Below are 141,846 nucleotides of genomic sequence, written 5' to 3'. Positions count from 1 at the left end.
ATGCACTAACAAAGTTCATATCACGACTCAGAGCAGAGCAGCCACAGGTCTGCACCCCTCAAAGAAGATAGCCCTTTTCTTTTGTACAACTCTATGAGGCTCTTTAACCTGAATGTATTTGCTAAACCAAAAGCCTCAATCAGAGCCTCAATAGCAGCAATCTGGATACGCTGAAGTTGTGGTAACTGAAAAAAATTAACTAAAGCATAAAAACAGATGCCTCCTCTCAGATAATCAGCTGTATAGTCACATATTGGTAATGTAACATTTCAGATCTTTTTGGCTTATTTCCATTGGTGGCTTATACCAATCTGTTTGTTGCAGCCAAAACCCTCTTCCTAACAAAAACTTTCTTCCCTATCTAAAGGGAAATAGTTTGCTTCATCTAGCTTAAAGTTTCATTACGCACCCTCTGGGACTTTTTCTGATCCAAAATGTAATGCCTTCTAGGCAACCCCAAGCGTGCACATACTAAATAGCCCTGTCAGCCAGGAACAGCAGTCAGCCTGAGCTATAAGAAAAACATTGGGCAAAAAAGTCTAGGCTCGGGCTGGAGGGCTGCAGAAGAGTCATGGAGAGTGTAAGTGCAAAAGGTGAAGGGAATGCTCAGGTAATTAGTGAATGAGAGACCTGAATAGGCAAAAAGAAATAAAGGAATCCATTCTCTGCTCCCCTGGGGCACATGCACACCAGCGATCAGCATGACACCAGTAATCTTTGTACCAAATTTATGCAGATTATTATACAGAATGAAGGGTGCAAAGGAGATTCACACAGAAGTTTCAAAAATTTTGCTACATAGATTGCATCTGTAATGCTATTTAACAGTAGTTAGCAGGCACTATGCACTCACTACAAGTCAATTGGCTGGCTTAGACTTCCCTAATCGTGCTTTCCATTTGGGAACTGCCAAAAGAAGCTGAATCCCTTCAGCGGAGTTATTAACCCACCTGTTACACTACCTCCTGGAGACCCATTCCCAGCACTAGTCCGCAATGTTTCAGGTCCCCCATGTCAGAAAGATTTTTTTTAATTCAGTAGTCATCTTTATTATGACAAAGTTCTCACTGAAAACTTTGTCTTTTGGGAATTGAGGTCACAGCCATATGCAAGGCTTTCTCTTTGCTATTATAAAAGTGGTATTTCTGAAGAACTAAACACGTAGAAAAACAGAACAAAAGTAAATTGAGTTTACCTCAGAAGGAAGTTGAAAGCATTAAAAATAGAGATCAGCACCATCCATCCAGCAATGGGTCAATTTTCTCTGCTTAGTTTGTGATAAAACAAGCCTCATCTTCCTTCTGTTTTCACTTTGGGATTCTTTACACACATTATGTATTCCAAGTGAAAAAACTCAATCCTTTCTTTAGCAGTGAAGACAAGGCTCTTCATGACTACTTTACAGGGATTTAAATAGGAGCGCGCAAGGTGAAGAAAAGAGTTGTGCAAAACTTGCTGACTGCATTTTGACCTAATTCTCCAAATTCCTGATTTTGAAGGGACTACAGCACTGTTTAAAATCCCAGAGGCACAGATATCAAACCTCAGAAAACAAACCTCATCAAATGTTAAACACTTCAGACTGCACAAGATTAAGAAGTGGGATTTTGGTATAAATCCTTCTTATGTTCAGGATCACTAATGCCAGCAGAAGGTTTGCTCTTAGAATTAAGAGAGGCAAAATTACTAGGCAAATACAGTGCAAAAAAATAATTTTTAATTATTGCTTAGGAAAAGCAGACTTCTGATGAGCAGCCTTCCTTCTTGCCTGCCAGCTCAAAGGAACAAATGAGTTTGAAAAGCAGGAAAAAACATCTGATGCTTTTCTTCACACACACCTAGTCATTGCCAAGATCTTTTGTACCTACACAAATATATATTTTATATTTTTTTTTAAATCAAAGTGCAACCAAACCAGTCATGAAACTCAAAGCATGAGAAAGAAAGAACAAAGTCTGTATAAGAAGAAACAAAGCATGACCCCCTTCCCTGGACACCTGCTGAATCAAAAACCCTGTCCTTTCAGAGACAGTGGCACTAGGGCAACTGGAAAACAGGGCATGGTAAAGATATACATATATATAAAAAAAGAAAGTAAATCTAGAAAGAGAGAAAATTATTTATGGAGATTCCACCCATTCATCACCAGGAATCTCCTGTCTGGTAAGGAATGAATTGCTAATCTGGGTTTCTAACGAAGGGGTTGAGCCCACACCCCATTTATGCCTGATTTATGCCCCTTTCCTGTAGCCTATTCTTCAAATGTAGGAACTCTTCATTGATGGCTTCATGGGGGAAGCCTCCTTCAGGGGCTTCATTTCCTTCCTGGAACTCATACTGAATGTAAGCAGAGCAATGTCAACTCTAGCATCAAGTGAGAAGACTTCTCTCCAAGAACAAACACATTTCCCCTCACTTACTACACTTCCTCCTATATCATGTACTACAGTAACAAATTAACACATGCAGTTCAGTATTGGCCAACCTTGACAATGATCCCCTAGAAAAACATAGGGTAAATTAGTCAAATGGAACCTGAATAAAGAAAATCATTCAAATAGAGAGAAGTGGACCTACACGAGCGCGGGTTTTGTGCAAAACCCACTGAAGCAGATGGAGTGTGTCCCACAGACCTCATAAGGCCCTGGGCCCCAGCTCTGAATGGCTACATGTGAAAACAAGCACTTTTGTAATTATTTGAAGTTGCATTACAATTGCAAGATGCCTCAGTGAGTGTTCCCAAGGCAAGCTGCTTATCACCACCCCAACATGCCTGCTGGGGGACCAACAAAGAGCCAGCCATGGAGAAGGAGGCCCAATTCCATGATTCTTTAAGTGCAGAAGTCTTTTATAGCTGAGGAATAAAATTGAACCAATGCTATTCCGAAGCCTGTTCTCCTTTTAGCTCTGGCATCTTCAACTGTCGTAAGATTTCAAATTACACTGCTCATGCTACATGATGTAGAGATGCAAGTGTGACCTTGAGCATGCAATATTTCTTTCACACACTGTTGATTGCATCAAACCAATAAACCAACCCTCCTCCTCCCCGCAGCGCAGCCACTGCCAGAGCATTCAGACCTGTTCAGGATACTAACAAATAGCTCACTGCTGTGGAAGGTGAATCCTATTTGGGTGCATGACAGAAAAACAGTTATAAAGTAATTGCTGAACTTTAACTTTAAACTCGAAGCATAGTGTGGAGAAATAAAGACAATAAATCTTAAAAAAAGCATCTTCTTACCAAATACAAACGACTCTTTCAAGTGATTATAAATAATCAGTGATTTGTGAAGACCATAAATACTTGCCAGGGTTCTGGGACTATCATAATAAACCACAAGAGTAAAATTCATGTGGGATATGATGTCACTGTTGCCCTGATACGTATCGATACTCCAGTCCACCATGTTCCTGTATTTACATTTCTATAATACATGGTTGCAACCACAAATTTTAATGAAAAAAATGGTTTTTCTTAGCAGAGAAACGTAACTTGGAATTCAGAGTCTCTCTCCTGGCACTTACAAATTGTGTACCTCAACTTCCATATTGTCCAGAAAGAATTAGCAATACACCGATACAACACGTATTGATACAAGGCCTCGTTGACAGCATATGAAGACCTTGATAGTTAGTCCTGGAGCACCTAAGTGACAAGGCTCCTGGGCCAATGTGGCTGAGTGCCTTCATTTATTCTTCTTTTCTGTCCTAAATTTCCCTCTGAAATTTGCAAAGAGCAGGACCTATCCATACCCCTCAGTCCATGTCATTACAGTCTGCTGCAACAGAACAGCACCTCCTTAACATGCTTTGCCTCTCTTCAATTGTTCATAGTCCTCCAGACTCTTCGTTTTGCCCATTTTCCTTTTTCTTGTGATTGTTATTAGTGGTTGATGTTCTGGGCCACCGAATCCAGTTTTATTTCTATCATGTTTGCAGCACCCCAGATCACTAGCTAGGGGCACTTTAAAATACAGTATCAGGAAACAGGAGAGCTGCACTGCCTTTATTTAGGCAATAATTTAGGAGGACTCCATCTTTATAATGCAATGATCAGCCCTGGGGGCAAAAACTCAGACGTGTGGTGCTTAACAGGATACGGCTATCATCTTGTACACATGGAGGACCCTAAGGTCATTGCACTGAAACGTGCTTTGTCTCAGCCTTTTCCCATCTCTCCTCTTCTACTGAACAGCTCCCACTGCCATGAGGATGATTTAAAAAAAAAAAATAAAATCAGTATTTTTATAACTGTTCTCTCTTCTGTCTCCATACTTTCCACAAGCAATACTTTGCTTTCTCTTATTAAACTGTTCAAAAAACCTGAACCAAGCTAGCTAGAGATACTACTGCAAACTCACTGCATGGAAGGTCCAAAAGCCCTGGTTTGCAGCAGAGTAGAGAGCTAGTACAAATCCTGCTGCTGACTTACATATTGGTTTTGTGTTTAGTCCTCAGTCACACATGCTTAAGCCGACACCTTTCATTATTTAGCTGCCACTGCCACATTTAAGAGTCCAGCTTGTTCCCTCTACTGGGCTATCACGTAAATACAGATTAAGTCAACCCACCTTCTCTGCCTCTGGTGAAAACTAATATGAGGAGGGAAGATCAATGCATACCAAAACATTGAAAAGGAAAACAGTAAGACAATGAGGAAAAGGTTTGACGCACAGTGGCATGGCTACTCTACACAACAAGGTTTTGCTGGTCCACATGCATTGACAAGAGCTTGTACAGTCACAAGGGGGTTTGTTGTCAGCAGAGCTTTACCATGCCCTAAAGGTCAAAGACTATAACAGGGTACGTTTTTGGCCACCTGAAATCCTTTGCACATTGGTGTAACGTCTGATTACAGGCATCAAAAGTGTTGATTTGCAGACCCCTTCTCAGCACTCCTGGCAATGTTTTATCATGGAGCCCAGCTCTCCCTCAACACAATGCCAGGGTACCACTAACAATGAGAGTGGCAGGGGTTTAACATCACCTTCTCTGGCCCTTTTCTCAGCTGGCTTTAAAGCCACAATAACCAAAATTACAGTTCTCCTGCTGCACAACGGTGCCTATGGGAAGCACGAGCACAACACCACCAGGGTAAGAGGAGAGATTTCTTATGAAGGCCACAAAGACAGTCACCACCTACAAGAGCTGCCTCTTTCAGCAGACATAGTTCTGAGGAGTAGCAAGTTTCCGCCACGTAATCAGAAAAATTAATTTTAGCAGAAATATAATCTTTGCAGCTACCATTTATGATCTACAGCTGTTTCTTCAGCTTCAGATAAACAGAAGTTACAGATCCCAGGAAATGTAAATGAATCTATGACTCCTTTGATGATGTGTACTTCAGCTGTTACCATTTACTCCTATTTTGCAGATCTTTAGTATACTGTTTATCAAAAGAAATTGCTTCTAGTTACTTATGCTTTAAGGGCTGCTCCATCATAATTATTTTTTCATAGTCGAATCCCAGTAAACTTTTATCCAGACTTCTCACTTCCCTTTCACTGCCATAGCCAATCTTACATACCAATTAAAAACATTGTATAGACAATTAAATTGCACTTTGTTTTCTTAATGAGATAGTTTTGTAGGCTCTATTACAATAAAGAGGAGAGAAGATTCCAGTTCCCTCCCTCTCCTCTGTAACCTCAGAGCAGTTCATCACTGGTTCACAATTCTTGTCCTCACCTTTCTCTTGGTTTAAATTCTATCTAAGTGCAGCTGACCTCAGCATTAGAGAGCATGTCTGAGGAAATAAGGATTCTAAAAATGTCATACAGTCTCTTTATGGAGTAAAATTTCCAATTGCTCAGGAAGTAACTGAAAGTTTTATTTTTTTCAGGTATGTAACTTGAGGGATAAGTATACTAGCTGACCAATAACACAAACTGGTTTTGAACTCTGTAAGGCTACGGCACTTATCAGCTGTGGGGCTCCTGTGTCCTTCAAAGATTGCCTCTTGCTATATATTGAAGATGTTGCTTCCACGTTCCTCATGGAGATGCATGGTTGGGATAGCTGTTTTCCATGAAGCACATTAATTCCAGGCTTCGTTTCCAGGCAATAGGATACAGCCAGAGCCAGACCCACCTTCAAGTCACAAGACAAGGCCACATGCACATCCAGATCTCCCTCTGTAAGAACTTTTCTGACATCTGATACCTACTATATTCATTGTAACTTTTTTTTGCATGGCTTGACACATTCTATGAACATCTCCAGGGCCAAGCATGGTAAATAAAATGAAATACATGTATTTCTTAATAGTTCTGTAGCAATTAATCCAATAATTCGTACTAAAAAGACATGTTAATGTGGCAATACATACCCTCAGTTCCACTTGCAGTTAGAATGTTGTTCCCATGGATTACAAGATTTTTATAGCATCATAACTGCAAATTAGTATTTTTTCCTCTGCTTCTGATCAGTTAATTGAATGGGATATCTATTATAGCAGTCTATTATGACTGTATCATTTTTCTTAACAGCTTCAGTGTCCTTGTCTAAAGCTCCATCTCTGTATAACAGCTGGTCCAAACAGAACTGTTCATTTAACAAAGTGATCACAGAAGCTACTAACTAGGAACCCGAGTCCTTCACTTCATTGCTCTCCAACATTCTTTCTCAATCTACTCATGATTTATCTTTTTTCCCCTCTCAGACCCTCATTTGTCCCAAAAGTTCTCAGATGTTCATTTTTCCTTTTTTTAATTAATTACTTTTACCCAGTGATTCTCACTGACAGACTTCCACTGGGCCATAAAAAATTCCTGAAGAAGTTATCATGCCAGTAATAAATATACCAGATGGTCCTAAATTGCATTAGGTCTGCATGTAAATCTCTACTTTTAAAGCCAAGCCCAAAAGTTCCTGAATTTTGCAAGTGGTTCTTTGGTTGATCAAAATTCCCATTCTACATGTTGTTAAGTCTTCTTATATTCTCACAAGCTGATTACTGAAGTTTATGTACAAACAGAGTTAGTAAAATTAAATGATGAATTATTTTACCTCTAGGAAACAGGTCAGGTTCTGGAGGAAGTCTGGACAGCAACGCATCCTTCCCTGAACCAAAGCATCCTTCCACCACTTGGGGATGGCTTATGACTTGTCCCAACAGGTGCCGCTCTTAAAAGAAACACGAAGAAGTTGCAGATAGCGGTGACAAGTATAACCACATAACACTTTTCACATTAATTTAGCCTGCTCAGACTCCATGGCTCCAATGGTCTTTGTGCTGCTTTACTGGGCTAGATCACCGTTAAGCCTTTGGCCTGAGAATCTAGCTCACATTGCAAGACTTGTCAGGTTGTTTCTGAACCTGCAAGGTGGAACGCTATGCACTCAAGTACTCTTTGCTGCAACCTTGTTTGTCTGCAAAGGGCATTAACACAATCTCACACAGTAGAAGTCTATGACAAAGCTCTGAGTAGGAATAGACTGGGGCATGTAGACACAGCTAAAAAGGACCGGTTCCTTCTCCCACCCCTGGTCTGAGTTTGCAACTAGTCCCAGAGAAATCTGTCATCTGGCATATGTTATGGTGAGGTTTTATAACCTCCCTGCTGCTAGAAAGCATACTGTTACTCCCCTGGGTTTTTAGCGGTCCCAATCAATTTCCCATCTGAAAGCGAAACCTTCCCCCAGACGACTAGCTTTCAGCCATGTCAGCTCACCCCTGGGGCTGCACAGAAGTGGAAAACAGCAGGGGATAGGACCACACGAGCACACACACACACAGACTGACCTTTCCATCCACCTCTTTCTTTTTCCCTTTCTTTAACCTGTCCATCAACCTGCACCCTCAGCGTTTGAGGCACCCCTTGCTCCCTGGCCTATTGCCAAGGGAGAGCTTGTTGCTCCCTCCGGTGCTCCCTGTGAAAAAAAATGTTGCACTGCTTCTTCCACTGTCTTAGAAACAAAGGGGTTCAGGAATCCCATCACCTTCAGCAAAACCTGCAGCTGCCTGTTGATCAAAGACCCTTTCAATGGCAGCCATTAACTTCTCTGCAAATGGCTTTATTATTTTATTCACACAGAGTAGTGCTCTATTAAGCAGCTTGTGGCTCATCCTGGAGGGGTGGTTTCTGTGGCATGGTGCTGTACAAATAAAAATCACTGTCATCTTAGGAAACCCTTCCCAGGCTGTGGCAAACATTTTGCCATAGGTTAGCCTTTAAAAACTGGGAAGCCAACACTGATTATAACCCAGGCTACCAAAACAGGAAAAGGCCTTACACAAGCTCTGGCTGTTTTATTCTGTCACCTAAAGCTGTATTTAATCAGTATTATTTCCAGGATTTGCTAAGCTTTCTCTGCCTCAAGAGAGCTTAGGACTCAGAACAAAACTTGGCAATTTAGAAGAAAATATTCAGCGTATTATGTAAAGCTATTCTTAGCACCAACATCTAATTTCTAAGAAGCATAAATCACAGTAAGTGTTTTAAAGTACTTCAGAAAAATCATAATCCAATAGGAAGTTTCTACCCTGCCAGTCTAAAGCACGCAAGTTCACGTTAAACTGTGCACATTCTCAATAGAATCTGGTGTCCTGAGGGATCAAGGACAAGTAGACATCTTGTTTACAAAAATCATACAACAGGGATATGCTCAGACTGTCATGCCTAAGTACATCTGGTCTCCTGAACAAAGTGGTTATCATCACTGGGTCAGCAGCATGGTAGACATCTCCAGGGAACAGCCCGTACAGGTAAAGTGGTAGGACAAACAGGTCAGAGGACAGCAGTGCCCCTCCACAGCTTCAGCTGCCAGAGGACAAAGCATACCTGGCCAGGTATTCATTGCATGTGAGGCTTTAGGAACAGAACTGAAGAAAATATCAAGAACTACCAAGGCAAACGTTACCTTAAAAGTTTAGTACAGACTGACTTCCTTTCATCAGCTCCTCCTTTCTTGCATTCTTTATGTATAGATAGTCAGAGATTTTCCCTGTCACAAGAGATTGACAGATGAGCAGGCACCCACCTGCACAGACCACTCACCTTTTCTTATTCTAAAAACCTAAAGCTCTTGATACGATCTCATGTATGAGGGCTATCGATACCAGGCTCCCACCACTGACAAATGCCTTCTCATTTGTCCCCTTGGTGCCATATTAACAGGATATTTTTATCTTCAGGGCAGACTCATTTACTGTCATGAAGTCAACACAGCCAGTGGCAAATTGCACCGTGGATCTAGACCGCAAAAGGCAAGTCATCATACTATCCTTGCTGGGCCAATTACGTGAGATGAATGGAGCCTGAGCGCCCAGAAAAGGACTGAAGACAGAGAGGCTATCTGATTAAACAAACCTTTAAGGATGAACCACGTTTTAAAATGCCACACACATGCACCTTTTTAACTTCTCTCTGCAACTGCAATTTTTTATTTGAAGCTGGGAAAAGACCAGGCTGTGGCCCTAGGCAGCCACAGTAGATGTATATTATGGGGAGTATGCTTAGGGTGACAGTTATAAACACACTGTCTCCAGAAAAACACTTCATTTACAAAACAGATTTGACAGCTCGGTTTGTTTGCAATGCAGAGCACTCCTCCCAAACCCCCACATGGCCCTGTGAACCTTGATTATTTCTTTGATGCCAGCTCTTCCATAGAGACCTCTGAAATGGAAGTGATGAATGAGGTCCTGTCAGGCTCCATTCCCTGGGTGGCCTTGAATCCATCCAGTTATCTGTTACACTGCCAGCCCCGACAGTGATGAACACAATGCAGGCAGCTGACAACACCCCTATTCATTACAAAAAGAAAAAAAAAAAAAAAAGAAAAAGGAAAAAAAAAAAAAGAGATAGATGAAAAGAAGTATTTTTGCCACCCTTCAATGCTTCACTCATCTACACTACCTTCAGAGGACCTGCTTGGGAAGGAGATGATAAAGTCTGTTTATACAATTCTGTGGAACAGGAGATTCAACATCCCTCAACTCCATCCACTAAGGCTAAGCATCAAGCTGCCCAGATACTGGCATTTCTTTTTCTTCTGTTTCTTTAATTAAGTTGTCTGCAGTTCACATCTATTGCAGACATGCATTCTGATGGATCTGTCACATGCACAATGGCCACAGAGCAGCCTGATGACACTTCTATTTTCATGTGTCACAGATATGCTGTCTTTGCTAACCAAAGAAGTATCTCATAAAAGGATGAAAACTGGGAAGAACTGCTAGCCTGGTATGCTGCAATTATGGCAGATTACAGAGCAGCCTTATTTTCTCCATAACCCTAACATGGGAGCAAAGGTTCCTGCATGTGAATTCCTCTTCTGGGTATTATCTCTCTTTTTGCCTCCAGCAGGTCGTCTGAACCACTCAGTGCCCTGCTTGTTGGCTTGTGTCATCAGGACTGACCCATATGACTCACAAACAAGTTTCATCATTAATGGAGGCTGGCAAGGCAATGTATATCAACTTATAAAACCCTCATGCTCTTCCAAACCTACAGACCAAGCAAAAGACACCACAAAACATTCAGACCTTCAACACACAGAGCTTGTGATCTTTCACCCAGGTGGATGCTACCTCACCTCACTCTTCACTTGTTTACTCCTTGAATTAAGCCAGTTGTACGTGCTTGAATTTATACCTTAATCCAAAATTGCACCACAGCACTCATTCTAGAAACACAAGAGTCTCACCCATAAGGCAGACTGAAAAATCTCTGTCTAAACCCTATAAAAGCAAGCTAGGGGTTTTTTGCTTTTAAACCAAAAGTCTTTTTCCATGGCATCTTTAATTTTCCACCACTTACACGCATAAAACCCAAAACATACAAGTGTGTCATCCCCCCTGCCCCATATGCCACTTCAATATTGTATTAAAAAAAAAAGACCAACCTGGTTATTTCTTGTCCTCATTAGGACTCAGATTTCCCAAGCTCACTCTCTCACATAGTGTACCACAGAAAACTTATATTACACAGAAAAAGAGGCATTGTGAAATAATTCCAGAACAAATATCATTTCAAACAAATACCTCCACTTTGATTTTGTTCAGAGCTCACAATGTTCATAGGAAGTTTAAATGAAATGGTTTTGTTTATTTTCATTTTCCCAGCAGGAAGAACTTTCATAATGTTGGATTTATCCAACTGATACTAACCATTTAAATGTAGGTATTTACTTTTAATCAGCTACCTGCGCTCTGTCTATAGTCACTGGAAACAAATATCTCTAAAAGCAAATTGCATCTTAGAAACCATTTTATCTTTGAAACCTGTCTTTAGATGGACCGATCCCTTCAGGTGCTTCTCTCCCGTCATTTACTACTGAGGGAGTGACAATATCTATTGTAGACTAGACATCTAAGTTTAGTTAATGATAAGCGAGCTGTCAAAGTAATGAGTAACATACTGCAGAGACCTTGCCTTTGTTTTCTCACATTTAAGTACTAAAACTAGAGCTGATTTAAAAAAAAAAAAGAAAAAGGTAGTAATGTTTTATTTCAGGAAGCAACTGCTCCTTCATTTACAAAAGATATTAGAGTTCTTGAAAATTTATTTAAAAACTATTTAAAAGAGTGTTTCTTGGATAGAAAGCAATCACTCTGCTTCTCCTGTTGTTATAGGACAGCCCTTCAGGCATATGTAGTGGAAGAAACACAATACAGAAAGTACGGTTGACAAATTTTTGCAGAGGCAATGCAAAAGACCAGTGATAAGATAACCTGTACAGCTGTAGTTTTAGTTTCATCTCTTTTAATTATTTTACCTATTTAATACATCAACATATACTTTGGCTCCAATAATCTCACAAATATAAAACTAACCCACAGAAAGCTGAGCATATAAATTAGTGGTTACTCATGTATGTCTCAATAACCCCGCTGCTGGGCTTCCACAAACAACTCAGTAAAAGCTGATGACCTTCGTATAACCTAATCTAATAAAAAACTCAGCTTCTATTCAAATAGATTGGTGTTTAAATTATTATGAAAAAACAAGCTTTCATAAATCCTGGGGACCTACAGGTTCAGCCCTCCATGCTGACAACTGTTGCAACACCCCAGAAGGGCTGTCTTCCCAGTAGGCAGCTCCCAAGCTGTACAGGCCTGGGACAGATTTGTCCTACAAATTGCATGATTCACTCCTGTGCCCACAGCAAGGACTCCATTTTCTGCACAGATTTAAAATCCTCTCTTATGTAAAGCGTGGAACAAGGAAGAAAGCAGAAATCCACAAGATGTGTGCTGCTGAGGACATAGTACAGAGGATGTTTGCCACTGGATTAACCTCTAGCAGACATTGCTCCACTGCAGACACCAAGTAAGCCCTGTTTATGGCAGTGGTAAATTTGGTGCTCAGACTATAAGTGAATGGAGCATAAATAGTAGAAAGCCTGACTCTTATCTCAAGTTGGAAGACACAAGAGAAATGGCTTTGCCTGCTGATGAGATACTGTATAAGGTCCACGGTACAATTTAGAGAGCCAGATTAATCCAGCGTAATTCTGTTCTCTCAGCTTTAAAGATACAATCAATCAATTAATATTTATATCTGTATTACCTGGATGTGCTACTGAAGAAGAGGAATATTGTAAAAAGAGTCATTTTTAAAACAACTAAATCTTTCACTGCTGAAAGTATGCCGTAAGCAGTTGCTGAACTTGCCTGGTCAGCAATACACAAACAGCAGAAATGCAGGAAAACAGGAGAACTAACTAATACAGGGCTTCTTAAATGCCACAACCATAAATACATGTTAGGTGCTAGCAACCTCAAAAGTCATAAGCAATCCTGACACTGGACATCTTGAAAATGAGTAATGGTTCTTTGGAAGTCTCCCTGTGGAACCAAATGCACACACATCTCACAATCTCCTCTGCCCACGTCCTAAACAAAAAAACTATCATTTAGCAGATGCTGATGCATGTACACACAGTGAGACAGCTGCAAATGCATCAGGGGACATAAAATTACACACCTCTCAGACAAGTGGCACAAGGCAGCAGAGGAAGACATTAAAGCCTTTACCCTGCCCATAAGCTTGTCCAACCCTCCCCCATAAACCCATCTCCAATGGGTGGATGTAGTGATAATCCTGGACCTGCACCACAACCTAGTACCAACAGATAAACACAAAAACCAGTACTGGTAAGTGTACCCAGAGCACTCCCTCCCCAGGGCAGCAAGCATAGATCCTGTACCACTTTCAGTAGACATAACCAGCAAGACTCATTTACTGATCTCCCATGGTTTACCAGCCAAAATAATCTGAAAAATGTGGCAAGGAAACATAGTTATTTTCTGTTCCAATATAAGCACAGCATATGGCACTGCCATTCAAGAGTTCCCAGAAATGCCTGCAGTTATCTTCCCCAGTTTATCATTTTTGAGCAAGAAGTCACACTTGTCCAATTGTTGGTGTCTGGGATTTTGCAAATAAACAAAAATATACATGACCTTAAAGTTTATCCTACATGATCTTTTCATAACACAGCCTAGAGCATTACATTTAGCTAAAGCTACTAAAATGTAGTGTGTGCAGTGCACATGTATTAAGCTCAAATGACCTTTTTTTGCAGGTAACTAAAGTGAAGAACTCAGAATAAAGACTCTTGTATCAGTCCCTTCCTCTTCATCCTACTTAATGCAGGAAATATATAGTGTCAGCACCTTGAGGTGGACAACAAGGAGCACAATCAAGTCCCAGCATCTTTTCTCCTTTATCCCACTTCAGCAAAGGAAGCCTGCAGCAGGCTCACTGCTTTCACATTGCAGGAGTTATTGTTGGTCACAGAGCTGGCAGGGACCACAGACAGTCACCAATTCCAGCCTCCTGCCACAAGGAGGGCTCTGCTGTACTTGTGTTACTTCCCACAGATCCATCTCAAAACTCTTCCTAGAAGCCTCCAGCAAGGAAGAGCATACGACACCCAAACAATATCTTCAGTGGTTTGTTGTAGCTGGAGTCCAACTCAGTTGGCCTCACACAGGGCACAAATTGTTGCAGCACAACCAAACTATCAGGCCGCAACAAGGCTTTTACATCAGTCAGATTCTACTGTCCATGCTGTTTCTCCTTCCTCCAGAAGTCAGACCACACTGCTCCTCCACTGTCCAACCCCCTCTCCCACGATCCTCAGGGCTATTTAACCACTTAGCAGAATGAGCTACAGCTGCACATTGTCCATGTCAATCCACCCACTGCCTTCGAGGCAAGGCCACAGCTGCATGTTATCAATGCTAATCATCCCACTGCCTTCATTCCTCTAGTGGTTTACCATCATTGCCTTTTGGAAAGCTTTCTGAATATTTTACCTAAATTTGGCCCACTGCAATTTAAGCCCATTCTTGTCCTATTGTTTGTTTTGATGAGCAAACAATTTTCTTCCTCTCTGCCTACTTGGAAGCTATTACACTATGTACCCTCAGTCTTCTCATCTCTAGACCAATCAAGCCCTGTCGGCCTATCCTCAGGCCTTCTCCCTGCACCATGAAGGCTCCATGCACACCACACTTGCTTTTCTTGGTTGACCTCTTTCTGAAGGCACAGTGACAGTTCAAGTAACTGTGAGTGTTGATTCTGACTTCCAGGTTTGAGCCAAAACCAGCATCAAGCCTGCACTTCTGCTCATTTTGATGTCAGATCTGTTATAAGCTTAAGCACTTTTACATTGAAATACTGGCAGAGTAAGCCTTTCTACCCATGTATTTTTATACTGCCACAACAGAATCTATGTGGTTTGAAGGACCACTCTGACAAGCAGAATGGAGGAAGCCAAATAAACAGTTTCCAACAAAACATGAGGTAGTCTGAACTTTTAAACAACTACAAAACCTGACAACTTCTTCACAGATAGGTTATTTTGGGCTCTACAGGAAATTTTTGTGCAATGCCAATCCACTGAGATCTGCCTCTCCTAAACTTGATGCTAACTCAATCCCTGGTGTCATTCCTGGATTTACACCAGAGATTAACTTTACTCTAGAAGTTAAGGATGGATGGATGGATGGTTCCTTCAGCATCCCCCCCAAAAAAAGCAGATTTCTCACTTCACAGCTCAGAGCTAGTTGCTGAACCTCCTGCCTTTTGCTGAAAATAGCCACTGAAGTCTGACTAATCTGGACCCATTTCCACTGCCTTTCTATCCACTAGTGAACAAATAAACTTCTTCATTTGCAAGTTCTCTGTAAAGCGTAGAGCTGATGGACAAGAATGAACTGTCAGTGTCACTACTGGAGCAAAAGAATCTATCAATCCTGCTAGGACTCTCTTATTCGAGTTAATCAAAAGCATGGTAACATCTTAAGCTCCAAGAGTCTGACTCAGAAGCTTCCAGAGCTTCCCAAAAATGATTCTGATCAATGGACCAGATTAATCAAAGAACGGAGAAAGATTCACAGCTTGCCAGTCAATTACAAGGGTGATTCACTTCCAAGAGTACAAGGCCTTAAAATGGAAATAACCCAAGCAAAGGAAAGGAGCAAATCAAAGCTTTTGGAAGAACCCTACCAGTGCAGAAGCAGGGTAAAGACAGGAGTTATTTTTACTCACTTCTAACTCCCATCCCATAAAAATTGAATGCAACTCAAATAGAGGGAGAAGTGTTTAAATGAAGACTTAGGCTCATAGCACCTCCTAACAGAAATATAAAGTAACTCAAATTACTGCGGTGTCCTGCAGCACCAGCCATCCCACCATCCTTCTATGCAAGAGCAGACAGTAATGCAGAGGCACCGGCAGTTTTGCACTGTGCAGCTTGAGCCCCAAGAAAGCACAGCCTGGCTGCCTGGGCTGTGTGGAGCTTCTTACACTTCTTTGACTTTTTAAAGACTACATACAGGGTTTGAGGGCCTGTTTCATCAGCCCAGCAATGATCTGCCTTTGTTGCAGAGCTCGCTAGGTTTTCAAAGTTGAGCATTCTTTAAAAAACTTCTCACAAAGGTAAGATTTGGGGACTAAAAGGAAACTAAGCTGGCGTCCTGCTTTTCTCTCCTCCCATTCCCTGGAGCTCTTCTGTCACAGACTGTATGTGTCTCCATTTGTCTTCAGTCCTGTTTCTCTGCTGCTTCTGATAGCCACTTATGCACACAGAGGTCTTTCTTAGACTAACTAGTGGGGTCCTGCTGAGGAAAATCTTTCACTTAAAAAAAAAAAAAGAAAAAAAAAAAAAGAGAAAACCAGTCAGAACAAAGGACTTGTTTAACTTGAAGACCAAAGTGCCTTTCTTTTCTCATACTGTATGTGCTATTGTTAACTTTTATCAGAGGAACAGATATTTCAGGAATCACTTCACAGTTACCACCACAATGATTGATGGCCGGTCAAAAGAAACATCCAGAAAGCAATAAGCTGTAAAAAGGGGAATGCACTGAGCCTGATTCAGGATTGCCTAGCTGTGTCTTTCAAATTTCTTTCATCACATCTGTGACTATAAGCACTGCAGGGTGAGAACAGGCAAGGACTTTGTGGAATATTTGGAGGTGCTGATAGGTAATCTGTGTTGCCATTGGTACCAACCTGAGGATAAAAGATTTACAGAAATGGAAATACAAGGACTTGGGGTGTGTTGTGAAAGAAAAAAAAAAAAAAAAAGAGCAAGAACAGCGAGATTTATGTAAACCCATTGGGAGTACACTGGAAATCTCTTTGATGAAAGATTGAGACTGCTTTGAAAGAGACTTTATTGAAGAAAAAAAGTGAGTGTTGTGTACTGGGAGAGGGGTTAGCTGTGTCACATACCAGTCTGTCCTGATTTTCCCTGTTCTTTCCCTGAAACCGTGCACATGCCATATGAGTCTCATACCCCAAATCTTGCTCTGAAGTGAAACATCACACAGAAGGGGAAACTTTTTGGAATTTGATTAATTTGAGCTGCTGTTAGTGTCAAAGCCCGAGGCAGTTCATGTATGGGAAGATGGGAGGGGAGAGGCCGGGGTGGGGGGCGGGGGGGGGGAAGACCACTGCACAGAAGAGGCTTAGCTTTTACAGGGAGTATACACACAAACGTGCCTCACAATAAAAGCCTGTGCTGTCAATGGGATGCTGGTACAGAGCTGAGGCTCAGCCCATTACTGGCTAAGCAGCTGTATGCTACCTACCTATATATTCCTTCCATGAACTCAATATCGATGGGTTTTTTTTCCCCAGACTGCATCCTGTTTTGGGTACAGTAGCAAGCTTTTCCATTCTGAACTAGAAAATACAGAACCGAGTTCTGACTAGAACGGCCTGCCAGTGAGCGTGGCTGACCAGCTGCTATGTGCCATTCGTTCCCATTATGGCCAACAGATAGCCATAATCCAATCCAAGTGACCAGCATCTTTTAGAAGAAATGACACACTACGTTAATGTAAGTCCTCAGCATTACCTTCGATAAGCTAGTCCCTTTTGGTTTTGCACGAAAAATTAAGAAAATTTCCTCTAATATAGGCAATTATGGCTTTAAGAACATGCGACAAACTGTTAGAAAGCTTTAAAAATACAGAAAAGCCAGGAAACATGCACCATCTGCTACAAAAACTATAATGGAACTTTGATACTGTAAGCCAGACAGGTCTGAATTTGGATATTCAACACATACATACCCCAAAACTTTAATTCTTGTCCTCTTAGGTGTACAGTTCAAGCAGAAGCACAAAGAATTTAGTGTTTCTTAGATTTTCTTACTGCAGATCAGTGTACTGCTCGTGACAGGCAGGTACACCTCTTCGCCCTGGTTCTCTTCCCTTCATGCTAGTAGCTGTTGGAGGTTTGTGCTCAGAGACACAGTAGCCTGTGACACTGGCTTTCAGCAATTTTGAGGCTTTTCTGCCACACACACAAACTTCCAGGGACAGGAAGAAAGCATCTTATATCAAACAATGTAGAATCTAGAAAACCTTTACACTACTATCAAAATGCAAAGCTCTCTGGCACTTGAAAGTAATTTGATCCATTTGCTGCACAACTAGTCATGACAAAGCTCATAAAAAAAAAAAAATCAATTAAGTTTCCATCCTGCCTACTTCACTGAATCTCTCACTAGATTTGCAGAGATGATTTTCAACATAGATATATTGCAAAAGAGAGCATAGCTTGAGGTTGAAGTCGTGTCATTCTGTGATAAACATGGGAATCCACATTCCTTCAAACAGGTTATACGCAGAGATGTACACTGACTTCTGCAGATCCCACTGAGAAATCAGCAGTCTTTCCACCAAACACAACCATTCTATCAAGAAAAATGCAAGTACAACAATTGATCCTTATGACAAAGCAAGAAGACCCAGCTTCCATGAGGATGGCTGTAGGGATATGACCTTCATCTGGATTTAGGTTTTACTACTTTAACAGTTAAGTTGGTAGAGTGTGGCAGCAAAAAGCACAAATCCACTTGCATACAACTCAGCATGAGATAATTTTTCCCCCCATACAGCTGAGGACTGCTGATTGTCTTCATTATTTGGCCTGTATGCATGTGATGTTATGTTTAAAAAGAAAGCAAATCTTCCTCACCAACACTGGCAGAAAAGTGCTGATAGGAAGTATGGTTTAGCTTCTCTTTATTTGGCAATATCTATCTCTACTGACAAATCAGGATACCTTCCCCCTGTTTGCTATCAGTGTCTCCATCAACTATGTCTAACAACTGTAGTCCCAATTTACCAGCAGACTATATAGCACAAAAGGAAGTCTCAGAAGGTTCTCCATCACTGCCAGACATCTCATTACATACAGCAAATTTACATTTTCTTCTGACTTACTGCACTATTAAAACCAATATGAGAAACTTCCTGTTCTTCACAGTTTGTCTGATACACCTATAACAATGTCGAGCACGATGTAACAGCACCTTAAAGCAAGTACCAATCATGGATGTAATCCTGGGACTGCTGAATTCAGTAGCAGCAAGTCTAGTCAAATCTTTTCACCTCGACAGAGCTGGCATATAGCTGCTATGAGGAGAACTGGGTTCTGTGAGAAGCATGGCCACCAGTACCCATCCAGGACAGCAAGAACCCATGGTACAGCTCAGAGAGCACCAGGCAATACAGTAAACAAGTCAGCATGATTTACCCCACTTGTTAAGGAGAATTACTCCCCGATAGAAAGATGCTGCTTGTCAGCACAGGTATCTCTGTGAACTACCATACTGTACTTTTGAAGCACGTCAAAAGGGATTCACGGCAAAAAGCAGAGCCCACATGGTAATCACATGAATATCTCTCTCACAGCAAAGTCTTCATTCATTCAGCTGACTACATTGCTATCTTTTAGTACATGATTTCTGGGAGGCTTTTTGCCCCGTCTCAGGCAGATAAGGAAAGGCCAGTAAGGGGTTAAGTAACATTAGCCATGCTGCTGCTCCTGCACACCTCTGCACAAGTCAGCAGCACTGCCTACCAATGCCCGGAGAAGAACCAGCCCACATCACCTGCTTTCTCAGCAAACAAGAAGAAAAAAAAAAAAAAAAAAGAAAAATTGCAAGCTGCACTAGGGAAGGGACAACCATCTCCAACAGGTGTAAATCAACCACAGCTCCCACATAGGAATCTGTGTCTTGCAACAATCCTACCAAAGAGAATGGCCAAATGACAACAATCCAGCCCTGACAGTATTATGCAAAGAGACACCAAAGGATAGTTTGACAACAGATACTTATACGTAAAATAAAAGCTGTGCCTTAGAGAGCTTTCATTTTTGTTTGCAAGTCAGAGTTATCAAACAACACTCATTTTTCACAAAGATGTGTCCCTGCCTAACTCACTGGGAGGAGGTGAGACTGATTAGCATCAACTCAAAATCCCAGCCATCCTTTGGTGGGGGCTCTAAGGACTTCAAGCAGGGTTTGGAGATGAGAGAAGCTTAAAAGGATGCTCTGAAGACACAGAGCTGCATGTGATCAAAAACAAACTTTGTTTAGAAAATCCTCCTGATCCTCAAAAATCTCTGTCATCCAAAACAAGAGCTTACAGTGCCAAATGATCTGCCTGATGCTCACCAGTCCCTGGGTTTTCTAGAAGTTGCAGGCATGTCAGGATAAAATGTAGTAACTTGCATTCACATTGTGTATTTATGCTATTCCGTGCATCCCCATACACCCTCTGTATAACTGTGCCCATACCTGCATCAGCTCATTGCAAGTCCTTTTTCCAGCTCACTCTTGCCTTCTTCTCTGAGACCTTCCATACATAGCAGAAGCCAACCCCCTTCACTGGGCACACAATCTGGAGTCTTTTCTCCACGACCACATAATTCCTCTACCCTATTCCCCCAAAGACAAACAACAGAAAGGGCAAATCAACCTGAGAGACAATTTTAAAACCAACAGCTTGGAAATTATTTCAATGTTAGATTCAAGTTTGAAGGTCACCTTTATATTACCTTTAATGCTTGCAAGACAAAAAAAGAAAGGTTTCAGAGGTTCTGAGTGCCTACAACTGTCTGTGGTCTGTAATGTGTAACATTTGTGCTCTCTCTCTCTGTGAGACTAGAGATGAGCTACCATGTGTGAGTGAGGCAAGGTAAGAAATGCATTAGCAACACATCTGCCTTTGAGAGGGCATTGTTCCTTGTATTTCCAGCTTGCATTAATACACCTCTTTTGCTCAGTTCACTTGGTTCTTTCACAGAGACATCTCAATAGCTCTTCAAGAGACACAAAATAGAAGGGCACGCCTTTGAACTTGAATCAGTTCAGTGATATAAAGCATTATCCAGTAATAATCCAGGTTTTTCTGAAACCTCAAAGGATCCAGCAACTGCTATTAAATACAGTTGCTGAGCAGAGAATACCAAGCAACATTTACACCTTAAGAAATTATTACATGCATTTTCCATATTCTGTATGATTCTCCATTGGGTCACATTCTTTTTTAACAATTGCAGCTTTCCAGTTACAGAAAAATTTTGATTACAGCAGCCAACACCACTAAAGTAATACCTACCAAGGAAAACAGAGACAGACTAGCAAAGGCACCTTACAAGAGCTCCTGAAGCAGGATTCCAAGTCGCGCCCCGGATTCACACTACCAGCTGCTGCCACTGAACCCAGCCACAAGCAGATACCCAGAAAAAAGATTCCCTGCTTTCTGATGCAAACCACTAACTTGCCTTCACCATAAAGGGCTGATGGGTCACTCAAGCTCAGGCAGGCAACGGACTGAATAGGCAAGAGCAAATTTAGGTCAGCTGGATGTGGTCCTTAAGGCTGCTACTACATTTTTTGCAGAGGATAAGCCACTGGAAAAAAAGCTCTTGGTCTATCTCACAGCAGGCAGATAGCCTTCAGCTGTGGGAGGCATTAACATCTAGCCATTGAAGGCAATGGAGCTATAACAATTTACAGAGCTCTGCCCACAGGCCTGGAGCTTCTTGCAGGGTTACGTCCCAGACCTCTTTTTTTTCAGGTCCGTTACTGCTTAATAATGAAGAGCAAGGGTAAATAAAGTGTATAAATATAAAAACGTTAAAGTGATAACACATGCATAATAACAAGTATCAATTTGAATTATAGTCATGTGTACAGCAAATGAAGTCTTACTGTATCTATTGATCAGAATACTTAAGAAATGCTTAAAAAAATACTGAAGTGTGAAATAGATTAAGTTTTCAAAGACATATCAGCAGCTGCAATTCCTTAAAGCTTCCCCAAGTATGAAGTTTCTAGATAACTGCTTCAACTATGCATTGTAAGATAAACAATGTAAATAGGTACTTTGTTTTTCTGAAGTGAAAAGGATTGATCTTGTAGCTTGATTTCTGCTGAAGCCTGCAAGATTCTTGAGTAATTTCATTTCCACTGATCAGGAAAAAGCACATTAAGGTTAACAAGTGTTATGTTTACTAGTCCTAATCTAAACTAAGAGTCAACAAAACAGATCCACATCATCTCAGAAGGATTTAGTTGTAAACAGGAGATTTGTTGCTACAACAAATTAGACATTAACTCAAATACCTGTAGGATCTCTTTTCTTTACTAGTCAGGGTGGAAAGATGCTCAGAAAATATATGAATTTGTACTCACTTTGTCAAAAGTCCTCTTTTCTGCTTCACAGCCTACCAACTGATAAAATCCTCTGCAACTTGTTGGTTCTTAAAAAAAGTATTCTTAGACTCAGTTTATGTCATCTATCCTTCTTCTAATATGCAAATTCAAAGTGGTGCAAGTTTGCACCCCCCTACCAAAAAAGCATCCCATTAGACTCCCAGGAATCTGAGGGCAGAGCACGCCATTGCAAAGACCTAAATTAATGCACCTCAAGTAAACTACTGTGCTTTCCCTGGAAGCTACGAGTCTCAGCTAAAAGGCAGCAATTTATAACAGGCACATTTCAACATGTTTGTATACAGTGAATCATGTTTAAATTAATCCCAAGATTATTCTTTTTAATCATGCTAGGAATCTACCTTTAGGCCTACCTGTTTTATTTCTTCTTCACAATGAACTAAGAGCACACAAGGTCATGTACTGCTTCTCAGGAATAAACGGTTGCTAGGCTTGACCTGATCATTTATGGTTGTGAACACATTTGGAAGCTGTTAGCCAGATTGGGCTCTCATCAACACTTTTTTTCCTTGTAGTAAGTCTTTTTTTTTTTTTTTTTTTTAACTTATCACCTATATAAAGCTTTGGGAAAAAAATTAAACTGTTGGTTTAAAAGGATTAAACCACATTATTACTGCAGAAGTGTATCTTGCCTTGAACAACCTATATATTTGAAAATAATATTCCTTTGTATTCAAAGAACTTTTTTTTCTTTTAAATGGGAAAGTATGAATTGTATAGTAGACTAAATTTGATTCTCATTTTCTTATGGAATGTGCTTACTCTGGACTAGAAACTGGGACTCATCTGATCAGATTTAAACATCTGTATCTGACTTGGTTGTCAAGGCTCCTGTAATAATAAATTAAAATTAACGTGGCACTTCTAGGGCACAAATAATTTCATACTAAAGCATACCGAAGCAGGTATCTGAAGTAAGTTAGGTGAATAACACCTATTTCTCTTCAGAAAGGCAAGCTAATTCAAATGCAGACAATTGCCTTGTACATGCATAAAGCTAATAAAATTAATTCCACACAGATATGATCTGTGGTGGTGGTGTGGTATGAAGCATTGCTTACAAACTAATAAAACAGCCTACATCTGTTTGATGCTGTTTATCCCTAACAGTTATTCAGGCCTGTTCTACATAGAAATTGGAGTCATTGCTTTATGCATTAAATTGTTTGTTCTCCCTACTCTGGGTAACTTGAAGTTCTTCTTATGTTTTAGAAGAAGGGAGATGCCTAGATGAATAACCCAAGGAGAAGACAACAGGCATACAGTGTCCTAATAGCTGATCTCAGGAACTTCGTTTCAAGAAAAACAAGCATGTGATTAGTGCCCTGTGGATGGTCATGCTCTGGGACTGGGTGGCTTCTGGTACTTCCAAGTCTCAGCATACATTTCCCAGCCTTCCAAGAGTAAATCCATAGGAAATAATTTTGTTGTGAGGATGTGAAATTATTAGCTCAGTGAGGTTACCACGTTACCACCAGCCAACAGCTGGATGGTACTTCCAAAGGGAACACTGCAGAAGGTGAATCACAGATGTGCTGCTATATCTGCTGCTCAGGAAAGCTTTCCTCAGCATGGCATTCCTTTTGTACTAATAGAAACTATAGACTGAGACAAGTATTACATACTCCTTTTATAAGAATTTTATTTGGGAGATTGAGAGAGGAAACAATGTGAGCTGTATGCCAAAGATTATGCACCTGCAACCTAAAAACTTGAAGTTTTCAGACTCCAGTCAAAAGAATCCCAAGTAAAGAATTGTGGGACTGACAACAAGAGGAAAATGTGAGAATTAGAACATGGGCTAAGGATTTGGGGGCAGTAGATTTAGTAGAAAACCATGCTGCACAGTTAGTATGGGCTTTAAGGAAAAAATGTGGAGCTGAGTAATGTTCACATCACATTTATTCATCCACAGTATTTTAGTTTTGTATCAACATGATACTGCCAGATTACCTTAGAGATACAAGAGAATAAAACCAGTGAGTTTCCTGCATTGTAACGTCTATGCTTTTTGGCAAATTAATTTTTGAAGTTATTTTACATAGATCACACTTTTTTCTTCCACTCCTACAACTATGAGCTTATTCTGCACATGGGCTCTTTTTGCAATACCTTACTGCAAGAAGTATAAATACAGAGGTAGCAAAAATAGAAGGACTACCTTCACACCTTCTCAACAAGAAGATAGATATATTTTACTGATATCCAAAAAGCTTTGCTACCACACCCCCCAGAATTGAGCCCAGACCACATCTGCATTGCTTCCGTGATGCTATATGTATGCATCAACGTCATGTTCTCTCTATGGGGAAAGTATTTGCTTTCTCCCCTGTAATGATAACAAAACTTTCTTCCTAATTTGTTCTGGAGATTTGAGTATTACAGGAAGGGGATGTTGTTCTCTGTGGCTGGCTGTGAGACACACAGGGACTCTCCACATTATGCTATGAGGACAGGGGTCACTTGCATTACTTACAGCGTCTGTAGTTTACACTTTTCAATTAGGAGGTAATCAGCATGTCATTATGAGTAAAAATTGTTGGAATGACCTTTGGACTGTTTTTTATCTGGTGAATCCCCATGGGCAGCTTGACTGAAGGAGTGACAGGAGAATGAGCTGAGCTAGACTCATGATAAATAAGAACAATTATCACACTTATTATCTGATAAATAATGTATCATGATTTGCCATTAATCCATCACAAAACACCTACTTCAGGAAAAAGCCTGCAGCCTGACTTCCTTTTATGCATCCCACTTAGTGTCAGGTATTTGTGCTAAAGGAACATAAAAGGAGTGTTTACTCAAAAGCAGACAGCCGCCTCTGCATCCTTGATCATTTCAATCAGGGAGGATGAATTATGGCCCTCATAGAAGCAACAAATTGATTCTTCAGACTCACTGCTGTATGTTTAAGTACCAGAGACCCATCACAGGAAAAGGTACTAAACACTCTGACCCTCTAGCTCAGAAAAGACTTCAAAGCACTTCACACATTACAGAGATTATTCTCCTTTTTTCATGGGTAAGTGCACTAAGATACAAGACAGACAGACCAATTTTTTTTCCAAATGCAGTACCCAAATAGCAGGACCTGGACTTGCGAGCAGGGCAGCCTGCCCTGGGATTTCTCCAGGGACTCCCATATTTGCTGCTGCTCCCCAGCTCGTGGGTTCTCATCCTTTCCACCAGGACAGATCAGTATATAATATCACACACTAACAGGTATTAATGAAATCAGCACTGATATCCATTTTCCATAGAGTACATTAGCTGCTGCCCCACAATCAGTTGAGTTGTAATTGCTGCAGGGATCAGAGGCACTGAGCTATTAAAGATAATCTCTGTTTCTGTCTGATTTTATTCTGTACACATTTGTGAATGAAGCGCTCTGCTTTCCAGCATCCTAGATGGACCCCTACATAAAATATTCGGACTTTTGAGTTGAGTATCACCATTCATATTAGACACCCAACCTTAGTGGAAGTGGTTTGACTAAAATCACAGAAGAAATCAGTACCAAGACCAGCACAAAACCAGATTGTACACTCCTGCCCCTGCTACAGTTGTCTGGCATGCGGAGGTCCTTCTGCCTGAATGAGGTCAATGTCTGGAGATTAAGCCCAGAGTGAGAACTCACCAGCTAAATAATACCATTCTCTAGTAAAAAACAATACCGACTGAACATGGGTTTACTCATTAGTACTCAGCAAATGCTGAGCCTGTACATAATCCATTAAATACACTCTAATGGAGGAAGGAAAGACAAAACTATCCTGCTACACGCTTTCATTACAGCAATTCCAACAAGCAAAAATGCATTCTAGCCACTGACCTGGACATCTTGAAAATTCACTACCTTTTTCCCAGGATATTTTAATTTATTGATTCAATGCCATTTTAAAGCATTTTTTGTTTGGTTTTTTGGGTTTGTTTTTTTTTGTTATTATTAATAATTTCTTTTCTTTAAATTTATTTCTGCTTTTATATCCTTCAACCCTGGTTCTCATTATAGTTCTAGATTGGAAAGCTGATATTTAAGAGCTGTGCATACTTGCTCAGGTATTTAAAAGTCTTGCAGACAGCTGTTTCTAATTTTTTCAGTATTTTCTTCACACATTTCATAGCATTTCCTTTCCATCTTCACATTTCCTCCTGTGTGCCCCGATCCTCCTAAAAACATGCTTTACCTCCACACCATAAACAATAAAGCCCTAAGTAGTCAAGCTAATGGAGAGAAAAATTGTTTTCCATTCCAAAACACAGAACTATTGGGCTGTTTCAAGTACCGTATTTTCAAGTCTAACCCAGAACTCAGCAATATTTCTTTAAAAGGATATTTGAATATAGGCTTTCAGGAAACATGCACTTTCAGGTAACTTACACAGTATCAGAGGCAGAAGGGAATCAGAGAAAGAAGGGGAACACTGAGGAAAAGGCAGCAGGCTACCAGAGGAAAGGATAGAAAAAAAGAAGCTACTAGCAGAAGAGTCTTAAGGGAAATTTTACCTTAAATTTTACTCTTCCATGATTTAGACACAAAAAGCCCTCACAGCAGTTAACCTGCAAATTGGGGCTTTCTGATTAATTAGGGATTCCCCCCCACCTCTCCAAAAAAATAAGCCTCATTTTTATTTCTGAAAACGTAGTTCAAAAAATATCAAATGCTTTACAATGACACTGCCAATTTTCCTGCAGTTGTCCAGCTGTGCCTTCTCAATTGTCCAAATCTGGAAGGTTTCATGGCCAAACATACATAATCTTAAAGATGAACATTAAATTTTTGGACCTTTTACTCCTTTATTGAGCTCCTAGCTTCTTAGAAATCAATTTTTTGAGGATTAGTTTGCTATTAAAGATTTTTCACCAATAATCTGGCTCAGGTGGAGTTTTTATTAATGAGCTTTATTAATCATTAATCAAGTTTCCTAAAGATCCAATTTACTGAAAAAATGACATTTTTATAGACTATTCTTGCCACATTTTTTATACACCAGTTACAGTTACACCAAATGGGTAAACACATTTTGAGAGAGATAACCTTAGCAATAAGTCCAAGATGGCCACTTAAAAGTAAATACTTTTCCCCTTTAAGTACCTGCTTTTATGTCCATATGCATGTTTCTGTGTTCAGCACTCCTGGAGTTTCAGATAATGAATTTTTCTAGGACTACCCTGTGCCTGACTATGATATTTCTGGCTTTGAGTATTTGAGAAAAGTTTATTCAGCCACTCAAGGAAAATGCTTCTTTTTTTTTTTTTTTTTTTTACTGATGTATCATCAATGTTAAAGGTTGAAAATAGAAATCTAGCAACAATTGGAAATTTCTGTGGAGATACCTGAATCTGATTGTCCTTAAAATACATGCAAATTTACTGTATTCTTATTATTGCACTCAGCCTCCTCCACATTTTGTGCACCAGACCTTCTCCTTTGCAGGGAAGGCTTCAGAGAGCACAGCTGCATGGCGGATGTATTTAACTACCAAACCATGACCAAGGCACTAGCATATAACCCTGTGATGACACATAAAGCCAACAGACCACTATGCCTAAGATTGCTGGGGTAATTCTGTTTTCTGTTCTATTTCCCACAATAAAACAGCATTCAAATGCTGGGTCAGACTGAGAACACTATCTCATCTTTGAGTAGAAAGAACAGGTAGAGATGAGGCTATTTTGTCCATATATTGAGTAATGAAGGAAGATAATCAAGAATATGAAGGCAGACAGCACTGCCAAAGTAGATGAGTAGGCCCTGGCTGAGAAAGGCATTTCTCCTGTTGCTCCTTGCTTGTAGTGCTATTATTCTCACATTAAAATCCAGCAGGGGAAAATACTGAAGCAGAATGAAGCAGGCATTGCTAAAAGGCAAAGGCGGGGGGTGCGGGCAGGAAAGGAAAGTTTACTAAGAAAATATGATCTGGTAGAGCACTGAAAACTGAGCAGCTCTTACTTAGGGCACTCTGTATCCTCAGGGAAGTGCTATGAATCACAGCTCTGACTTTCATTAATGGGGTTCAGCTGCAGCTGGGCTCATGGGATCTTATAGTTGCACAGCATCTCTCAAGAAATTTCCAGCACCCAACTAGTCAAGCTGGAAAGTAAAGTAACAAAAAGTGTGAAAAACTAGTATTTTCAATCACATGCATATGTACACACACACCAAAACAATCCAAATCATGAAAACACTGCAAATTAAAGGCTAAAGATTACTTACGTATAACAAAGAACTGATAAGATGATTGAAAGGAAAAAAAAAAAAAGTGTACAAAATCAGGAAGCAGGTGCTAGAAGGATCCCACAGTTTTAAAGGTCTAGTAGAACGAATAGCTAGTGCCAATGACTTTCCTAAAAATCTTTGAGAACAGGCCCAGTCCCAAAGGGCTGCAGTGAAGGAAATGAACTGCCCATCTTTAGGAAGGAAAACCCAACAACTGAAAAGACCAGAAATTAGAAACTCACATTCCAGTCATCGGCAGATGTGCAACTGCAGAGACTTTGAAGTATGCTAGGAGAAAACAGACCTAACAACCTGGACGGCAAAAAAATGTGGGAAATGTTCGGTAGTAGTGGGTGGGAGAAAGTACTAGTGCCCAGACATTGTTCCCTTGCCATTGTGATTACATCAGTTGAATTACTAAAATTATATTCATTAAATTAAATTCATTATTAAATTCATAAATTACATTAAAATTCATTAAGGTAGAGAATATTTATTAAACACTAAGAGCAAAAATTATAGCCCTCCACCGCCTTGTCTTTATGCCTATATTTAACAAGCCATTTGAACACATTCAATTTTGATTCTCAATGTTGGGCATGCCACAATACTTCCATTTTTATGCTCTTGAAAAGAAATTATGCAGGACAGCTGGCAATGCAATGAGCTGCTGAGCCAGCAGAGGGAGCAAAGAAGCATACGTCACCCCCAGATATTCTGGTGTTAATTTGAAGTTTAATTGCAATTAAAATACTAACTACATAACAAAAACAAAAAATATTTGCATTTTTTAAATCTAAAATCTATAGGTTAGATTAGACTGCATTTTATCCTGCCTTATGATGGACTGAGAATTAGAACAAAAGCTAAAATTGCAACCATTTTCATAAGACCAGGAGTTTCAGCACCTGTCTGCTGCAGCCTGGACTTAAAAAATGGGAGACATAACTTCATAATATTTGTGCTGGGGAAAATATGTTCAGATTGTCAAGGGTTCAGAAGTCACAGGCTGGGGAACCATAGATAGTCCGTAGCTCAGCTGGATGTGACCCTCCAGACTACAACCACTGAAGTAACAAAACAGGATTTTGTCTGACATGTCAACATCAACCTGGCGCTCCTGACATCATCTGCTCAGCAACACCATCAGCACAAGCTCTTCCAGTAGCTTTAGGCAGAATTCATTATAGTTCTTTTATATTGGCTTGGCCAGTACTAAACGACTGCAAAGTATCTGTAAGGTCTGGATTATGGGCTTTGCAAAAAGGACTTCTGGCAGTAAACCTAAGAGTTGGTGCCAGATCAAGAACAGGAATCAGGAATATGCCAGGATGAGAAGGAGATGCAGCTATAGGTAGCCTGGTGCCCTGGCTGCACCCCAGCTCTGGTTCTGTGCCACCCATATCAAGTGGGATATCATTTAGGAGAGCAGAAAGAGCTACCTTGGCAACACAGGAACAGGAGAGGAACAAGCTGGCTTACCCAGACCTTTGCAACAGGCTGTGCAAGAGCACAGGCATGGTCTAGGTCAGGGGTGTCAAACTACGGCCCGTGGGCCGGAGACGGCCCCCCAGGGTCCTCAGTCCGGCCCCCGGTATTTACAGACACCCCCCCGCCTCCCCCTGCCGGGGGTTGGAGGGGGGAAACCAAGCAGAGCAGATGACTGCCTGCCACTTCATCCACGTGCCGGCCCCCTGTTTAAAAACTTTGAGGATCCCTGGCCTAGGGTAACTGTGGCTTCTCCAGCATCTGAGCAGTTCTGCCGATCTTCTAGCATCAGGGTTTGAATTGTTGTCACTAGCACACTCATACTCACAGGCTTAAGCTGATTGACAAGAAATTAAACCTGAAAGGATCCTTTTGCTGATGCTCATTTTCATCAGCTTGCATTTCATTAAATGTTATTCATTTGCATTGTGTGGTACCACATTATTATACTTACCAAGCCATTAATTGCAAAGCTAGTAAATAACAGCAGAGCAGCCTGCTGTCGCCTCTGCCTGCCTAGAAAAATTTAGTACCCACATAGGCCACGGGAGCTGTAATCAGAAAGAGCAGCAGCCAGAATCTGTAGTAGCCTGTGAGTAGACAGTCTTGGTACACAGTGACTCTAAGTGGTTTTTTGGCTCTAGAAGCACTACAGGTGAGAACTCTGAAGCCCGCTGCTCTTTTGGCCTCTCTGCCTTTTAGTTTTCTAGCATCTTTTAAACTGCCTGTCAGCCAACTTGCTCTGCTTTTAGCACAACATTTGAAACAGGAGTGGTTCAGCCTACGAAGTCTGAAAAGCAGCTGCCCAAGCATGTCAGCTTTCAAAAAAAAAGGCAGGGGGCGGGGGGGGGGGGGGAGGTGCATGGGGATATGTGAAACTTGCAAACATTTCATAAATCTCTGTATTACTTTAACCAATACTTAAGACCAAACAGAATAGATGTCAAGTGTGAGACACAGTGTATTTGTGGACCGTTGTTCATAAAACTCAGTCACTCTGAGCAGCTCTCACATTGCTGCTGCAGCCTTGAGGTTATACACGGCTGTTTTTCTCTGACAGCTTAACAGATCTGCAAAGTGACTGAGGGAGCAGGGCAGCTCCAGCTCTGCCCCTTGTCCCATCACAGTCCACCTTGTGCCTGCCTGCGCAGGACTGCCAGGTGCCTGGGGCCATGCTAGGAGCACAGCTGCCCCGCCATGCCTTGTGGCTCTGCACAGCGTGACTGCACTGGAGGTCACTGCGGCTGCAGATTAAGAAGGGGCTCCTCTGAGCATGATCTGGCATTTGTGTTGTCACTAGAGAATTAGGAAAATGAGCTCTCTCAAAGACCCCTCTGATATCGTGGAGACAGCTAATGCACTGTACCAATTCTGCCAGAGACTTGTGTCAAACAAAATTCAAAGGTTGAGAGCACGCACAGGTTAAGAAGAAGCCAGAAGTTTTCCATCAGGCAGCAGGGTCCGCACACCACACCACCTCCCTGGAAGTTAAAAGTAAAGAGATAAGCATGGGGCCTAATGCAGCTGCATGCACACACACCCATACCCTGCCGTGACTTGTTCTCATTTCAATGTAAACAATACCCATGCACCAAAGAAAAATTAATCCCAGGCATGCAAAGACTGCACTGCTGCCTTCTGCTTTACAAAAGGAATACAGCTCTGCAAGAGCAAGGAGGTGCCAGAGGCCCTTCTCTTCACCTGTACCTCACGCTTATGCATCTGGGGTAAGCAAACAATGCAGATAAGAGTCTGTGATTAACAAGCAAAAAACTCTTGCACCAGCACACTTATCTTCCATTCTTTGGCCTCAAGAGGTGCATTTCATAACTATTTGGTCCTCTATCAAAAGCAATGTTGTATTGGCCCTAACTGCTACTTTCTGTAAAGTCTTTACAGACAAAAATAACTGTTTGTGCCTGCACCATTACCAGCTTACATCTGACTTACAATTATAGGCCCAATACTACCATCACTGGAAACCTCAGAGTCCATACTCTATTCTCCCCCCATTTTGAATAACACCCTCATCACTGTAAGTATCTACTGCCTTCCAGAAGTATATTAAATGATGCAACAAAGTAATCTCATTTTCATTCCAGCTGGAAGCTGATGCATGGGATTTTAATTATTGATTCATTATTGGTTTGTTGGTTTTATTTTTTAAAACGTGCTGCTCTGTACATGCTTGTTATTGAAAACAAGCTCTGCCTACACAGAGCAGCTGCAGGATCACACACTGTGGGAAACCTCTCACGTGGGGTTCAATGTACTGTACCGCAAATGTCTGTCTTTTGATTTAGTGCCTTTCTCTGGATTCATGTAATGTTCTTCTTTGTTGGTACTGTTGTGGTTTTTAGGAAATTAAGAAACAAAACAAAGACTAAAAACTATTCAAAATAATTAAGAGCAGAAAATCGTTTTGGTTTAGAATATATGGCAAACACAAAAGGGGCTTTAAGAGGAACTGAAGAAACAAAAGGACTGATCATTCAAAACTAGAGATCAGTGATGAACTTCAAGATCAGACATTTCAAAGACTTCAACCACTTTAAAGTCACATGCCCCAGACTGATGTGCCAAAGGTTTCACACCCCCATCATTGCAAAAATCTAGGGCTAGTTCCTCAGCTAGTGTCAACTGATGAACACAGGTTGAATTCAGTGTAGCCATACTGGTTTACACAAACTGATAATCTCATTCTTAGATTCATATACTTGTACAAGCTGTAATTCTTCATTCAGATGAATAGGCTATAGAGTTAGTTTTAATTAGGATTAGTTTTCACTCAAGAAAGTGATGTATGATAAGATATACATGTTACATCCCGAAGAATATGCATAGCTGTGTGAACAACCGCCATTGTTCCCCTACGCTTAGAGATCAGTTTTGAGGACTTGGCCATATGTGTTTCCAAGACCCTGGAATATCAAGTATAAGAAAAATGGAAAAAGTAATTTTATGCCTACCAAAAAAAAAGAAAGAAAGAAAGAAAAACAGAGGAAAGTACTCATAACTCTCACCATAAGCAACGTGATCTTTTAACCAATGTGATCTTTTAACCAGCCACCTCTGTCTTACCAGTATACAGGGTAACTACAACTGTACCAGCCACAGCCTAACACCAGGATTTGGAAGCCCCGCTAGCAAACTGAATCAACAGATGCAATCATCTACCTTGCCAAAAATGATTCAACTGAAAGCCCCCCTAGCTACAGCAGCACAGAGGTCTGCAAGCAAATTAGTCAGCTCAGAGTTCCACATTGCTGCAGCGAGCCTGTTTCCAGCATCTAAGCTACCCATGTGTGATGTGTTTGTACCGCATGAAGAAGTAACCTTGCCCTCTGATGTGCCCTCATGCAGTTTCTCTTTGACTTCAACTTTGTAGTAAGGGATAGTAGTTTATTGCTGCCTCACACTATCTTCTACGGCCAGTAAGGAAAGGAGTCTTTACTCTTCTCTTTACTCCAGTGTCCTCTCACATTTCTCACCCATCCACTCTGGAGAAGAAAGACATCTAGCATATTTGAATCAATTCCCCATAGCAACTGCTTCCTACTGCAGGTATGTGATCCAAGGCATAATGTCATCCTTAAAGGTTATGCCCATCCTGTTCACTTTCTTTAAGAAAAAAAAAAACAACCACAAAACAAAAAAAACACTTTTAATGGTTTTCTCCTGAGAGGGAAAATGACCTTTCCTTGCAGAAAAACATACTAGCTGCACCATTAATGCTGAGGAGTCAAGTCCTCGCTGCTTTGATTGAAGAGCTGTGTGAACAGCCAGCCTCCTCGCACTGCTGTAAAACTGGAATGCCGCATTTTGTGCTGCTTACGCTAGCTGCTGTCAGTTGCACTTAATGCAAATGGTACATGTGCCAGTTACTGTACATTGTAAGTTTTCCTTTTATTTAATAGAAAGACCCCTTTCCACCCAAAAGTCATGACATTTAATGTGCCACATCAAGGAATGCCAGACATGGTCTGGTATCAATGGTTTCAATATTACACATGTACCTAGTAGGCATATATGTTAGAGAAAATCGGCATCATTTAATATTAAAGTACCTCATCACCTTGTTTATGACACTCAACTTAACTGATAGAGTTCATTATTACTTAAAGTTCTCTGTTCAGCGATGTTCTTCCTACTCCAGAGACAAAAGATAAGTGTTTGGCCAACTGAGCCGTTCGAATATGTAAGTATCCTTGATCTTCTTCATTCACAAACTTGCAGCTCTTCATTCCTAAAATAAAGCTCTGACTATATGGGGGTGTGGGGGAGTACTGTGTTTCTCTATTTCTTGCCTTTTTGTGACAGAAAACTCACACTTTGGAATAATGAATTATCTTTCTTAATATAAAGACTAGTTGTAAAAAGAAACCAATACTATAGATTACTGTAGGGATGTACAGGCTGTGCCTCTGTTAAGCTTTGGTTTAATGCATTAAATTTTTGAACATTACCCAAAGTATACAGACTACTTTACGTGCATTAATACCCAGGACATCAATAGCAGGTATTAATCATACAACCTACCTGCTTTTTGAAGACATGTATCTGGGTATCATAGATGATGCCTGAAGAAACCCAGGTACTCATGGAGTGTTTCAGGACCAGAGGTTCCTGCAGACTGGAGTTACCCACTGCTGTTGCACATCTTTTTCCAGCTCAGTAAGAGCAGAGCTGAGTACCGGCCTGTACAGAGTATCACAGACAGAACAACACCTGTAAGTTACACTTCATATGCATTCCTACCAGTTAGTCTATATATACTCATGGCTCCAAAATTGCGAGGCTTATAGCACCTCTTAGTTTAGTATTCCTTTGCCCTAATACTACGTAACAGTATTAGTGGATATTTTCCTCTCTAAAATGCCCCAAGTCCAGTGCATTACTATTGCCTCGAGTGGAGAGGGACTGTACGGTCTTCCATGCATCCATCGGGATGTATTCAAAAGCCATTGCCCTGCACAGTGGAATAAGACTGACTTTTCTGTATCTTAGCAAGCTCACACATAAGCATCTGTCTTCAGCAAGGCTTGCCCCTGTGATTACTGCCCTGCTGGCACTCTGCAGCAACAAGCACATCCTTTGAAACCATCAGGAAATGGAGGCACAAACCCAACACAATACAAGGGAATCAATCTTGCAGAGAAACTTGGGGGGGGTGGGGTGCGGAAATCAGTATGAATAACTTCATGTTATTCAACATTAATAACTTGCAGGATGTTTTTCAGTTATAGATGGTCAAATGAAGAGCTAAGCTGGCATCTGAAATTCAGGGGGCAACTTGTGTTGCTCAGGTCTAGTATTCAGATGTTTATAATTATAAGTCACTCATACTTAGTCTCTTACAGTGACATGGCCTTTCCTGCCCTGTTCCCAAGCCAAGCCAAGTGTGAGGGCATCTGCCGGCAGCGCTGACCTGAGCCCTGCCACCTTCCACCAGGCAAACACCCCAGCTCCCACCACAGCCTTGCCTGCTCAAGGATGGCTGCAGCTAGGAGTATTTTAGTGGCAGTTCATTGTCTGAAATTCATTTCAACAGAAAAATGCCTGGAAACATCCTCAGTGTATCCCAGCCTTGTATTTTCTTTGCCAGAAAGAGGCGTCCCTCCGCGTGCTGCCAGAGGAGGAAGGCCAGGCCGGGCGCTCCCCCAGCCCTGCTGCAAGGCCCCTGCCCCCAGACCCCATCTTCTCAGGGGGGAAACCCACCTTTCCTCAACCCATCCCTGTCCCTGCCAGGCCAGAGCCGGAATGCCCAGGGCCTCAGGGTCCCCAGCCGGGCTGAGGGGGGCCCTGGGCAGGGCGGGGGTCCCCAGGTGGGGCTGGCGGGCTGGGGCAGGCTGTGGAGCGCTGCAGCCCGGCTCCAGCAATGCGGGTGCAGGTACATGAAATGGCGTCTCATGGAACGGCGCCTCATGGAATGGCGCCTCATGGAATGGTGCCTCACGGGCCTACTGGCAGAGACCTACCCTGGCTGCCTCCGCTCCTGAACACAACTGAAAATGCTGTCTGCTCTGCCCTCACACGGAAACTGGTGATGGGTAGTTAAATTGGATAATTACCAAGTGAGAAGTGCATAATTAAGAAACAGTCACCGTGTACCTTTGGAAATCTGTGAGCAGAAGATGGAAGAGGTGCCCGAACCACTAAAATAAATGGTTTGTCCAGCTCATTACCCGATCAGCAATGGTCTGGGGGTTCTTGGATGCCCTGGCAGCATTATAATTGGTGCCACTTCCATTACATCTTTTGTAGTGCATTCTTACAAATGCTAATTTATGCCTAGAAAGTAATAGCTTTATTTCTTACCTCACAGAAAAGCAGATGAGTGAAAGCCTGCTTCTGCAGAGCAGAGGAGATTATCAGGGGCTCAATGACTATTGGTTTTTGCATTTGCCAAAACACATCCTGCGACTCTGCTAGGACACTTAAAAAACAAGGACATTCAGATCCTAATACAAAACAGACTAAACAGGTCTGGGGGGGGGGGCAAGGGAGGAGGGAATTGTACTGAGCACACAGAGCAGCCATCTCCGCTCACTCCTACAGCAGGCACGGGAGCGCTGCTACATAGTGCATCTCAAGCAAAAGGCATTTCAAAGGCGGGAAATAAAAATCAAGAAGTCCTCGTGTGCAGCCAGCTGCCTACAATGCAGCATTCGTCCCACAGCAGCCCACGGGGAGAGGAAAGAGCAAGCTGCAGATTCAAATGGGCACCTGTCTCACCAGAGTCCCATCCTGTTCAAAGGGGCCCTCAGCCACTGCTGCTGCCACTGGCATGGCTGCAGGGGAGCGAATCCTGCTCAGATTTCTTCCTCCCCACAAAGGCAGCAAAGGTTTTCATTCCGGAACTGGGGAGAAGAGAGCTTCTACTCATCCCAATGAGTCTTACACTGATGCAACAGGTGAATGAATATTCAGGGTGTTGCTGTTGCGACTGGTGAGCCGTGCTTGCTGGACAGAAAACCCCCATGCATTTTAGGTTATGACTGGCAGGGGCTTCATTGGATTTTCTGCCAAGAAGCTTCCTGACAGTCCAAGCAGTATTCCATCTAAACAACGCATTTCTGAAAACCTTAATTGAAGAAAAATCTTGCTGGAAATAGCATGGGGAACTCTTACTCTCCAAGCACGTATTTTTTGTAGCAGAATCCCAATCCCTCACTAGCAGTCCTGCTGATAAGAAAAAAAACAGGTTCTTAACCTGAAGCTAGCCACACTCAGAATTTGGTGAAGAGGGAATATGACCCAAATGGAGAACAGAAATAAGTCCCAAAACAGCTGGTACGCTTCCCACCAGGCCAGACAGGGGTAGCACACGTAGGACGAGCTCCCTTCCCATCAGGAGGTGAGGCAATGTCATTTTAGCCAGATATATTCAGCAATAAGGTTTTTATCTTACTGGCTGGGTCTTGTCCCTCCTAAAGAAATAATAAATGAGGGGGAAAGGGGGGAATGGCAGCTGTGACAGACAGTCCTATTGGTACCCAAGCACAAGCCACACAAGAACATCTGGGGCAGAAGAACTTTGCCTCACTTCAAGAAAAAAAAGACAGCAGAAGACAGCAAAATCAGAAAAGGGAGAGCAATTTTAATAGCAGGAATCAGCACTAGCATCTAGTATCCCCACTGTGATAAAGGAGACAACCTTTCTCTGGGAAGTTTAAAGTCCGGGCTGTAGACATTTTCATCTGCCACTTTAAAAAAATACTTTTATACTGTATGTCAGTATTTTCTGCTCTCTCCCTGTCATGTACAATTGCAACACCAATAGAAAGAGCCCCTGCCTCCATCCTGGATTAATACAAATGACATTTCTCCTCAACTATTTTTATATAGCTACTGTCAGTCATATCAGCTTTAAAAATCTCATTTTAGTCAGGACAGCCTTGAAAATGCTACTGGATTTCCCTGGAAGTATTTGCAAGTATTTTTATTTATTCTTATTTCCATGATGACTTCATATGATTTTCTTTTTTTTTTTTTTTTTTTTTTTACAATTTCTCTTTTCTGTAATCTGGCTGGCAATCCCATAAAGCAAGCAAAGAGCAAAGAAGCAAGCCCTAGAAGCTACAAAGTGTGGAATAATATCTAAATATCTCAACTTCAGAAGCACTTTTCCTCTAAATGTCCTTCAAGCTTTAGATTTACCTTCTGGAGAGCTTGATCTATTTTTAGTTCACAGGGTCAGGAGACCTTTCTTTGCCAATTGCAAGATGGTCAGCAGTTCAAAAGTTATTGACCAACTAGGAGAGCAATAGCACAAAACTGTTTTAGGTCTCATGACCCTGTCTCAGCCAAATGGATTGTTTTTGAGAAGCCCTGAGGATAATAAATTATATAGCCAAATAGACACATTAAAACACTGTGGCTGCAGAGAAGACCAGAAAGTGCTGTGGTGATGATAAGCCACATTTAAACTCTATAATGAGCACAGGTCAGATCATGGCTTTTAATTTACTTGGAACACAGTTGTTTGCGTATTAAGACCTCGGTTCCTCCACCAGGCAAGGGAAGCTAAACACATGACTATGAAATCTCTTCACAGTTTAATCCCAGTGAACTTCCCTCACACCATTTATCTCCCTTACAATTAATTTGGGGACAATGTCAGGCAAACAAACATATAAACAAAACCAAAGCAGGCAGTGAAAACCTCTCTCAAAAAAGAGAACAAGAGGGAAGGGCTATTAAAAGATTAACAAAGTAAGCAACCCCCATCTTTTGGTAAATTAACTATTAAGTTTATATAAAGCCACAAGAAGGAAAGAAGGAGAAACCGTAACAGAGGGCACAATGCAGAGTTTCTTGCATTGTAAAACCAAGACTCGAGCACCGGTGCACAAGCATAACAGGGTGTTAGCTGTTCAGAACGGGGCAGTTCTCCCCTACTCCAAGACCGGTGAACAGTCTGGCAGCTGAGAAAGAGATATTGGGTGTAATGGTTTGGCAGGGAGGGTTATAGGATGTGCTGTAGTGGCCTTAGACACCACTTTGCCAGGGGAACGCTACAAAATGTCCTTCTCTAATCCTTACAGTAGCCTAACTAACTCTGCAAAGCTTTCCAGAACAGACAGAAGAAAAGCAGAATGCTTTAGTGGGCCATTAACCCATTGGTGCAGGTTTATATTTTAACAGAGCTTTAGACATGCAGACTGAACCAGACAAGAAGCTTTGCTGTTGGCCCAGCCTAACCTTTGCCAGAAGGGGTCAAGTTCTTTTTTCAGACTTTGAAGTGGGTCCACTGAGAAGGTCTGAGATAGCATAAAAAGGAATAAATAGGAAATTAAAAGAGAAGAAAACCATTCAAGACTCTGTGAAGAAAAAGCCATGGCCTTTTTGACTTCTTTGAAGTTACAAAGCATCCCTTAATGTTCTTCAGTCCCTCCCTTCATGCAGCTCAGGGGGGCAATACCTGTGTCACCACTGTAGTGGGACACACCACCTGAAACAGGCCACTACAGTTCTTTTTTTTAGCATTTTTTTTTCTGTGAACTGACAGCAGCTCCCTTCGAGGAGCAGAGTCCTACAAGCCCTTTGAGTTTGCTGACACAAATTCATTCTGCATCCATAATGTCAGGCAGCTGCAAGCAATCCTAAAATCCACTTAATTCACACATACAAAAAAATTTGGATTATTAGCTTAAATATAGCTTTCCAGGTTAAGGCACATTAAATGCCAGGGTAAAGAGTTTTGCATTGATATTGACAGCAGGATCTTAGTCCCTGGGGCTGGGTGTAGGAGTTTGGCAGCTCAAGACAGTCAGACAGATATCTTCCCCTTCCCTGCCTTTAGTCACTGAAGTACCTCTGCTAGTTTGTTATTCTAGGCAGCTGTCTGTTTTACTGGTATGACAAGGCTTGAATAAGTCAAGCAACTCAGATGCACATTGGTTTTGTTCTAACACATACAAAGACTGTTTTATCAAATCAGGAAAAAAAATAATCTTAGACATAAGGAAAATGCACACAGGACATCCTACAGAGCTTGTGTGGCAGAAAGCAAATGCTACATCCCAAATTTGTCTTTTGGCGCAGCAAAATGATAACCAGAAATTCGGAAGCTCAAAGGTATATTTGGATTTCAGCTTCAACATATGGATCTACATAAGGTCACTAAAGCAAGCACCTCAACAGAAAATGCCTCTCCTACAGCTTTTCTGCATGCAGTTGACAACATGTGGGTTTTTGGTAGGGCATGTTTTCTCTCATTATTATGAACAGCACCAGGGCTTATCTGTGACTTGTATAGAAGCTGTAAATCATGATTTCAATGGAGACAGAGCATATAAGCCACGGTAACAAGTCCAGAGCTGCCTGTTACTTTCACTGGCCCTATCCTCTCCATACAAACATAAGAAGCAATGAATCTGTCATCAGTACTTACTCATCCCCCCTCATCCTCATACCTCAACACCTCATAATCTTTAATGCACTTGCCCTCACGCTATCTGAGACAGTTTTGGTGATTTTATCTCAGAGGTGAGAACTCAAGGAGAGGGATGCACACAGGCTTGGTCTCTTGCCACCTCCGCCCCCCACCCCCCACCCACCCCTTCTTCAAGTTCCCCGTTTGTAAGGTAGAGACAAAATAGCTTCAGAAACCTGTACCAGATCAGGGAATTAAACACACTTTTCAGCCTAGCACAGTAGCCAGGGTTGTGCCCCCGCCCCATGTGCAAACCCTGTTGCAGGAGGGGCAGCTTCTGCCCCAGCCCGTGGCCAGGCACAAGCACTGAGCACCAAGTATTTCTGCTGCTCGGAGGCAGGAGGGACTCCAGCTTCGCAGCACATTTCAGCACAGATCCATCTCGGGTAGTACTGTTATTAACTGTTAATTCCCTACAGCGTGTCTGATGCTGTGCGAAGGGGGTGGCTGTTGAAAGGAAGCTAACTTCACACAGTGAGTTGATACGGTTTTCGTCCTTTACCATCTCCCTCTCTCGCTTCTTTGTCTTTTCAGTCAATCAGAATTCTTTAAAACTCCACATGAAAAGTAAATAACCGGCCCCAGCTCATTCCACCTCCTAACATAAGCTGTAAATAACATATTCCCAATCATTCGTATTCTGTGACTTGAACTTTACGCTGAAGGGGTTTATGTGTGTTAGCATTGGAAACATCTCTCTAAGGCAGGCTGTGCTTAGTAGTTAATAGTTATGTGCTGCATACCTGGGCTGAGGAATCGTTATACCCCCTGTGAGCAATTCAGTATTTATATATAATGATCTCATTACCAGGCAGCTATTCCAATTTTATCTAGACTTTAATATTTCTTGAAGCAAAACAGCATACAAAGGGGGTTCAGAATGCCAACTCAATCAAACTCCGTATCGATGGGCAATTACTCAGCTGCAGGTCAGCATAAATAGAAAAAGAAAAAGGATTATCCTCCACCTAGACTAAGCTGTCTTACCTTGCTTCACTGTCTCAGTCTGTATCTAGGATTGGCACAAGCAGCTTCCCAAATGTCGTACCTAAGTGATTCGGTGAAGACTCCAACCAGAGTTGTGCAAATGCCGTGCTGCTGCTTCAGAGGATGCTGTGCAAAGATTTTCCCTCAATTTCCATCCACACGGTTCTCATCTCCTCCTCTTCTACCCTCAGAGTTTCACCCCGAGTCTTGTCTGGATCTCTTATCGTTGTTTCCACACCAGGCTACTGAGCTGGGCTGAGACAGGAGACACACTAAGAATACTCAGAGGAAGGAGGACAAGTGTTTCTCTCCTGTTCCCAAAAGTTCCTTTTCTACACACCAAGATCCTGGTCTTTATCCTGCTCTTTGTTAAACCAATTATTTTGGGTTTCTCTCGGATAAGAGAAAAAATACATGACATTCCCAGAGGATGCCCCAGCAGTCAACCTCATCAGGGTTATTACATTTGCAATCTACCACCTTGGACATGTCTCTTACAATACCAATTAGGTTAATGTGGCATTTGCATGCTCTACGTGAACTTCCCACATGGAAGCAGGCCTTTTTTTTCCTCATATTATTATAGTGGTCATAAGGACCGGCTGAGTCCTTGCAACATTTGTCACTATTTTGTCTTCCTCTTGCTCTCCTTGCTTGTTTCGGAGCTTGCGATGAAGATTGCAACGGGAGCACCTCATCGTATGAAACAGATTCGTTCTAGTGCCGCAAATTGTAATGAGAAGACGGCAGGGAATTAATCCTGTCTCGTCATGACAATCTCGAGATTGGAATCACACAGTCTTCCTCAGACCTGGACGCTGCAGCATCCATCATTCTCACCCCAGCAACACCTATGGGGCAGCAGAGAGAAAACGCTTGCACTGTGCTCCCAGCACATATGACAGTAAAAATAAAATACAACTGGCTTCTGGTTACAAATCCCAAAATATTACTTTCCTACCTAAAATATTAAGCAAAACCCATTTGTTTTAAAAACTATCTCAGAAAGAAAGAATGCCCTGCTGACCAAAATTTGTTACTGTCCAATCCTGTTACATTAGCTGTGGCTTCAGTCTGCTGAGCCCCAGACATACACTCTTTTGCCGTAAGGAAACTCAGTAGATTTTTCTTTCAAGTGGTTAATGACATATGTGAAGTGAGTACGCATGAGTATATTTTTCTTGTCTGCCGAGTTCTTGGCTTGTTTATCTGCTTAAATTTCTTTTGGCGGAACTCCAATTAGGAAACAGTAAGTATCCCTAACAGATTTTGGTTTTCCTGATCTTCAGTTTCTAAGCTGTGCTGTGTCTTCAGTGAGGGTTGTCTCCCATCTCCGTAGCTCAATGTGCAACTGTCTCAGCCATGGCAGAAAGGGCTCTGCCTTGCCTTCTCCTGTGCCCACTGCTAGAAAGTGGGTGTCGACTGGGGGCTGCCCATCCTCATGGTTATTCGACACACTTTGACTTTTCTCTTGCAGTCCTGGTAAGCCCCAGTGCCAGGCTTGGTTACATTCTGAGCTGGGGGGAAACACTCACCACAAGTAAATGATGCAAATGTATATTGTTTGTTTACACACCTGAAAAAACAGGAGGGAAAAAATGAGAGTAAATCAACTGGACCTTACACAAAAACTGACGACTGTTAAGAAACAAAAGGTAAAGTGGCAGCCAGGGAAAAACTACATGTAGAAATCATAACCTGACAACTTTAGCAACTGCAAACACATTGTTATGCCCTTAGCTTTGAAGCAGGCCCTCCTGTCACAGCCTGTCCACTTACATTCAACTAACCAATTAATCTCCCAAATCAAAAGCATCGTCCCCATCCCTATCATCTCATCACTTTCATTAGGACACCTAGATCTTTCAGGCAGAGCTGAAAATCCTAAATATGATTCGGGAAATTCTGGAAAAAGTTATTACCAAATCTCCCCATTCTACCCAAATGTAAAATATATGGTGCCTTCCTGAAGGGATGTGAGGAGCTGTTGTCATTCTCCACCATCAGCTGGTGGCACAGGGCTGCTCAATGGTTTTACACGCTGACAGGGGGAAAAGCACGGTAACAGCACCAAAGGGGAGGCTCAGACCAAGGCTGTCAGAAAGGTATTCCTGACTCAGAGATAATCTCATGTACAGTCATCATCCATAATGGCTGATAATGTAGACTAGAAGCGGTAAACGTTTGTGTGCCAGTATTGAGCAGGCCAGGCTTGTATTTTCAGCTCCACTGTACAGTCCTACCACTGAATTGCTTTGTCTGTTTGTGTTTTATTATTTGTTCCTGTAACAATGGCTTAGTTATTTCCCTGGGAAATAAGAGTGGTCTGTCAGATTATATAACCAGACTTCTGCTCATTTCTGTTAGGTGCTTGTGCACTACAAAAACATGATAATCATAGCCTCCCCCTGACGACTGTTCTCCAGCATTACATGGAAGAGGGCTGGCTGACCAGCTACAAATCTTACAAACTGCACTTACACTTACAGTAAGCTCACATTCTGTAACAAGTAGTCATAAATACTCCTATCAGAGTATTTATTGCAGCTGCAAAATCTTCTACACAAATTGGTAACAACTCAGCTAACCGTCTCCTCTTGTATGTTGTTACCCATTAGTTTTCACTCCTAATGACTAAAGTCTTATATTGTATGTCAGATGATTGTGATCTATCATGTGATGCATCAGGCAAAATACTAAATGCAACTTTCTGGCACCACCAGTAACATAAAAGGCATCTGGTGTAATGTATTATTATAATCTGTTCTGTTCACTATAACCCACAATTAATTTTATTCACTTGTGCGTTTTTTCTTTCAGACATAGATTTATTTTCAGCTAGGTTCAAAGGCTGGAAGAGGGAAATTAGGTGTTTTCATCTTTCATCACAGATACAGCGATGCAGTCCGTATCTTCCCATTCCTTCTATGGTTTACACCACAGCAAAGCAAAATACTGGTTTGATACAAGCAAAGAGATTGCTACAGGTATTGGCCATCATTAGATAAGAATATTAATGAAGATGCAGTGGCACCACCTAGCAACTGGAGCAGGGCTGCTGCAGGGCTTATCCTCCAGTTGCACACTGCATACTAAAGCCTGATCCGTACGATTTCATTAGAGAGGCTATGGCTGGCAGAATTAAGTCTGCGTTATACCTACCTGTACTGTAATCACACCTTTGCCTGCTGCATAAATATACCTTTCAAATGTGCCTATTTAAAGGCAAAAATTACTTTTGCAAGGCAATGCAGATTGCCTCCTCCCCACCCTTGCTTAGCTTAAAGATACTGCGCAGCCCTTGCCTCCTTTTGAGACAATATTTGAAATGTCATCCACTTCTTGCTTTCAGAACAAGAAAGCACTGCTAAGGGCAAAGGCCTTTGCTTTACAGCATATGAATTTATCTTTCTCTTATTTCCTAATCCTATTATCTATATCCGCTTTATCTGTTAAACCCAAACTCAGCTGTATTCTAGCTCCATTAAAACCATCCAGCAGTGTATCTTCAGCAATCAGAAGCCCACTTCCTAATGCTACTTCTTGGGTAACGCACTCCAAACTGCCCTTTATGTACTCTTTTCTTCAGAAGCCTTTACTACTGTTCAGGATCCCTTTATGATATGAGCACTCTTCTTTGAATCTGTCACCCAAAAGCACTTTCTGAGTGCCTGCATTCATTAACTGAGGGAAATAACTTGTGCTTGCAACAGTGGAGCCTTCTTAAGTGAATCCCTATGGTTTTTTGAAAGAACAGACTTCTTAAAAAGATAAGATCTGGTGCAGCAAATCCATACACTCTCCACTAATGACTGACTTAACATTAGTTAAGGCAGCAGTCTGGTGATCCTAGTGAAAACAGGGTCGTGCTATAAATAATATGCATAATAGCACTACCCGTTAAAGTTGCAATTTGATTTTCCTCTGGGTATCAAACACATGTATTACTAGTCTATGCAGCAGCATCAAGCTGCATGTCACATGGCAAAACTAGCTCTAAGGCAATCAGTTGCCTCCATCAGCATTCAGTTCCGCTGTATTTCAGAAGCATTGATATTTGGATTCCTCAGCATATGTATATCCATGGGATCATCCTACAAAATAGAATACTCTTCTCCTTTTTCCCCTTTCTCACCCTTGTCTTTCCTACCTCACTCACACACATTTGCAGAGGGTTTTATCCTACAGCCCTACCATTCATGTAGATTGTTCCAGCACTACATTCATGCCAGTTTGGTTTGGTTGGTTTTTTTTTTCTCCAGGAAATACGTGTCTAAGACTGGGGCAGCTTTAACTGGCATATTTGAAAACGACCTAAGTCAGTAGAAAAGTTATGATCCTTCTGATGTGACTATTCATGGCACCCATTACATCAATATGTGACTTTATGGGGGTAGACAGTCTGTCTGTCTCAGGGTAGATTCTGTATCCTTAACTTAAGCCAAAAGCAGTCTTCTCATTATGTTTTGATAGCCCAAAGCCACAGGAAATAGAGAACAGGCTGGGCCTTTCTGCGCTTTGTTAAAGTGAAAGGACAATCAACATCAGGAACATTAGTGGTGGCAGAACACAAGATTGCTCAGCAGTGTATGAAAAGAAAACTAGTCATCTGAATTGAATTTTCAACTGGGGCCTAAGAGGCCAAATTTAATCAACCACCTAAAATTATCACACAAGTCAATATCCCCTACTTCCCTTTGCAAGGGAAAGAAACTGATTCTCTTATTTTTCAGTCAAGCAGGTGGCCTTGAGGCAGCTAACCAGCTGGCTGATAGCTAAAAACCTTTGCCAAGACAAAAGCTAGAAGCATGATTGATTATCTTCCTATTGTACTGGAAGTGGACCCTCCTCACCAGACTCCCAAGCTCCTGCTCCGATAGCATGCAGCAAAACTGTCCCGAGAGCTGGCAGAGGTGGTCCCAAACACCAGCCTCTGCGTTAGCTGCCTACTAGGTCAAGTTACTGATGGGGCAGTAATAAAAACGCTTGCACTTTAAATTTCATTTTAGAGATGCTGAAGATACACCAGCAATATCAACGGGTAGTGCATCCCACACCTTACCTGCGGTGGGTATGTCACAGTGACGCTTGGGGCTGGAAGGGCATCGAGGGGACAGACCTGTTTGGGGGTGAAGAGCCTCCTGTGCTGCTGCAGCACCACCAAGCTTAGCACAGCTGCCAAAAAAACACTTGCGACAAGCTGGGTAAACACTTCAGCCATGCAAGCTAAGCTCTGCATGCCATGGCCGCATAGCTAGCAGCATGCAGGATAGCATTCAGCTTACAAACAGCCCAGAGACTGTCTACACTACCTAGCAGTCATACTTTTGATTACTTCATTCCCTGCAGTGCCTGCTAAGATCAACCGTAGTTTTATGTGCTCCTGGGAGAAGGTAAATTCATGAGTCCCATCACACCTCCTTCTTCTCCTTAGATCACATCCTGACCTTCTTGTGTAAAAAATAGCCTTCTGGCTAGTTTGCAGCCAGCGTGTCACCAACAGGCACTCACCTGATGCAAGGTTTTGCTGGGTAGTAGAGCTGTGATCACACTCACAGAAGGAAACTGCGGGGTGGGACAGAAGTACAGTCCCAGGCAAAGCCTGCAAGTTCCTGTCAGTTCTTTAGTAATAAAATAGGAACACAACCTGCAAGCCCAGCGTGACCTGGGGTGGTTATGGCAGTGTGGCAAGCAGCCCTGGAGAAACAGGGCCGGACAACTGAGTGGCATTCACTCTGCTGTTCAGCTGCCATTCCCTTCCACTTCCGGGGCCGCAGGCTTTGAGGGAAGGACAGGAGACAGGCCTGGGGGTTCCTATGTCCAGCCCAAGCACAGAGAAACTTCCTGGGCATTTTATTCATGCCTCTGTTTTCAAGTGTGTGAAATGGCTATGGCAAAAATAAGACATGACATAGATATTAAGAGAAGAAATCAAGTGTAAAATGAAGAACTCTAAGGGTGTAAGCTTGTTTCTCATTATCTCCCTGTCAATCCCCTCTTCCCATCCCAGCCTGCTTTTAATCACGCTGTCTGTGGAGCCCCATCACTGCTCTCATCCCTTTCCCTCTGCAGGCAGGAATCACAGCGCTGTCCACGTATGAGGACACCATCAAATGTTTCTGGACATTTCTGGAGGCAGGAGAGGCTCCGCAGACTCCAGTGCAGCTGACACAGGCAAAGGGCATCCATAAATTACAGGTGCATTGTCTAGGCCTGAGGACAGGTAGATCTGAGGTAAAACATACAGTAATAGCCGGAAAGTAGAAAGGAAGAGGAATTATTCTTTCTATAAGAGATTTTCCAGCTGTACTTTAGATGACATTTTAACTGGGAGGCACATGAAGAGGAAATGTTTAAAATACAGATTGCTTTAGCTGTGAGGGGGTTTCCATCCGAGCCAATGCAAACCTTTAGGGGGAAAAACACAGGTTTTGTTACAGGTCTGTGTTACAAATGTGCAAGTCAAGAGGTTTACCTCACTGTGTCAGTTTATGAAGGCTGAATATTTTATTCAGGAGGGAGAAGGGGGAGAGACCCAATCCAGCAGCTATAGATGCCTGTCTGATTAGGTGTATAATTTCCACTCCAAGCTCAACCATGGGTCTGTTCATGAGCTAATCCACCTCCCACATCACTGTTTGCAGAATCAGGCCCTACAACAACATAAAAGCCAAGGAATGGACAGGAGATGAATTGCAAAAACAGCTTTCACAGAGCACAAAATGCCTCAGGTTGATAGCTGAGAATGCACTGCAGTCTCTAGAGACAAATTCTCTCCTACCAGCTCTCTTACTGTGTCACAGAAACATTGTTTGCTTGGTTTTAGGTTTTAGATGAAGGCAAGAAAAAGAAATACTTCAGTGAAACTATGTGCCATTCATGGTAGGAGCTCGCTATAACTGCCATGTTATTTTTTTGTATTACAAGGGGAACCAGCCAAGTATGTTGGGAATATTGGAAATAACACAAAGGGAACCAAGCATTTACAGTGTAAATAATTATGTTGTTTCTTGTGCATATCTCTGCACCACAGCTGTATGCTTTAGCTTTGGCTGAGGACACACTACAAGCCTGTACCCAGAGGTGCAGTGCTTGATTCTGCACAGTGCAGGGAGTTCTTATCATTGGGATTACTGAGATGTCAAGCGAATGCCTGCAAACTTTGCAGGACAGAAAACTGGACAGTCTGTAGGAGAGAGCCTCTGGCAGGTAGAAACTAGAAGAGTAGTCTACATCTGTCTGGCCTTAGACACTCAGAAGTCACAGTCTTTACTGGGGAGGTGGGGGGACAAAACACCACCGGGTTTTCAGCTTTCTGAATCCAGTTCACTGTGCAGCTGCACAAGCAGCTCTGCCACACCACAGAAGGGGCAAAGCAGAAACAGGGATTTCGTATGCTGATGCTGCCCCAAAATTATGGTCCAAGCAGCCTCAGTGTGAATTTGCAGGACTCAAACTCCCAGAGATTAGATTACCCACTAGTAGCAGAAAAAAAAATGCCAGCTCCCTTTCAAAGTAACTTCAGTATTCTCCCTCTGTTTTGCATAACCAAAGATGAAACAGCTGTCCAAGGTGGGAACCAAATGACTCATTTATCACCACAGACACAATGAATGACTTCCTCCAGCCCCATTTTGACAGGTCAGTACCACGTAGCACCACTGAGAAAACGCAGCTCCGTGCACAAGGGTAGGTAGATAGAAATACAAATACTGATGCACTGCCATTCCTCAGCAGTTGCAAATGCATTTAGTGAATACAGTCAAATTCACTAAATTTCACTATGCACTAATGAGGCTGAGATCCCTAAGTGGGATTAAAGGTAACTGTAAATGCTGCAAGAACTGAAAGGGTTGACAGGATTTGCTTCAGTTCTGAGCAAGGCTATGGCAAATATTCACCAAGAAAAAAATGCTAATATTCAAGGGTTTGCATTTCATCAAAACAATTATTTTTTGAGCTAGAAAAAGAACATCCTGAGATCCCTTTCATTCACTTGGATTCCTCTTCTGAGCACAAATCCAATTAAATTTCAAATTACAAAATACATTTCTAATCTATCTCAGATATTTGACTTCGAACATACATTTGGGCCACCTGTAAGTTTGTGGTGAAACCTGCCATCCCATGAAACCCGTATTTTCTAAGTACTTCAGCCTACCTGGATACAAAAAAACCCCTCCAACAGTATAAAGTATTGTGAAAACTAAAACGTATCTGAGTCAAATGGAACCGTGAAGGTTTTTTCTTTGGCAGTCAGAAGGCTGTGAAGTGCTTTGTGTTCTCTGTACAGTTTACTGAATAACAGTACTGGAATTGCATACCTAAGTATGAAATCAGTGAAACAGGGATTGACAAAGACGCCAACATGCAAGAATGATGCAAATCTTGGGCAACCAATAATGCTTTATGGCATATACCTTGGGGAGCACTAGCTATTCATAGAAGCTGTGCCCATCTCACTTGCACTCGTCTGAAGAGCACCCTGAAATATTACCGAATGAATTTTTCATAACATATCCCTTCCCAACCACCTTCTGCTACAAGGTCAAAGACCTGACCGCAGGCTTCTGAAAAAGAGCATTCCCACAGTCCTTGCTTCCCTCGCAATTCCAGCACATTGAAGGATTTTGAAAGTGTCTAAAGAGAAGGGAAATTATTTTCCACAACATCAAAAATGGTTTGGGGACAAACTGCATGTCAAGCTCAACAAAAAAGAAATCATGAAAGCTTCTGTCAATCATAAAGTGAGGTAGTGGGAAAGTAACGTTATACAATACCTATTGGCCTCCAAGCAGAGTGGGTAGGCGTTATCTGCAGAGTACAGTATCTCCAATTACAGGAAGGGGTAAAAGACATGCTAGGAAGAGGGAAAGGAAGGTGAAATCTGAAGGACTCCTTGAGGTTGACACATTACTTCAGGCTTAGGTACTTACGTGAAGCTACAGGAAAGGCTGAGCCAGCTCCAGGCTCCCGGGGAGCTGGGAGCCCAATGCCCAGGCTACTGTGTGAGACCACCTCCAGCAGCACCACCACCCCCATGCACCCCGGCTGCCAGCCCTGGTCCTACCCCTCCACCCAAACACGTGGCTTTTGCTGGCCCTCAGGAGGGAGGTGCTGCTTCAGCCCAGGCCAGGGACTGAGCCAGGATGACAAAAGAAACCTACAAAATTTCCTGTGGAGAAGTCTTCAAGGGGAATCTGCTGTTGGGTCAATGTATAAAAAAAGGATGGCCTTGAGAGACCAACTTGGCCCTGCATTAGCATCACAGAAAGGCTAAAGAGGGGCAGGATGGGAGAAGAAAAAAGAAAAGAGGATATGAAGTTTAATTTCTCTCCCTTTCTATCTGTCAATATGTCAGTACAAAGTCAAGGCTAAGACTTCCAAGATTACCATTCTAAAGGCAAATTAAGTTATATCCGTATCTTCAAGATACAGCATTGTTTGGAAGCAACCAGGGGTAGGACTCTGCCCTAGATTCTGCACATGTAGCTGTTACAGTACAGAAACCCTAATAAGATAGACACAGAATTTCAAAACCAGGTAACTAAAACCTCTCTGGGCCATAAAAGAGCTTCTACCCCAGAACTTATCATTAGCCAAAGGCATCTTAAAAACTGGCATCGGATCTTGAGAAGACATTCAGGAAAGGTACATCAATAAAATAAGAATTGCTCACACATAAACCTCCCTTGAACCTTTTCCTAGCAATACTTAATCCTAAAACATCTGCATTTTAAGCAAGCCCTGGTAAATTCTTGGTATAAATGAAGATGAAGGGGTCTCGCTCCATACATCTCTTAACCACGTGACTCTTTCACAGAAAAGAAACCACCAAGGGTTACAGAAAACTGCAGAAACTCAGAATACATATACAACTGTAAGGTAGGGAAAATCAAGTACTCACACAAAACGGAGAAAAGGAAATAAAATTAAAATCATCCCAGTCTCAATATTCCTACTTATAAACTCCAGCCTTCAAAACACTCCAAAATCCATTATACTTTCAACCTAGCTGAAATCAAGAGATTTACATTAATTCAGAGCAGCCCAAATGAGGAGACAATTAGACCCCTTCATAGGAAAAAAAAACACCGAACACCTCTAGGTAGTGAGGTTTTGAATACAGTTGGTTTATAACTGAAAAAAACCCAGCAACCAACCAACCACAGCCAAAGCTTTTCAGAACCTCATCTCAGGCAGAACCTGAAGAGTCACAAGAATGACATGTTAGAGGAGGACCAGTCACTCCTGGAGCCTTCTGCAGGCACTCAGCTTTCACGCAGTTCTAAAAGACAGCAGACCAGTAAGCCCCACAGCATCTCCCAAGCTCCCGGTGTCGGGAAGAAGAATACTCTCACATCACAAATCCATTTTCTCCAATAACCCCCATCTTCTTACCCAAATTCTACAAGAAAAGCATTGCTGGCTTGCATGGGAGGACAGCATAGCCACCAACAGACCCTACGATGCCAGCCACCTGACATTTCTGGGACGATTAAAAGCAGAAGGTGCCGAGGAACACCATGAAACAGCCTGTTCTGATGAGATCCTCATCTTTGCATTTCAGATCTATGGCAGCACACGCTGATAACAAGGAATGCTCCTGGCTGGCTGTGCAAGCCAAGGCTTTTTCAGCTTTCTGTCATCCTGGTTGTCCATTAATATGATTCAAACAGTGACTGCTTTTGCATATATGCCCTTACAAACTTCATCAACAGCATCTCACAGAACCAGCTTAAAGAATCCAAAATTGCCTCCTGCACTGCAGCTCCCAAATTTCAAATTATAACCGATGCTTTTAGAAAGGCTGTTTTCAAGCAAATCAGGTAGAACATTCTCTTTAGCACCATTCCCCTGTAAGATGAAAGGAGGAAATCTCGCTAATGGCTTTTCACCTACTTTTCATTACTGTTGCTGAGAAGAATGTGCTAAAAGTAATACCAGTGATAAGAACAGGTTGAAGTGTGGGTGTGTGGCAGGTATAAGTCTGCTTTTCTTCACCTGCATGAACATCAGTAATTCTCTCCATATCACATTATTATCAAGGGAACATACAATGTCACCATGTGGCAGAAAAGAATTTCTGTTTCTCTTCCCACCTGTTTTTCACATCTGAATTCCTACCCGATAGCTACTGATGATGACAAAACAAGGCAAAATCAAGTTTCAGTTTCCTTCTTAACAATTTTCCCATAACAAAGTAGATCTCTGCCAAATGCTTTTCTGCATCTGGCCACTGGATCAGCATGAATACATTTTTGACAAGGGTAATGCTCATTTTTAGGCAAGGAATGACACTCTATACCGGCACTATTTACCATCTTTGTCAGTGACACGGACATTTGGATTGAGGGCACCCACAGCGGGTTTGCTGCCGACACTGAGCTGAGTGGCGCAGTTGACACACTGGAGGGAAGGGCTGCCGTCCAGAGGGACCTTGCAGGATTCAGAGGTGAGCCCCTGCAAGCCTCATGAAATTCACCAAGGCCAAGTGCAAGGTCCTGCATGTGGGTCAGGGAAATCCCAAGCATAAATACAGGCTGAGCGGAGAATGGATTGAGAGCAGCCTTGAGGACAAGGACATGTGGGTGTTGGTGGATGAAAAGCTCGGCACGACCCAGCAATTTGGGTTTATAACCAAGAAAGCCAACCAAATCCTGGGCTGCATCAAAAGAAGCATGGCCAGCACGTCAAGGGAGGTGATTCTCCCCCTCTACTCCAATCTCACGAGACCTGCAGTCCTGTGTTCTGCTTTGCAGCCTCCAACATAAGGACATGGACCTGGGGGAGCGAGTCCAGAGGAGGCCCACAAAGATGATCAGAGGGCTGGAGCAGCTCTCCCATGAAGACAGGCTGGGAGAGTTGGGGTTGTTCAGCCTGGAGAAGAGATGGCTTCATGGAGACCTCATAACAGCCTTCCAGTACCTAAAGGGGCCTACGAGAAAGCTGGAGAGGGGCTTTTTACAAAGGCATGTAGGGATGGGACAAGGGGGAATGGCTTTAAACTGAAAGAGGGTAGATCTAGATTAGATATTAGGAAGAAATTCTTTACGGTGAGGGTGGTGAGGCACTGTCCCAGGTTGCCCAGAGCAGCTGTGGGTGCCCCATCCCTGGCAGTGCTCACGGCCAGGCTGGACGGGGCTGGGAGCAGCCTGGGCTGATGGGAGGTGTCCCTGCCCGTGGCAGGGGGCTGCAACTGGGTGGTCCTTAGGGTCTCTTCCAACCCAAATCATCCTATGATTTTATGATATCTAGTTTGCTAAAGCGGTGGCTTATCTATTTTCACTCTCTTGTACTACCATCCCTGCATTTCCCTGCAACCATTACATAGATGTCTTGGTCAGTGCACATTAAAGGCTTAGCCTGCCCCTTTCTTTCAAAGAAAATTAAACAGTGGGAATATGCTAGATGTGAAAAGAAAAAGAAATAGAAAGGGGGAAAGAAAAGGGCCTTCTCTATTGAAAATGAAACTTTGTATCTCGGGGAACAATACAACATGTACTCTGCAGGATGTATTATGAACCCCTTACTGCATGCGGGATTTATGATCAAGGTCTCTCGCAAGGATCCCTAAGCGACAAACAATTTGTGTGAAAGAAATCCTCTGGCAATGCCCTTTGCAAAAGCCTTTAGTGCCATCTAATGGCACGTTTCGAGAGAGCCAGCACAGCTCTGGTTTTGAGCAAGGTTTGGGAAGTGCCACAGCCTCATCAGGCATTCACAGCACCTTTCTAACACACTGCCCCAGTGTCCTTCAGAAGCAGAGCCGGGGACACACTCCAACCACAGCTGCTGCAAGGTGATTAACTACCTTCATACTTGCTCCTTAATACACTCTGTGCATTAATCCCGGCTTTGCAACGGTTCAAAAAAAGCAGAAACCATAGATTTATACCTGAAAGTGCTTTGTCCTGAGAACAAACCCCCATGAGCAGCAGAGAGCTATGCCTCTTGCTAAACTCACTGGCTGCCCACCTGAGCACCCAGCAGTGCTGGGCCACGCTGGCACGGAGCAGCACCTCCTAAGCGGGATGGGGCACCCACCCCTGTAGTGCCAAGAAGCAAGGGACCAGCTCTGGTTAAGCATCTAGCAAATGATGCAGAAAAAAAGTGGCTGTGAAGATGGACTGAGCTATGAAGGAACACAGATCAGGACCGTGTCCCAGGAGTGCTGCCCAAAGGCAGGGTGGGGTGAGAAGCAGGCTGCACCAAGGGATGCTGCTCAGCCTGTGCTAGCTTGATGGCTCATCCCTGCCCAGGGAAGGAAGGCCTCTGCACTAAACCCAGCTCTAGGCAACTACATCCCCTTCATTCTTGCTTGGCTGTCCCCACAACTCTGCAACAGCCTCCTGTTTTCTATTTTTCTGGATAATCACTCTTCTCCATCCTTTATTTAACCTCAGCTGCACTAAGTGTAATTTCAGGATAGCTATACTGAAAAAAATGGTATAGCAGGAAGTATTGAAGTACCTGTATTCTAAATACATGTTTCCAAGAAAAAAAAAAATTGGTAACAAGAAGTTTCTCCAGTAAGCTGCATAAAAGCTCAAAATGCAAACAGCTGTAGAGTGCTTACTGAAAACTTATTTTAGCTACTTAAATTTAATTTAGCTAGCTTAAATTAGCTAGGAAAGATCTGCGATGCCGGCAAGATGATGGGGAGCACAGCTGAACCTAAGGGCCCTGAATGAGCAAGCAAATGCTCAAAAAAAGAAGAAGAAGGTGTACAGAACATGAAATTATGTTGCACTTACAACTGTTTTCTTTCCATTTTCAAGATTTGAAATGAATGACCTAACCAAACCCAGGAGGGAACCCACCATCGCTGCTTCATTGGTATCATCTTGAAATGTCCAGGTAGCATTGAATTATTTTCTCAGATAAAATCCCATCCATTTGGAGATTCATAGATACAAGGAAGAAAAGGACGTAGCCTAGAATGGTATAAGCACATAAATACATTAACATCAACAAGAAAGAAACAGATAACTTTAAACTATTTCGCTCTGAAAACAAAGATCATTATTGGAAGGAAGGTATGTGAACATCAGCTCCCAGAGCTTGTATCTGTTTCTAAGACAGATATGAGTACAATACTTTGTCCTTCCCTTGTCTGTCTGCTACTGTGGTGTTCATTAGCATGTAATTAAGATGTTTCTGTAAGGTGCACATCCATGGCATCTCCTAAGCATCTCAAAGCATTTTTAAGACCTTCTGTTACTCTTGGACAGCAGGCACCTTGACATATCACAGCAAAGAACCCACATTTCCATTTGCATTACAACTTTTTATGGTCGTTTTCTCAGTCCAGAAGTTATCGGTGACCTATATTACCACTGCTTGTGCTGGTGAATTAAGAGAATCTCTTTTTTACGTATTTACACCTCTCTGACAACTCAGCCCTCACAAAGAGTTCTGCAAGACAAGTTGTGTTTGAACAAATTTTCATGGAAATTTAACTTTGTGTTTATCACTGGAATATGTTTTGTCTCCCAATTAAAATACTTCCAGGGCAATTTGTGTTCAATAACCAGATGAATCCTTAAGGCCTATCAGACAAAAGGTGCAGCAGCTCTTGTTAGGGTATCTTGTAGTATTATAGAGATAACTACCAATAAAGCCCCAAATACCCATATTTTTCAAGCCTAATTATTAGAAAAGGAAGCCTGCAGTTAAGCTGCACAAATAAAAGTTAATTTGTTTAAATTTCAAACTTACTCACACGTTTGCCCAGGTTCTTCTGGGTGCCTCCCTTACTGATAGCCATAGGCAGCTATAGGAAAAATATATTACGTCCTCTTCAAAGAAACAAAATCAAAGCAAGGAAACAAAAATAAAGGCTTAGGATGAGGAAGAATATGGAACCTTTATGATACCGCCACATACTCTATAAACTGAACCACATTGTTAACGCTGATACTACTTTCTCAGTTTTCAAGAAAGAGTTGCCCTATTTTTTGGAGGGACCAGGTCAGCACAACAAACACAGAGTGTGTTACTTCAGCTACCTATAATGATTCAGTCATTTCTGAATGTAAACACATATACACAACCACGCATGCATGCACACACACATATCCTAAATTCTCAGCACAGGAGCCAAGATGAACATAAATAAGCATGGGTACAAACATTGGTTATGAACCTGCAGATGTGAAAACTGATGCAATGTGGAATTGCCTTGAGTTGCCTCGTTGATAGATGTACTGGAAATACTAGCATACCTTTCAAGGACAGCATGCTCTGTGATCAATTGGCTGGATTTTCTTGAAACCTTTAATATACCATGCAGTAAAGGGATAATAAAATAATCTCTCTGCATTTTCGGTACCTAGCAGGAATTTGAGCTACACACGAATATATCCTGAGTGATCCAAGACAAATGTGCTGTAATGGCAGAAGCATTGCTGAGCCTCTCTAGTACAAGTCGCCATGAAAAAGCATTTCCAGTCTGAAAGACAAAAGGCAGAGAAAGAGGAAAAGTTTAAGATTCCTGATCCCAGTTCTTGCCGTAGCTAATCTCAGGCTCCAGCCTGTGCTCTCTCCTCTTCAAAGTCTGCAGTATAATATTTTCCTTCAGCTCTGCGTACTCCCTATATTGTCTCTACAGGGAAATACATCCACTTAGTCATATATCTATTCCATTTGTTTATTCAAGTATTATTTCAAGATTTCTTTCCCTCTCATTTCACAATATCAGCTACAAAGGTTGTTGTATAGTCTTTTGCACTTTTTTTAATGTTTGAGGAGATTGCTATAGATAGCCTTGAGCCAGATAACCTTGCTGTCATTATTTTTCCAGGGATGCTGGGATCATCTAGATCCTTTTAAATCTTCTTCACAATGTCCCAGTGGACAGCAATGGAGTATTTTCAGTTCATGGATCCTTTCTTCAGAATAATCTACCTAGGCAGCAATAGCTGTATTCAGTCTGAGCAAAAAATGTGTTTGGTTTTTTTCACTAGGTCTTCCATTTAGTTACAGAGTCATAGCATGTCTCTCGGCTGTATCTGAATTCAAAATAAGTGGTCTTTAATGTATTTAACAATACTGCTTTAAAATGGCCTAGGAAACACTTTGCAGCGAAATTTGTTTCCTAAGAAGATAAGAGCAGGGAGAATAATTTCTGATTTTATGGCTGGAGTGCTGTATTAAGAGGTCTTCTCAGCTATTTTTTAGCAAATAAAAATATTGAGCTACTCACCACTTTCCTCCTCCAGGGAATCTCAGAGTCCTCCGCACTGGTTCCAGCTGAGGAACGTGCGAGGGATGTTACAAACAACCATTTACATAACTGCCAGCGCTAATATCATCAGTGACGCTGGCTGAGAAAGTCCACCTGACCACACCAGCGCGGGAGGACACGCACAGATTCCTGTCCACCCTCATTCTGGCTATGGCTCGAAACATCCTCTGCCACTGGGCAGTCCGGGGATTGGTACCCGCTGCCCTAATGCTGTCTTCCTCTTTCTGTTTTCCAAGGAATAACTCGGTGTTTACAGTATTCCTTCCCCTTAGCTGCAGCAGCCAGCATCTAGTTGTCACGTGTCATCATCCCGCCTGGCTCCACATCCAAAATCCCAGGTCAAAGTTGATTTTGTTACATTTTATCCCAAAGACAAATGTTTCTTTTCCTGGTGGGTGCTATGCTTTAACAAGCACATTCTTATCCTAGGAATACAGCATGAATTGCAAGACCAAAAAAAAAGGAAGCTTCATGAAGCTTTCTTTCAAAAGATAAATGCATGAGTTTACGTGGAGGGAGGAAAGAAGGGGAGGAAAGAAGGGGAAGGGGAGACAGATGCATGCAAGCGCTCCCTGGACTGTCAAGTAGGATGCATGCTTCACTAAGTAGTCATATGGCACTTTTCACCTTTCTAAGCAAGGATGCTTTTAAAGCCTCTCTATCTGTCAGTCCTTGCTAACTCACACACCCAAACGTGACACTGAATCTAGCATCTTCTGCTCATCTGCTGCATGGTGCTGGCCATACCTCCAGCAGCTGCGTGCTCCCTGGTACCAGCCTACCTGCCATTTCCCCAGGAAAAAAGGATTCTGTTACTAGAAAATGCTGTAAACAAATTTCCTAGAGAAAAGACTTCTGTGGAGTTTCTCCACTCCGATATCTTTAGTTGAAGCTGAGGTTTGCTATTCTTGCTGTTTCTTCAAAGCTCGCTGTATTTTCATAAAGGACATCAGTGGCTGCAAACCCTTTCATCAAAGAGGCATTGACTATTTAATTTTACAGTTGTGGCTCTTTTCCACAAGGAATACAGAGAATTCATTAGTAATCACACATCAGAGAGTGCATCCACCTACATGTTCTTCTCCTTTGGCGACTGAATAATTACACAATCATCTCTTATCAAAGAAACTTTTCCCTTTAACTTCTACACAATAATTGCCCATGGCTTTGCTTCCCTTTATCTCCCATGAAGAGAAGGAAACGCTAAAAACACTTGTGCCGAGGGTTGCTCTGGTTTCCTTTAAACAGCAAAACACAGGGCATGTGCAGAGAGAAATGTTAATCTACTCCCGAAACCACAGAAAGTAAAACTCAACCAAAAAAAACAAAAACCTTCCAGTCAGCAAGTGACAACCACACGCTACAGGGGCGAGAAGGAGCAGGACCCTCAAGCTGTCGCTGTTCTGTCTCTCTGTATCGCTCCTTCTCTCGCTTTTTTAATTCCTCGTTGGCATTTTGTTATTAGTCCCCACACAGTAAACAACGGGTTGCAAATTCTGACAAAATGAACTGCTGAAAGGATTATTCATCCCTCCGCGAGATTGCTGTGTGAGCTGAGAGCTACACGTTCTGCATTCTGTGACTAAGATACAGTCCCATGTGTTTTCCCAGTTCAATCAAGTGTGCAAAGAACTGTCACAATAGTCCTTGATGCCAAGAAAATAAAATTTAGGGTAGAGTGGGAAACCTGAGTTGCATTTTAATGGCATTTTGGTTGCACCTGTTTTCTCTACTCTTTGTTTATTTTATTTTTTTTTAATCTTTATTGACAACTCATTAAAGCCTTATCATCCCTCTCAACAGCAAAAGAAAAGGGAGTTGTTATTGTACCTGTCTGGATAATTGTTACTGAAGTGTTGTCAAGTTCTTAGAAGTGGCTATATATCTTTCATGTCAGGCCACTGGGACTGATACAAAAACATTTCCAGGCTTCTGCAGGGTTTGGGTGTTGGGGTTTTTTTCTTGCCTTTAGAAGACGTAAAAAGAACAAATAAGTCAAAATGATAAATTATGACAGAAAAAAAAAATCAACATTTGAATTGCTTGATAATAGAGAGAGCATGAAGCTTGAGGGAAGATTAGAGCGGCGTCAGACAAGACCAGAACTGAAAGTTATTTAAAAGTGATAGAAACCCTCTAGGATCTTCAATCCCACCGTTGTTTCCCTTTGGAAAAGCAGTTTTCAGAAGCTCCAATTAACCTTAATTGAATTCTGCCTTAGCAATATCTAGAATTTTAATTGACTGGGAAGTTGATCATAAATCTCTGTTCAAACTGCAGCTTGGCCATTAGCAATTCCCAGAATGGCCCAACACCATGTCATGGAGAAGGACTTGCCTGTTCTGCAGCTAAGGCTGCTTCTAGACCATAAAACAAACATTCAGAAGGGAAAATCCCAGCAGCAAAAGCCAGTCCTGCGGGTAGGCTTTTTCTCCAGTACTGATAGCTATGAATAAGAACCAGTGACTCCTGTGACCAATATATTCATGTATATACTGTCCACAGCATCCTTAAAGATTGTTTATTCCATTTCTTGCTTGCCTTTCTCTGCTCTTACATTTAGCTCTAATACTGGGTGTTTAGCTTCCACTTTAAACATAATCACATCCTTGCTTCTCTGGTGCTGGCTTCCATTACGTACACGCTTGTCTCTCACATATTCCGCATGTTCACTTTTAGGTCAGGTTACTTTCAATCTGACTGATATTCAGCTGTTCTGGAGTTCTGGTGGTTGCAAATAAAACTCTGCAAGGTGACTGCACTCACGGTATTGAATTGCAATGGCTTTCAAGTGCCTAATTCTTTTTTAAAACCTGCCCTGCGTTAGCCCAAACTTTTGGTCTTCAAAAGAGCTCACAAATGCCTCTTCCCTCAGCCATCAAAAGATGCCTGCTAGCCGTCCTGTGTCGCTATGACATGTGGAAAGGAGTTATTTTGCCACTGCTTAAGTACACATTTTTTGACCCTGAACTGACAGTCCAGCCACAGAGGGACAAAAGAGATGACTGTATACACACCACAAACTTCTGATAGGACAGTGATTTGGTAAGGGTGGAAGGTTTGATCCGTGGCGGACACAGATACAGCCTGTGCAAGGACTCTCACGTCTCTGGCTCGGGTTTCCTAAACAAAAACAGGGGACACATTGTTCTGTGCTCTGCAAGCCTGCTGCATGGAAAACACATCTAACACAACGCGTATGCTATACAGTCAAATTCCATATGCACAGCGGCCATTTGCAGATGCCTGGGAAGAGAAGGAGTCCTCATCTGTTCCCCACATTAACCCTCATGGGGCGAGAGTTATGCCAGGAAAAAAATGCCTTGTGCATGTATCTTTACGGATACACTAGCACGACAGCATTTTTCCTGACAAGGAAGCAGAGAGGATCTCTGTGTCCGCAGGGTTGTGTCCCACCACTATGAACTCAACAGATGCTGAAGGCGCCACAAAAAGGATGCACACAACCCCTCTTCTTGCACCTGCACTGGGCTCCTCCAGTGGCTGGAGGCACAGCCAGAGCTCAGTCCAAGGCAAGGCGGTTTTCAACAGGGCCATGAGCTCAGCATCATTTGAAGACCTACCAAGGTCTTACAGTGCTCACGACCATCAAAGCACTTTGTAGCATGGCCATTAACCCTCACAACACCCCTGGCCAGCAGGCAATTACTGCTATCTCAGTTTTGCAGACAAATAAGCTAAAGGAGAGTTATTCTGGGGAGAAAGACAGCTAACACCCATATTCACACCTGCACATCAGGACCTGCCAGACACTCCTAGTTTCTAGTAAGATCAGCAGGTGGTAGAAGTCCTCAGCACCTCTGAGGACGTCAAAGGTGCTGGGTTAGAAATGAAACAGAGGCCTTAATGACCTCTTTAGGGCTACAGTAATCAGAAGGACAAGGAAAAGCTCCCAATATCTTTTTTTTTACTGCAGGATATAAATCCCATTTACTTTATTAGGAACTTACATCATGCAAGAGTGAGATAGGACCTTAGCTTCTAGTTCTGCACACAAGCGGCATCTCCTTTTCCACATTTTTTTCCTTTCTCAAAATAGAAGCAGCAAGAATAGTGACTTGCTACTGTTTCTGTAGACACAGATTGAATTTAGACATGAATGACTGATTAAAAGTTGTGAATTTGGGTGATTTTGCTGACTCCATGAAATTGCTAGTACAGGAGGCAGGGCAGCTGAGTGACAGAGCTGGAAAACACATTAGAGTGAAGTTAAGCTTGTAAGCAGCTGTATTGAGCAAAGGGCCAGCAAAGACAAGATACAAGATTGCAACCATATTAAGAAGTTTTAATAGACTGAGAGAGCTAGGCACAAAGGAAAATCAGGCATCAGAACTAAACCTGCTTCAAGATCAAAAGGGAGAAGAGACAGAAGGGAGCTAAGTGACTCAATTTATCTCACCGAGGTGAGCAGCTGTCCAGCCACCCAGTTAGGACTCAGGCAGGGCTCAGAGAGAGGTGGAAGCAAAATGCCAACTGTGTGCAGAAGGACTCTTTCACAGACCAAAGTAGAAGACATTGTAAGGGTGAGCCCAAGACTAAGCACGTGATATATATGCGATACAGCAGCATCAAGGCTCATCAAAGCAAAGCTCATCTTGGGAAAAGCAGAACTGCTACATCAATCGGCAAGCAAGAGACAGGAACAATTCTTAAGTCCTCCACGTTACTACTTCACCTTACAGCAGAGGGTTTTCCCTTAAAGAAGGATGATTTTGTAAACTGCTGGCAATGGCAATTCCACGTGTCTTGCAAAAATTTTCCAAATAAAATTTCCAAATAAAATACAGGAGACACCTTCAAAAGCATCACCACTACCCATGGAAAGAGGCTCATTCGGAAGTGCCATCATCACGTGCAAGTGCACAGGATTCACAAGAGAACAGAGCTATGCAACAAAACTTGGATCTTTTATTACACACAGGAAGGTTCGGGCAGGATCCACCACAGCTGATTTGGAATTTATCACCTGTCTTTGTAGAGGGTACTTCCTACACCAACTGTAATGGAAGCCCAGACAACTAGTTTACGTTAGACATCTAACACAGTAAAGAGAGCTCCAGAGAAAAGCTCACACACGACCACAGATCTAAAGTAAAACCCAATATAAAGGCAACGGTTCAGTTCAAAACCAAATGGATTCATAATGAAAATTAATAAATAATACTGGTCTCATACAGTCTCTCACGATGACACTGTCACAGTACCAGACAACAGAAGCAACAGTATTTATTCCAATCTATAAATGGGAAATTTAAGGCAAGGAGTGATTTGTCCTCTGCCACCTGTCCCAGGTCAGTAACCAAGCCGAAACTGGACCCAAGTGATCTCAGTCAGCAGCACGTCAGCTGGGAGCCACACTGCCTCCCAGATGCTGAGAGATGCTCTGCAGTAGATAATTAACCTCGCAAATCCACACTGAGCTTTAGTATTTCCCTTTCCAAAAAGGGGAGGGAAGGTTCAAGATGGCCAGACAGCTGCAAGCTCTCTCTCTTCAAGAGACTGAATTTGAGAGAGGAGAATTTGGCATGCCATAGCAAGACCTTTATGTCAAGGCTGCATGTAATGGAGTCTTGCGTACTATGGTTGGGAGCAAAGATTTAACAGCCTATATCCGAGGTGGCTGTATGAAACAGGGCATTACAGTGAAAGCTGAATGTGTTCTGAAAACGATCAAATGAGTTACAGTCCATACATCTGCAGGATGCTCCAAACTGACAATTTGGAAAGTGACCTTAATGGTGTCGGTAGAAGTGGAGGCTGACACTCATGACGGGTAGTTTGATGTTACATTGAGCACTTGGCCGCAGAGCACCTGCAATTTCCCTACATATTGATTTTATGGTGTTTTTCTACTTGTCTAAAGTTCGAGTGCCTCGCAAAGGACTCTGTCTTCTCTCCAAGACTCCTCAAGAGCAGGAGGAAAATGTGCCTTTGTCAAGACCACAGGACGATGCTGCCAACAGAGATCTCTGCCGGGGTATCCACCACTCCAGCCATCGCCATCCCTCTTCACCCTCAGGAAGCTGTCAGTCAAGCCAGCCACAGGCGAAGCAGGCAGGCAAGCAGCAGGCCGAGCGCGTTGCTGCAGTGTGTCCAAGGAGCAGGCAAGCCCTCATATATAAATATATAGAGATATATATATCTCTCACCTATGACCATATTGATAAATATTCTTTGGGACCACTCTTGACAGCTCAGCATCACCGCACCTGCACTGCCCAGTGCCCAAGCTGCTGAACTTGGAGGGGCCACAAAAGCCTCCTGCCAGACTGAAGTGGTGGGCACCTACGGCTAGGAGCAGCCTGAGGACAAAGAGGAAGGCTGCAGCGGGCACCGTACCTGCGGCACCAGATACCCACCTGCCTGTATTTCATCCCAAAGCCTGGGAAGCAGCGGCTGAGCCTGAGGTCTGCCAGGCAGTTCCACAGCTGACTGGCACTGCCAGCCCACTGATCCCCACCCCTGCTGGCTGCGAGCTCAGGTCCCAGTGGGAGCTCCCACTTCAGAAGAATAACTGATTTTGAGGCCTTTTCTCATGTTAGCTCAGTGACCGGCCCCCGCAGCCAGGGAGGGGATGGCGAGAAAAGCAGGCTGCCCGGTGCCTGCCTCCTCCACCGGTACCGGGGTGCCACCGCGGGGAGCTGGGGCGCCCACGGCAGGGACCAGGCATCACACAAGTGACGGCAGGAGGGAGGGCAGCAGCAAAACAGCGCAGCCTGTATGAGTTAAGTGGCTTTTCCGACTTTAAGCCTAGGGAGGAAAAGCAATTTTCTGGTTGTGTTTCTTTGTGCTGCATAAAAGGGTGCCAAGGATGCTCTCGAGCCTCTTTCAAAACTACCAATTTCTCCCCAGCGCTCCGATGTATTTTTACCTACCCCATTTTTCTTACAAGGCTTTATGCAAAAGTGGCAGAGGGGAAGCATTATTATTTTAGCTACTCCTACTGAAAACTGAATGGTTGTTACTAAGAACATGTAGCGTATATCGGGGCGTTTTGTGTATTTTCCTCACCCACTCCCTAACCGCCAGCGACAAGGAGAAGAGCTGTCCCTGCACACCCTGGCTGCTCCTTTGGGAGCTCAGACATTTCTGTTACCTCCAGGGAAATACAGTGAAAAGTAGACTTCGTACCCCTGGTATTTCTGGTTTTACAAAGACAGAAGGACATTTGCAAGCTTGTCTCATGTATCACATGGGAGCAGAAAGGATTAAAAACATGGACCTGTTTTCTCCTGCCGTTGCTTTTAAGAGTCTCAGCCCTCAAACCTATTTACGTGCAGGACAACCCAAGGCACACGTGGGTAGCCCAACCTGCCATGAATTAAAGGACATCTTGGAGGTACAGGCCCACTGAACGAGTGGTCTGGGCAAACAACCTAACAGCCACAGCACAGGGGGTGGTCCCAAGTTTTGGACGAGTGTGGGAGGGAAGGACACAGGACCAAAAAAACCAGCCAGCCCCACTTTCTCTCCCCATCCGGCGGCCCTGCTGGCATACAGAGCCCAGTCCTCCCTCTCCGAGCAGCATCGCCTTGCAAAACATCCAGAGCCCGGCCAAGGCAGCCTTCAAATGTGACTATGTGACTACATTTTCTACAGTATCTTTCATAAAGCAGGTTATTATTTTTCTGGCAACTCATTCACAAGCTACTGAGCAACGGGCAGATTTTCCTCTTTGATGGTAACAGCCATACATTTACAACACCGGCATATCGATTGCATCTCCGTAGCACCCAAATTCAGTTCTTCTAATAGAGGTTTTGTTGTTGTTGTTTTCCCCAGCATACCAAGAATGTCTCTTTTAAAATATATCTAGCTTGTTTGCTATCATGGATGGTCTATTTCTCCGGCAGTAAAATATCTACTCTGTCATCAGGTTCTGAGTTGAAATCAATCCAGAAATACAATGTTAGTTCAATAATGACCCACTTCAGCAGAATAAATCATTGCTTACCTCACCGCAAGCACAGCTCGTGCTGCACCCAGTCACCTATTTGGAACCCATTACTCCCTATAATCAACAGCGTGGCTGTTTGGGGGGCTGCTCCCTTCCCTTTCTACATGGGAATATGCATGATCTCACCCGCTTCCTTTTAAGCACCCGTGGATATTTGATGCTCAGCTACAAGGGTCGCATAATGGAGGCAATGCATCTTCAGTGAAGAAAAATGACAGTCAGAATAAGAAGACTAAACCAATTCATCACTTAATGCAAAGCGTTATTGTGCTGCAAGCACAGCATCGCACTGGGATTGATTACAAACAAGATGACACCTCCCTATGGACTGTCTGCTATATTATTATAAATAAATACCCATTCATTTTGCAGTCTGTATTACTGCAGAGGATAGATTATACCTCAGGTACACAGCAAATATCCCATTGAGCACAATGTCCCTTCCTCGCCAACAAATGAGTTTTGTCTCACATAATACAGTTTCGTAAACAAGATAAGGGAACGGAGAAACACCAAGAGACGGAGAGATCGGCAAAAAGCTCAACTGATATTAAGGAGCTATTTCCATGAAGGACATGCTAAAAATTCAGTGACTTGTGGTTAGAGGGGAGTCAAGGGGGGAGGCAGTTGCAGAAGGCTCATCCTTGCTCCTGAAAGAGAGCAAGTCCTAAAAAGCTTCCCGAGTCCTCCAGACATCACTGAGACAAAAGCAAACCCTTCTGGTTTCAAACATCTAGCAGCTCGCGCTAACCAGCTCTAATCAGGCATGCCGCAGCGTTCAGAAAAATAAAATAAGAGCAGTTTAAAAGGCTGCGTACTGAAAAGTGAACAGCCTGGGACAAATCTGGCTTGTCTTTATCTCCTTACCCACTCTGCCTGCTGAGCTGTGATCTCCAGGTGCTGCCAGAGCACTCCCTGCCCAGCACAACCCAGGCACCTCCTGTTCCCCCCAGCCACTGCCCCGGCGAGACACGGATGCTCAAATATCAGGCCACGGCTTGGCAAGCACAAGAAGAGCTGTTTAAAGGAATGTCGTGCCAAATATGCATTATTTATTGACCATTTCTCTTATTTACCCTAGGGGTTTTAAGCGCTCTGCACACGGGAGACAGTACTTTAAGCCAACAGCAAAAGCACTGCCCTCAGCTCCACCCTCAGTGCCTGTGCTTGGGTCAGAGCAAGGCTACCCCTGCAGCCCCGCAGCCGCAGCGGTTCTCTGCTCACATACTTCTGCTGCAAAAAGAAATACCTTCCTTCCTCCCCCATGCTACTCTGCCGGCCTCCAGTGGGTTTTGAGGACTGAAGCTTACTTGTGCAACACTCTGCCAGCCCCACATGGATTGTGGCAGCCCCTGAAAGTCCAGTGACGAGGGGGAAAAAATAAATGATAATTATAAAAATGGCTTTTATCAGTCTTCCACACGTGAGGAAAGAGGTGACACCCATGCTGGGCTATACTTACTCGCAGATGTGGGCTGGGGGGAAATGACACCTCCACAATTTGCAAGGTGATTGGCAATACTGGATGTGTTGCATGCAAGAATGGTGACTGCACCCCTTCACCATCCAGGCGACCCGGTGCCAGGGAGTTTGGTGGGCGAGGGGGAGACTCCTCTGAAAAAATTAAAGCTTCTCACTTCACAGGCGTTTATTCTGCCTTCGAGTGACTAGGGAGCTCGATGTTTGCTCACATTTTGGCCACCAAAGCCCAGCTAAGCCTGTGGATGGGCTTTAGGAGTATAAAGAAATGGATTAAAAGCCACGACAGGAGTGCTGGAGCAGGAGCAAGGTGCTGGTGGGGTCTCACACCCCTGCTCAGCAGAGAGCAGCAGGCAGCCCCATGTGGTGCCCGGCCAGGGCATGCTGGCACTCGCCAACTGATGCCATTTGTCCCTCTGCACCTCTCCACTCTCCTCTTGCTCACAGCATGACATCTACCGGCTCCTTCCAAAAGGCCTTAAGGTGCTGGCACCAGAGGTGGAGGAATATTGCCATTAGAAGGCTGCAATAAGTAAAATATATGTGCCACAAATGGCTGTGGGGTTGGGATTTTCTCCTCATTTTTCTTTTCATTGACCGAGTTGCCAGACAGATCTACAGAAGCCAGTTCAGAAAAGATCCTCACCCAGATCTGGCATTTTGCACTACCTCTGATGCTCACACCTTTCACCCCTCCTTCTCCAAACTAAACAGGTAAAAACCTTCAAGATGTTTTTGGGTTTGGGTACATCAAAAAGAGAAAAACCCTCAACCTTCCCACACCTTCTACGAAACAAATAAGAATCATCCCATTTACCAGATAAGGAGGCTGATAAAACAGCCAACAGATTGGAGCCTGATAGAACCAAAGAATTTGTGGAAAAGCAAAGAAATCATCCAGATTTACAGCCGCCAGAGCCTGTCCCTTGCTGTCATTCCCCAGGGAGGCCTAACACATGCGGGAGAACAGCTTTGAAAAGCAACAGTATTGTTTGCTAATATTGGTAGCAGAATACGAAGTGGAAACAAAAGCAGTATTTTTCTTCCCCTCTCCATCTTCTGCTTTTTATATTTTCCTTCACTTCACCAGCAGAGAAACGCTTCCCTGTGCAGGCACAGAAAAAGTGAAGATAATCAGGCAATTTTCCATCTCCAGTCAAAATGATAACTTTCCCTTTGATTATAAATTCCCAATAAAATGAATATTGTTCCGTTTCCTTTGAATGTTTTACAAAAAGCAATTGCTGTTTTTCAGTGTCGTCTGCTGGTTTCCTCCCTACACATCATTTTCACTCTGGGCCTTTCCAGACATGTTTTATAAAAGCATTAACTGATACCCATCAGACATCGAGCTGCTTTTTCCATTTCTCTTTCAGTTTAACAGAACCCTACAGACCACAATGGCCCAAAATTGTTCTCACCTTGCTGTTTTTTATACCCTCGGTCTCTTTTTTTATGGAAAGACCAAGGCATAAAACCCAGCACTGGCAAGTACCCTTCAGGTCCCCTTTCACACAGGGCACGTCCTTCCAGCCCACAGGCAGGATCTGAGGCTCCGCTGTGCTCTTACCAAGATTAAGGAGGAAAGAAGAGGCAAATTCAGAAGTCACGGCTCATTGCACTACTGCAGAAAGTCCCTCTGCTGCTTTTTTTTTTTTTGCTAATGAAAGCCAAATAGGAAAATTTTGCGAAGTAGCTAATATGACAACAGAGACAAATTGTAGTAAAACATGAGACTTTTGTATTCCTACTTGCACCTCAGAAACAACTGCCAAGTTTGCATTAGATCAAGAATTTTGCTTGCACTCTGGTAAACAAAAAAATCCAAGACAGCCACCAAACTTCACCGCTAGGTCTACTGAGAGATTCAGTACCTGTCCCCCACTCCACCAAGGGGAGAGCAGAGCCACTGAAGAAATCAGCAACATCAGATATGCAAGGGGATGTCATTCAAGCACACAAGTCCCATCCAAGGCCCTACTGAATCAGCAAGACCACTTGTTAGATTTGCATCTTGCTGGCAGTGTTGACTATTTCCAAATTTCACAGTATTCAAGCACCACGAGATCCAAGGGAGCTCGATGAGACCAGCTCACCCCTCTTCATACGTATATTAGCCGAGACACAAGAAAATAGTGAGCAACACACTGCAAACGCTCTCTGCTCTGCGCCCAGGGTTGATGTAAGGCACAGAGAAAGGGTGGCAGACACGGTCCATGGCCAGGCAAGGAGAAATGCAACAGCCAGGTGAGGCTCGAAAGTAGGGTCCCAGTAGCCCCCTCACCTCTCTCAGGAGCATCTCTCCCTGTTGCAGGCCACCCTGCATCCCAAGAAGGTCACCCCTCCAGCCCCCTCACCCTCACTGGGTTTTTATCTTACCTTTGCACAAGGATATCAGTATAATGCACAAAGATGCGTGCCTTTCATTCCTTAGGGGCAAAAAAAAAAAGGCCACACGGTAAAATAAAGGCAGATCTGGCACGGCAGTGTGTTCATACGCTCCATTGCCTGCCAAACCAAAAAGAAGCAATATTCCCAGTGCAGCAAAGCCCAGCTCTCAACACTCTCTTCCAAGTTAAAATCTTTGAGGAAACAAATTCGGTAATTTTGAGGACATCTGTGATACTAAACCCACACCAGAATGTAAATAAAAAGTAACAAAAGCCAGATTTGCCTTGTTATCAACCCTGCCTAAAGCACTATTTATTAGTGCCATAACTAGCTGCCTGAAGCATCCTTAGAACTGACTAAAAACCTGGAGGAAAAGGAAGAATAGCAGTACAGCACACAAGGAATACTTAGTCTTTTTAGCTAAGACAACACAAACACGGAGGCAAACGTAGCCAGCAAAAACTGCTCATCGCATGCACTCTCATTTCTTTGCAGTCTATTTATCCTGTCAGCTTAATTAAAGGGTTAATTTAAACTCCTCACAACCCAGAAAGATTTTTTTTAAAAGAAACTCCAGAAACTAGATGAAAATTGTCCCTGCATTGCAGTCAGCATGCTTTTTCTTATTTGCTATTCTCTTCAGTCTGCGCCCCAAGAGGAAGATTAAAGCAGGCTCCATCCTACCACCAGCACTTTGCAAAGGAGGGGACAGACAAGGCGAGATGGCCACCAGCCTCCCGCGCCTTCCTTAAAAAAGGGCTTGCGGGGACTTCATTTTCCCGAGCAGCACTTAATGTCTCTGCCAAAGTGCAGGGGGTAAGAAGAGGAAGACCTTCTTATTTTGGTCATCGTTGAATGTACGTTTTCCAGTCACTTACACACCCTCTCCAAATAGCTTGGGTTTGGGGTTGTGGGTTTTTTTTCTTCTTTTTTCCTGATTTAATCATCCGTTCCACCAGCTTCTGAAATTCTCTGTATAGACAGTGACATCTAGTGACGGAAAGCCGCACCTGCGCCCACACAGGGCCGCACCTGCGGGAGCGGAGATGGGGATTTGGAAATGCTGGCAGGGAGATGGCCAAGGGTCACCGCGAACAAGGCTGAATTACAGCCCAGCAGAAACTCGTTTATTCCCTTAGCAACACCACGCGAGCGCTCGCAAGGCACTGCATTTCACTTGCCTGGGGGGGGTGGGGGTGGAAACCGAAGCAAAGCTGGGTTCACAGGACGTTTCTGACTGTCGGAGGGCTGCCAAGCGCTGGCTGAAGCCCACCAACGCGCGGCACTCAGTGATGGTAGATCCTGTCCTTATGATCATACCTGCAACAGGTACATCTGCAGCCGCTGCAGTGCCAAAATGCACGGTGGCAACCCTGGGCTTCACACCCTGCACGGTGCAACGAAACCTCTGTCCCCGTGATGGCACTTATTGGAGCTAATTTGAAGGGGGTGTGTGAAACCTGGAGTAATTTGATCGGCTCCTGTGGAGCGACGAGAACCCGAGTGTTTCTCATTGCTGCTATTAAAAAGCCGCCTCCCTCTCCATCCCACAGTCACATGAGTCTTCCTGAGCACCCGCCTTGAACCCTGGTGTGCAAACAGCTCTTGACGAGCCCCACGCCTTTTCTCACATCGGAAGAAGTATTTCTCCGACAGCAGAGGTGCGTTCTCCGACAGCAGAGGTGCGTGCATTTGGGACTAAGCAGACGGGTAACGGGATGCGGTGCTCGGAGGGACTTGGAGGGGGAGTTCAAGCACTCGGCATTGCCATTAGCCTGAACATTGAGAACAGCTCTGCCCCACCCCCTCCACCAGGATTTTCCCCCCTGAGCCTGATGAGTAAGTGATAGAAACAAACAGTTCCCATTTCTGCCGTAGGTCCCCCTCACGCAGCAGTGAAGGTCCAGGAGAGGAGAGAGCAGGCTCCCAAAGCCGGAGGGAGGGCTGGGCTGCACATGACATGCCCGCTGACTGTCTGGGACCCCACTGCCTTCAAACCATGGCCAAGCTGGTGGACACCGAAAGAAAAAGAAACAAAACAGTTGGCAAATTCACTTGCAGTGGATGCCCACTTTGTCACCGATGCGAGGAGGTGCTCTTACCCATCCTATAACACCTTAGCATTGGGAGGAATGAAAAGGAATAAGTTTGCAGCCATGGAAGAAAGACACCAGTATCAGGGGGGTTACTGCAAGGAGAGAATAAAAAGAGGGAGATGAGTCAAAAGAGAAACAAGCTAAGGGACAGAAACAGCAGCACTTCTGAGCACAGGCATGTCTGCTCTTGTGGCAGTGCAAAAACCAGAAGATACAACAGCGATTGTGAGGGGGATTAGCACAATGTACCTCACTGTCTCTGACATCTGTGCAAACAGCCCAGTGAGCATTGTCGGGGGTCACAGGTGCCAGGAGATGCTGCTGGCACATGTCTCTCCAATTCAAGGAGAAGCCCATCCACTTTCCAGGGCGAGCCCGGGATCCCTGCACTAGATGAAGGCAGCCCCAAGCACGCTCAGGAGGAGCAGATGTGTGGGCAGCACTGCACTCATCTCAAAGCAACCTGACAGCTGGACAGTAGTTGGAAAATGCATAAAATAGAAACTGCAGCAAACACTATTTGAAAAACAAACAGCCCTGGGATCCCAGCACCCCCCACCTGCAGTTAAGGCAATGTCACCTCTCCCTGCAAGAGGCCTCAGCGGGGCATCGCCACATCATCAGAGGAAAGGCATGCAGCACATAGCACTGATGCTGCAGACAGCGAACAAGTGATGTTGCAAATAAAAAGTGCCATCACCCAAAATCACCATCTCATATTTGATTATTAAATATAGCTTTTTGAAAAAAAAAAAAAAAACCCCCACACAAAAAAACCCACAACTAAAAATAATCTGCTGCAGAGTTCACCGTCTATCTCAGTGGAAGGCACTGAAGGACTTGGACACACTTAGCTGGAAAAAGCACAGTGCTTATTAACCAAGGTGTTTTGGTAAAGCCCCCGCTCTGCCATATGCCTACAATATGCAGCTGTGGAATCAGCCCAGCTATGCTGAGCTCCCCAAGCCAGCTCAGGCCCCAACGCCACACAATTAAAGCGACACAAGGCTCATGCTCACATGCTTCAGGCTACAAAAACCAAATACAAAACTCATCCCATGACCTGAAGCTGTCAAGCACATGAGCTTGTGTTTTTTCCCCTTTAAAACAGCCTTGGGCTATGTTTATTTTTCAGTCAAACCCCACTGTTTTCCAGGCGAGGAAATACGTGCAGAGCCTGCCTGAGTTTTCACAAGCAGGGCCAGCTCTGCTCTTTACCTGACACCTCACCTGGAGATGCAATGGTATTTCATCTATCCTGCTTGTCTCAGAAACTAGAAATGGAGCTGGCCTTCACGTTCACCCTCAGACATTTAAATTAAGATGATAGCAGAGGTGGTAAGGTTTTCTTCAGGAGGAGAGAGGCCACTGCAACTTAGGGTGGTACACCCACGCTGTTTCATGAGCACCGTCAAACAGTAATGTCCTACATTTCCCAGAAAAGCCAGTATCGTGGTTGCAGAAAGTTTGGGGACGACACGAAGTCGGTTGTGCCTACCATCAGCCGCCGGTGGGGTTTTGGTCGGCAGTGGTGAGTGGGTTTTCCTTCCTGCATGTCTGCCCTATACTGTACAAAGAAGAAGTGCTGCCAAGAGTGTTAACTCCTGGCCTCAGGCCAGGATGCTGCCCCTTGACAGTGCCCTAAAACCCCCGAGCTGGAACAAAAAATCAGCCCTTTGCTTTGCTAGACTTTGGATCTTGCATGGCATCATGGAAAGGATGCTCAGCTTGGTCACGGACAGCGGAGCAGCAGGCCTTTCCCCTCCAGGATACACGTTCAAGCCTCGCTGGAGCCGCTAATGATCAACCACTGCAGCTTCGCTGCACTTGCAAGAACATTTCTCGGTCTGCAGGTCTGCTCTGTGCCACCCCGCTGTGGGACCAGGTCACCGGGCTGCCTCCGAGTCACCCTCCCATCCTCCCTGCCATGAGCTTCAGTGCCCAGGGCTTGTTGCCCACCTCAGGGGGAATTTGCTGCTCTCCTGGACCCAGCTCAATGGAGGGGAAATGGATTTAGCCTCAGACAAGGTCCTGTTTTCTCGAGGCAAAGGGGCTTTCACAGGGCAGTGTCTGCTCCCATGCAAAGGACAAGTTGTTCAAAACTGCACCTTGTCTGTCCAACATACAGAAATCCTGAAGTCACTCCAAAGTCTTGTCTTTTTTTTTTTTTTAAATACCACATACTTGGATCTATTGCATGACTCTCCTCCTGCCCTTGCCTCATCAGCCACCGAGTGTGTCACTACTTCGTATGGAGAAGCCAAGGCTGAAATGTCACATAAACACACACCTTCAGCAGGAGCTCAGGAGGGTCCTGGGCAACTCACCAACACTTCCACCAAGTAGACAAGAGATAATAAAAACAGTATCATTTCGGACTATTTGCCACTTTGGAGCACCTCTCTGGCTTCAGACAGCTCCGTAAGTCACAAGCTGCCAGCTCCATGCCTTATCCCCAGAAGCAGGAGGTGGAGGTGGCATCAGCTCTGAGCTGTGGTGAGACACCAAGCCCCAGGACGGTAAAGCACTGAAAGAAGCAGGCTGAAGAGAAGTTGGGGAGACTGACATATGGCAATGGAGGGATCCTGTACTTCCCCCAAAGCCAGCCGTGCCGGGCAGAGCGATGCTTTCACGCTGCAGGGATCAGCATCTGACCATGCCTTTCTCTATAAGTTGTCTTCTAGAACGAGAGCTACTGGAATTCCATTACTGAGAGCCCACATCAACCCCCTAATATCCCTGGGATGCAGAGGTAAAATTAGAATTTCTTTCGATGAAAGACACTAGAATATAATGAATTCAAAAAGCCCAGCTGCTCTCCGAGGAAAACAGCAGCAGTTTCACCCAAAGTCCAGCACATACCTGCAGAGGGAAAAGTGCATTTCTACGTCTCATAAAGCTGCCCTGGAAGGACAACATCTATTCATAATTAAATCTATGTTTGATGCATTACAAGTAGGAAATTCACAGAGGAACTTTCTATTGAATACACAGAAGATCTTTGCAGGGTGCAAAATTTATTCTAGGCACAGCCCAGGTGGCACTTGCCATGACTTGCTCGCATTACCTCAGCAGAGCAACCCCTCCGGCGCACAGCTGGTGAGAGACGAGAGCCCAGCCAGCCACCTGGGAGGCTGCCAGCTACCAAACCTTGCCCTCACGGTGGGGATCAGCAAAACCTCTGGCTTTGGCAGCTCACCGGCCCGGCCCAGGGCAGTGGGCCAGGGGATGCTCAGCTACGTGCAACTGCAGAAGGAGCACAAAGCCTAAAACCCTGTTAGATGCCCAAAAGGGAGTCTCCGATTTGGTGGGTCTGGCAGCGCCAAGAGCTTCCCAGCCCAAATTTCAGGCTTCCCCACTCCTGCCGAGGCCAGTCATTGCTGAGCAAAGCCTCATGCCGAGGAGACCCAGGGCGCCTGGTGGGGCAGAGAGCCCCACCAGCCATGTTACAAAAGCCATCGGGAGGGCACGCCAGTACAGGGGCACTTGCACAACCAGCAGGCCCAGTGACGTGGGGCAGAGCTGGGTGCCAGCCAGGTGGTGGGAGCTGCCTGCAGCCCTGCCTCCAGGGCAGCCCAACCACCGTGCTGCGGCTGAGCACACCCCCGAGGAGAAAGTCCAGCCCGGGGCTTGGCTGCCGGCTCCACCGCTCCAGCCCCTCTTCCATTACAAATTTACTGGCTGGAAACTGATGACCAGCACATTCATTTGCCGCAATGCCAAGGTACCATGAAACCAGGGTAATAAAGCATGACAAACAGAAGTTGTATTTATTTCCCAAGATGAACATTAACATCATTTTACGTGAGAAGCATAGTGCCCAGCCAAGGATCCTCAGCACCTCCATGTCAGAGACAATAGCCCTCCATCAGTACCCATCACCTTGCTTTTCAAGAGGAGCCCAAACAGCTGCAATGTAGCTCGGTACATAAATACCCCAAGTGTGATCTGCAGAACAGCTTCCGAAATCCAGTTACTCAGGAAAACTCTGGGACTCCGATGTATAACTGTTTAGATCAGGCAGGGTATAAGCATTGTGCCCCCACCACGGGAAAAACAGCTGAGCCTGCTCAGATGGGACTGGAAACTGGACCCCGGGTGATCTGGAGGGCTTCAACAGACAGGTGGTGGGGTGGTTGGGTCCCCAGGTGGTCCCTATCACACCTCACTTCTCAGTCTCAAGCCTGCTAATGTGCAACACCATCTGCACATGCAACACATGCCGAGACACCCAGCGGCAGGGTTTGTTGGGGGCCACGCCGCAGTCGGCTGGCAGAGACCTTTAAAGCCAGGCAGATAGTCTCCACCCCAGACAACAGCTGTATGGCCAGTGCCTGAGGGCAGGAGCAGGGAAGCTCCTTTGCCACCCCTTAGCAATGCCAGAGTGCGGTTTTATAACAAAATAATTCAAAACTGTACAAAAACTAGAGTTAAAGCTCTTTGGCATGGACCTTTTTGCTCTTCCCCTCTCCTCCCAGCTCAGGCTCACCACCCCGGCAAGCCAGAATTTCAGCCTCTGCTTGCAGGTTGTTTTCATGGTGCAGGAATCAAAGACACCATTTGGCAACCTGCTGAAAGGGGGAAGAGAAGTGGATCCCAGCCAGATCTCCCCAAGGCAGGGAACACAAGGGGAGGGTAGGAAGAAAGTCCTCCGCAACCTTGTCCATAAAACTTGTGCTTCCTCCAACACAATGGAAGACACTAAACCAATCTGAGGCCACACTCCTCCCAAAAGAGGTCTGCTTGCACCTTGAAGAGGAAGGAAAGAAGGAAGGAAAAATGATGCTTACACCAAGAAAACTCTCCTTATCTTAGCCTAAGATATTCTCACCCCCAACACAGTCACTGGGAAAGAGGCTGCATCTTCTGCCCCTTGGAGCTCATGGCAACCAGCAGGGTTTGCAGACCACCTCCGATGGCCATCAGGTGCAGTGACCAGGCTAGCAGGCAGCCCTGGCCCCCCTCCCCCTGCCTCTAAATGTGCCAGAAAGCACATTGCTACCAGGAGCTCCACAGGGTCAGCACCTCCGCCGACCTGGGCTCTGGAAAAGCATCACTCGGTGCTGCTGTGCAAACCCCAGGCTTCTCACAGCGCTCACCCTACCTGCCTCCCGCCTGGCTCGTGCTCGCGGCAGAGGCAGGTGAGCGGCTCCTGCATCACCAAGGGCTCCAGTACCTGCCAGCAGGTCAGGGGGACATGGCAGCCCTGCCAGGCCTTGCAGAGCCTGACCTTTCCAGAGCCCTCTGAAAATCATGTCAGCATCTGATAGCTGTTCAGAAGCTACCACCAAAACGCTGATGGTCACACCCACGTCCTAAATGGACAATGTGCCCATTTCTGTCTCTCAGCAGACAAAGGGTTGAATAGAACTATTTCCCCCGTGTGCTAAACGGCAATGAATTACCCTCCCCTTCCTCAGACACAGGTGAGCGCCAGCAGCTGCAGTGGCTCTAAGGAAAGCTATTTACACACCAATTCCCTTCAGCGTCGCTAGCATTATAAAGGAAATTAAAATGGCTTTGCCCCAAGAAGCTAGGTAGTAGGTCTTTGGAGCATAAATAATTATTCCAAAAATTATGAGGTGTCAGAAAGTGGATCCAGAGAGTTACTGAGCAAGTCAAGCCAATAGCTGGCTGCCACATATAGAAGTCTTGGAAATTTTGACTCAACAGGCAGACAACCACTTCTAAATATGAAGTACACTGTTTAATCACCTGCAGTGCACATTCATATCCGAGACAAAGCGACATGCGTGTTTACTTAAGGAGATGTCAGAAGCGCCGCTGTCGTGCCCCCTCTCCTTCTTAGCTGTGTGGAAGACTTTACCAGCTGCTGCCCAGACTTACTGCTACTTATTTCTCAGTGAGACAGGTACCGGGTTAAAGTGGCAAAGCTCCGCTTTCTGAGACACTCTCAAGAAATCAGAGCCAAGTGCCTTGGAAAGCCATCATCTCAGCTACCTATAGCAACACTGCCCATTTCAAACATCCATCCTCTGCCCTGCTGTCACCTCAGGTGAACCTGTTTTGGGGCAGCCTCCTTAAGCCTACCAAGATCCCATGTTTGCCACCGAGTCCTGCCTCCCAGCTTCTTCCCAGGTGCCCAAAACTGAGGTGAGAGCAAGCGAGCACTTCCAGCCCCGCTGCCTGGGGAGAGAGGATGACCCACAACAGGGCAACGGTGGGGAGGTGAAGGGCTCCTGGGGATGTGGGCAGGGCAAAGGGGCATCCCACGAAAAAGTAGCCAGGAGCCACCACCCCTATCGATGGCTTCACTAGTGGGAGAAATCAGAAGCTGCTGGGATGTGCGTGCACTGTGAAGTTAGAAACCACAGCGCTCACAGCCATCCGCCCTGTGCAGAGGCAAACTGCCACGTTTTTTTTCCTGTTAATCCACTGCGGTATTTCAGTCATTAGCGTCCATCTCCCCCAGGATCATAGTTTCCTTTCAGATCATGCTTTTTCAAGCTGAAAATGCTGGGAGCATTAGGGCAGCAGCACCAAAGGCAGCACAAGCACTTTCCTGGCTTAAGGATGACCAGCTGGGAGGAGCTGCCTGACCAAGGCGGTGGAAAGATCATCCTCAGCTCATTATTAATCACAAGGAAGCGGAGTTTGTGGAAGTCACTGGTTTTACTACACACTGGAAAAACGTGAGTCATATGTATATGTTCTTTAATAAGTAACACAGTTCTGCTGGGCCTGGGATTTCCACAGCATCGGAAAACGATTAACAATGTCCACTGACCAGGATGTTTGAAACATTAGCATCTCCAGGGTAAGACCAGGTCAAAAAGTTAAAACAGCATTTCTTGCAGTCTATGCAGCCTCTGGTGTGGACCCCTTCTCTCCCCTTGCTCACTGCTTCCAGCTAGTGGAAACACCAGCCAGATGTGCATGGGATTGCTTTCAGAAGAAACTTCTCTTTTCTCTCAGTCACATGTACCTAAAATTAATTGCATCTTTCGTTTCTATTTTCAGAAGGATTTTATTTTCTACGGCAGGCTATTGGGACTTTTGAATCACCCCGAGGGACGCCAAGCAAACATTGATTCATACTTTGGAGCTAAATCACTGTTCTTGCCAAATCCCAGGGACAAAGCAGTAAGTGTGCAAAACAGCTTTGTGCATCGTCAGTAACTTCTGTTTCTTTCAAAACCACCGTCATTATTGTCACACTGGCATGGTCACACACGGCTTAGGAAAGCCAGCACCCAAAACAGCAGAGAAAAGCACATTCAGTACAGCAGGGAGCAGGAAACCTTCTCTCCTTCCTTCTCGCAGGTCATGAGGAGGTGGTTTGGCCTAAACTCAGCTACTCAAATCATCAGCATAATAAACTGAGTAATAAACATATCATACCTCTGATTCATTAGTTATTTAACCGCTGAGCTCTCTGGGCAGCGAGCAGCTCCCTGAAACCTGCTGGAGCAGGAGGCTGGGAGTGGTGGCAGGGAGGACAAGCGGCCAGCTCTGGAGGGCAAAGGGTTTTCCCATGGAGCAGGAGAAGCAGAACCAAGAGCCACCAGGCTAGGACGCACCTGAATATCAGTGACTGCTTGACAGGAGCTGAGGACACGGAGCTCAGACACAGGCCCAGCTGCCTCATCTCCTGAGTGGAACCACACGGTCAACCACCAGCTCCCCCGTCACCAAGTCTGTAATCTCTCAGCAGTGTTGTGGCACAAAATACAACAAAACCTGTGTTACCTATCCCTAAGACCACTGCTGTTACGTATTTTCCTAGCCAAATCCCAACAGAAACGGCAGGGGCATTAAGCTAGCTCATGTATTACTTTAATCACCAACCACTCGATCCTTCCAGAAGCATCTGGTCTTCTAGAAAGGGGGGAAAAAAAAGCTGGTTACAGATCATCATGCCCAACAGGCATGGAAATAAACTCTTAGTCATGAGTTTGCCCTTCTGGATAAGTGTTCCCAGACTTGAGACCAGCCCAGTCCAGTCAGGCACAGAGTCTGGTCAGCAAGGAACCAGGGCTCAGAGTTTTGCATGGCAATCAAGCCTTCGTCTCTACCATGCAGATTGAAACCACAGAGGGTATGAATCAGAGCTGAGAGGTCTGCTGCAAGGAGTGGTCAGTGTGTCTGAAAGCAAAGAAAGTGAGCTCCAGCCGTCCCTCTGCAGCTCTCTGACCGCCTCTCCACCATGCCCCCAGTGCTAGCAGATCTCTGTCGAGAGCAGGCAGCATGACTGCTTCACTTTACAGAAAACAAAACTGAAGAAGTTAGCAGGGTACTAATTACCTACCTTTAAAATGTTATTTAATTATCTCATTCTTTAATTATCTTCATTTAAGATCATTAAAGTATTAAACTTTTTGCTTAGGGAGGAGTAGGTGAGCCTACCATGGCCAGATCTAAGTTTATGCACCTAGTTCTAGGACCCACCTTTGAAACTGCAGTACCTCTACACATGTTCCAACTTACTCTCTTTATTTAATAGAAAAACAGTGTAGAGAGAAAAGCACTGTCAGTAGAGGGCTTGTGAGACTGGAGAGGAAATTAGGAACAATGATAGATAGATGAAATTACAGATGAGAATAATAGGTTAGCACAAGCCTTCAGGGATGAAATCAGCATGGCTCATAACTGAAATCCCTCCGAGCCAAGAGGGTTCAAAGCATCAGAATGGTACAAGGCATCAAAACCACCTCTAGAAATGAGAGACAGACACAGACAAGTCTGAAGTAGGGAAGCAAATCAAGCAGAGAACAGGCAGAAGAAAAAGCTAACGAGTATCTCCATCATACCAGAAAGCTCTAGAAATTCTCCCAAGGCATCTCTGAACCCCTAGCAAGTACCTTCCAAATCCAGGCAAGAAGAGTGCTCTCAGGTGACAGAAGAAAGATAAACGATGCACCTGCCTTCAGAAAGGGAGGAAAGTTACTGCGGGCACCCTTGTACTACAAAAATCTGAACTGCCCCAGCAGAGATGCCAAATGACAAATACAAATGTCTGTTACTGGCATGGAGAGCTAACACAGCACAGCTGCAGAAGAGAGAAGGGCAAATTTGCAGCAGGCTGTGCACGGGATGCAGCAGGGAAGTGCAGCACCTCACTTCTGAGCTGGGTCAGGCAAGGAGAAGCTTGAGGAGAAAGCAGTAAGAAAAAAAGATTTAGAAGACATGATCCGAAGAAACTCTTTTTTCTAGGAGGAAAAAAAAAACCCAGGCCAGTAGGCCCATGACAAACAGTCTTCAAGCAGATTAAAAGGCTGTTAGAACAAAGGCAGCAATCAACTGCTCTTCACGTCTCCCAGAGACAGAATGCAATCACTTTCCTGTACTGGGGAAAGCAGGATAGGCTGTTACACTTAGGAAAGATAAGCACCTACGCTGCCCTCTCATCATATCAGAGCAACAACCCACTGGAAAAAGAGTCCCACCTTTCTGACAACACCTGGCATTTGTTTCCAGACCCAGAAGGCCGCCTTAGTCCCCAGCAAGGGCAAAACTCCCTTTTCTGCATACACGCACACATGCCCAACAAAAGCAGCCGCAGCTTCCTGGGACCTCTGAGGGGCTGCGAAATCTCCTTCACCGGCAGTTTAGAAATAGGTCGCACATCCCCTCGAGGGCTGCCTGCAAGTCGTTGATCCTGGCAGTGCAAAGAAAAATAGCAAAGTTAAGCTCCTCTCCAAAACCCGACCTCTGCTGGGTTGAGCCTCCCCCCAAGCTGAGGTGACCCGGCTCCTGCCTCTGCAGGACCGCTGTAATCGCCCTGCGCCCCGCAGGCAGCGAGCTGGAACGAACACCCTGACAGAAGCACCGAAGCACAGGGACCGGCAGCGGGGCTCGGCCCCCAGACCCCTGGGGAGGGAGAAGGCCCGGGGGGGTGAGGGGAGGCCTGAGGCCGCGGCGAGTGTAAGGGCAGGCCGCCCGCCGGGCCCGCTCCCGCGGCAGCGCCGTCCCAGCAGGCCCCCTCCTCCCGCAGCGGCCTCCGCGATTTATCCGACCCGCCATCGCGCAGCAAGTCCAGCGAAAAGGCGGCGACTTCAGCCGGAGAGCGCAGGCCCGGCCCGCTCTGCCTGAGGGGAGCGCGCCCGCCCCGGGCCCTCCCGCCCCCGCCAGGCCCCCCCCGGGCCGGGACCCCCCGCTACGAGGCCTCGCCCCACCGTCACCCCGCACCAAGCCCCTCGCGGGCTCCCGTGGGGGTGACACGCGTGACGCGGCCCCGCCGGCGGAGCGCCCTGCCCGTCCCCTCCCGCGGGCCCGGAGACACGGGGCTGCCCGGCGCCCCTCCGCACCTGACGCGGCGCGGCGCCTCCCCGCTCCCGCCTGACAGGCTGGGAACCCGGGCGGCCCCTCGCCGCCCGCCCCACGCGTAGGGAGCCCCGGCGCCCCATGACCCACGGCCGCAGATGGCCCGGTCCTGGCCCTGGCCCCGGCCCCAGCCCGCCTGGCGGGGGAGGGGAGCGCGGTCACGGGGCCGCCAACCCCCGCGCCGTGACGTCCGTGGGAACTCAACGCGCCCCTCCCTGACGTCACCAGCGGAAAAACTCCACCGGGCGAGACCATCCCGCGGCGCGGGGCGGGGGAGGAGAGGGGAGCGGGAGGGTGGTGAGCGGCCGCGGGGCGCGGCCCTCCCGGCGCGGCTCCCCCGGCCCGCGGCAGCGGGAGGCGCGGAGCGGCCGCGGCACACGGCGCTCCCCGCAGGCGGGCTCGGGGAGGGCGGCGGTGCCCGCGGTGTGTCCGCGCCTCCCCCCCCCCCCGGGTGCGGGTGGTAGGTGCCGGATGTACCGGCCGCGCGGGGCTCCGCCGCCTCTATAAGCGGCTCCGCAGGGCGGGCGTGGGAGCCGCTGTGTGTCCCGTCTGGTCCCGTCCCGCTCCGCCCGCCTCGCCGGGAGCATGTACCAGAGCCCTGCGCGCTGCCTCTGCTCGGCGCTGCCCGCCCTCTGCTGCGCCCCTGCCTCCGCCTCCCTCCTGCCCTCGTCGCGGCCGCGCGCCTCCCCACCGGTTCTCGACCCCGCCGCCCCGCGGGCAGCAGCAGCAGCGGCGGGTGGGCCGCCCGCCCCGGGGCCCTCGCCCCGCACAGGTGGGTACCGGGCGGGGAAGGAAGCAGCCCAGCTGGGAGCGCTCGCTGCCGGGAGGCGGGCCGGGTGCTGCCGTCGGAGCGAGCACCGGGGCTCTCATCCCCGGGGCCGTGCAGGCGGTACCCGCAGGCTTCCCTGGGGAGGCGACGGCGAGCGGCGCCCGGTAGCAAAGCGGCCGGCGCCACGGGTCGGGGCCCGGCAGCGGCGGGACTCGCTGCGTGCCCGGGCTGGGGTCGGCCGCGTGGGGCGGGCGCAGGCTCCTGCCGTGTCCCGGCGGGTCGGTGTCCCGCCGCCAAGCGCCTCCCGTCGGCTGGCCGAGCCCTCCTACGGCGTGTTGCCCCCTGCGGGGAACGGGACTGGCGGTGGGTTTTTTCGACTGGAGACCGCGAGTGGGAAAAGCGCGAGTGACCCTCGGGCAGGCGAAGGCGGCTGTGCGAAGCCATCACGTTCCTGCTTGTCTGTCCCGTTAAATGATTTTATCCCGTTCCTAAAACGAGACCTGGAAAGCATTCAAGGTACCGCATGTCCTTGGGTGAGTGCTGTGCCGGGAGGTCACGGCACGCCGGCACCTTGGCACGCAGCTCCCGCCGCGCCGTGGGGTAATGCGCCCACCGGGACCCCCCAGTCCCGCTCCAGCCTCGAGCCACATCTCCTGCCCAGCGGCTCGCCTCTCCCGGTGGGCAGATGTGCGCAGCTGCAGCACAGGCTCCCGGTGAACGCCAGGGAAGCGGCTGCTTTTCCTCCAGGCTGCTGCTGGCGGGAGAGGCGATGTGTCCAGCACGCTTTATGCAGCAGCCGAGGCCGTCTCACTTGCCTGGCGTGCAGGAGATCTACTTTTCCTTGCCGTCCTCTGCTGGGGTTGGAGCGATGTGTGTTGGTTCCCTGTTGGCGCTGTTGCAGGAGGGCTGGACGAGCCAGCTGGGGCAGGGTGCTGCCGTTCCTCCTCTTGAAGCCAGGCCAGGATGCTAAACAGGAGGATTGAAGCTTCATGCTGCTACGGGGAAGAGGAGCTTATGTGTATGTGCCTGCGAGCTGGCAGAGTCAAGCCCATGAGCAGAGCACTTTAACGGGTGGGGGGGAAAGGATCTCCAGAGCTTGTGCCAAGTACTGATTTTGTGTATTACTTAAGGCAGGATTTGAGGTTCCCTCCTATTTCTGGTCCTGCCTGTTGACTAAGCAGCACTTTCCTTGCTGTGCCAAGCTCTCCTAACTCCCACATGAGAATCCAGACTTCCCTGTACGTAAAACTGGCGTAAGCGCCAAAATCGGGACTCTAACTCAAAGCAACAGCAACAACTGCTGCTTTGAATGCAGGTGCTGCAGGGCTGCGGCCCCATTGCTGGCCCAAACAAGGCTGTACATGTAGTATGATACCCTGCAGCACAGGTCTTGTCACATGAGGATGGTGTCTGCCAAGTTTCTTCTAGAATGAGGGTTGCAGGGAGGGCATCTCCAGCTGCTGCTGGCTGCCTCTGCTGTGGAGGCTGATGTGTAACTACTGACTGGGCTGCAGGTGCTGTGGAGCCGTTCACCTGGCAGTGAAATCCCTGTGGTGAACCAAGTGGGGGCTCTCAGCCAAAAGCGGTGCTGGGAGGCACGAGATGAAAGGAAGGGAAACCAGAATGCTGTTTGCCTTACTCAAAAGTTAAGGGCCCTGGCTCTGATACTCCCTACAGTCCTCTGGTCTGCCTGCATGCTGTGGCCCTTACCTTTGAAGCAAAGTCCTTAAAATAAAGTCTGTGACTGCTCATTGCCTGAGATGCTAGAAGTTTATCTTCTGTGCTGTTGCTGGATGACATAAGAGACCTTGAACTTTGCACCCTGTTCTGAAGTTTAATGAACAGTGTAAATTGTTCCCTGCCCTTACTGTGTGGAGACACCCCCCTTGCAGGGAGGAAGACTTTTTTTTTTTATTATTTTAAGCACCTTGTATAGTAATTGCTGAGCTGGTGTTCCCTATTGCGACATCGCACCATGAGAATTGCTTCTGTGTTCACCCCTCGCTGCTAAAGTGCAAGCTCAGGAGTCCACTTGTTCCTCTGTGTACACCAGCACCACGGTGTCACAGCACTGGCAGCAGCATTATCCCAGCAAGTTACAGGTCATTTAACTTGGACTGTAAGGATCTCAGAACGGTGACCTTGTACTTGCCTCGCTGCCACGAACTTGTTAAGCGTTGGAAAAAATAACAAATGGGTTTTGTTTGGAGTTTCAATGTTCAGGTTGCTGGTCTGGCCCCTGTTCTGCAGAACAGTCCAGTCAATGCTGTGGTGGTTTCAGGCACTTTGGCGACAAAGAACTTGTGCAGTTCATCACTCATCCTAAGCTGGAGTCTTCCTGCAGGAGTGCCCCTTCAGCCAGAGACTCCCAAGACCCCTACGGGAGGCCTGAAAGCATTTGATTTACAGCCCAGGCCCTTGATTTACAGCCCAAGCCCAGCAGCCTTCCCTGGGCTTTCAAAAGAAAACAGCAGCTCTTTTTCTTTCCTGAGGTATTACTTAATCTAAAGCTGTCAGATCTGTGCTGTACCACATCCTGTGCAGGTTAGGCTATGCCTGACTCCCCGTAAAAAGCTGGATATCCACAACCCCAGGGGTGATGTGGTTTAGATGATGCTCTGGCTTCATTTGCAGCTGGCAGGTGCATGACTGAACTTAGAATTCACCCTGCTCTAACAGACATAAGCTGCTCAGAGCTGTAGCGTAGACTTTTGGCTCCAGATGCATTGCACCTTGCTTGTCTCAACATCCTCCCTCTCATCCAGGTCACAAGCAGTGAGCAGCCTAGGCTCTTGCTGTCTGCTTCTTGGGGCAGAACAACTCCCTAGTATTACTTCGGAGAGCCCTACAAGAGCCATGTTCGTCCATGGCGCGGCAGGGGCTGCGCGGAGGGCACTGCCTTCATGTGGGCTTCCCACTTGCCTGGCTAGTGCTGTGCCAGGAGGGAAGGGCAGGGCGTGCTTCTGGGGCAGAGCTGCGCAGGGCTTGTGGCTGTACTCAGCAGCTGACTGTATCCCTCGGGTAGCAGAAAGCACTGTGTACTTCTCTTCAGCTGCAGCACTTAACTATGGGTTGGTACCTGCCCCAAAAACAGGCGAGGAGCTCCCTGTGGAGCTTTCCTTAAAAGCTCTATAGATTTCTTTGGATTTCTGCATGGCAGCTTTGGTAGTGTGTCAGCTGGACCCTCTGTAACCAGTGTGCTTTCGTCCCTGCTCCTCCACGCAGCTGTGTCAGGGTCCTGCTTAGGGGGTTTCATGTTTGGGCCAGCTTCCCTCCTTATTAAATGGCATTTCTTCTACTTCAGCAGTACTTGGCTTCTTGACAAGAATTGTGTACTAAAAGACTGCAAAAGCTGAAGCACCTTAAACACTGTTCTCCTAGAAGGACATTCATGCTTGTGAGCCCAAGCTCACATCACAGTTTGAGGAACTCCTGGTACTTTAACTAAAAGGGTGGGGGTGGAGAGAGACATCCGATGTCTAATTCCAATTCCCAGTTTATGACTTTTTTTAAAACTGTTCAGAGGCACTATTTCACTGGCTTGCACATACAAAGCATATGTTAGAGCAGCAATTTTTTTTAGTGTCTTTAAAAGCACCCATTTTCCAAAAGGCAAGGGTGTGAGGCTTCTGCTGCAGAGTCTGTCTTTTCTCTTTTATTCCTTCTAAGTGTGTTTATTAAAGTATTAGGGCTTCCGTCTTCCTGCCTTCCCCTCTAGCCAGGTCTGTCACTATTGTACATCTGTCACCAGCATTTATGACTCATAATGCTGTAGCTTGGGCTACCCAAGGCCAAACATGCAGATGTGTTGGGTGGCACCCCAAACCTGTTGCAAGATGCGAGTGTGCAATGACAAGTCTTTTCCGTTTTTAAGTAACTCCAAGGTACAAATAAACTTAGGTAAAACCTGCTGTGGGCCAACAGCAATGCAACACTGAAATTCTTTTGCTCAAGATTACCTTTGCAAAATGCACTCAGGGGGAAATAAGTTGAGGTAACCATGAAACTCTGGAAGTGTGGCCTCTGCTGTGGTGCAAGCACTGCTCTTCCTGCCCGTGTTTGAAGGGAAATCAAGTGTCCAGGAGTGCTACTGGGGCAGACGCCGAGCATGGAAAAGCACAAACAGCCTCTTTTCAAGTTCTCGCCAACTTGTTGTGGCAAGGGTGGCACTGCAGAGCAAAACGCCCCCCCCTGAGGAAGGGTTGGAAGGGACCTTGGGACACATGTGGCCCAGACTTGCTGCAGAGGTGTGGAGGGATATCATGAACCCTGGGCAAACTCCTCCACGGCTACCCAGAAGCCTGGCCCTTAGCCCTCACATCTTGAGTGTGTTTGCAGTAAGCAAGCCTCGGGGCGTTTGCAGCTGCCTGGTGGTACTGGTTGAGCCCTTGGGAAGGGGAAGGAGGAGGTATTTTATAGCATGATAGTTAGAGGGCCACCACCTGAAAGGGAACAGCTCTGCTGCTTGACCCCTGCTAAGGGAAGAGGGCTGCACCTAACTCTGTGTAAGCCAAAGGGCAAAACAGAGTGGGGGACACACGCACACTCCCCATGTGGCAGCTGTGGCCCAGTGAGGGGGGGACGGACCTCCCTGTAGGAGACACGGGGCCAGGAGGGTGGCTGACTGCGTTAATGGGGGGCTGGGGCACAGCTGGCGGTTTGCGGGAGGTGTGCTTGAGACGGCTGAGGGAGCAGGGGGTTGTGGGGGCCTGGGGAGGACCATGGGGTGCACTGGAAGCTGCCGAGCGGGGGCACAGCATGAAGGAGCAAGGAGCCGAAGGGAGAAAGGAGGGCGAGGGGCGCAAAGGGGAGCTGAGAGACCCCCTGCTCTGCTCCACATCCCCAGGTCTAAGGCAGCAGAAGCATTTGGCCGCTCTGTGCTCGTGAAAATGTTGCTCCTTTTGGGGTGAATGAAGCCGTGGGTCGAGGTTCCTATGAAATACCAGCCTGAGGGAACGAGTCACCGTGCTCGCTGTGCTGCAGCCCGGAGGGAGCCCCGGCAGGCAGAGGGTGTCCAGCTGTGAGGTGCCATCTCCATCCGAGACAAACTGCACACGAAATAAGGAGCAGGCAGTATCTGTCTCCCTGCTGGGCTCTCTCCTCTGTGAGGAGGGGAAAAGGACACTCTGTTCTGTTTCCCACAAGACATGCAGAAGTTAATCTTAGCCCTGCTATTCTGGATGAAAGACTCCTTTCTTCCCTTAGAAGACACCTGCACGATCTCTTAAACCGGCCCGTTTGCGTGCTGCGGGGGTGAGCAGCCCCTGAGATGAAGCAAAACACGAGGAGACTGTGGGCAGAACTAACCCTGTCTCTGTATCCTTATTTTACCTCGGGTGCAGGAACAGGCTCCCGCACAAACCATCAACTGCTGGCACTGTAATGAGGTTATCCGTAAGGCACCTAAGTGGTGGGAAGAGTTATGGTGGTTGTCTCTAACACCGTTTTCTCCTTTCCAGTGTGTTCCATGGGAAACAGCACCAGTCGGCTCTACAGTGCGCTCGCCAAGACGCTGAGCAGCAGTGCCGTGTCCCAGCACCAGGACTGCCTGGAGCAGCCAGACTCAGCACGGCTGGATCCTATAGACCCCAAGGATTTGTTGGAGGAATGTCAGATTGTTCTGCAGAAACGGCCACCCCGGTTTCAGAGGAACTTTGTGGACCTGAAGAAAAACACTGCCAGTAACCACCGCCCTATTCGGGTCATGCAGTGGAACATCCTTGCCCAAGGTAGGAGCTGCCTCTAAGCTCAAGGTGTGACCTTGAGGTCAAATGCAGCAATGAAAACCTTTAAATGCAGCGGTGTCTGTGTAGTTAGGCATGCCTGGGACTGGCAGAGCAAAGGGGGAGAGGTGAACTACACGAGGCACAAGTTGACCGAGGGGCGGGGAGATTTTCAGCGCTTGAAATAGTGGCTTGCCTTCTGTTCCATAGGAAAGGAAAAAAGGTGTCTCCTTGCAACTGTGATGCCAAGGATAGCGCTGAATGCCTGTCCAAACACAGTGTTTTCAAAATACTGTGACCTGTCACTTCTAGGTAGCTGTCAACCCCCCCAAAAAGACTCATCCTTGACTAAGTTCTGTTCTTCATAAAGCTTCTGTAGAGTTTTCGAATTAGTTTATCAGTGAACTATTCAGGGATTCAGATGTGTTACAGGAATTCTTAGTTCTTCAAAGTAATTTTAACTGATTTTTTTTTTTTTTCCTCAGACCCCTAAAATCAAGTTTGTAAATTGACTTATGCAACAGCCTCATCTTAAAGTCTTTTGGGGTGGGAAATCCCCCATGTAGGGACCGACTGCCTTAACATTCTGCAGTTAAGTCACTCCTATACCACTGCATTTTTTTTTTTCCCTCAGGCTTAAGCTGTGGCTGCCACATGTGGAAGCACTTGCCACAGTGTAGTGACTTCTGGGACCAGGGGGAAGGAATCTCTTTAACTTGTATCTGTAAAGGGAACTTGAGTTTTTTGGAGAGACTTCAGTGTTTAGAGAAGGGATTCTCGCACCCATTGGCAAGCCTGGCACCCTTGAAGTCAGCAGCTGCTCCTGGAATACCCATCACCTGCATGTAAACTGATGTGCAGGGTTGTACAGGGAAAGCAAAGCATTACAAAAGCCTCGTGCTGCCCCCCATTATAACCCCTTGCAGTGTGACAGGCTGCCTGCCCTCATGCGGGGATGCAAGCAGCCGCTGGCTGCTGCACGGTGGCAGCTGGCTCCCGAGAGCCTCTGCAAAACCTGGAGGAAGACAGCCTGGTTTAGCTATTGGTAACTTCTAATTTTTTTTTTTTATTGCCCCCCCTTCCTGCCGATTTCAGCTCTCGGAGAAGGCAAAGACAACTTTGTTCAGTGCCCTATGGAAGCTCTGAAATGGGAAGAGAGGAAGTGCCTCATCCTGGAGGAAATCCTTGCGTACAAGCCTGACATCTTGTGCCTGCAAGAAGTCGACCACTACTTTGATACCTTTGAGCCGCTCCTCAGCCGACTCGGCTACCAGTGTACTTTCTTCCCGAAGCCGTGGTCCCCGTGCCTAGATGTGGAGCAGAACAACGGGCCGGATGGCTGCGCCCTGTTTTTCCTCAAAGACCGCTTTGAGCTCATCAACAGCGCCAACATCCGTCTCACCGCCATGAAGCTGAAGACCAACCAAGTGGCCATAGCTCAGACGCTGAAGTGCAATGAAACTGGAAGACTGTTCTGCATTGCTGTCACTCACCTGAAAGCCCGCACCGGCTGGGAGAGGTTTCGGTCCGCACAAGGCTGCGATCTCCTCCAGAACCTGAAGAGTATTACCCAGGGTGCAAAGATCCCTCTGATCATCTGTGGAGACTTCAATGCGGAGCCAACTGAGGAGGTCTACAGAGAATTTTCCAACTCCAGCCTCAACTTGAACAGCGCATACAAGCTGCTGAGCCCTGACGGGCAGTCGGAGCCCCCATACACCACCTGGAAGATCCGGCCCTCGGGAGAGTGCCGGCACACGCTGGATTATATCTGGTATTCCCAGCACGCCTTGAATGTGAACTCAGCCCTGGGCTTGCTGACTGAAGAGCAGATTGGGCCCAACAGGCTGCCATCGTTCAATTACCCTTCCGATCACCTCTCTCTGGTGTGTGACTTTAGTTTTAATCAAGACCCCGACAGACTGCTGTAATGCGTTGGAATGCCACCTGGTATTGCAGTGTCTTAACTCACTATTTTATTTTAGAGAAAACTTTTGAAGCTGGAAGCTGTTGAAGGATGAGGAAATACTGTTGACTAAACGTTATTATGGGCACTTGTTTGCAGTTGCACTTGCCATTCAGCACTTGTTCATCTGGAGCCTCTGAGGGAGGAAGAAAGGAGTGGGTGTTCTCGTCGCGGTGTTCCTGCCCTGTCAGGGTTTGACAACCAGAAGGCAAATGAGCTTTGTCCTTTCACCAACCCCCATGCGTAAGGATTTAATCCTCTAATGAATGCGGAGGCCTTAGTATTTAAATCAAAACACTTGTGTTTGTAAAACAACCTGCCCTGACAGCATGCTGACTTAATTTATTTCATGTTAAGCTTGTGCAAGTACTGAAGGGAACGAGGCTCGACTACCCGGTGGGATTGTGTTCTGTCTTTTCTGTTGCAATAGGAAGGAAGTTTAATGCAGTTTAGACATGAACAAATCTAAGCTCATGCGTGTCTTTTCACTCTTACATGACTTGAGATGACTGTTCCATTAAAAGTGAATGGATAATAGTGCAGCGTGAGGTGGACCCCCTCCCGTAAGAGCAAGTGAGGAAATACAGGCTAACCACATCGTACAGCAATATCCTCCTTTTTCCAGATGAATGTGCATGTGTCAGTTGCACATATGGCCTGTAGGTATGTATACCCAGTGACCATTACCTTTGTTTATTTTGTGCTCCTCTCCAGACAACACCTAACCAGGGAGTATTTCCTCCTCTGCTTCAAGTATTACTTGAATGGTTTAAATTTGTAGTCTTGTCAATCTTGCTGTTTCTGTAAAGGGCCAATCTTTATGTTGAAAGACTTCATTTTATTTATCTTCAGAATCTAAAGCTACACTGGAACCTGTTAGAAGATAAAATCTATTTATTGAGAGAAACTGGTGATCCTGCATCTGACTTGAAATCATACAGCAGCAGCGTTCAGGAGCCTCTCTCCGTGGCAACTCTGGCGAAGCACCCAAGCAACAACAGGGCTGTGCTATACAGTAACTCTGGTGCATGGAGTAGCGCTCATTGGTATTGCATATATGGATTGTAAATGTGCCACTATGCTGGAAAATGAGGTGGGGAGAGAGGAGGGAAGAGAGACAACAGTTGGAGTTGGGCTGACGTTTAGATAGCTGGAAAAGATGAGGGAGAAGAAATAAAGCAGTACTTCCATGTAGAGTAAGGCCCATAGTAAAGTGTTCAAAGTGTTTATTAATAAAAGTCTTTGGAAAAAAAAAAAGTTATGTCTCTCTGCTGCCATCTGGTTCATTTCCCTGTCGGTAGCAGTTGATCTCTTTCAGCTACTGACTGTTCAAGCTTCAAGGCAGTGGTGACGCCACCTGCTCCAGACCTCTTTCCCCTGACCCTGCAGTCCTAATTTTAAAAGTTGGCACGGCTGCTTTGCTTTCACGGCAAGTGCGTTCTCAAACTTGAAGTGCCCAAACAGGGCACAACAGACAGCTGTATTTGTATTTTAAAACATCATCTGAAGAGCAAGAAATGCCAAGGTAGGTGTTTCACACAACCCGTAAGTTACTGTACTTGCGTTGCTGGTAGCAAAGCAGAGTCTGGCCACCAGAAGTCCCAAATTCCCACACAAACATTCCCTTTCAGGCAAATGTGTGAAGTGCTGTGGTGCACAGCTGTAACATGCTCTGCGTGTGTTCCTGACACTTGCGGAATGAGAGCGATGATCTGCTTCTGAGCAAAGAGCTGAGGCCCCTCTAACCAGCCTGGGATGACAGATTCCTCTAGCAAGCGTGGATTTGGAATTCTGCAGACAGAAAGGATTTTACAACCAAGGAGCCTGGCTTCCTTGGTGAATGCTCTTCCCAGGATGATGTGGCATCAACTACTGCCAGCCAGGGCCTCCTTCAGCTGGCATTTCAGAAAGAGCAAATTGTGTCCCTGGAAGCCAGAAGGGGTGGCTCCTTTCGGGGAGATTCTGGGCCAGGGATGAGGAGCTCCTGATGCCCCACAGAAAGGCAGACCTTTGAGCTGCTGTAAGCATTTCACACCAGCTAGACTTAGACAGCTTCTTCTGTTCATGGTGCTGGCTGCCCTCAGTTGCTCTCTGAGGGGAGATGCAGTGCTTCTCCTTGAGGGTTATCTTCTCTTAGGCTCTGTCCTCAAATGGTCTTTGAGAGGAGGAGAAATAATCCACTTGCCCGTTAATGGAGATATCTAGTCATCTGTAGCTAAACACTTCTAAAAGCAACACGTGGCACCTTTAATAAATCAAATCCTTGCTTATCTACCACAGAAAGTCACACCAGAAGCTGGAGTTTCCATTCAGACCCTGTAGGCAGTTTCTAGAAGAAACTACACTTGTGGTAGAAAATGTGCGTTGCCTTGAGAGCAAGGACAATACTGCATTCAGCTCTGTATTTAAAACAAAAAAAAAAACCCCACCCCAGAACCCAAAAAAACCTCAAACCAAACAAACCCACAACAACAACAAAAAGCCCTTAATTTCCATTTTACTTTTGCACAGGCAGCTCTGTTTTCCTAAGGACAGCCCAGGGTGGCCGTTAGCGTGGTACTGCACCGCCACTGCCAGGGCACAGAGCCACAGCACCCGTTACGGGACACTTTGCTTTACCAGCAGGAGCTAAAGTGTCACAGCTATGAAACTCCCACCATCACTCTCCCAGGGTGACGATATTTAGTATCTGGAAGGTTCTTATGCCATTTTACTCAGACCCTTGCTTTCAACGCTCACTCTCCAACAAAAAGAAACCAGACTGTGGGAAGCAGCATGATTTGTATGCTATTGCTATCCTTGCAGAGCTCTTCCAAAGTGGAAAGGGCCGAGATTCTTATCTCACCCTGGACATGTGACAGTGGATGTCCACCGCTTCACGTCCTTAAAGGGTAATTTGGGAGGGGAGGGGAGGGGAGGGGAGGGTGGAATGACTGCGAACAGGCTGGGGTCTCTCCCCACCGCAAGGCAGTTCTTAGGTTATCACTCAGAAAATCACACCCCCCTGCCACAGCGTAACGGTGAACCCTTTTCTGCTGTATTTTAATAAAAGGTAGACATGGCACAGAAATTATCTGGTAACTTCCCAGTCGGCTTCGCCCTTTTATTCCAGTACTTGCTATAAAAATGTATTTTGCAGACAGGCTCTTTTGGAAAACTTAAATGAAATATTGCTCTTGCTTTGTTTTATGCAGCAAGAGGCAGGCCTGCAGCACTGAAATGCTTTTGCCTGCTATAAATACCAGTACACTGAATATTTTTCATAGGAAGCAGCAGGAAGGGTTTCTTTTTTTTTTTTCTTCCTATGTAGCAGTATGACTCTTAACAGTAAAAAATGTCTTCAAAGCTCTTCTTGTGGCCTTCTGCCTTACAAGCACACCAAGGCTAAAAAAAGTCTCAACAGATCCCTTGCTCTAATCTTGAAGAAAAGCTGCATTAGCTTTAGCAGCGACAGTTTTCCCTCACCCTCAAGCTAGCTAAAGGAAGAAATGACCCACTTAATTAATTTGCTGAAAGGCAGAAGCTGTTGCAAGCTTATTAAAACGCTATCTCTCCTAGAGAACAATTAGATCAGCAGTAGATAGCATCACTTGGACCTTCTTCACTTAATGAGCTTAATACCCGCTACTTGAACTGGCTCTACCAGGCAGAAATGGAATTCAGCTTGTTCTGGCTGCGCCAACCTTCATGCGTCACTGAGACCCCTGCTGCACACGGCAGGTGAACAAGAACCGAGGCTTCAAACACCTCTCTGCTTTCTTATCAACTCCTGACTGCCCCTGGCTCACTGATCCTCGATCAGCTCAGATGTAATTCTCCAAAGTCCTAAATTTCATTAAATCAATTAGCAGAGGCTCCCAAGATCTCAGCCTTCCCCACAGCACCCTCCGCCCAGATCCCTTGGGTTACATCCAGGCACAGAACCCTTTGCTAAGCGAGACGCGCTTTGTCCAAGAGACAGTAACAAAAAGACCGGTCTCTGGGATAGCATTCCCCTTTCAACTTTCCTTGCCACAACCCAGAAATTTTGATATTCAGATCTTTATTCTGGGTTGCAACAGTTAGCTTTTCCCCTGTGGATTACCCAGCATTACCCTGTCTGTCCTGTAATTACAATAGTAATTTGAAAAATAAGTGTTGGTGTTTACATCTATAGAATCCGTGGTACCATGGCTGTATTATATTTCAATGCCTTCTGTACAAAGCCTGCTCACTTCACACGAGAGTTTCATTCCACTCACACATCTAGAGAAGTTACTACACTTGCCGAGGAGAAATTAAGCCTGGACTCTTCTATATGAGCCACCCGTTTCACATGTAAAACCTAGTGCTGCTTCGACGCATGGACAAAATGCATTTTTCAACAGTTTGCAGAAGTCTAGGAGTATAGCTGGGGACTTCTTCAGTGTTTTACTGTCCCCTTGCCCATTTCAGATATTACAAACCTGACCAAAGCTCCCTCCTCCTGAAGTCACATACTCCAACACCACCAGTAAAAATATTTCTTGCCCCCATCGTAATTGCTTAGATCTGCTTAAAGCAGCCACGATAAAGAGTGAGCTTGCAGAGAGCCAGAGAACAATCCCAGACTTTCAGTTACGGGTGGGAATCTCGCCCCGACATTTAGCTGCAGAAACCCCCAGGGAGAGGCTGCCTCTTGCAAGGAGCACGGCTTGTCACCCGGATTACATACCACCTCTGACGAACAACGGGACCTCGGAACAGCTCAGAGGAGCCACGCACCCGCAAAGCAACGCTGGAGAGCTGTGCTTAAAACGGACCCGCTGGAATCCCCGACTCACAAAAAACCTGTCTTTTTTTTAAATTTAGCTGCTAGCTAGAAGTACAAACACAAAAGAGAAGAATACAAAGGCACACACGGGAAGGTTAATAGAAACACTCTTTTACTGCTCAAAGCCGGGTTAAGAACCCTTTCCATTTCAGTTACAGCGCATCCTCGTACAGATTGAGGTTCTCAAAACGCTTAACAAACTTTTGGTTAACGTCCTCCAGTGCCGCTCGCCGGGTGGCCGGGGGCGAGAGCCAGGCGGCCATCGCCAGTTCTGTAGCAAGACACAGCACCGACAGCAACAGCAGCGCCCGGGAGCTGCTGCGAGCAGCCTGCCACCAGTAGCCGAGACGGGGCCTGCGATCCTTTCGGTTTTGCTGTTACACGATGGAAGTCTTGGCTCTAACTTAAGATAAGGAGACCATCAGCTGGAGATCCTTATCTATTTCCAAGAAAAGTCTGTCCCCATTTGACTTCCAGTGTATCTAAATTAGGTGTTGGAAAGGTCTCGACTACAAATACTCCAGACAGACACTCCGCACTGAGATACAGCGGCTCTTTCATACATGACCAAGTAACAGCCATTTAGAGAAGGATTTCTTACAGAAGACTTATAAATGTGGGTTTTAAAATGCTATTACTTTTCTCTCATCTTCTAGCTCCAATTTGTTCTACCCCCCTCTCTTCACACTGCTCTGTTTCCCATTACCCAGAAGATTTCTGCCTCTCAGACTACTGAATTAGTCAAGCCATCGCCAAGCTCCCCAGGACCTCCCTTCCTGTCCTATCTTTCCTGGCAACATAAATCCTCTTTCTTCTCCTGCATCTCCTTCTGCCAAGGAGTCTTTGTCCTCTTTCCCAGGCCAGAAACACAGCTCATCTGTAAGAACCTTTGCTTCTTTGGTTTTAACTGCTGGCGGAAGGGTTTGCTGCCTTCTACACCACACTTACCTGTTTCACCTTGTTCATTCATTTGCTCTTCAACTTTGCTTCCCTGCTTAAGAGTATGAAAAAGAATCCCTTTTTCAGAAGACTTGCAAAGTTCCCCATATGCTGGCCTGGCTGCATGGAGCTATTCCCACATTTCTTACTTCTCAGTCGGAGGGAAGAACAAGGATTACTGCTAGGACTCTAGAGGTAACTCGCTTTTCGGTATTTTAATTCAGGCCTCCTTTATTGTAATTGAAGACCCTCAGTTCCAGATTTCTGTTAAAATTGCTCCTCCAGGCATGAAGTACTTAAATGGGCATTTAGACTTAAATTATTTCAAGATTACCCGAGCCCCTGGCTCTGAAGACTTTCCAGGGCACCTTACTGGGAACCGGGGGTGCCACTGGGCACCTGGCTACCCACAAACTGATGTGCTGCTTCTCTAGTCATTGTTGCAGCACCAGCACGGTCCCCATGAAAGCAGGGTAAGCTACCCGGCATCTATTTTAAGCCGAACTCTTGCACGCGGATTGCAACTATGGAGCAATTTGCGTACAGTGTGTTCTCACCCGAGCTTTACCCCACAGTAATGTATCATGATACCCGTAACTTCAGTGCAGTTCTAAATAGAAAATCTATTTAGATACTTACTTCATTCGGGGGGGGGGGGGGTGGGGTGGGGGAGTCACTTAATTTTGCTGAAGTCAAAACACCACCAGTTGGAAACATTAACAGCAACACCACCAAAAGGACCAGCAGTATAACTTTGTATTTCTCTCTTCTCACAGTTTCTACTTACTGGTACTTTCAGCTTGCTTCTGTGAGATCGTCAGATCAGTACGCTGGAGTAGCCAAGTCTGCTCATTCCTACCTTGCCTTGCAGCGCAGCCTTAGGAAATTAAGGTGTAGCTGGAGGAACAGTTAGGTAGTTCACAGAGCTCTACAGGTTACTGACGTTCAGAGTTATTTAAGCAAATAAAAAAAATAAATAAAAGCCTTCTTTGCATGAAAGCAGCTGGGAGCACACACAGTTACCACCCGCCTGTCTGCTGGAGGGCAGTAACCTCTTAAGCTACTCAAAGTTATTCCACAAGCACGCACGTGATTAGCCACAATGCAGGAACACTGTGTATGCTCACCGTCCTGAAAAAGACTAAGAGAAGTAGAACCCTGTCAGAAGTTACCTCACCGACTACTGCAAGTTTCACAGACATTTCAATGAAAGACATTTCAATGAAAAACATTTCAGCGTGAGAGCTGGTCAGCTGTTCCGAGTACCAGAGTAGTGAGGAGTTCCCAATTTCCACACTCTATCAGCTACCTTAGGCTGAATGCCTGGAAGGTTTCAAATAAGCAGAAAAAAACATTTATAGGTTGAAAAGAAGAAAAAGCAAAAAATACAAAGCAGACTGAACACCATTAAATTTTGTTTCTATATTTCAGTAAAACCTACTTGAATACACTTTGAAACAAGAGTACAACAAAATAGAATATACTTCAAATGTTGAATATACAAACTATTATAGTTCATTCTGAACACTGGTACTTCCCTCTTAACTTCAACTAAAAAAATTTTACAGGTTAAGAACTACCTGACAAAAGCTCATGCTGGGCGTGACCTTTCAAGTGACAGGGTAGAGCTGAAACTGTAATGTATGCACAGATGTCAAGGCTAAGTGAGAGACACAGGCATGTTACAGCAGAAGGCAGCAAGCCTGCTGCTATTTTGTCCACAATTAAGAAATTTAGACAGGCTTTTAACTACCATACAAAATATGTTACATGTAATTCTATAACAATACTGTGCTAGGTACAAGATTTTAAAAAAATTTGTTTTAATAAAAAAGCTTTACACAAACAAGCCATTAGCTTATTTCAAGAAAGGTAACTGAAAATCAGTCTAAGGCTTTCATTTTGAATCTGCTTAAGCTGTATGATACAAAAATCCCTCTAGGTCTCTGTCTTCTTTTAGAAGCTCTTTAATCTCCTCCTTTATTTCACATTCTACAATACCTAAGTAGCAGAGTTTTTCACATAGCACCAGTTGAGTACTGTGGGCACACAGTAGTAATTGCTGGTATGCATATAAAATGCATCAAATTTGCTGTTTGTAACAATGAGACTTTCCCCTCCCCCTGAAAACTAAAAACCAAGGCAAACCTCTCACACAACTCTCGTTTAGTGTTCCAGGTCTTAGTGTAACTTGGTAACAGGTAACGTAGTGAACTGTTTGGTCCCTTTTCAGTCCCTCTATCTTTCCTTCTCCATTGTTTCAGCTGTTTCCCAACTGGAAGAGACAGTTTTTGTCAGCATATCAATGTGGTTCAATTCCCACTGAAACACGGGAAAATAATTTTTTTTTTTCCAGTAAGTCTTCAACATGTTTATTAACATTTCAAAACTCTCCTTTTCGACTTGGTGATCACATCCACTTCCCTCCCCCAGTTATGTCAGTATATTCAAAACCGTAACAGTCTAGAAGTCCATGCTGGAAGCAACCTATTCTTCATTTCTCACACGTTAGGATTCCTTCTGTTTTCATTGTTACAGGAAGGGCAATAGCCGAGGGCGTGCTAACTACCACTACGTGGGTCACAGTCTTGCTTCCATCTGCCGGCTTCTCTTCTTTTACCAGCTGCAGTGTTTTCACTTCATGTTCCTGTTTTAAAGCCGCTGTGTCTGATTTAACTTCTGGACTTTTTATAACTGCACTAATCACCCTGGGAGGAGTCTGGCCAGACGCCTGCTGAGCAGGCACTGATAGTCTCATTACCGGTGTCCCGTGAGCTATAGACACTGGGGTTAGTGCTCTAACAGCCAACGGGGTTCCCACGATGTTAATACTTCCTGACCCAGACAGGCCCGTTTTTGTTTGTAACTGACACTGCGTAAGTTGCGTGGCAGGGATTGTAATGATTTTGGCAGGCTGCATTGTGATTTTATCTCCGTTTTCAGCAGAGGTTGGCATCACAGTAGGGATTGTCTGGATTACTACCTTTGGAGTTGTTGCTGTTGTTGGACTTGTGTTGGTTATTAATGGTGACCCTGTGTTTACTGACTGCACTGCCACAGTTGAGATTTTCTGTCCCAGAGAGGTCATTACAACAGGCACTTGCATTGCCACACGTACAGTCCTGCAAAATACAGACAGGTGCGTTTAAGCCAGAACACAGGGCACCACTAGAGATGACAACAGGGACAGCCAGAGCTAGGATTTACAGATTTTTAATTGGTTCTTTAAAACCAAATCAGAAATTTAAAACCAAAACAAAAACTTTTAAAGAGCCCAAAACAAACCACCTAACAAAAAAAAGCCAAACCCTTTGGACATCTAGCAATAGAACTTTGGAAAATTAGCAAGATTTCTATCTCCTTTTTTCCCCTTCCATCTCTGTACGTAATTTTAAAATATGCACGAGGACAAGCGTACTGACCATTGGCTCTGGTCTCATAAACTAGACTTTCCTAGTATTCTAACATGTTACACTGCTGCTTGCAAATCAGAAATAATTTTCAACATTTCAAACACAAACCAAAACACTAAAAGGTTAGCTTCCTAACCAAAACATTGCTTGTCATCAGCAAATGACAAGCCCAAGCCATGTTAACACAAACCTGGGAGCTGTCGTTGCTGGGACAGTAGTAGTGGTAGTTGAGGGACGAGATGACGATGTATCATGCGCTGGCGAGGCAATATTCACAACTCTGGTGACTGCTTTTTCTGTTCTGGTACAGCTTAACTGAGAGGAACTTTTTCCTCCACGTGCAGAGGTTGCTGCTTTTAAAAGGTTTTCTGCGGATAAAGACACCCTTTCCAATGACTTTTCATCTGTAGGCATTGACAAGTCTTCATTGCAGGACTCGCTTTTGTCATCGTCTATGACAACTATATTTTTTGGCATCTCCTTGAACTGATATACAAGCCTCTGTCCCTCAACTTTTGCAAGGATTCCTCTTTGATAGTAGTATCTGCAAGAAAATTACAATTACATAGTAAACAACATAGTGACAGATTTTAGAGAAAACCTCATCCTATGCTAACAAGAAAATCTGAAGTAACCACAGTAAAACCTACGAGGTGAGAAGGTAGGGGGAAGTAGCTGGCAGAGCATACTGGCAAGTATATGAAGGATCTAGCTGAAAAAAAATCTGACCTTTTAAATATACACACTTCAGGAATTAAACTGCAAATTAACTGGTAACGTAAAAAGCAATAGAAACTGCAAGTCTCTGATGCTTTTTAAGCAGCTAAGTCAGCAAGGGGGCAACCGTTGTATTTCTATAGCCAAAATTAAGAATCAGGCTTAAAATTATAGCAGATAACTTAAGGATGTAAGAGTTTTTACCTCAGAGCTCTTCCCATAGTCTCATAGTTCATGTCAGGTTTGTTTTTGTGTTTTCCCCATAGTTTGGAGACAGCTTTTGAGTCCACAAGTTTAAAGATTCCCTTCTCTCGCTGAGTCCATTTAATGTATCGAGGACAAGTATTTTTGTCCTGGAGAAGGTCCAGAAGAAACTCCCATAAGTAAGTCGTGTTTCCTATAATCAGAAAGCATTTAAATATTAGAAATGCACTTTTAAAGATAACACTTTTCTGTTCCCCATATATAGGTAGCTGATGAACGACCTGCATTACAAGCAAATATTACAGATGGTGTAACGTAACCTGCACATATTCATTCATTCTGTTAAATTTGGTAAAGCTTCCATAAATATTTATGTTCTGAAAGCAGCTAATCCACATGACCTGCTATATAGCACAGGAGCCTGTTCAATCCAGCGCCCATTCTCAGCTCTTGAACACAAGTGGGGGAGGGCGTTCCAAGTCACTACAACCTACATCTGTTCAGCAGAGGCAGGACGAGAGCTCAGAATTTTCTCCTCATACTTGCTTAAACAGGGAATGGAAATGCCAGTCCATTTTATGACACCGAAGGAAAGGAGGATATAAATAATTTTCAAAAGGCATACAACCTTCGATAGCAAGCTATCTCAGCTGTGATAAGTTTGTAACGTAGCCTCCTGTCCAGGATCTGGGGGGCTCACACCAACTGCTGACAGCTCCATGTTCTGACCCTTCCCAAATACACGCTGCAGAGTGACGAACGTCCTTCTAGGCGCAAAGCCACTTCTTGTGACAAGTATTCCCCTAGTACCCTTCTGTAATTAGGGGGATACAAAAACGAAGTCAGCCTACAGAACAAGAATTTAATGTACTTCTCAGCTCTTCAAGAGGATTTTCCACTCCTCCATTTCCACTGGAGGAACCCCAAGACAGGGTTTATGTCAGCGACTATCAGCATGGCATAAAACATATGGGGGTTTGTCTGCACTCTGACTATACCATTGGCATCTAGGAAAAGGAGAAGAGAAGCAGAAGAAAAAAAACCCATCACATTCCAATTTGTACAGCTGGAAAAGACTCCTCAAGTTCTCTGAAAAGGGAGAACTAACACAGAGCTACGAGCATAATAACCTTAGAACATTAACCCCAATTATTCACTTGATCATGCTTCCAGGGGGTGACATGGGCCAAATAAAAATATATTTCAATTTATTTTTTGTGAAAAAAAGGTCATTAATTCCTGAGATGTAGTGGTCCAGCATAGCACTTGTTATGCCATGTTGAAGACAATTACAATACGTTAATGCAAGTTAAAGACCACTGCTGCAGACTCCAAGAAGTTAGCTATCTTTGGAAAAAAATCTGGAAGCGTAAAAAAATATTACAGTTTCCATCTTCTGGAAGACCGCCCCATAGAGAGGGAATAAGCCTGTTCTACCATGTGCTCCAATAAACAGCAAGTACTGCCTCAAGAGTTCCCAAAATCCAGCTTCCACTGGATTTGAAAGACATTCAAATAGGACCTACGTGAGGAAAGAGTCAACAAGAGAACTCAGGAATCCTGAAATCATCCTAGAAATGTTTTTGGTTTTTCCTTAGCTCCTCAGAAACAGAATTTCTGGGTCCACCACCAAACGCTGCAGGTATGCTACAGATTCTTTGCAGAAATCTAAGTGGGCTTCAGTATTAGGAAGTAAACAGGAACATCAAGAAGAATCATTCCTCAAAGTGACTAACCTTCCTGAAGGAACAGTGCTCCCAGCTAAGCACTTTTCCCTCATACGCTATACTGACTTAAATAACTTCTTTTCCACAGGAAGGCTATGCAATAGCTATACTATTCAGAAACCACCTACTGCTGGTAAAGGCCCAGTGATACTTCAGGACGGCTGCTGTGTCAGCTATAGCTGCTACGCATTTAACAAAAAACTTAGTTTAGAAACATTTAATACAATTCTAAACCATTTTTAAACCCTTTCTGCTTAGAACCAGCCTTTCCTAATGCTATCAATCCAAGCTTACAGACTCCTGAGGAAGACATAGCTGTAAAATTTATCATCTGAACACTTGCATTAGTGCCACTCAAGGATCCCAAGTCCAGCCTGGTGGACAACCTTGCTAGGAAGACAGAAGCCTCATTTAACAGCATACAGCTCTCATGCTAAGCAGTACTGTAAGTGGCTGCTGAGCTAGACGTTGTTATTACCTGTCTTAACTTCAATACAGAGTAGATTTTGCACAATGAAAGATATCTTTGTGGCTAGTTAATTATTACAGCTGCCAGCTACTTAATGTTAGCCGTCATCTCAAAGCTGAAGGATTAATGACCAGAAAGCATGTGCATGACACAAGGCATTGTGACAATGAACTGTCACATTGGTACCAGCATCTAGGTGGAGACTCAAACTCAGTTTTGCTCCCTCCAACTGCCTACGATTTATGCAAATGAAAAACAAAATATGGAAAGAGAAACCACGCCTAAACTGCCAATCCACTAGAGGAGGACAAAAAACATACTACTATCTCACTTTATTACAGAGGAGAAACTAGAGACTTCTTAATATTTTTTTCTTAAACTGAAGAGCATCATTAAATCAGATTTACAGCTGCTTCACTTTGCACCAGAAGGTATCAGAACGCACAAAGGAAGGAGTACCTGCGTGGACCACAAGAGATCCCCTTTCCAAATGTGCACAACCAGCTGTCCTCCTCCTTCATGACTTAACTCTGCTGACAGTACTGTGCTCTAGAAATAATCTCTGGTTTTCCAAAGCCACGCTGCATGTAAAATAGCCTATATTTTCAAGTAATTTTTTGAAATAGATAACAAAAAATAAATCCAATAACAAATTATTTTGCAGGACATCAAGTTAGCCGACATCAAGAAAAAAAAAAGTATTTTATGCCAATTGTAGTTAAAATCTGGAATGAGATACCTTGTGAGAACAAGAGACATAAGTAGATCATTATGAGGGTCCACAGAAACAAAACCAAAACAGAACACATTTCCCACTTCATAGAACCAACAGCTATTGAGTAAAATCAGCACTACAGACAAAAACTAGAAGAGACACAAATACAGACCTCCTTTCTCAAAGTTATTTGTGAATAAACTAGGAACTGGGACATTTTACGAGTACTATTCAGATAACGGAAAGCTGTAACAGTGAAATCAGAATTAGAAAGAGAGCTAAGAAGGCTTTAAGAATACTAAAAGGAAAAAAAAAAAAAAAAAAGAAAATTAAGCAAGATGTACTTTTAAGTAGAGCAGATGCCAAAATCTGTGATCTTCGTTGAGGTCCACTGCTGTACCCAAATCCGAAGACAGCAACAGTGGCCACTACAGAGAAGTTTAATTACTGTTTGCACTGGTTTTCGTAAGCTAACATCTGCATGGACGTCAGTCCCATTCTTCCAAATGTGACGACTCAGGAACTATACCCAGATAAGGAATTACATAAACAGCAGGGATCCTGCTTTCAAACAAATCCCAAAATAATAGTGGAGCTGACCACTGCACACTCTTTTTCAGCTAGTATGCTGCCACTGAAAGCCACTAAACTTTGTTTCTCCTAGCCATAGCAACCTCTCCAAACAACTGTCAGTGCAGTAAGCAGGGAAGAGACCCACATTTTTCACCTATATCCAGGGGAAGCGCTGATCCACTGCATGCCAAACCTGTAAGCAAATGTCCTGGTCTGTCTCCCTGCTAAGTGAATAGCAAGGGCTTGGAGTCCAAGAATTTGGTCCCTGCTATTTATCAGGAGACACGCTATTCATCAGAAGAAACACTAGGAAACTATGACTCTCCTGCACAAAATCCCTCATTCCCCCAGTAAAAAAACATACGAAAAACATACCACGTTTTTCCCCTCAAGCCAAATTGAATCGATTAGTCAAGCAACATAAGCACACTGAAGTTTGTGAATCAACTAAGAAAACGTATTTTCAACCATCACCATTACAAACACCCATAAGCTGTTTCTACTTGAAAACAAGCCTCTCAGCAGCAGCTTAACAAATTACCGTCTAGCAGTAAGTTAACACGCAACACCAAAGGCAGCACGAGTCAATAAACACAAAACAAAGCAAATGAAAAAGGAGAAAGCCTTTTAACAGCAGAGTGTATTACAGGGCACATTTCTAGAGCAGTTCCACACATGCCTGTGCTCAACCTTCTACAAAAAAATTTGAAGACATCGAATAAAATTAAAACTCTAACGAAGTCAGTACAAACTCATCCACCAACTTTCTGAAGATCTGTGTATTTCCTGTGACAGATACAATACATATCCACCGCATAATTTTAAAGACTTGATAAATGAAAAAAAACATACCTTTGCCTTCTCTAGGCTTCTTCTTTATACCCAGATCTGGAGACCCATCAGATATAGCTGATTGTTGGGTCTTTGGTTTACGGCCAGCTGCACATAAAATATGAGAGGGGGTGGGAAAAAAATATTAAGCATATGCAGAATGAAAGTATTTCATTGCCTTTGCTGAAAGAAAGAGTTCATGCATTTTTTCCCCTGCTGTTTCTTTACCATGAGTATGGATAAACTTAAATTCTTCGATTACTAGTACTGCAGATACAGCTTAATTCATCATGTGGTTGCTTATTTCACAGGCAGATTTAACTCAATTCCTGACAAGTTAATGGCAGGTGAGGTAAGCACCAAACGTATAAAGTAAAACTTCAATTTATTTGCATTCTTTTAGTTTAGTGTTTTACTCTGAAATGTATTATTTCTTGATCTGCTTTGGGTTTTGTATTCTAGTATGGGTGTTGATCAAAGCACCATGTTTCCCAAGAAGTTTTACTACTGAAATTGTGAACATTAATTTCTACCTTGTGCCTGTCAAAAGCTACAGGTAACAGCTCCCACTCAGCGTGCAAAGGCTGCCGCACAAGACGCACACACGGCAGAGCACTGTGACGGCCTCCACCGGCACCCGCAGCCTCAGGGATGCCAGGAAGCCTACCTGCCCCGCTGCCCACGCGCGGGGCTGCCCCGCCACGGCTCGCTGCGGGCTGGCAGGGCTCCCACACGCCGCCCCCGTCCTCCGCCTGCCCCTGCCAGAAGGCTCAGGAGGGGACTCCTCGGCAGGCGGCAGGCTTAAGCTGCTGCCTTCCCGTGCCAGGGGAATCCTCTCCCGGCAGGACCTGCCGCTCCTTCATCCTTCCACACTTCAGTGACTTTTTTACTCAAGGTAAACAGGCCCAAGCAGGGAGGAGGATCACACCCCAGGGCAGCCGGCTGTACACAGCCCATGCTTCTGCCTGCAGTTACAGGCAAGCAGCGACAGTACACTCTCCTACCTCAGGCATTAATTTTGGCTGATGAATAACGTTCTTCATTAAATGATGAATTTCACAACGCACTAATTCTGAAGACCAAAGTTATGGCTCTGTAACTATGGCTGAATGACCCTACACACTTAAGAACAGGGATTTGGAGTCTGTAATAGGAAAAAAATATTTACAAAATAACCTTCACAAAATTTCAGAACTCCCTGAGCACAGCCCTGTAACACAATCTGCCCAGTAACGACCATTCAAACACACAGAGGAATGTAAAGAAATAGTTCCGAACCAGTGTACGACTACAGCTACAGAAAAGCTTTAATCGTAATTTTCTTGCTTATGCAATTTACCTTAGAGTTACAGTTAATTTGCTATGTTTGTTTCTGTTAACTCTAAAACTTAAGAGATCTTAGATGCACATTGCTTTATCGCTACACTGCATTTTTGCCCCCTCTAAATTACAAGTAAATATTCCATCTTAGTACGTCTGGAAGCTCTGAGAAAACAGTATTCCTAGTTAATGTGAATTGTATTGATGCCTGTAAGAAAACTGCTAGACCAGAGAGAAACCCTACCAGGTACCACCCTCCCATTTGGTAGCTGAACACTTGGAACTCAAACACCGTTCTGAACAGTTTCTCCCCCAAGACACACCCATCAGACAAATAAGATACTTCTCTCACAAAGAAGATCTTGTACTGATCTTGTAAACCGATTTATGGGTTTGTAAGTTACTATTTACCCTGCCACTTCATTGGAAGAATCCTGAGTGTACACACTCTCCAAATACATTCGTATTTCAGACACCAACGGTTACCCACACAAGTCCTCTTTGAATCAGTCTCTACCCATCCTCCACCTTCGTGAACTGTGCTTATAAACCACAACAAAGACATCATTTTCCTTTATGGCTTGGTGAAGCTCATTCTCTTGCTACTCTTTCCTTGTTGCAGACTCGTTTTCTAAGAGCTCACATTTCAGCCTCCAAGGAGTCCATGTGAGTATAGAAATCAGATCATCCAACCTATCTTCACCACTATCAACTGCAGCAGTGCACATCAGAAGGCAATTCTGAGACCGCTCCTACGAAGAGCCATACACACCTTTTTTCTTTTTCATTGGCTCATGGATATCGGGGGAAGTTGGAACAGGAGATGCATCCATCGGTTCAGACTCCTCTGTTGATACCTCCACCACAGTTTCTGTGATCACATCGGGTCTCATGGCTGCATGGATAAATTCTGGGGTTGACACACAAGGAGGGACAAAAACTTCCACTATGAGGGAAGTGGGGGGGGGGAAGGAAAATCTGATGAAATTTCTACACGGTTATTTTAACATGTCTTACAAAAACTTATTTGAAACAAAAGCATATGCAATAGTATATAAAGATTCTGCTCCAACAACCTGTCACCTAGAAAAACAATCCAATCCCCAAAAATAGGCACGCTTGCCAGTATTGCTAGGCAGAAGACAAGTATCACACCAATATTCTTTGGAACTAAACTCAATTTTAAAGGAAACTAATTAGAGCTTAATCTTCAATCCTTATTCCAATCTCCATTTCCTATTTTGTAGCTTTTGGGGTTCAGTTTGACCATTATTTCATCCAACATATATTAAGTAACTTCAGAAGGAACATCAAGTTAAAGTAATCATCAACACTAAGTTTTGGATTTTTAAACTGACAATGCTTTGCAACATAGTGTGTTTGGATATCCTTTCTAAAACAGGAAGACAGACAAAAATACTTTTCCCCTAAAATAACTCTTTTATTTTAGCAATTTAAAATGTCAAATTCACAAATGGCTGGTTAGAAGTGACCTTTGAAGGGCACCTTGTCCAACCCCCTGCTCACGTCCAGCCACCTAGACCCAGTTGCTCAGGACCGTGTCCACACGGCTTTTGAATACCCCCCAAGATGGAGACCCCATGGCCTCTCTGGAGCAACGTGTGCCAGCGTTCAGCCCCACACACAATGAAGAGGTGTTTCCTCATGTACAGACAGAAAAGTTAATTTTAAATGTGTAGCCACTCAAAGATCTCCACCCGACCACCTCTCCTCAGATCAATAATTTCATCTGTAAGTATGCTTGTTATAGGGTGGAGAAATCATGTAAAAATTCAAACGAATCACTAGTTTTGAAATAAGCAAGCAAACATTTTAAACACCATACAGTTCTCCACAGAAGCAGGTTTCCCAATTCGCTTGTTTTACTAATCAGCGGACGGAGAAACGGCTCACAGGGCAGAAAGTGTGGCTGACATACCAGGACTCCTGGCATCTCTCAAGCAGGTAGGAGACTCCATATGAAGCAAGGCCTCTGCAGCTTCAATTGTCTTATCCGTGCAGTGCACATTACTTCCATGAACCGATGCTTCCACTGTAGAAGGATTAAAAAAAAATAAATGAGAACAGATTACTTGTGAAAGTCCACAAGTATCACTGTGCAACTGCACTAATCAATCTTAAGCATGAAAATCCTGAAATTGTCAGGTGTCTTCACACCTTTTATAACTTCCAGTAACAGAAATCTTTAGGGAAGACATGAGACAAGCAGAACCAACACTGTCACTTCTTATGATTAGATTTCTGGTTCACAACCAAGCTTCTCATTTCTATGAGGTGCTCAAGAGCTTACACAAGCAGACTTCTGGGATTTGTCTTCTGCCTTCGAGTTAACCAGAACAAACCAGATTGTAATGAGGATGGTTACAAACACAGCAGAGCAGGGAAGCAGTACCGTCTTCAACTATTACCCCATTAAAATCTAAATGTCACCTCTCTTCAGGTTTTCAGTCTATTTGTATAAATATATATGTATAAAAAATATAAATATATATATATATAAAAATACAAGATCAGTTTGCAGAACAGATATATCCGGTTTCATTTTCTGACACTAAAAACATCTGTGAGTTGGGTTTAGCAGGCTTGGTTGTTAAAAAACAAAACACAAAGCATAACAAAACAGTATGCAGGGGCACGGGGTGTTAAATGATAGCTAAGGGAAGAAGGTAAAATTTTATCTTTTTTTCAAGTTCTGCAAGTTTATAAAAAAATAATCAATCAAAAATAGTTTAAAGTAACTTCAAGAGAGCACACTAAAGCTTGATACAGCACAGCCCACAGCAACCCAAATGCAGCAGCAACACTAAACCCCCCCTCCCCAACTTATCAATTAAAACTACAATCCTATGCACAGCCAAGTATTCCTCACCCTTGCAAAGGTTTTTACAAGTAGCGACTGCAGAAACACCTGTTGCACACCATCCACACTGGGGCTAAGGTACGCGGCTCGCTCCAGTTGCTGTCCCCATTTATGGCCATCTGCTCAAAGCTGCACCGCTCCAGCAAGGCAGCCCGCAGCCCAGGAAATCTATCTTTAGCGTAAGCAGGGTCACCCATCTCCAGCGCCAGAGAACTAAACAGGATTCCGTAATAACTCTCTATGAGAACTTCAAGGCATCTATCCCGTTACTGAAAACATCTAAGAAATGACCTGAGGTTCATTTGGTGAAAAGCAGGGAAAATACTGCTATAGCGTTGCTTTTGGCTTAGGAAAACACGCTAACAGATTTGTGCAGGCATGTATGGAGTAAAGCTTTTCAGCAAAATGCAGCTTATTTAAATGCAAGGATTAAAAACTTGAAAAACCTACTAGCCAGCGGACTAAAGACACAAACCAGAAGCTGAAAGTGAACAAAATCAGGAAGATGCACAAATGCAAAATTCTGGGCAACTGAAACGTCTTGCTGGACCAGCCCAGCTGCCCACCCACTGGCTGGCTGCTGGGACTCCCCCTAGCCCTCTCCTCTCCTGGGATGCTATTTAGGGAGCTTTATCTTTTGGAATTGTAGATGCCTGGTAAAGCTGACATTCCACCACCATGTCGCCCCAGGCTGGGAACGATAAAAGCCTACTACCTAAGGGCACAGGAAAATCACACTAAAGGGTTTCTATTGCAGCTCTGCCCTTTGGATTATCAGTGGCAGTAGGCAAGAGTTCTTTCCCCAGCTGCAGTCCTGGGTGCTCCCATGCCCAGGCAAGCTGCTGGTTCTTTCCCAAGCAGCATTTTGGGGTGTCCTGAGTGAGAGGCTGAACACCTGCACTGAAACAGAGTGGCCCTGCAGGAAAAGCTCTACCTAAAGATTTTTTTTCTTTCTAAAGAGAAGCTTCAGTTTCACGGGAACTGATGACTAGAGTTTCCCCTCATCTACCTGATGAAACCTTCCACTTATCATCAGAACACAGGAATAATTAATATTCAGCTAGTCATTATAAATGTATTGATTCTACATCAATACTGAAATCCACAACTCCAAATCAGCATTTATTATTACCCTAAAGCATGAAAAAATATTTAAAGCAAAGCTTTTCCACCAGCTCCTCTGCTACCCCTGCAGCAAAGGACTGTATCATTTTCATTTGTTTCTGCTGGTTTCTGTGTTCGGGACAACTAGTTATCTTGCTTCTACGCAGATATCAGCTTCGATATATAAAGAAACTCAAACAACAGTTGCAAAATTTCAATTGTAAAAAGAGTACCGATTTAGCTTACTGAAGTCACCTACTCCTAAATGCTTAAAAGCCTACAAAATTTTCCTACTTTTATATCCAAAGTATTTCCCATAGGAAGCAGTTTAGATGCTGCACCACAAGAGAGATGTACTTAACAGAGAACAGGAACAAGGCAAAAGAGACAGCTGAAAGCCATCTTTGTACTTCTGCAGCTTTATGGCATTCTGCTGAGGGGCTAGAGCGGAGGGAAAGGAGACACAACCCGCCTAGCATTAGGGACTAAGGCTGCAACCCCCTAACAAAAGAGCCAAGGAGCAAAGGAGCCACCCAACCTCTGCCCAAAGCCAGCCTTCCGTTTCCAACAAAACCAGCACTATCTACTCCTCACAGGCTTCTGCCATTTGAAAATACATGCTTCACAAATGTTTTTCCAGCATGAGTTACTTAGGTCTCCACTGAAATTGCCACCTAAAAAAAAAACCCAAGCAAAAAATAGTAACACTTCTGGCTTTGGCTGGGACAACACACATGCTGTCTGTCTATCATGACAGTTAACAAATTAACCTAACATTGCCAAAAAGACATCTATTAAAGTAGTTACCAAAACAAGTGCTACAACCAAGTTTGAAGTCTTCTCAGCTACCTATATTCTCCTGCAGCCAGTCCCTGGGTTTAGCCTGAGGAGCTTCTGCCCACCCAGCGAGCATTAGGAGTCTGCAGTAGTGATCAGGCAACACTACTGCACCAACACATTTGGAAGAGAAAAGTGTGAATTTGTAACTCAACAGAAGTTTTACCTAAAACATCTTTTTGCCGCTCTAGAAAATGTCGAATAGAAGACAGCAAGTCAGAGTGTTCAGTCAGGGGACGTGATGAAAAATACAGCTAGAAAAGATATCCCAAAAGATTAAGTGGGGGAACAGGTTCTCTCACAGAGGGGATGGGACAGGGAAAAACCAGGCAGCTGTTCTTGCAGATGGCTAGATCAAGTGTCATCAACACTTGGTAGCACTTCTCACAATAAAGACAGGGGGTGGGGGGAAAGTAAACGAAAGGAGTAGGATTCCTCAATTAGAAAAACAAAGCCTACTTCAGTCAAAAGCCATCACCACAGAAAATCGCTGGCAGCTACTTACCATGCAGTACCTATCAGGCTCCTATAGCTTGTGCCAGACAAACACACATCATCACAGCAACCTTAATCATCTCTCAATACATCCAAGGTTGTGATGCACAAACACAGTATCACTGTGGGCAGAAAAATTTCTAACCAAAGAATGACGTGTACGAGCCTTCTCTTTAAAAACGTCCAGATTGACAAATTTTTTATTATAGTTATACTATCAGCTTACCACTGTACACATATATAAGACTCCGAGACTACAATAGCCTGTATTGCTTGAGTAAACAACTTAGTATGGATCCCTGTTACCTTATATATCCACTTCAGGAAGAGTATCAGTTGCCCAAACAAACCAAAAGAGTTTAATGGATGGAAGTAAATTTCCCAGACTTTTGGTAAGTTGAGTAACAGGAGAACGGCCATTTACAGATCTAGATAGAACACATCAGAGCTAATACCACCACTTACCTTTCATTCTTTTAAACCAAATCTCATCCTACTGCTCTTATGAAGAGCTCTGATTCTCTGGCATTTTATTTTAATTAAAAAAACCCTTCTGATCTGTTTTCAGGAAAAAAAAAATTCCTCTTAGAAAATAATTTTTAAAACGTTAACAGTTAACTAGGCTGGTTGGGTCTATCTTCACTGTTGACCGAATGTCTTCTAGCTTCACTTTCTAAATAAATAGCGCATACAGTAGATTATTCAAGGCTCTCAACAGCTGTTACAAAATACCAAACTTGGTAATTAAGTCTAACAGGGCCATACTTTAGCTTTACAGAAGAAAATATTGGCAACATATCCATTTTGAAACAATGCCCCAGTTTTAACCTAAAACAAGAGTAACAAAACGAATTAAAGCAAAAGAGAAGAAAAAAAACCAAAAGGAACCGAAATTTTCAAAACAGTGCTTCTTGAAACTATGATACAGCTCCCCCCTCTTTATCTGAAGACCTATCGATGTCTGCATTTACAAGGTCAACACTTAACTGTAGCACCTGATTTACAATAGCTTATCCTTTAATACTATCAGGCAACCAGAGCAATACTTTAATGAAGAATTCCCAATTCCAAGCATGGAACTCAGTCAAGAGTGACTACACATAAGCTAACAGACCTCATTTAAGTTTACTGGCGTTCACATGCTTGTTTTATCTCAGCATTTAAAAGACCACAGTAAACAGTAGTAGAAGGCAGTAACAGTGCTTAAACCACATTTTAATTAAAAACAGCTGAATTGCCCATATAGCTAACACCCAGAAATCTTTCTGCATGCAACACTTGACTGGAAAAGAAAGCATTTTCAGTTTACTGCTTGTTTTACGGCAGACATTTGTTGAGAACCTGAAGAACAAATTCCTTGGGTTTTTTAGTATTTCCCTAAGCCTGGCTCTGTTCATTCAGAAGACTTTCAGCTGCATACAATTTAAGGATGATACATAACCCGCTGCATAGCAGCAATCAATGATGAAGACAAGAGCAAACACCTGAAATGCTTGTTTCCCTGTGAGCCCTATCTGTTATCAGCCCAATACTGAGAGAAACATCAGCTACGAAGCCAAAACCTATCTTTGTAAAGTCATTTAGGAGTTGCTCTTAGAACCAGCAATTGAGGTAAGGCTGGACTAAAATTGTTACTGCTTCAGGTTCTTCTCCCAGTTACCAAGCACTGTGAAGTTTTGCCAACACTGAGGCCAGCAGCCACGGGAAAAGGCAAGGCAGAATTAATATAATCCCGTAGGATAAAGCATTCCTCTCTTAAATCCACGTGATAGCATCTACATACGTAAATAAGTAAACAGATATGGCATCCTGACAGTATATACAGATGGGGATACTAGACGTGCATAGGTATCTGTATCCCTCACTGCAATGCAAATATATATACATATAAAAAATTAAGTCGGCTGGGCTAAGGACATCAGAAAGAGCAGCACAAAGGTCATTTGTTATCTATCCAAGGGTTGACGCACAAGCAGTCTAGTTACACCGTTGACACAATAATCAACTACTTTAACGTTCTCTATTTTATCAACAATAAAAAGCAAAAGTCAACTAACTGAAATCTCCTGCAGCAGTGAGCCCTGCAGAAATCCGAGAGGTGTGTGTTCTACTGGTGAAGCAAAGCAATCTTCTTCATATACAGGAAGGTGTCTAAACACTCCACTTTTTCTGTTCTGCAGCAGAACAGTTCTTCGTTGCTTTGTTGTCTGGGGGGGGAGGCTGTTTTGCATGTGGCTGGCATTTGCTCCCCCACTCTGAAAAATCCTGAGTGTCTTTCCACATTCAATAAAATAAACCATTACAAAAAATGCGACTGGCTCCCCTTTTTTTAAAAGAACAGCTTAACACACTGGTTAAGTGACGGAGCATTTACCCTTCGCACGCCTCCGTGCTAGCACAGACCTACAACGCCGCACGCTGCGCGCCATTCCCACCGACTGCTTTAAAAAAAGTTCAGCTCCGCGCTGGAACGACAAAAATAAAACCGCAGCCGGCACCGCCCCGGTGGAGAACGGCAGGTCTGAAACGGTTATTCCTTTCGGAGCGGCGAGACCCGGCCCGTGCTGGCCCCAGGGCTGCACCGCACGCAGGGACACACGGGGGGCCGCCCCGCGTCCCACCGTCAGGAGCGGCGGGGTTTAACGGAACCAAACCAAGCCAAACCATGCCCGGTTCTGAACGCGGCCCCGACAAGACGCCGGAGCTCGGGTAAACGGCCTCGTCCCGGCAGAGCGGCTCAGGCGGGGGCTTCAAGACGCGACGGTGCGGCGGGACTGGCCCGGAGGTGCGCAGCACCTGCCCGGGCCGCCGGCAAGGAACGGCACTACCGCGGCCTCTCTTCCACTCCCAGCACGGAGCCGCCCGTAGAGCCCCGCTGCGCCGCGCCTTCCCCGGCTGCCGGCCCCGGGCCGGGACGCGCGCCCGCCCGCCGGGAGGGGCGGCCACGTGCGGCCCGGCGGCGGCGGCGCCCCCGCTTCCGTGTTTACACTCCGCTTCCCTCCAATTCCGTGCGCGCCCCAACAGCCCCGCGGGGCGCCGCCACTCCGCCGCTCGCCGCGCTCCCATTGGCGGCCGCCGGCCCCGCCCCGCCGCCCGCCAACGGCGGCCGCCCCTCCCCTCCCGCTCGGGGGGCCCCGGGGGAGCGCGCTGCTTCCGCTACGCAGCGCGCGTGGGGGAGGGGACGCGCGCCCCCCCCCCCCCCCGCTTCCCCCCCCTCCCCTCTCCGCACACGTGGGCCACGGCCCCCGCCCGCGGGCGCCTCCTCCCGCTCCGCCGCCGCAGAGTTTAAAAGGGCACGGGGGGGAGGGGGGGGAGATGGCGGACGGTGTCGGGGGGGGACACGGGAGGTGGACACATGGACGCGCAGCGCCCCGGGAGGCCGGGCCGCGGCCCTGCGTACGGAGCGGAGCGAGGCAGCGAGCGCTCGGCCTTCCCGCTCAGACAGCGTGGCGGCGGCGGGAGGAGGGCCGGCCCGGCCCGGCCCGGCCGGGGGAGGCGGGAGGACAACAACCTCGCACACTTCCTGGTTCTGACCCCGGCCGCGCAAACCCCGCAAAACTCCGCCGCCCGCCCCGCCACAACTTCCGCCGCGGCGGCGGCAGCGGGGACGCCCGCGCCGGGGGCAGGTGCCGCGGAGCGCCGGCGGCCGCACGCCGGGCCGGCCGCACGGACGGGATCACTTCCTGATTGCCCCCCGGTGCTTCCCCTCCCGCCGCCGCAGCTTTCCCCCCCTCCCCGCTCCCCGCCGCCATCCCTTCCCGCCCCGGCGCTGCCGGCGGCGCGGTGCAGCCGCGCGGGGCAGCTTACCGGCCCGGATGAGGAGGTCGAGCTGGTTCGTGGGCCCCTCATGCAGGGACGTCGCCATGTTTACGCTGCCGGAGCGGCTTCACATTGACCGGCGGGCGGACGCGCGCCGGGAACGCGCGCGGGGCCCGGCGGCGGGGCGCGCTCCCGCGGGGCGGCGCGGCGCGGGCGGCGGATAGGGCGCGCGGCGCGGGCACCGCCACGGCGCGGCGGCGGCGGCGGCGGGAGCGCTTCCTGCGGGGCGGCGCGGCGCACGCGATCCTTCCGCCGCCGGCCTCAGACAGGAAGTGCCGCGCCGGCACTCGCCGCCGCCGCAGCGCGGGACCGCCCGCGGGCGGGGGAAGCCGCCGGGGCCCCGCCGGCCGCCCGGGGCGCGGAGAGTGCCTCCCCCGCCGCCCCGCGGGAGCGCGGCCCGAGAGGCGACCGGGGCCGGCGGCGGCCCGAGCGCCGGCCCCGCCATCGCCCCGCCGCTCGCCGCTCCGTGCCCCGCTGACGCGCCCGGAGCGCTGGCCCCGGCCCCCGCCTACCGACACAGCCCCTTTCCACGGGGGCAGCGCTCCCCTCGGGATAAGCCCGTTAGTCCTCACCCGGGCAACCTTAATCAGTCCGGCCCTAGGCTAATTGCCGGGCCACCTACTCCAGCCGTGCTTTGCCAGGAGGCTCCGGGCTTATGGAACGCGATTATCCCCCTCGTCCCCCTGACGGGAGCAGGGCCGAGCCCAGGGGAACTTCAGGCGCCTTTTCCAGCCCGCCTGGGGCCCCATCCTCATCAAACCCACCCCCCGGGCACATCCGCAGGGACAAAAGCTGCATCGCTCGCTTAATTGAAAATACAACCAGCACCACCGCTGCGCAGGGATGTCTCCTCTCCCCTCTGAAGAACAACCCGCTTCAGCAACACCGCAGCCTGCCCGGCCCGCGCTGCAGCTGCACAGCGGCACGGCGGGAGAAGATGCTCTGCAGGCTCCCCGGCTGAGTCCCTGTGCTGCTCGCTGCTTACTCTCGGGGTAAAACTTCAGAGCTGCATGCCAAGAGCAGCAGCTGTGCCAAGAAGACCAAAGTATGTCCCGCACAGAGATCACACATAGGAGCCTGCACAGAGCTACGCATGGAGATCATGCATAGGAGCACGCATGAAGAAGCTACACTTGGAGCTCACACACAGGAGCCTGCACAGAGCTCACGCATGGAGCTCACGCATAGGAGCTCCTGCCTTCACGCCACGCACACCTGACGAGGCCCGTGTTATTAAGCCATTAGCAAAAGTATCGAGCAACCGCTTACTGCCCAAAGAGGCTCCCCTGTACACAACAGCTTCACAGCTCCGCTACAAAAAGGTGAAGGGCACCGGCTGCGTCAATCTGACAAGAAGGTGTCTCTCCCTTTTTTAGTAGTTTTAGTAATTTTTTAGTCCTCTCAAGTTTTAGTAGTCCTAGGACCTAGACCACATGCAAACATTTCGAAGCATTTTTCCCCAGCACAGAAATCGCAGAGTAGCATTCAGCATAAACCACCTCCAACTGGCACATTCAGGACCTCAAACTTTTGACAGGTCATACACCTGCTGCAACTCTCACAGCTTCTTAGGAATACAATTTGACAATCACGTTTATACACACAAATAAAAATTCAGGCATTTTGTAGACTTCACTCATCTATTCCTGGCTGTAAGGAATTAAATCTTTTCATCACCTCAACAGATAACGAATGAGACCTGCAAGCGAGATCACTCAGTCTCACATTCGAGCCGTGATATCTAAAGGTAGGTCTGTGCGGAAGTTTTGCCAGCCGAGCTCTTTCCAGCCAGAAGCATGGACAAAAAAGGCATGCTCTGCCAGCTGTGACGGCAACAAGCTCTCATGCAGATACAGCTCTGCCAGCAGCAGAGTGCTCCTGTCAGCTTGTGTTATTCAGAGAGGTGGAACAGCAGTGTTAACAAGAATTCCTTCTGTCAGCATTTCCACTAGGGGACTCTGCTGTATTCTCCAGCAGAAATTTTTCTCATGGAGACAAGCCCAAGGACAAGTAAAGGCATTTTAAGTAGGCGTGCACTTTAATGTGCAATAGAACTTCATAACCCTTCATTAAAACATCCTCAAATTGACGTGGAAACCTCCTGCAGCATAGTTTAGCAGCACCGTAGATTCAGCTTGCATACAGAGTATGGAAATACCTGTGCACTCATGTCACTTTGTCTTGTGTACCTACTGTTATTAAAAACCATAATTTACCTCCACTTCTCTTCAAGCTGTTAGGTCCGCAACAACAAAACACAGTTAAAAATAGTTTTCCAGTTTAGATCCAAATCAAAAGGTGCACTAAGACACTAAATACCTTTGAAGATTCAGACCTGTGTCAATAGGTGTTCACACTTACTTTGGAAAAGATGCATTCACAGCTTGTCTGCTTTACTGTTCGCTCTGCAATTCAGTGGGGATTGTTTACTGATTGCAACTTACAGTCACAAACGGAAAGCATTTGACTCCTGTCCAAGTTGTTCCCTCAACCCGCTATGGGTGGAACAAAGTTCTGAGTAAGATATGTGGACTCCTTGAATAAGTGCATTCAAGTAACTGGCACGTGTAATTTTTGACAAACACCATGTGTCCAAAACAAATAAAAAACCCAGTATAAAACATCAAGTTCTTGATCTAATAACGGTTTTCTAAGCAACATTTATTTACTACTGCGAGCACAGACTTAGCACAGTGTTTGCCAATTCACATGAAATGGACTCGAACAGCTGCACACATTATTCTGATTCTTCGCTCTCCCTGATCGTACATGGAGAGAGTATCTTTGGATGCCCAAGGGATTCCAGTCAGTTCAAAAAAGTCCAAGCCCATGCACTTCCAAGATTATAATCTACACAACTACCACAAATCTATGAAATGATCACTTTGACCTGTGCCCAACCTATTTATACAAGTATAGTATTAAAGCATAACACTGTCTTTAAGGAGGAATGTGATTTTTCCCAGAAGTTCTGCAGTTCTGTTTAAACTATACGATTTCCATAATTTTATGCTGGACACTAATTGATTTGTCACACTAATAAAATCTTACCATTTCAGGGGAAGAGAGACAGTCAATAGAGAAAAAAGTAAACATGCACTTAATTTTTTCACTTCTTTTAAAGCCTCCTTTCTAGGCAGAAGGCTAACAAAGAGCGCTACAAAATCTACTCAAAGAGTGCTGGTGGCCCAACGAGGCAAGAAGTATTTACTGTAATGTAACAAGACAACATAACATTACAGATTAACTTATGTTTCTCTGGCATGAAAAATGTAGAAAAAAATAACAGAAGCAAACATCATCATTCTTTGTCAGCCAGAAATGTATTTCTTAGCCTACTATCTTTTCTTAACTGTTAAATGTACAGAGACTAAGCTTTACCGTAATTTTGTAAACCACAAGCTCAGCTGTCAAGACAGCCAGGTAGACCTACATGCTCATCCCATGCTACATCTACCAGCTGCCAGAAACAACAACAACAAAAAAAGTCAACATGTTCTAATATGCAGGAAAGCTACCATTCAAAACTGTGCTTATGACACACAGGAATGTAGTCAGTCATAAGTAATTTCAAGACAATAACAAGTTAGCACATTTTTAGCTGACAGCACCTCCGTGCCTGTGCACTTCAGAGTCTTTGGTAGATAAGGAACTTGGACAACTGGAACACCCAAGTGAATTGTATCCCGCTACTTGTACAAACACACAAGTAAAACACGTATCAACTCACACTTTCTTCTCAAGGGATACGGACAACTTTGTTCACATCAAAGGAAATAAGCTTCACTACTTCTTTGCAATATACACCAGTTAAACTTCATCCTGATTATTTTGAAAAAGTGAAAGACAACTCAGGAGAAGAAGCTGGATGCGATTAAATGTATGAAAGGCCACGGATGTAAAAATTCAAAATACGAAAAACTAAAAGGTTTCAGCATAAGTGAATGGGTGTGGGATCAATTATCTCAAGCACTTCCTCGAACAGCCCTCAAAACTAATACAGCATTCAGTGGCTACAGAGGAATTGTCAGTCTCCTCTCCTGTTGTCTCCCATGCAAAGTTGCCCTACCCACAGTTCTGACAAATAGGTTGAAAACATTCCATGGTAACAGACTGTAGTTCCTCTCAGAAAACTATTTCACAAGCTTTGTGACTTGAAAAGCTTCAAGTACAGCCTGCCAGCAGCACTTCACTAACAGCAAATGATGAGCCAAGAAAGAAAAAACTCCACACATTTAACTACTTTTAGCCAGAGAGGTTTCCAGTTGTATTCTAGTATGACAAAGCTACCCTGGGAAAAAGCAATTATCATAAAGCAGTCACTTATTGTTACAGAGGTGATATGTCTGACTTCATTTAAGCAAGTAGTCAAGGGCAGATGGCAATCTGTCCAAGGGTAGTATTTGCAGTCTACATGAGAAATTGCAAGCAACAAAAGAAAAACAAAACTGAAGGTTTTTAGCTTGGTTGACATTTCAAGTAACTTCAGAAGTCCAAGTATGTCCTGTCCTGAGCATCAAAACTGCCTACAAATTTTAAATAGTTACAGAAAGGTCAGTTCTTCTCAGCACCCTGAAGAAATTCACATCTAATACTTAGAGAAGTAGTTGCTGTCCTCAACAGCAGGCTATCAAATTGTTGATAATTATTACTGCATCACAAGGATAACAATACAAGGAAACATGTTTAAGTTAGATTCCAGAAACATGCAAGAAGACGCAGCAGTCTCCTTTATCAGCACATCAACATAACCATTACTATCCACTGTGGATTCGTGGTAGAAAAACTCAACAGTAATAGCAAAATAAACTCAAAAGTGTCCCTGGAGGAACCAGGGAAATACTGAGCAACAGGGTCAGTGACCACACCAAATTTATCTTCCTGACTACACCACGTGAAGTCTAGTTATACCAAAGCCATGAGTCTGTCACAATCTGCACCTCTGATCAGGATCCTGGTGTCACTATTCATATGGCAATTAGTGGTTCCACACAGAAAAACAGGTGTGTTCTCAGGATTTGGTACTACCTTTGACAAACAGAAAAGGAGTTACTCAAAATAGCAAGTGTCTACATTACAGCATTACTACCTGTGAATGTGGAACCAGAAAAAAATCGGCTGTCACAAAAAAAAAAACCAACCAAAATTGATATATGCACTTCCCTGCCTCATAATGAAATTCCTTAACTTCAGGGCAGTCTAGCTAAATCAGGTATTTACATCACACATTACATGATTTTACGAAATGGACAGTATTTGAGACTGGTAATAGGCTGGCATATGAATTATGCCACCATTAAGCAACTTCTCTGTTCAAGCCCTAGCATTTACAATTCCTTAAGACTTCTCCATTAACAACAAATGTCTGTTCTATAAGCCCACTGAACCTTTATAAGGACTAAATGTCCTGCTCAAACACATACGGCTTTCACTGTGATCCTAGAATTTGTCAAATACAACCTCCCTTTTAATAGACAGATCACCTTTTAAAATTGTTACTTTCAACTTTGTCACTGTATTTTTGATCAGTAAGGACCACGATGGTTTTGGCATGCCATACTGCATTCTAATTTCAAGATACAAACCACAAAATTTTTCAGCTCACATTAGTATAATGCTGTGGCTGAGTCTTCACAGTAACATCCGGCAATTTCTCACTCCCAGCTGCAACTGGAATTGGGAGTTGAGAGGAGCGTGCATCTGTACATCTCAAGTCCAACCCATAATGCCCCACACTAGCAAGCCATTCAATTAGCCTCACACCAGCCTCATAAAATAAAAATTATGCCTGAAATGAGTAGTTAAATTAGGCTTTATCACAAGCCTTGCAGTGTTCTTTCAGTATGAATGGAGCACTGAACACACCAAGGCAGAAACCTGAAATCTAGAAGGAACTGGACACCGCAACCTGGCTGTTACTGTCATGTTAAAATAGTATCATCCATAGAGCAGCTGCATAGCTCTTTTCATTAACTTCTCAGAAAAGGAAACACCAGCAAGGATGACATAAATTTTAGGTTGCAGCTGAATTTTATTTCTGAGTTAAGAATGTTACTGAGAACAGTATATGCCCTGGGCGTAACTGCTCCAAGTGCTATACTACAGCACATGCAATGGGAGGGGGATCGTTTTGTTTCGCCGTCATCAACATTTAACTAGGAAAAACGCAACTGATTTCTTGGCAGAGTGGGAAATCACACTGATGTAGCAGCAGCATGGTGTCAAAAATAAAATTAGTTCACATTCAAAGGACAAATTCTTAACCCATGAATGTGTTAGAGGCATCTAATTCCTGCAGTAAAGCAAATACTGCACGCAAAGTTTTACCTTGCTTTTGTCTAGCTAACGGGCTTCATCTTAGCTCTTTGATGAAGGCAGTACCAACTTAAACTGAGAGCTTAATCAAGTTGTTAGAACGTCCAAACTCTTGTTTGTAGTCAGTTGAGCCTTCTAAAGCAAACTGCTCTCCACTTTCAAAAATCTCATCAAGCTGTCAGCGTAAGGAAATTAAGTTCAACCAATAGGATATGTCAACACTACCTGAACATATACCAGATGTTAGCGTTAACTCATTTTTTTTTAAGTCAGTTTAATCAAATAATGTCTGGACAAAATGGATGATCACAATGTTTTGTTGATCCCTTACACACACATGCCGTAATCAAAGGTAAGATGCTAACCAGACCTAATACTGAGCTCTTAGTATATGGTATTAAACAACTGATGAAAACTTAGCTGAGATAACCAAAGAGTTCACAGGCTCAACTCATACAAAAGAAGTCAAGGGAAGCAGTTTTAATTATAATGAGAGAATACATATAAAAGCAGAAGGAAGAACTAGTAACTAAAGACTTTATATAGAGATATAAAGCTGGTTTCAACGGTGACAACAGTCTAAGTAGCAATCTGAAATTTCCTCTGTAAAAAGATTTGCCTTGAAGTATATTTTTTATTTATGCATTTGTTTAAATTGGAGGAGGAGTTAAGCCTAAATCTCACTGTTTATTCAACCTCCTCCATCCTTAAGAATGGTTATCATTTACATGTTAGTTTTAACTGAACTTCCTGGTAAGGGGGAAAAAGTATTAGAAGATTATAGACAAACATACCATCATTGTTGTCTTTGTAGGTCAGTATTTTTCCATCAGATTGTAATCCTGGAGGGGCTCATTTTCAGATCCCCATTTTTTCATGCAGATCTTCTACCCCCCTGTGGCAATAACATTTTCAGAATTAAAACAGACTTTCAACTTGCACCACAGGGAGGATTTCTGATGGAACATCAAATGAAAAAATGTGGTGACAGTTCACAGGTCAAACGGTATTCTCAACTTCTTGAATGCAGTGGTTTTGTTTCCTCTTTAATCTTACAAATTGTGAGGAAAAAAAACCCAATACTGTAACTTTGATGATTAATAAAAAAAATAAGGGGAAAAATACTATTGATACAAGAAGTTAGATTCACTGAATCAATTAAATCAGAGTGTATAGTAGCAATATGATTTTGGTATACCTCTCATAGTGATCAAGCTTTACTGTACCTACAGCAACATCTGCTTCATAGCTGCCTACTGTTCAACAAGATTTGTAAACAACAAATAATGCTAGTTTTGCAAATTCATCGTAAGTGGGGTAACAGAGAAGAAAAATAGGACCTGTGCAGACATCAGATCAGCACAAAGAGAGTTCAGAAAGTACTACCCAATTTTAATGACAATGTTCCCAATAACTTGGTGTTTTTAAAACGGCATTATCCTACTGAAATACTCATCTAATGCCTTACTTGACTAGAAGGCTAGGCATCACCCGTGTACAAGATCTGCTGATCATGACTGTGGTACCTTCAACACTGCGCATATAGTAAATCCAAAGATTAGATTACCCCCATTAACACACCTACACATCCACCGCACAGGTTCTGTGTCATGACCAACAAACAGAACTATAGCAACAGTTGATTTCAGACTGACTGATTCTTTAAAGTCAGCAGCTTCTGCTGTTAGGTAAACTACAAAGATTTTGCTGAATAAATCCTAGAATTGAAGTGGTAATTAACGACAAATAACTACTCGGGAAATGGAAGCCTACAAAATCTGGATATTATTGAAGAATTGTTAAGAAGGATGTATTGTTTATGATGCAAACACTTTCACTGTTGCAGGAAACAAACTTCTAAGACTGTAACACTCAGAACCAACAGTCCAAAGGTACCACTCCTAAGAATATCATACACACAGGAAAAGAAATTTAAACACTCTGTCAATCTAAAGCTTATACTTTTCCTTTCAAACATCATAAAAGGCACTCACTACTTCCACTCAGAATGTCATTCGGTCATCTGAGAAGATCAAAATTCCTACATTTTGTTTTCCCTAGAAAACTCCTTTGTCAAGATTTTTTTATATTCCAAGCAAACAGGCAGTTTTCTTCTGGAACAGGACAAAAAAAGAAAAAAAAAAATCTAACTTGAACCATTAAGTCTTTCTTGCTGGTTAAAAGACTCTTCGGTTTTACTTTTATAGTTAATGGATTAATTTTATAATTAAAGGATTAATGATCCCTGATTAATGAATCAAGATAGATTATTGGGAAACAGGCTGGAAAGAGTCTGACAGGCAAAACCCCCATACTCTGCTAGAATTAACTAAAAATTCATCAGTAATTACAGACACAGCTATTTGTAATTATTATATAGCCTGTATTATTTGAATTGTGGTTTCATAAGTGCAGGAAGTTTTTTAATACAAAACAACATTACAGGTCCTGATTCTACATTCAGATCAGCACCGACAGTCCCTACAGTCCACAGTGTCTCAAATCCAACCACAGAACAGCAAACCACTAACAGAACCATTCACTGCACAGCACAAATCATCTCTTCAGTGTCCCAAGTAATTTTTACCACATCAGCTAGCCCATTACATTTATCACAAGGGGTACTGATCCCTACCTCTGAAGGCTAGGATAATACTATGTTTTACTAAATTATGCAGCTTTTGATTAGCTGCAAAGTAGCTGGAGGCTCTTGGAATATGTATGCTGTAACACTGTAAAGCATGTAAATCAGTAGTCATTGGAATTGCCAATGGACTGTCACAGGAAGAAGAAAAAAAAAAAAAACCCACCAGGTCCATGGCCAACAGTAGAGATACTGACAGCTGGGTGTGTATGACGTTACGTGGATATGTATGATTTCAAATACTGCCAAGACTTCTTTAAGATGAGCTTTTAGTATTTACCATGCTGTCTGTAGAGTCTAGAACCACAAAAGATAAGTCTACTCATTCTTGGTGCAACAACTATACATTATCAAATAATGTGAATTTTTTTGTAGCAATTAATTCTGACATTTATGAAGTAGAATCAGTTGAGACTTATTTAGCAACAATTGATTTTTCTTCTAAGATGCACAGAAATCAAACTGTTGCACCTATCTAAATTAGGATCATTAGCATAATAAAGATATGCACTTCAGAAAATTAGCATCTTAAAACATCTTTCAATAAACACTATTATACCTTGTTTACTTGTTACTGCCTTAGCCTGCTTTCTCATGAATATTTCCTATGGCACCCTTTACCACCTCTCCCAGTACCTCTTCCCTTCCCCTACAAAAATTAAAAATTAAAAAACGCATCCAGATTCACTCTCCTGCAACTCAATACTAAAGGCACACTACCAAAATGAATGTTTCTTGGGGCCTTTATACTTTCTCTCCACCCAATTTACCTCTCTGTATCTGCGATGAATTCAGAAAGACTCTTGGTACCAAAACACCTTGGTCAAAACACATGCCCCCCAGTACTGCCTCCCCCAGAACACTCTAAATTAAGCACTTCTTTCATCAACACTAGATAAAAACTCTGTGCAAGAACCATTAGTCACTGTCACGTATAATTACACCATGAAAACTGCACTGGACTAATGGTATATATACTATACAAATAATAACGAAAATAGCATTGGAACGGCTGTGCAAGGGGAGATTACCTCTCTCTCCAAAGACCTTTTAGAATCACAAATGGTAATAGTCACAAACAGCTTTTAGAATCTTCATTCATTTCTCCTCTACATTGCTCTAAGTTGGCTTTTTAGTGCACATTGTAATTTTTATATAAAAACTATTAAAACAAAGTTTTAAATATTTGAACTTATTTTAATATTTTATAACTAAATTTTGAAAGACAAATTAACTTCAAAGTCATTGCGAAATTAAAAAAAAAACCACAAAAAATCTCAGCAAATAACACAACCAAACTATCTGCAGTCAAGACATTCCTCAACATCTCGAGCCACAAACTCACCGTAACATTGTATCAACTGCCCTATATATTTTAAGACTGTACTTTCAAACATCAAAACTTGGAAGCAGCCACATATTTGTTTCTTTGAACAGTAGCTTAATAATAATAATAATTTAAAAATTCATACAGAACATCTACCAGTTTTTAACTGTCATTTCCACCGATTTATTGTGGCCGGAAAATGATACTTAAGAACATAGAGTTCATTTGCGGTAGCTTTTTATTCTAAAATAATTGTTTGTTCTGTTAGTCATTAGTCTACCAAAATCTTACAAGAAACAGCAGACTTAGTGTTTAAAAGCAACACTTCTGATGCACAAGCCTTCAAAGTATAAGCTCTTCAAGGTTTTCAAATACAAGTTTAATTCAGAAAACTCAAGCTTCTTGGGAAGAACACCTGCACTTCTCACTTACCTTACTCTTAAAAAAATGTATTACCACCGTCAAAAATAAATAAAAAAGTATGTATTTCATATCTTTTCTTTACCTGAATTTGTTGAACTTATAATTACCATATTTAAATCAAAACACATTTGAAAAAACTGGAATTTTAAGTATTGTCCCAAAACCCAAACCATGCACTCATTCATGCACATCCTATAAGCTGATGCACGTGATTTTTGATGCAGTGCTACAGGAGATTAATATCCAGCTTCAGAAAGATGTATGAGCAATAGCATCTACTGTACAGAGAAATTTGAACTGAAAGCCACCTAATCTGATGGGAATGCAGTGTGTTTACTGGGCTGCAAAGTTAAGCAGCTGCAAGAAAAGAAGAGTCTTTCTGATTTCTTTTGCTTCCTTGACATCATGAATTCAAACAAACAACTCTAAATTACGCAGCCCAAGGATAGGAACGTATGCCATCCATGGTCTAGTCCAGTGGTCTCACCAGTTCAGTATGGAGTGCCCAAGACCTGTCCTCCCTTTGGTTACACATCTGTGTACTCCCTACTCCAGCACTCATCAGGCCCTTGGTTGAGCCATATCACAGCATCGTTTAGGTTGGAAAACACCTTTAAGATCAAGTCCAATCGTTAACCTAGCACTGCCAAGTCCACCACTAAACCATGTCCCTAAGTGCTATGTCAACATGCTAATCCAGCAGAAAGTTAGCTAAACAAAAATACAGAAGCGTTGAGTGTTTCCTGGCTATTTTTTCTTGCAAAATTGGCTTACTGAAATGGCTAAAAAAGGTTTAATGAGGACGAGAAGTAGCGCAAATAAGCAAGCGGGAGGGACAACTGGAATTGCAGCCCAGCAGCAGCCTGGCAGTCAGATGTAATTAGGCTCCCACAGGAGCACAACTTTCATCTCTTCAGACAGCTTAAACTTTGGTCCCTCTCAGAAAGTTCAAAGCTCCTGATCACGTTCTTCGGAGAGAGGTGTATGGAAAGATACACGCTTGTCACTAAACAGGTCAGCTGCCTTAACACCAAAGTTCTACCTCTTCGTAACTTGTTATTTTACCACATAGAGTTAATTTCAATCTATTAGGCTTTTTGCCCATAAAAAAGACAGTCCAACTCCATCCCCCCCCCCCCCCCCCCCCCCCCAGCCACACGCTCCTGCCACTAAGGCAGTAATAAAACTGCTTTTGGACCAAAAAGGCAGGATAGCAAGGGACAAAGGATAGAGCTTATGGGAAGGGGGAAGGTGTTGCAAGATGAGGTGTAAACAGAGCTGCACAGCACATATTGCCAGCTACTCTGCAGTTATATGGCTCAGACACATTGTAAATCTAAATTCTAACCAGCTTCGTGGCTCAGCTGATTTTTTAAAAAAAGTTTAGTTATCCAGTTAACTCCCTGCATAAATAGGTAACAAATATATAAACGAAGATCCACCCGCTCATGAGGGTACATAGTGTTACAATGCAGAGTCCTGAACCTAAGGTGACATTTCTACCTGTCAAGCCCCAATCCCGTCACCACTGAAGCCAAGTAAAACTAAGTTTAGAGGGAAGAGATATGAACCCAAGTCAGGATCTCCACCCTGTGGGTAAACACAGAGTCACATTCCTCAGAGACTTCTAAAAGGACAAAAATCTCATGGAAAAAAAACCCCGACACAACAACATTAAAGTCAGTCTACCTGTTTCCACAGTTTCAGTCTCAATTTCTTGTTCCTCTGCTACATCTTGCATCAGGTAAGTCTCGTCATCATAAACCAGGACCTGAGCAGCGTAACCCTGTTCTAGTCTGGCACTAGGAACTGGCTCCACAATCACTGCTGGGAATTCAGAGACTGGCTCATTTTCCTACAGAAAAGAAAAAAAAATAAACAAAAACAAAAAAACCCAAAAAAACACGCTCTAAATACTGCACTGTTGAACTCTACATCAATATTTTCCTCTTATGTTCTTAAATATTTTAAGAAATAAATGATAACAATTTTAAAGATTATTAAAGGAAATTTTCCTCTAAAGCAAAAGAGATTTTTAAAAAATTAAAAATAGCTTATCATCCACCAAAGGGACCTTCCTGAATCTCAAAGATATCTTCCTGGCTTTAAGCGCTCAAAATTTAAAGCATCAGTCAGCTTTAACATAATGGAAAAGAGAAAGCTTTCTAATTAAGACATTCAGCTGTGGGAAGTGTTTCTTCTCCCTCTGCTCTCAAAAATGTAATCAAGGCTTTGCATGTGTACTGCAACATACCTACATCTGACCTGTATCTTATGAACACTCATGTTTTGGATTAAGTACATAAGCTATCACAAAAGAACTGGCTACTTCAAAGCCCATATGCCTATCCCAACTTATTTAAGGATCAAAATGTCTGTAACAGCATATTTAATCTGTTAAAGTGTTGCAGAAGCGGAAGTCTGCCAGATTCAATTTACTACAAGCTACAGGATAGTAGAGTATACCTATTATTTGTTGATAAGAATGCAAAATACCAGCAAATACATCACATGGACTAATTCTGAAAAAGGTCCTTGTACTGTTCTCATCTTGTTCTACACCTCAAGAAACATCTGAGATCTTTACTTGAAAGAGATGCTTAGTATAAAATATAATTTTGTAAACCCAGTCTACAGTTGTACTGCAGACTTTAAAACTTACTGCTTCCATTTCTCTGTGATAAAAAAATCTTCTAATAAAAAAAACATTTGAAAAACAGGCTGACTCCCTCCTCCCCACACAACAGTCTCCAATCCATTCCACTTGCTTTCACAGCAGGTTTACAGTGAATTCTTTCAAATTAAGATAAAAGATGTCAGGTTTGTTAGTAAATAAATGCTATTTATTTTTCTAACCTCTTGATTTTTTATTCCATTGCTGTCAAACTCCAGGCCAGGGCCTCCAGTGTCAATCACTGCTGATGTCATGGTGCATCCCCAGAAGATGCTTTGAGAGTTGTTATCTATCTCGAAGACAGTAATGCTGACAGCCTGAGGTTATCAAAGGCTTAAATTCACAATCCACTTCTGTTAAACAGCTAGGCAGAGGTGGCTGAAACACAAAATAATTTTAAGTTATTTGCATAGTTTATATTCAAAAGTCTTCCAACATTTATGAAAGCTATTGCATGCTACATCTCTGCATTAAAAGAGGGCATCGGTGAACACAACAGATGCGACAGAATGTACTGATCTTGGTAAAATTGACACTGAAAACTGCCATACAACACAGGTTTTACGCTAACTTTTAATACCAAGATAAAAGAATTTCAGTTTGGTTCTTTGCTATTTGTTAAATTTCACACAACTTTACAAATAAATAATATCCTTACATGTTTTCCATCAGCCCAAACCATTACTTTCTCACTGAGGTCAAATACCAACTAAGTTTTTGAGACATACATACATTTGAGTTACTGCGGCTTCACTAAAGTTACCGTTTTCCTATTAAAATTACATTTTCTTCTTTGTCCTACTAGTTTCAGTCATTTCATAAAGCTGTATTTTCATAAAACTTTCAAACATACTGCTTTTCTAAAGCAATGCATATGTAATACAGATCTCACAAATACATACCTTCTTTCTAATGTACAGTTTTATTTGAAATAAAAAGGATTGTAGCAGTTTCCTATAGAAGAAATGCTTAGGAGTCCAAAAAAAGTAATTCCACATCATAATGCTTCAATTTGGGTATACGATGGACTCCTTGAACTTACAAAGATATATAACCTCCATCTTTCTGAATTTCTTTAAAACTAGATTAACAGCAGTGCTTCATTTCTAAACAACTGCTATTTATTTATTCTGAATAAATATTATTACTCATATCCTGTCTTTGGAAGAGACAAATGATCTGTCTTCATAAACCTTTGGCCGTGAGGAGCAGTTTACTACTTCAAGATGCAAACTAAGAAGTTTGGCTTCTTGTACAACAGAAAGCACATATTCCACGTGAGACGTAAGAACCAAATCTGTTATCAATTACCCTGGCGAGTAACTCCACTGAGATCAATGCTTTATAACAGAAGCCAGAATTTAGCCCAACATTTTTAATAAACTCCATCCATTTAGAAAGCTAGCACAATCACCAAGGTCTGCAAGAAAACAGGATCTCCCAACATATACTGAAGAAAAGAAAATTATAATTAATGCTCCAATGGATAAACTCAATAAGGTTGCTTTTCAATAGCAGGCCACCAGTTTAAATTAAATTAATTTTGCACAGGTATCGGGAAAAGCTCTCTCAGATTCATGCCGAGTAACCGGTCTTCCTATGGGCGTGGAAACTTTTACAGGTACAGTATCTCAGATATACTATTAAAAACTACAATTACTGATCTCCCCAACTGTATGTTAACCAACTAAGAAAGTCAACAAAAAAAAATCTTATGCAAAAGCTGTTTAAAAACTTCCATTTATCAAGGTATTAAGGATCCTCCAGCATGCCAGAAAAATGTGCTCAGAAAGACATCCTTTACATTGCCATACTAACCTATCACAAAAAAAACAGTAGCCACACCAATCGACCAAAGAAAACCTCAAGAAAGACATCACACCAAACAAAAAAATGCAGACACAACAGAATAACATATTCAGAGTTTTCACCCTTACATACAAAAAGGAGAACAAGCTCTGATCACAGCTTTCTCAGCAATTAAGCCTCATGAAATAAAACTGAAGAACAGGAGATCATCTTAAATCACTGTCACAGCAGCAGCAGAACAGGCACAAGATATATTCCAAAAGAAAGGGAAAAATATATGTAAATTAGAAGAAAAACTAAGGCATTTTTTACTAAGGCTTACGTAGGCAGTCAACTTGACATGAGAAAGCATGATTCATAACTAAAAATATTTTATTTGTAATAGCACAAAAAAAACCAAACAGAGTAATACTTTATTTTCCATTGCTTCATTTATAAACCTAGCGTCACTTTTTGATTATCAATATTTTCCTTGATGAAAAAGAAAGCAAAACCTCCTCTGCTCCTCAGACAAGATTCAAGCTGGAAAGTCTTGGCCAAGCACCCTTGCAGCCATATACACCGGCCACCTTCCAGGTTTTTAGCACAAAAAGCCCACTCCCTACCTGCCTATTAATTACCACATTACTTCAAAAGTCTTTAAATACAGAAATTTGTGAAGTAGAAAAACAGCTGTTTATGAATACACTAATAGCATTCCTCCTCAATCAGGAGGAAAAATGAAAAATATAAATCACTTTTACTCCAAAAAGACTTTTTCCTCCTCTACCATTTTCCATCTACATCCACACTAGAAATACTGCCAAGCAAGCATAACCCAAAAGAGAAGTCCAAAGAATGGAAATTATATTTTAATTTGGAAGTGCAGCCTCCAACCAGTTTCAAACATCAGCATTATTCCTGCAACTCAGACTTGTATTTATGTAAGAACATACAGCACTTCATGTAGTACCTCTGCATAGCTTAAGCATGTCACAAAGCTAGTTTGGTTCTCAGGCAGTATATAATGCAAATAAGCAATCATATACTGGACGTGTAGTGTATATTCATATTTTATGTACTATAATCCCACACAGGTGGCCAAACAGCTGCCAAACTGCAGCAACTGAAAACACTTAATACTGTGTGCTAGATCAGGTTATGTCAAAACCCTGCTATTTCTGTCTTTTAGGTTACAAGAAGTTTAGATTACTTTTGCGCTGATTTCTCTCTACATGAATTACCAATTACCTATAGAAGTGACGATAGGGCAATGCAGGAACATAAATTATAATCCTCATTTTCCAGTTCCAGCAGAAATTCATAGCGAGTAAGAACCTTGCAGGGGAAAATATACAGAAAAATGAGCGAGATGTTAAATTTTAGCATTCACTAAAAGGATGCTATCTAGACTGAATGCACAGCACAGTTCGGACAAGGAATAACTGAAAGACCCACGGAGTCTTTCTATTATAGAATTTGAACTTCATACTATGAGACTTGCTATCCAACAACCTTTTGCAAAACCTGACAGGGTGGGGGAAAGAGCAAGCCCACCGGCCAGCAAGTGGGAGGTTAAAGAGTTTCAGTTCAGTCTGCTTTAGATGTTCAAAGTTAAACGCACAAACACCCCCCACACATCTAAGTGTATGTTAGAAGCCTGCAGACGCACCCCTTTTTGAGTGAACCAGCTAAGCATCTGCCCTCTTCCCTCTCCCTACGTAGTATGCCCTTGTGGAAGCCTTTTCGCATCTCCCTTGAACTTCGGCAGAATATTGGATCTATTCCACATCCTCTCCCTAGCAAGTCACAACTAATCTGACTTCTGTAAAAGATTGCCTAGCCACTTTCAGAAATTAGTTCCAAAACTCACATTTCCCAAGTCTGAGAGGAAAAGGCCAAAAGACAATTAGCCTCACATTCTTAAGAAAGATATGACTCAGATTTGTAAAAGACCAGGTTACCGCCAGTGATACAATTAACCAGCATAACAGCTGGTTCAAAGTATGATTATTTTCGAATTACAGAAAGATTATTTTTTTTTTAAAAAAAGTGAATTTTAAAAAACACACACACACACTCTACAAATTTAATTCCTCTCTGGACAAGTGCTTACAACAAAGAAAAATATGGAATGACATCAGGGGAGGGGAGGCAAATAATGTAACTAACATTTCCAAAAGAGATGATCAAATATTTTGTTACAGATCTGACATCCACTCCTGTTCTTCCTGGTTGTGGAAAATGCAGGAGAAACTAGTTCTGAAACATTTGGAATATCCCTTATGACAAGGAAAACAACTTTGCTGCATCACCTGTTATTTTTATACAAATCTCATGGGAAAACAAAAATAAGTTTAAGTGCTCTCATCCTACAAAAAGAAATATAAAATCCGAATCTTGAAGCCATATTCTTTTCCTCAACATCAAGAAGTTTCTAACCGTTTACCGCTAAAAAAAAACCCAACAAAAACTAAAAAAAAAAACCCACCACACACACAAGAAAGACTCAAGTTTTTGGTAGTTTTCACTGGTCAGGAAGACCGGTTACAGCACGTGCGTCTGCAGAGGCTACAGGGCACTTGTCATAAAGGCTGCAAAATTTATTCACACATTTAACAGTACATTTATACAGCCTACACTATGTATCCAAGTGCCTGCCTACATGAAATCCAAACAGCCCTCTTGTGTTTTCAGCAGCTACCAGAGAAGCTTAAAAACACTGCAAATCACAACTGTGATGAACGTGCAGTCATCCCACAAAACCCAAATCTTTAATCAATCCCCCTGTGCATAATCACCTATCAAGTTAATAGAGAAGCAAACATGCAGCTCAACAGAATTAAAAAAAAACAATGGAAAAAACAGCATGGAAAGGATGGCAGTGTCACCTCTACTAGGCCAGACCCAAAGTGAATTTATTTAGGACTGGCTTCAAACCAAAACTCTAAACATAAATCTGCAAATAGTTTTAGTACCCTTTTATTTAAATTATAAAACAAATAAATGAAAAAATCAATGCTTGGGAAAAAAAAATAAATATGCACACACTGGTACCCACACATGAAAACAAGACAAACATGCAGGAGACTGGGCAGCAGCAACCAGAGGCAGCTGCTCCGGCAGCATTCAGAAGAAACGTAAGAGTACTTGGAATAATGTCCCCCTTTTATTCAGCTGGCATCCCAAATCCTGAGGAGAGATTTATGCAGATACCTACACAGATGCAACCACAAGAGCAGGACTTGCAGCCAGCAGTAGCATCACACACAACTTTTTTTTTCAAAAAGGCCCTCCTTTGGTTTAATCAAAAAAAAAAAAAAAAGTTAAGGAAGTCTGCTTGAAAATGAAATTAGTTGTACGTGCAGAATTACACCAGCCAAGATCACTGCAGGATCCCATTAACTGTAACAAGGCTCCCTAAGGGTACAAAGGTGGTCTTTCATAGGCAGCACCTCAAACATACCAGTAAATGTCACCATCACTCTGATACATACAAACCATAGCACACTCCGGACACCAATTTTATGTCAACTGAAAGGCCTTTTTAAAGATATTTTCCCAGATAATTTTAACAGCTCTGCCTAACTGATTCACACTGGCATGTGCAGAAGAAACTGCAAACTCTGGTCGTGGTTTTGGTTTCTTTAAAAAAACCTCAGAACAAATCTAAAAACTGAAAAATTAAGTTACTGAAAAAGCTGACTGAATGAAAAAAAGTAAACTTGTGAACAGCTGAAGAGGGTGGGGTATACTCAAAAAGATGATAAAATAAATCTTTACATCCACAAGGTTGAGGGAACAACACACACAGTCCCTGCAATTTACAATACCTTATACATTATAGCTATCACAAAGTTATAGAAAAGGAAATCAAAATGAAGAATTGTCAAAGCAAGTAGTCCAGGCCATCATCATACTTCAGAAGGTTCCATACAACAAGGTAATAATTTTATTGTTGAACACACGGAAATTATTACCGTGGATCAAATTAATGATGCGCCAAATTCGGAAAGAATCTAGAGGAATTCCTTCCATACGCGTTTAATTTGATAATCTGACCATCTAAAGTTTGCTCTGAAACCTCAATATCTAAAGCTGATGAGCCCCAAAACATATAAGCTTATAATAACTTAAAGACTATTAACGTTCTGCAAAAAGCTGTGTGGCTTCAGCAGGCTTCTTCTGGACCTTCCCGTATTTCATCCTATTAGCAGGCTCTCTTCCCACTGCTCTCTATTTAAAGATCTCCTGAAACCTTCTCTTCCCTCTGCCCGAATCCTCATACACATACCCTGACTTTGTACCAGTACTTCTCTTTCCCGTGTGTCAATTGTTTGTCCTTAACATCCATTTCCACACCCCCACAAGCCAGAGTAGGAAGCAATTATTCATCATTTTACATAATAAAAGAGCAGACACATGAAATTAAATGGTGAGGATGCGGATTTAAAAAAAAAAACAACACAAAAAAACCCCCAACACAACACACAAACGGAAGTAGTGCAACACAAAATATGCAATTCATTTTCATAGGATATTCTAAAGGTCAAAAGAGTAAGTTATACAATTTAAGACAGCTTATACAATTTATAGAGGTAAAGTCCCTGAATGGCTTATACAACTATTAAACACAAGGATGCACAGAGAGCCTGAAGCTTAGGGACCTTCCGAACCAGGTATTACGGAAACCTGAGGGATGGAAAGAGTAATGTCACTGAAGGCACCATACAGCATAACCATCCAGTTCCCAGAACTTTTCCTAAAGCAACTGATCCTTTCCCACTGTCAGAGACGGAGTGAAGGGAAAGGGAAGAGGATCTCGGGTCAGACCCATTACACACAGTTTTGTACACTTACATTTAATTTCTTTCAGATCCTTGAAATAAAGTTTTGTGCTAACAGGCACTGACTCGGATCTCCCCTGCAGTACTCAATAGCATAGCTGGCTCCACGACACCCCTTCTCATTCAACAATACGGGGTTTTCAACATACCCGGATAACAGACATTTCTGTAAAGCGAACCAAAACTCTGATATTCTCCGAGCTTTCCCCAAATCAGCGGTGCCCACACTTCTCCCTCACTTCAAAGTTACAGCACAAAACATGCCAACTTGCTATTTCTACATTTTTGAGGCCACAGAAATACCTGAACTGCTCTGAAATTTTACTGTTAGAGCACTGGTCTTACGAATCTCAAGAATTCTCCAACATTCGTATCCCCATCCCTGGCTCAGCTTCGTTTCACCCTGTTTGTCTTGACTAACTAGGAAGCCCTCGAAGCCTGATGCATATATATACACTAACGAGCGCTGAAAAGCTTTATGATTAAACTGTAGCACAGGTGAATAATTATCAGCGCTCAGCAGACGGACAACTTCAAAGCACAACAGGAGATGAGCTCAGCGGACGGAGAACCTGCCTCACAAACCGATTGCTTTTATGCTGACAGTCAGTAAGGTTTGGCCACCTTTGCTGAAGAAGTTAAATGGTTAAAATAATAATAATAAAAAAGTCACTAGGAGCACGACAGAGACTAGCCATCAGGGAAGGGGCACGCAGAATGAGAAATTGAACTGGGGGGGGGAAGGAAACCCATCCAAAAAGCTGACAGATGCACAGCACACCAAGCTGGCCCAGTACGGCATTTTACGGGCAGGGTAAGGGACAATTAAAAATACGCCCGAGCGCAGCGCAGGGGGCTGGGCAGGCCCGGCGGGGCGATCCCCCCGCCCGCACGGGGGGGCGAGCACGCATGACAGCGAGTGGCCAGCGCGCCGGGCTGCCATGTTCTCCCGCCGCCCTGTGTAAACAAGGCGCTGCCCCCGCGGCGCTGCCCCGGCCGCCTCCCCGCTCCCGCCGCCGCCCGGGAGGGGCTGCGGGGCCCGGCCCGCCAGGCCGCGGCCGCCTCGGGGCTGTGTTTACACTGACAGCCGCCGGGAGCCGCCCAGCGCCCCCCGACGCCCCCTCCGCCGGCGGGGCGGCAGCCCGGGCGGGGAGCACGGCGGGGGGGTGGGGGTGGTGGAGCGGGGCGGCCCCGGCCCCACGGCCGCTCCGCCGCACCCGGCCCCGCGCGAAACCGAAAGTGCGGCCGGGGGGGGTGGGAGGGGAGCGGCGGAGCAGCCCCCGGACCCGCCACCCCCAGGCCGCCCGGTGCACCCCGGCGGCCGCCCCCGGGACGGGCCGGCCCCGTGCCCCGCCGCCCCCTCGCGGGCCGGCCGCCCGCTCGCCCCCTCCGCGGGCCGCCTGTCAGCGCCCGTCCCGCCCGCCGCGGCGGCAGGAGCCGGAGCCGGCGCCGGCGCCGCGCCCTTACCGTGCCCGCACGCCCGGAGGCCGCGTAGCGTCGCCCGCCCGGACCGGCAGCAGGAGCGGGAGGCGGTGGGCGCCGCCCGGGCAGCGTCAGCGCCGGAGCCAGGGCCAGGGCCAGGGCCGCCCCGCGGCGGGAGGGGCGGGCGCAACCTGCCCGGCCCCGGCCCCCCCCGCCGCGCCGCCGCCTCTGCACATGCTCGCGCCGCCCGGCGCGCGGGGGCGCTGCGGGCATGCGCGCCCGCCTCGCGCCTGCGCAGGGACGCGCCGCGGCCGCTGCTCTGCCTGGGGCGCGAGGCTCCCCTCGGGGAGCGGCCGGCAGCGCCGTGGCGGCAGCGTGCCCTCCCGGCCTGCCTCCTCTGCCTGCCCTGCCCGCCCTGCCCCCTCTGCCCCCTCTGCCTGCCCTGCCCCCTCTGCCCCCTCTGCCTCCCGCCCTGCCCCCTCTGCCCCCTCTGCCCCCTCTGCCTCCTCTGCCTCCCGCCCTGCCCGCCCTGCCTCCTCTGCCTCCCCTGCCCCCTGCCCTGCCCGCCCTGCCCATCTGCCCTCCCGCCTTCTGGTGAAAGGTGGTTCGCGTCGTCGTGCGCTGAGCTGAAGGGAGCCAGCCTGCGGGAGGCAGGGAGTGAGGCTGAGGGGAGAGCTCTGGCAGACAGGGTGTCGGTGGCCCTCAGCCGCAGCCCTGTGTCAGGCAGGGGTGAACAGCTGTCTGCTTTCTCTCGGAAAGCCCTTCCAGCGTTTGCGTACAGCCCCAGGAGGCGTCATTTTTTTCCTGTAGTTGATTTTGGTACATAAGAAAATGAGCTGCCCGTCTGCTTGAGCAGCTGTGGAGCCTCGGGCGTACAGAACTGATTTCAGCCAGTGACTTGCAGGGGCAATGCTGAAATGTCAGTTTCAAGTTTTCTTCAATCACAGCTATCTCTTTTACAGCGCATAGCTTTTGGAAATAGCCAAATTCATCATACAGCATTTGTTATTCCCTTGTCGACGTGAGATACATCGTCGTCAGAGTCGACTTGCAAACTAAATACCTGTCAAGACTGTCTTGGTCTGGCCTGGTCTCAGAGGTTGAGGACAGAATTGGTCTTCTCCTTTACAAATACTGGCCTTTAACCATTATACCCTTCTCTGCTTTTCACAGAAATAAACAGAAGAGCTTTAGCTGAATAGGAGGCATTCCATTTTCTTTACAGACTAAAAACCCCACATTGCCAAGGAGACTTTCAACATTGCAAAGCCATTTGCTCAAAATGAACTCTAGACTGAAGGTTTTCTGTTCAAACCCATTTGGGCCCCCTTGTGCCTGTACGCTCTAGAAGTCTGACATACTCCTTTGTAACAGCAGCCCTCCCAGCACTGAGCAGCGGTGCGCAGATGGTACACAGACAGTACGCAATTGCACACACATGCTCCTCACCTTCACCAGTGTGAAAGCATTTCTCTGCTACATCTCAGTTACTATCTGACCGTCTGCATGGACTGTTCCCTTGGCATGCCATCTCCTCTACAGAGTCTGATTTCTAACGCTCAGTTTCTGCCTCAGGCTTATCACCATCCATGCTCTACAGGTTTGGTTCTTGTTCCTTAAGCATTTGAACTGGATATTTATTTTCCCTACATCTTCAGGGCATCACCTTCCTCTCTTAAGGAAATAAGATCTTCCAAGGGTCTTTAGGCCTTAGAATCTGAGTGGCTTTTACAGGTTATGTACAAATTGCATGTAACGCAGGCAATTATTTTCCCCAGGGATGGCACAAACATCTCCCCGACAATAAAGGTAGCCCTAAAAATATCAAGCCTGTGCCCTGAAGCATGCAAACACTGGAGATTCTTTCCTTTTCAAAAACGTGTCAGGCAAGATTAGTAATAGATGGCGCTACCAGCAGCCTCTTACGTAAGTGGCCACTACTGAGGTGTTAAGTTAAACTTAGCTGTCACTTTGTAATGAAGCACACATCATAGCAAAATCGAGGTTTATGCACTAAGCCTGCCAGACATTTAATAGGGCATACACTTGGATGTTGTTAATGACAGAATTTGCTACTAGTTTACATTAAGCAACATAAAATTTCAGTTGTCTGTCTGCTCTTTAAAAGATGAGCGATACCACTTTTAGATCTTTTGTTTGTCTTTAAAAGGAAGTTTCAAACTACATGGGGGATAAAATATAACTTATTAATAATATAGCTGACATTCATGTTGCTGCTAGGAACTATAGTGCTCAGTGTTTGCAGGGTAGAAAATGTAATTATTTTAATGTTCTAGCATGAAAATTGTATCAACAAAGGTGTAAAGTTAAAATCTCATGGGCAGTGCATGATGGAAGTTCATATTTTATAGGCCTTGAGCTTAGATTGGCAATAGCAGCTGACAATATAAAATAAATGAAAAAAAAGACTAAGCTAAGATCAGCGTGAGATACCGGGAGGAAAAGATTACAGGGTTCCTGGCAAAAATTACCTTGTTATAAACTGGAAATAAGTCTAGCTAGGTGGGAGTTTTAGCCCCCAGTACCAGCTATTTTGCAGCCCCGCAGACCTAGGTGCTGTCAGTTTGATCTTTAGTGCTTCACTAGTCCTGACTTGGCTTTTAGTTTTGTTTATTTTCTTCTTCTTCTTTCCATGCGTCCAAGTGAAAATTCAGAAAAAGAAAACCTCTTGCCGAAATCTTTTTTACAGAGAAGAGCGGACAGCTTCTTTCAAAACATAGGCCCACTGTCAGCTGAACAAAGGCCATATAAACCACAGCCACTCTATACACCTCAGTAACTCCTTCTTGGAGTCACTGGGCATGAGGTGACATGGCCACCACTTAGGGGTGTTCTGAAGATAGATTTTAAGTAGCCCCTTCTATAATGCATATGTTTGTTTTCCTGCCACCAGGCCTATGCAGTCCTCAGTTTATTCAGTTTTTCTCCACTGTCTGTTTTGATGCCACAGGACAAGAGTTTCTGCCTCCCTTAACCTAGTTTATTTACACGGCTCCCAGTTCTCACTTCTTCTGTGCTGACATTTTCTGTGGAAGTTCAGCAGCATCTCTCTGCGAGGGAGTCATGGCAAGTGCTCTCTGAGTGTGCTCTGAGAAACCTGTGTTGCTCTGCAGAGAAAAACAGCACCGGTTTGAGAGCATCACAATGGCATCCTCATTTCTTTCTCTGCTGCTTCTTATTTTTGTTTGGTTTGGGGTCTTTTTAATGAAACTAGATTAACTCTTCATGTGGAAAATTGTTATTTCTCTTAGGAACAGCTCTTTTTGGTTTACCTTAAGCTAGCTGGAAAGCTATGCTGAAAAATATTAGTTCAATATCAAAAAAGCAGAGCCACTTCAGGATTTGGATCAGTCCAGCTGGATGGTTTTTGAAGTTATGTGATGCAGCTATATATATGAAAAAAAGTAGCAAACGGAAAAGGTGGCCCTTTTCACCCACTCATGAGGTAGACCTGCAGTCAATTCAAAACTGCTATTGCTGGGATACTGCTGTGTGGTAACGTGGGGTCAGCAGTTCAACAGATGCTTCTATGTCCCTTCTGCATATAGAAAGCTGCAGTCCACATTGCTTCTTAAATGTTGGTCCTCAAAATACTGTAGCCTATCTAATTCTATATGCTGAGCTTACTGCCTTTGGTTGTTCAAATGAAAGGGGAAAGTTACACTGGCTCAGACTCAGAAGTATGACCTGGCAGAAATGACCCAGAAGAAATAAGGGAGTGAGGGTCCCATGACCCTTATGTCAGTCAGTCCATTCTGTAAATCATTATTAATGAAGTAGCATTAACTCTACAGGTGTAATTAGGTTTTTTCCTTCCTAGGATAAACTTGCAGAACATACGGACTATTTTTGCGAAACCTCTAGAGATAGAGAAACAATAAAAGCTATCAATAATTTCTAGAATAAAAATGTCACTACTTTTGATTGGGTGGGTGGGTTTTTTTCTTTTTTATGTGAACTTTTAATAGACTCCATACTGTGCTTATAGAGTCATAGACAAACATCCCATTTTTGCTGTGCAGTGTTTCAACATCACTAAATTAACCTACATTTTAGCCTAAGGAAACAAGCTTTACTGAGACCTGGCTACCTATGTGTCCCTCCACCTCTCTGTCATTCCTTTTCCTTTGACATTATTTGCCAATTTCAGCTCAATTTTATAAAAAGGTAGAGATCTTAAAGATTAGTTCCTACAAGTTTCAAGAATGAAAGTATCAGAGGAGGCAAGACCAACACCAGTGCGTTTTCCCACCAGAAAGCAGCTATTTTTTATGCTGACCCACAGCAGCCAGTTGATGTATTGATATGCTACAGCAATGCTTTTCTTAGTGGATTTGCTTTCTCCCCTGCTAAAAAAGAAGGCATGTGAAGTATATTGAGATATAGTGGAAAACCAGTGGCACTATGGGATTAGAAGACATGAGGAAGGCCTGATGGGGCAGCAGCAAAAGGATCACACGGACCACAGAGGATACAGCTGGGATTACAGAGATAAAGACAACAAAGGAACTTCTATATAGACCACAAATCCATAGTAAACCAAGCATTACAGTAGAGCTTGCTTAGTATATAGCAACGGGAAACATGATGCTGCAGGACACACATTAAAATTGCTTAAAAGGCATCCTAATGGAAGCCCTGCTTGGCCTCAGATACATACATACCACGTTACCATTTAATTGTAAACCTATGAACTCAGTGTTTCCAAGGAAGTTTCCAAGCATAGAATTATTCGAAATAAAGATAGTATGTAGAAATCAAATCCAAACCCCAGTCTCTATGTTTGCTAAACATAACGGTTCAATTCTAGGATATTCATTGTCAGCCTGTTACAAGGGATGTTAGTGGCTGCTGCTTGACACATTACTGAAGCCATCTCTGCCAGCAGGAAGGAAATTCCTGATGGGCTATTTGGGGTGGATATTTTGTTGTATGTATTTGTCCCAAAAGCAATCACTTTACTAGCACAACTCTGAAACATTTGAATGGTCTTGCTTTTATGTAAGATGATGTCTGAGACCCTACCAAGCCCTCACAGGAAAAAAAGTATTGCATTGTGAGTTGTGAGCTCAAAGATTATTACTGGTGGGAAAATACCACTCAGAACCGTAAGAAGCAGGAGCAGTCTGGACAGTGTCCTGTCCTTCAGTTGCTGCACCCCCAGTGCAGAGCAGACACGAAAGTCAGGAGACCAGTTCTTCCTCTATCCTGCTAATGGGCTTTTTTTGCAGTGGACCAATTGGATGGATCCAGAATGGAGAAGGCTATTTTGACACACTATTGATAACTGAAACAGATCTTAGTACCAGTCCCAGGCAAGTGCAGGTAGCAACATCACAAATGCTGAGTCCAGAAAGGGCCACTGGATATCTGTCTCATATGTGACAGTGATCAGTGTTTCCCCAAGTCCTATAATACTTTGTACAGATGATACAAAAATATGACAGAGAAGTAGTGGAGGTGGCACCAGTGC

General features: G+C 44.4%; 2 protein-coding genes and 2 long non-coding RNA genes across 11 annotated transcripts; 1 reads left to right on the top strand and 3 right to left on the bottom strand.

Annotated features, from left to right (window-relative positions):
* Positions 1–54,921: 54,921 nt before the first annotated feature.
* Positions 54,922–59,460, bottom strand: LOC130141664 (uncharacterized). Its single transcript, XR_008819133.1, has 3 exons — positions 59,221–59,460; positions 56,369–56,595; positions 54,922–55,078 (listed from the first exon to the last, which is right to left on the bottom strand). It is a non-coding gene; the product is annotated as an uncharacterized LOC130141664 (long non-coding RNA).
* Positions 59,461–75,078: 15,618 nt separating this feature from the next.
* Positions 75,079–81,801, bottom strand: LOC130141661 (uncharacterized). Its single transcript, XR_008819126.1, has 2 exons — positions 81,608–81,801; positions 75,079–80,953 (listed from the first exon to the last, which is right to left on the bottom strand). It is a non-coding gene; the product is annotated as an uncharacterized LOC130141661 (long non-coding RNA).
* A 285-nt stretch (positions 81,802–82,086) lies between these two features.
* On the top strand, positions 82,087–90,472 carry NOCT (nocturnin). The gene is made up of 3 exons (XM_056322068.1): positions 82,087–82,390; positions 87,847–88,116; positions 89,206–90,472. Exons 1-3 carry the CDS (start codon positions 82,204–82,206, stop codon positions 90,039–90,041), a joined length of 1,293 nt encoding a protein of 430 aa, XP_056178043.1. The 5' UTR covers positions 82,087–82,203; the 3' UTR covers positions 90,042–90,472.
* Positions 90,473–97,210: 6,738 nt separating this feature from the next.
* ELF2 (E74 like ETS transcription factor 2) lies at positions 97,211–136,572 on the bottom strand. 8 transcript variants are annotated; one of them, XM_056321998.1, is made up of 9 exons: positions 136,398–136,572; positions 128,478–128,673; positions 127,311–127,476; positions 107,716–107,829; positions 106,549–106,722; positions 104,478–104,564; positions 100,142–100,334; positions 99,411–99,764; positions 97,211–98,929 (listed from the first exon to the last, which is right to left on the bottom strand). In XM_056321998.1, the coding sequence occupies exons 2-9, from the start codon at positions 128,547–128,549 to the stop codon at positions 98,302–98,304; spliced, it is 1,788 nt and encodes a 595-aa protein (XP_056177973.1). In that variant the 5' UTR covers positions 128,550–128,673; positions 136,398–136,572; the 3' UTR covers positions 97,211–98,301. The 8 variants fall into 8 exon arrangements, with proteins under 8 accessions (XP_056177973.1, XP_056177981.1, XP_056178020.1 ...); XM_056322006.1 differs by having other exon boundaries at positions 106,549–106,671; XM_056322045.1 differs by lacking the exons at positions 127,311–127,476; positions 128,478–128,673 and having other exon boundaries at positions 136,398–136,570.
* Between the last annotated feature and the right edge of the window lie 5,274 nt (positions 136,573–141,846).

This window comes from Falco biarmicus, chromosome 1 (genome assembly GCF_023638135.1).
Source record: "Falco biarmicus isolate bFalBia1 chromosome 1, bFalBia1.pri, whole genome shotgun sequence".
In the NCBI taxonomy this organism is placed as follows: domain Eukaryota; kingdom Metazoa; phylum Chordata; class Aves; order Falconiformes; family Falconidae; genus Falco; species Falco biarmicus.
The sequence above is the reverse complement of the archived record's forward strand: the minus strand, read 5'-3'. Positions and strand labels throughout refer to the sequence as shown.

What these genes read in the sequence shown, in the direction of transcription:
- NOCT (XM_056322068.1), top strand. Translation starts at nt 82,204, where the DNA reads ATGTACCAGAGCCCTGCGCGCTGCCTCTGCTCGGCGCTGCCCGCCCTC. An exon ending in GGGGCCCTCGCCCCGCACAG is followed by an intron (nt 82,391 to 87,846) that starts GTGGGTACCGGG and finishes TCTCCTTTCCAG; the next exon opens with TGTGTTCCATGGGAAACAGC. An exon ending in GTGGAACATCCTTGCCCAAG is followed by an intron (nt 88,117 to 89,205) that starts GTAGGAGCTGCC and finishes TGCCGATTTCAG; the next exon opens with CTCTCGGAGAAGGCAAAGAC.
- ELF2 (XM_056321998.1), bottom strand. Translation starts at nt 128,549, where the DNA reads ATGACATCAGCAGTGATTGACACTGGAGGCCCTGGCCTGGAGTTTGAC. An exon ending in GAAGCCTAGAGAAGGCAAAG is followed by an intron (nt 100,335 to 104,477) that starts GTATGTTTTTTT and finishes TTCTGATTATAG; the next exon opens with GAAACACGACTTACTTATGG. An exon ending in ACTATGGGAAGAGCTCTGAG is followed by an intron (nt 99,765 to 100,141) that starts GTAAAAACTCTT and finishes ATTTTCTTGCAG; the next exon opens with ATACTACTATCAAAGAGGAA.